The 122531-nt window shown below is 44.4% G+C and overlaps 2 protein-coding genes and 1 non-coding gene across 3 annotated transcripts in view; 1 reads left to right on the top strand and 2 right to left on the bottom strand.

Annotated features, from left to right (window-relative positions):
* Positions 1–7260: 7260 nt before the first annotated feature.
* Positions 7261–67263, bottom strand: FAM83A (family with sequence similarity 83 member A). Its single transcript, XM_030190209.1, has 4 exons — positions 66733–67263; positions 44908–45075; positions 32751–32875; positions 7261–7879 (listed from the first exon to the last, which is right to left on the bottom strand). Exons 1-4 carry the CDS (start codon positions 67201–67203, stop codon positions 7342–7344), a joined length of 1302 nt encoding a protein of 433 aa, XP_030046069.1. The 5' UTR covers positions 67204–67263; the 3' UTR covers positions 7261–7341.
* A 5593-nt stretch (positions 67264–72856) lies between these two features.
* Positions 72857–72929, top strand: TRNAM-CAU. Its single transcript has one exon. It is a non-coding gene; the product is annotated as a tRNA-Met (tRNA).
* Positions 72930–99931: 27002 nt separating this feature from the next.
* The window catches only part of TBC1D31 (TBC1 domain family member 31), a 266141-nt gene continuing 243541 nt past the window's right edge, over positions 99932–122531 (bottom strand). The window contains exons 19-21 of the mRNA XM_030218673.1: positions 112649–112781; positions 102011–102121; positions 99932–100223 (exon numbers count right to left, since the gene is read on the bottom strand). Coding sequence (XP_030074533.1) covers positions 100081–100223; positions 102011–102121; positions 112649–112781 — 387 coding nt within the window. The 3' untranslated portion in view covers positions 99932–100080. The remainder of the gene's footprint in view (positions 100224–102010; positions 102122–112648; positions 112782–122531) is intronic.

The raw sequence follows: 122531 nt of genomic DNA, 5'->3' as shown, positions 1-122531 counted from the left end.
TTTTACTAACGCGCATAAGCTTCTATGCACGCCCAACATGGAGTTTCCGCCCAACTACCGCATAGCTCATGTGGTAATTTCATTTTTGGTGCATGTCCAATATGCGCGTCTGAAAAATGTTTTTTATTTTCGGGCATGCGTAATGGACGCATGCCAAGTGGCATTTGGCATGCGTAGGTCATTACCGCCTGGTTAGCACATGAGTCTTTACCGCTAGGTCAATGGCTGGCGGAAAGGTCTCAGACCCAAAATGGACATGCGGCAATTTTCATTTTGTCGCACATCCATTTTCAGCAAAAATTTTAAAAAGGCCTTTTTAACAGACACACTAAAAAATGGATCGGTGCACGCCCAAAACCTGTGCCTACACTACCACAAGTCATTTTTCAGCACGCCTTTGTAAAAGGATCCCTTCATCTTTTATTATTCATAACTTTCTCAAATGAAATTTCATTATTTTTTTGCTTAGTTACTTGTATTTTGTACATATTTAGAAAATATATCTTATCTTTTGTTCTTATCATCTATCAATTGTCAAGGGACCAGCGACAGTAGCCCGATGAAGAATGAGGTAAGTTGTCTCTGTCTTGTGGAGGGGCATAATCGAATAGGGCGCCCAAGTTTTCATGAGGGCGTCCTCGCAGGACGGCCCCGCTAAGGGGCGGGAAAACCCATATTATCGAAACAAGATGGGCATCCATATTTTGTTTTGATAATACGGTCGGGGACGCCCAAATCTCAACATTTAGGTCGACCTTAGAGATGGTCGACCTAAATGTTGAGATGGTCGACCTTAGAGATGGTCGTCCCCTGTTTTCGGCCATAATGGAAACCGAGGACACGCATCTCAAAAACGACCAAATACAAGCCGTTTGTTCGTGGGAGGAGCCACCTGTCCCTCCAACTACCGTCCCATCTCTCTTCTACCCTTCCTCTCCAAATTACTTGAACGCGCTGTCCACAGCCGCTGCCTTGATTTCCTCTCCTCTCAGGCCGTCCTCGATCCGCTCCAATCCGACTTTCGCCCACTACACTCGACAGAAACAGCACTCTCTAAAGTCTGTAATGACTTGTTCCTTGCCAAATCCAAAGGTCACTATTCCATCCTCATCCTCCTCGACCTATCTGCCGCCTTTGACACCGTCAATCATAATTTACTTCTTGACACACTGTCCTCATTCGGGTTCCAGGGCTCCGTCCTCTCCTGGTTCTCTTCGTATCTTTCCCAATGCACCTTCAGAGTATATTCTAATGGCTCTTCTTCCACCCCCATCCCGCTCTCTGTTGGGGTTCCTCAAGGTTCTGTCCTTGGACCGCTTCTTTTCTCGATCTACACCTCTTCCCTGGGCTCGCTGATCTCATCACATGGTTTCCAGTACCATCTCTATGCTGATGACACCCAGCTTTATCTCTCCACTCACGACATCACGGTCGAAACCCAGGCCAAAGTTTCGGCCTGCCTTTCAGACATCGTTGCCTGGATGTCCAACCGGCATCTGAAACTGAACATGGCAAAGACTGAGCTCCTTGTCTTTCCACCCAAACCCTCTTCTCCTCTTCCCCCACTTTCCATCTCTGTTGACAACGCCCTCATCCTCCCCGTCGCTTCAGCCCACAATCTCGGAGTCATCTTTGACTCCTCCCTCTCCTTCTCTGTCCATATCCAGCAGACAGCTAAGACCTGTCGCTTCTTCCTCTATAATATTAGCAAAATTCGCCCATTCCTCTCTGAACAGACCACCCGAACCCTCGTCCACTCGCTCGTCACCTCTTGTCTTGACTATTGCAACCTTCTTCTCACTGGCCTCCCGCTTAACCATCTATCCCCCCTTCAATCTGTCCACAATTCTGCCGCACGTCTTATCTACCGCGTGAACCGATACTCTCATATCACCCCTCTCCTCAAGTCACTTCACTGGCTCCCGATCCGCTACCATATACAGTTCAAGCTTCTCCTTTTAACCTTCAAATGCACTCAATCTGCAGCCCCCCAGTACCTCTCTACCCTCCTCTCCCCGTATGTTCCCACCCGTAACCTCCGCTCTCAGGACAAATCACTCCTATCTGTACCCTTCTCCACCACCGCTAACTCCAGACTCCGCCCCTTCTGCCTCGCATCACCATATGCCTGGAACAGCCTTCCACGTCATGCGCCCTCTCTGCCCATCTTCAAGTCCTTACTCAAAGCCCATCTCTTCTCCCTTGCTTTTGACGCATAACCACCTTCCCCACTCATGATACCTACACTGACTACATAGTTTGTAACCTTTAGATTGTAAGCTCTTTTGAGCAGGGACGGTCCTTCCCCATGTTAAACTTGTACAGCGCTGCGTAACCCTGGCAGCGCTATAGAAATGCTAAGTAGTAGTAGTAGTAGTAGTAGAATTTGTACTGCACTGGTCCCCCTGATCATGCCAGGACACCAACAGGGCACCCTAGGGGGCACTGCAGTGGACTTCACAAATTGCTCCCAGGTGTATAGCTCCCTTACCTTGGGTGCTGAGCCCCCCCCCCCCAAAAAAAAACCCAAACCCACTCCCCACAACTGTACACCACTACCATAGCCATAAGGGGTGAAGGGGGGCACCTACATGTGGGTACAGTGGGTTTCTGGTGGGTTTTGGAGGGCTCACATTTACCACCACAAGTATAACAGGTATGGGGGGAGATGGGCCTGGGTCTGCCTGGCTGAAGTGCACTGCACCCACTAAAACTGCTCCAGGGACCTGCATACTGCTGTGATGGAGCTGGGAATGACATTTGAGGCTGGCATAAAAAAATATTTTAAGGTTTTTTTTAAGGGTGGGAGGGGGTTGATGATCACTGGGGGAGTAAGGGGAGGTCATCCCCGATTCCCTCCGGTGGTCATCTGGTCAGTTCGGGCACCTTTTCACAGCTTGGTCACAAGAAAAAATGGACCGAGTAAAGTTGGCCAAGTGCTCGTCAGGGACGCCCTTTTTTTTTCCATTATCGGCCGACGCCCATCTCTTAATCATGCCCCAGTCCCGCCTTTGCTACGGTGGTGACACGCCCCCGTGAACTTTGGTTGTTCCCGCAATGGGAAGCAGTTGAGGACGCCCAAAATTGGCTTTTGATTATGCCGATTTGTGCAACTCTGAGAGAAGGACGCCCATCTCCCGATTTTTGTCGGAAGATGGGCGCCCTTCTCTTTCAAAAATAAGCCTGAAAACATACAAGGACAGGCTTATGAACCTCAACATATACGCTGGAAGAGAGGTGGGAGAGCGGGGATATGATAGAGACGTTTAAATACCTCAGTGATGTTAATGTACAGGAGAGCCTTTTCCAAATGAAGGAAAACTCTGGAATGAGGAGGCATAGGATGAAGTTACGAGGAAATAGGCTGAGGAGGAATCTAAGAAAATACTCTTTCATGGAAAGGGTGGTGGATGTGTGGAATGGCCTCCTGGGGGCAGGTCATGGAGACAAGGATTGTGTCAGAATTTAAGAAAGCATGGGACAGACATGTGGGATCTCTTAGGAAAAGGAGGAGTTAATGGTTACTGAGGATGGGCAGACTGGATGGGCCATTTGGCCCTTATCTGCCGTCATGTTTCTATGAGCTATTGAGAGTCTCCTCATGTGAAATGAGTCATCACTTAGAGCATAAATACAAAGTGTATTATGTATGTACAGTGCACAAATCTCACAAGCAGCATGTGAGGTTTTTGTTATATTGTTTAGTGTTGGAACATTGATGCAATGATTTGTTATTTCCTCTGCTATTCAAATATTTAGACTATTATATATAATTTAGGTACATGCACTTATGCCTACTGTTTTCTCTAAGCTGAGCAAGAGTCCTCCAACTGCATTGCTGCCAGTAGGGGGTGATGTTTCCAAAGGCATAGCCAGAAAATTTTTATAGGTGGTGCGTCTCCCCTCATGTCACTGCTACAGCCCCACCTCTCGAGCCGCTGCTACTGCCACTGCTGCCCCCAGTCTCCCATCCCCCATACCTTAAACTCCTGTCTGCCTCTCTGCAGTCTTCACCTCGACAGCAGCAGTCATAGACTGCCTGTGACTTTGGGAGGAAGTCTCATTGCAGATGACGGGCAGCCTATGAATACCATTGCCTGGGTGAAGACTGCAACAGACAGGCAGACAGGATTTTAAGATACAGGGGCGGCGGGCCGGGTCTGACAGGGGAAACGTATGTCACTGACGCACCTCCCCTAAATACGCCACTGAATGCTTCAATATTGTGCTTTCAATTGTTAGGGATAGGCAGGTTCCCCGGAGTCCTGCAGAGCTTGAAAGTTCCTCAGTATTGAAAATGTGTTAGTGACACAGCACCCCCCACTGGCAGGACTGTTGGTGAGGACTTCTGCTCAGTTTAGAGGAAACATTGCTTACACCTAAGTGCTGGAGATACACATATAATTTATCCTCTTCTATAAGTGGAGTAGTAGCCTAGTGGTTAGAGCACCAGTCTTGCAATCCAGAGGTGGCTGGTTCAAATCCCACTGCTGCTCCTTGTGATCTTGGGCAAGTCACTTAACCCTCCATTTCCTCAGGTACAAACTTAGACTGTGAGCTCTCTTGGGACTGAGAAATATCCAGAGTATTTGAATGTAGTTCACCTTGAGCTACTACTGAAAAAGGTGTGAGCAAAATCCAAATAAATAAGTTATGCACATGTGAATGCTGCCCATGTCCCACTTGGTCTTAATTTATGTGTACGCCCATCTGTCAAATATACACTGTAAAATATGGGAATAACATTTTGGCACATATGTGCACACAGACACAAGTATATGCCATTATTGTAATCATTAGTGCCCATTTTATTGAGTTACCCCATAAAAGTACTAAAAGTGCAATCCCCCAATACAAACTTGTGTGCCCAAATTTATGCTTGCAGTTTAAAGAGCAGTGTTAGTTGCATGCATAATTTAATGTAATAATTAGATACTAATTGGTATTAATGACCAATTATGGGATATAATTAGTCAATCAGTACTAATTAGCAGTTATGCGTGTAACTATCATTAGTCGCTATTCTATACATTGCGTGCCCAAAATCTATCATGCAGAACTGCAAGGGGGCGTGGAACTAGAACGGGAATGGGTGGGTCGGGGTGTGTCAGGTAGTTACATGCACCAGTATTTATATATTTAACTGCCTACAATTGTGTGAGCTTTCACAGAGGCCACTGAGCTAGCGTACGTGCTTGTGTCTATGATTAGATGCATAAATGTGAACTTGCCATTACAGAATCTGCACTTAGCACATATCATTCTGGCGCCTACCTTTATGCGATCTATATAAAATAACCCCGAGTGTGTGCATATTTAGTCATAAAGGGGCAGGAAAGGCAATTTACATTCAGGGATTACACTTTTAGATCTCTGCATATATTACTACTAATCATTTCTATAGTGCTACTAGACATATGCAGTGCTGTACACATTATATACAGGTATTGCTCTCTGTCTCTAGAAAGCTCACAATCTAAGTTTTTTGTACTTGGGGCAAGGGAGGGTTAAGTGATTTGCCCAAGGTCACAAGGAGCTGCAGTGGGAATCGAACCCAGGTTGCCAGGGCTAAAGCCCGCTGCATAATTATTAGGCCACTCCTCCACTATAACTATTAGGCCACCTCCTCCTATTAGAAGGCAGGTGCAAAATGCAGGGGTATTTCTGTATCCATATCTCTGCTAGCCCCAAGATTTTCAAAAGGAGACTCCCTGGGGAGTATCCCTTTGAAAATTAGGTATACTACTACTACTACTTAACATTTCTAGAGTGCTACTAGGGTTACGCAGCGCTGTACAAAATAAACAAAGAAGGACGGTCCCTGCTCAAATGAGCTTACAATCTAAAGAACGAAATGTCAAGTTGGGCAGTCTAGATTTCCTGGGTAGAGGTGTAGAGGTTAGGTGCCGTAAGCTGGTCTAACTGAGCCATAGTCTACCCAATCCCTAGCCCATTGATTACTACGAACTATACAGTTTGTTTATTTATTTATAATATATATATCCCACAATTATCCAAAAACAAGTTTCGGCTCAATGTACATAAGGTGGGAAAATGTGGGATACAAATGTAACATAAGTACATAAGTAGTGCCATACTGGGAAAGACCAAAGGTCCATCTAGCCCAGCATCCTGTCACCGACAGTGGCCAATCCAGGTCAAGGGCACCTGGCACGCTCCCCAAACGTAAAAACATTCCAGACAAGTTATACCTAAAAATGCGGAATTTTTCCAAGTCCATTTAATAGCGGTCTATGGACTTGTCCTTTAGGAATCTATCTAACCCCTTTTTAAACTCCGTCAAGCTAACCGCCCGTACCACGTTCTCCGGCAACGAATTCCAGAGTCTAATTACACGTTGGGTGAAGAAAAATTTTCTCCGATTCGTTTTAAATTTACCACACTGTAGCTTCAACTCATGCCCTCTAGTCCTAGTATTTTTGGATAGCGTGAACAGTCGCTTCACATCCACCCGATCCATTCCACTCATTATTTTATACACTTCTATCATATCTCCCCTCAGCCGTCTCTTCTCCAAGCTGAAAAGCCCTAGCCTTCTCAGCCTCTCTTCATAGGAAAGTCGTCCCATCCCCACTATCATTTTCGTCGCCCTTCGCTGTACCTTTTCCAATGTGGCTTACAATTATTACAGGATTACAGTATTATTATTCAATTACATATATTGTGGAACATTTGTGCATAGGAGATTAACCATAAACTTGCTTGAAAAGGTATGTTTTTAGTTCTTTTCTGAATTGGAGATAATTGTTGATGCTTCTTGTGACCGTGGGAATTGAATTCCACCACTTGGAACCCAGGTAGATGAATCCACCGGTGTAGATGTTTTTGTATGTGATGTTTCTGCAGTTGGGTAGGTGAAGTAATAAGTAACTCCTGGTTTCTGGCCTTGTATTTCTTGGATTAATTTGTTAAACTAGATGTGATGCTGAAGGCAAGAATAGACCCACATATCATTTTAATATTTCTATAGCAGGTTCATAACATAACATAGATATAGAGCCATCTAGTACTTCAGAATCTGAATACTGTACATTTGCTTGGTAAAACAAAGAAAGTAGTTATGTTTTTTCTAGTAAAGTAGTGTGTTTTTTCTAGTAAAAAAGGTGCCGGTACTCAAATGCTAGGCCACCCTTCAGGGGTGGGGTGATCACCGAGGGACTCACCCCTGAAAACAGTCACAGAATCTATGACAAGGCAGAATTGGTGTGTAGAGCCTTTCATTAAAACTTGGGGTCCATAGGTCAATTTTAGCAGACAATGGAAAAGGTGCTGGTACTCAGTGCCCCCAAGTACCCCCTCCAAAAAATCCATGTTCAGCAGTCACATTACTGTAGGTTTGTTCAGGAACCTCCAGTTGTAGGTCATCCTTGACAAGACCTCCTCTGGTCTGTTTCTCACGGACCTATAGATGTTAGCATTGGCGTATAGCGTTGGCAAGTCTACAGCATATTGCCTTTGGAAGTAGGTGGTCTGCCTGTTGCTTGAGGAGGTGGGCGATACTAGTGCAGAGTAGCCATGGAAAGAATTAACTCTCTGCAGTGGGGAGGTGGGACTGGTGACACTGTACACTGGTGACGTGGGAGGCTGATTGTTTTGAGAGAAACTGTTGGTTGATGAACTACTGAAAGGCTCAGATGTTGTGTTGGCACTCTCCCGGTTGCTGCTGTCAGTGAGGATGCTCTGTGTGGTGCTGTTCTCACGCAACAGGACAGGAGTGGCTGGCGCAGGGGACTTTAGATCTATCACTGTCTTGGACAAGCCATAAAGGAAGCGGAACTCTTCCTCGAACAGCTCCACTGCTTGGCCAGAGAACTTGGAAAGAATGTTGCGGTGAACTTGTCCAGAGAGCCAAGTGAAGCTGCAAGAAAGTCGACAAACAAACTGATAATCTAGCTATCAAACTAGTTATTCACATAGCACAACAAAAATGGCACAAAGTCTTTAGTACAGCAACATGGAGAGTGTCAAAGTACAAACCACACAAAGCAAAAGAAAAAGCAGCATCAAGAGCCTTCAAAAACAGAACAGTTCTTTAATTCATAGACCTGACGTGGGCTGTGTTTCGGTGCACAGTGCCTGCATCAGGGGTCATAAAGACAAATGTATGCCTGATGCAGCGAGCCCAAATCTGGGCTGATAGCTCTTGTTACAGCCGAATGTGTTGTACCTTCCAAAGCTCAAAGTCAGCGTGACCTTGAGCTTTTGAAGGTACAATACATTTGGCTATAACAACAGTTATCAGCCTGACCCCTGACGCAGGCGCTGTGCACTGAAACACGGGCCATGTCAAATCCATGAATTAAAGAACTGTTCCGTTTTTGAAGGCTCTTAGTGCTTTTTGTTTTGCTTTACAATGTCTTTGGTACGCATGTTTATGTTTATTAGTATTTGATAAATTGCCTTTTTTAACATGTAGATCAAGGCAATGTACAAAAAAAATGTTTAGCAGAAAAGAAACTCCATTAAAAAAATAGAACATGGAAACAGTCACACAAATAGAACATTCATTAGAACATTTATAACCATTTAAACGAGCAGCAAGTTTTCTGGAAGGGTGTTAATTTATAATCACCATCTCTGAACCCTGTGGTCTCAATGATCCTTAACAGCCAAAGCAAAAAAAAAAAGGGGGGGGGGGATTTCAAACCAATCTTAAACCTCTGCCATAAAGATTATGAATGCAAAGCGAAAGGGAGATTATTCCAAAGAAGGGTGCCAAAAAATAAACACCTGATCCAGAACTATGGAATGAAAGAAGAGCACAGGAGCCTGTACTGATCCTGGACAAAGAAGGAGTCTTTATGAGTTGTTTAGACCTTCTCTGAGGCAATAAAAAAAGAAAAAAAAAACCATGAGTGAGACCACCCAGACTCCTTCTTCAGATGTCATAGCAATAAAACAAAGCTGTTTATAAAACCCCTTAAAATATTTGCCTTAAGAACAAACTTCAACGGCAGTAATGTTCATTAACATCAGAATTAGACAATTTCAATAATGAAATTAGAATCCTGTTTAAAGAAAAGTGAAAAAAAAAAATCAGCCTCCTTAGTGATCTGCCAAGGTAGAAAATCTAGCTTAACCTGTTCAGCCTTCGCATTTGGAGAGGGAGGGTTACCATGTCCTAGTCTACAACACAAACACTGCATGTACATTCCATAGCTCTCTTCAGGTGGACACAGATATGAGTGTAAAGGAGTCTGTGGACTTTTTTTTTATAAAGGTAAGAAGAAGCCTGAACTCTCTGCTGTAGTACTATCCTCTAAAAGTGACTATAAGAATAATAAAGCCAGGAAGTTGATCTGCAAAACCTGAAAATAGTTCAGGGAGTGTGAAGCTGGGAGAAAGAGTTGAGAAGTATGTGTGTCAGTGGCGTAGCTAGGGGGGCCTGGACCCCCTCAAATTTCTTCTAGGCCCCTGGTTTTGCTGGCGGGGGTCCCCAACCCCCTCCAGCTGAAGCCATCATCTAGTGCCAGTCTCCAGCACTGCCGCGTTGCCTCCTCTGCTCTCTCTTCCCTTCATGTCCGGCACGCTCCTTTTTGTGAAACTGAGCAAGGTCAATTTCACTAAAAGGAGTGTGCTGGACGTGAGGGGAAGAGAGAGCACGGCAGGCAACACGGCCGTGCCGGAGGCTGGTGTTGAAGGAAGGCTTCAACTGGTGAGGGTTGGGGACCCCCGCCAGCCAAGATATTTGCAGCGACAGGGAACGGTGGGGCGGAGGGGGGTTGGTGAGGCGGCACATCAAAATGTGCCCCCCACCACCTTGGGCTCTGGCCTCCTCCCAGATGTGTGTGTGGGGGTGGGGGGAAAGGGGTGTGCCTCCTGTCTAATGGGCCAAAGCTCAGAACTCCTGCAGTAAAGCCAACAGCTCAGAAAACAAGCTCACCAATGCTCAAAGGAAATGGTATGCAAATTATATGCATGCTGTAAAAGTGAAAGCGGGGGGGGGGGGGGGGGGGCGGGACATGCACAGAAGAGTTTTGCAGTAAACGCAGCTCTTGTGCGCATGCACCAGGCAAACCTGAAAGTGAAGCATACATTAGCACCTGTTTTCTGCACCTTTAAATATAACTTTTCAAAAAAAAATTTTTTTAACTTGGAAAGCTTACATTTAAGCGCAAGAAACAGGCGCCAATGTGTGCTTTCTCTTTCTGGTGTGCTCTGACTTGTACACACTAATCTCTCACTAGTAGCGCTTAGGGACTTGCATGGGCTTTCTTCTACTTCCAAATTAAATAAAAACTGACAGATTTTAAAGAAAGAATCATGAGAAATCCTCCCTTCAAACACCGTAACGCCTGCTCCGAGCTGGCATTAGGTTTTCAGCAGTAAAGACAGCTATGTTTTGTGTGCTGTTCTCTGAGCATTGGGAGGAAATAGGGAATGACCTCATTAACATCCATTTGACTACATTTGCATGCTATTTGCACTAATCTTTGGCGCACACATTGAGGGGCATAATCAAAAGGAACGCCCAAGTTTTCCTGAGGACGTCCTCGCAGGACATCCCGGCGAATGGGCGGGGAAACCCGTATTATCGAAACAAGATGGGCATTCATCTTTCGTTTCGATAATACGATCGGGGACGCCCAAATCTTGACATTTAGGTCGTCCCTAGAGATGGTCGTCCTTTGACTTGGTCGTTTCTGATTTTCTGCGATAATGGAAACTAAGGACGCCCATCTCATAAACGACCAAATGCAAGCCCTTTGGTCGTGGGAGGAGCCAGCATTCGTAGTGCACTGGTCCCCCTAACATGCCAGGACACCAACCGGGCACCCTAGGGGGCACTGCAGTGGACTTCAGAAATTGCTCCCAGGTACATAGCTCCCTTACCTTGTGCGCTGAGCCCCCCAACCCCCCACAAAACCCACTCCCCACAACTGTACACCACTACCATAGCCCGTACGGGTGAAGGGGGCACCTAGATGTGGGTTCAGTGGGTTTGTGGTGGGTTTTGGAGGGCTCACATTTACCACCACAAGTGTAACAGGTGGGGGGGGGGGGATTGGCCTGGGTCCGCCTGCTGGAAGTACACTGCACCCACTAAAACTGCACCAGGGACCTACATACTGCTGCGATGGACCTGAGTGTGACATTTGAGGATGGCATAGAGGCTGGCACAAAAGATTTTTAAAGTTCTTTTTTGAGGGTGGGAGGGGGTTAGTGACCACTGGGGGAGTAAGGGGAGGTCATCCCCGATTCCCTCTGGTGGTCATCTGGTCAGTTCGGGCACCTTTTTGTGCCTTGGTCGTAAGAAAAACTGGACCAGGTAAAGTCGTCCAAATACCCGTCAGGGACACCCTTTTTTTCCATTATGGGCCGAGGACGCCCATGTGTTAGGCACGCCCAAGTCCCGCCTTCGCTACACCTCCGACATGCCCCCAGGAACTTTGGTCGTCCCCTGTGATGGAAAGCAGTTGGGGACGCCCAAAATCAGCTTTTGATTATACCGATTAGGGCGACCCTGTGAGAAGGATGCCCATCTTGCGATTTGTGTCGAAAGATGGGCGTCCTTCTCTTTCGAAAAATAAGCCTGATTGTCTCCTGTGCTAGAGCCCTCTGAGCATTCTGCGCTCATTAACGCTGGCACTAATTGCCTCTAGTGCCAGTGTTACATTTTGAGCATCAGCCCATGAGTTCCTGAAATGGGTCACACAGTAAGGGGCCCCTTTACTGAGCTGCATAAGCATCTATGCGCGCCCAACGCATGCCAAAATGGAGTTCCCGCCAGGCTACCACATGGCTCTTGTAGTAATTTCATTTTTGGTGCGCGTCCGATATGCACATCCGAAAAATAATTTTTATTTTCAGACACGCGTACTGGATGCGTGCCAAGTGGCATTTGACGTGCGTAGGTCGTTATTGTCCAGTTACCGTGTGAGACTTTACCACTAGGTCAATGGTTGGCGGTAAGGTCTCAGACCCAAAATGGATGCATGCAATTTTTATTTTGCCACACGTGCATTTTCAGCAAAAATGTAAAAAGGCATTTTTTTACAGGTGTGCTGAAAAATGATTCTGTGCACACCCAAAACATGCGTCTACACTACCACAGGCCATTTTACAATGTGCCTTTGTAAAAGGACCCCTAAAGCTCTAAGCCCCTAGAAGATAGACAACTGAATCTAGCAGGGGTGTAGCCAGACACCTGATTTTGGGTGGGCAGAAGAACTCTGCCTTGTCCCACAAGTGATTTGGTCTCTCCCTCTCTCGCCTGCATACTCAAACATCCTCCCTCCCCAGCATACCTTTTAAATAGCAGATTTTCACCAGCAGCGAGCAGCAACTAATACACACTGCTCATGTTGGCCCCACAGCCTTCCTTCTTATGCAACTTCCTGTTTCTGTATAGGTGGGAATACATCAAAAGGAAGGATGTGGGACCAGTGCGAGCAGTATCTATCAGGTGCTGCTCACTGCAGGCGAAGATCTGCTATTTAAAAGGTATATAGGAGGGACAGTTGATAGTAATTTTCGGCTGGTGGGGCTTGGGGTTCTCTGCTAGCCACATCATAGGTGTGCTGCTTCTGGGTGGGCCTGAGCACAAAGTGGATGGGCCTGGGCCCACCCGGGCCTACCCTTGGCTACTCCACTGGAATCTAGTCTCTCCCCCCCCCCCCTCCAGCAAAGTCTCATTTAATATATTAGAGGGCAGTTCTGAAAGCCAATTTCTTCAGGTGGAAGATGCTTAAGTTGCATAAATTAGCTTTGAGAAAATTGTCCACACTGATGGACATCACTTTAGTTTTCCACTTTAATCCATTTTGTCAAGAGGTGCTCCCTAGGATGTGTTTAGGTTGGTAGAGGAAAATAACCTGCACAAATTGCATTTTAAATTCTATGCATGTTAATTTATTTGAAAAGCAGTTATAAATAGTGTGCACAAGGGAAGGCACTGCCAGGGAAACAAGACACCAAGGATCAAAACATTTGTATACAAAAGAACACATCCCTGTGTTTTACATGATGGATTAATTTGCCCTTTGCTGATTTAACAAGCTGGCGTACTGAATGATTGAATCACTGTGATGACAGATGTTTCTTAACGATTGTTTTTGCCAAATATTAGAACACCACCTTCTTCCCAAGACTGAAAATCTTCCTCATTTTTCCCTAGCTAGGCATGAAATGAACTTTAGATACAAACCAAACACAGCAACAAGTTGAAAAGTGCACACTTATGGTGAAACATAATGGTGCATTTCTCCTTTCTTAATTCACAGAAAAGCATATCTCTCCATCTCTCCCCTTCACCTTACGCTCTTAATCTTAAGATATAAATTGGTCTCTTTTTGCTCTGCACTAAAAGCAAAGAGGAGCCTAGGCAGCACAAAAACAGGATTTTATAAAAGGAATTTTGTCTTCTTAAAACATTGGATTGGTTTCCTGCTCCAGCTAGTCGGAGGGGGGGGGGGGGGTACATATAAGAGATGGAGAATGGATGAAGGATGGAGAGGGGACACAGGGGAGAAAGAAAGAAATGGAGCAAAGATGGGATGGGTGGAAATTAAAACAGGGCAAGGCTGGATGGGAGGGGAGAAAGAGAAAGATAAAAAACTGGGCAATGCTAGTTCAGGAGAAAGAGAGAGAGGGACAGGCTAATAGTGAACAGGAGGTGGGGAAGAGAGGACAGGCAATGCTGAATGGGCTGGAGAGACAGCAGTATGCTTTTCTGTTACCTGCTCTCACTTATTTAATATTTTTACATCACTAATTGTATCTGACATCCTGGAATGACAAAGCCATAACAGGACTCTGTAAGCCACATTGAGCCTGCAAATAGGTGGGAAAATGTGGGATACAAATGCAATAAATAAATAAATAAATGCGGGATATAAATAAAATAAATTAATAACTACTGTATAGGAGGAGGGAGAGAGAGAGAGAAACTGGAGCAATGCTACATGGGGGGGGGGGGAGCGAGAGAAAGAAACATGGTCATGAGGGTGCAGGGGGAGAGGAGAGAGGAAGAGAGAGAGAGAGAGACAAGGGCAATGTGCCAGGGACAGTGATAGACAGGGCCAACACACCCCACTCACCCTTCCATCCTTCATTCCCTTCCCCCCTGCAGTCTTCCTTCAATCCCTCCCTCCCTCCCCCTTGCAATCATCCTTCCATCCATTCCACCTTCCCCTTTTGTGTTCACCCTTCTTACCATTCCCCCTCCTCTCTTTGAATGCTCTATCCTTCCTCCCTCCCCCTTGCATTTACCCTACTTTCATCTCTTCCCCCACTTGCACACTCTCTAATCCAGGTTTGTCCAATCTTTTCCTATCAATGGCCACATTTTATATTTTGTAACATTCGGAGGGCCAAAACACGTGTGTGTGCATGCACTCAAGCTCTTTCTGAGAACCACATACTCACACTCCAGGAATTAAGTGCCAAAAAAAAAAAAAAAAATCAAAATAATGCAACAATATTTACTGTATTCAGAACATATATACAAGTATGTTAACACTTGGATCCCAGACAGGCCTAGTTCCCTAGTACAGCATTTTCCTGACCCCCCCCCCCCCCCCCCCCCCCACACAAGAAGCCACACTCAGCACACAGTACAACATCAGAAAAACAGAAAGTGACACATATTCCTCTATACTGCGCAAATATAGACAGCAGATATAAATTTCGAAAACTGACATATTGCAGTTGCTACAGCATAAATAAACAAAATGAAAATGGAAACTATGGTGATGCCTTTTTATTGGACTAACTTGTTACATTTTTACCTAGTTTTCAGAGGCCAAAACCTCCTTCCTTAAGTCAGGACAAGCCTACAATAACAACACTGTACCAGGGGCGTAGCCAGATTTCCGTGGGAGGGGGATCCAAAGCCCGATGGAAGGGGGCACATTTTAGCCCTCCCCCGGTGCCCCCCCCCCCCGCCGCCATTGCCGCCCCCCACGTCTTTTCCGACCCCCCCCTCCTGCTGCGAACCCTCCCCCGCCGCCGCTTACCTTCACTTTTGCTGGCGGGGGACCCCACTCCCTGCCAGCCGACGTCCTCTCCGTCCTGCTCCTGCTCTTGTTGCATGCATTGCTGACGTTCTGTTCTCTGAGTCTGACGTCGCACGTACAACGTGCAGGACGTCAGCAATGCATGCAACAGCAGAAGCGGATGGAGAGGACGTCGGCTGGCGGGGAGTGGGGTCCCCCGCCAGCAAATGTGAAGGTAGGCGGCGGCAGGGGTGGGTTCGCCGGGAGGGGGGTCCAGGCTGGAATCTACGGGGGCCCAGGCCCCCTCAGGTCCCACGTAGCTACGCCACTGCACTGTACTGTTCTGAAAAAGGAGGTTTTGGCCTCCGAAAGCTAGTCAAAAAATGTATTAAGTCCAATAAAAAGGTGTCATCTTATTTTCCAATTTTTTTATTTTCTTTATATTTATTAACTTTTAAAGTGGATTAACACAGCTATTACATTACTTCATCCTTAATTAAAAATAAAATTATCCTTGCTGTCTGGCCATTTATTTCTTTCTAATTGTGTTGGCCCTGTCTATCACTGTCCCTGGCACATTGCCCTTGTCTCTCTCTCTCTCTCTCTCTTCCTCTCTCCTCTCCCCCTGCACCCTCATGACCATGTTTCTTTCTCTTGCTTCCCCCCATGCAGCATTGCTCCTGTTTCCCTCTTTCTCTCTCTCTCCTCCTATGCAGTACTTATTTATTTTATTATATTCCACCTTTACCCAAAGCAAGTAACAGAAAAGCATACTGCTGTCTCTCCAGCCCATTCAGCATTGCCTATCCTCTCCTCCCCACCTCCTATTCACTATTAGCCTGTCTCTCACTCTCTTTCTCCTAATCTTGCATTGCCCTTTTCTCTATCTTTCTCTTTCTCCCCTCCCATCCAGCCTTGCCCCATTTCTCTCTCTCTCTTTCCATCCATCCAGTCTTTGCCTTCTTTCTTTCTTTCTTTCTTTCTTTCTTTCTTTCTTTCTTTCTTTCTTTCTTTCTTTCTTTCTTCTTTCTTTCTTTCTTTCTTTCTTTCTTTCTTTCTCTCTCTCTCTCTCTCTCTCTCCCTCCATTCTTTGTCCCATTCTCCCTCTCTTATATATAACCCTCCCACCCCCACTAGCTGGAATAACATAGTAACATGGTAACATAGTAGATGATGGCAGAGAACGACCTGCAGGGTCCATCCAGTCTGCCCAACAAGATAAACTCATATGTGTTACTTTATGTGTATACCTGACCTTGATTTGTATCTGCCATTTCAGGGCACAGACCGTAGAAGTCTGCCCAGCACTAGCCCCGCCTCCTACCACCGGCTCTGCCACCCAATATCCGCTAAGCGTCTGAGGATCCATTCCTTCTGAACAGGATTCCTTTATGTTTATCCCACGCATTTTTGAATTCCGTTACCGTTTTCAACCCAGAAAGTTAGGAATTCTAAGGCATTGCTAACCCTCGTTTAGAAGACTGAAGACTCATCTCTTTAATAAGGCATACAACAATGATCAACAAATATAAACTCATGTACGCTCATCCAAAACTGTCTCTACTACAGTGGTGGAAATAAATATTTGATCCCTTGCTGATTTTGTAAGTTTGCCCACTGACAAAGACATGAGCAGCCCATAATTGAAGGGTAGGTTATTGGTAACAGTGAGAGATAGCACATCACAAATTAAATCCGGAAAATCACATTGTGGAAAGTATATGAATTTATTTGCATTCTGCAGAGGGAAATAAGTATTTGATCCCCCACCAACCAGTAAGAGATCTGGCCCCTACAGACCAGGTAGATGCTCCAAATCAACTCGTTACCTGCATGACAGACAGCTGTCGGCAATGGTCACCTGTATGAAAGACACCTGTCCACAGACTCAGTGAATTAGTCAGACTCTAACCTCTACAAAATGGCCAACAGCAAGGAGCTGTCTAAGGATGTCAGGGACAAGATCATACACCTGCACAAGGCTGGAATGGGCTACAAAACCATCAGTAAGACGCTGGGCGAGAAGGAGACAACTGTTGGTGCCATAGTAAGAAAATGGAAGAAGTACAAAATGACTGTCAATCGACAAAGATCTGGGGCTCCACGCAAAATCTCACCTCGTGGGGTATCCTTGATCATGAGGAAGGTTAGAAATCAGCCTACAACTACAAGGGGGGAACTTGTCAATGATCTCAAGGCAGCTGGGACCACTGTCACCACGAAAACCATTGGTAACACATTACGACATAACGGATTGCAATCCTGCAGTGCCCGCAAGGTCCCCCTGCTCCGGAAGGCACATGTGACGGCCCGTCTGAAGTTTGCCAGTGAACACCTGGATGATGCCGAGAGTGATTGGGAGAAGGTGCTGTGGTCAGATGAGACAAAAATTGAGCTCTTTGGCATGAACTCAACTCGCCGTGTTTGGAGGAAGAGAAATGCTGCCTATGACCCAAAGAACACCGTCCCCACTGTCAAGCATGGAGGTGGAAATGTTATGTTTTGGGGGTGTTTCTCTGCTAAGGGCACAGGACTACTTCACCGCATCAATGGGAGAATGGATGGGGCCATGTACCGTACAATTCTGAGTGACAACCTCCTTCCCTCCGCCAGGGCCTTAAAAATGGGTCGTGGCTGGGTCTTCCAGCACGACAATGACCCAAAACATACAGCCAAGGCAACAAAGGAGTGGCTCAGGAAGAAGCACATTAGGGTCATGGAGTGGCCTAGCCAGTCACCAGACCTTAATCCCATTGAAAACTTATGGAGGGAGCTGAAGCTGCGAGTTGCCAAGCGACAGCCCAGAACTCTTAATGATTTAGAGATGATCTGCAAAGAGGAGTGGACCAAAATTCCTCCTGACATGTGTGCAAACCTCATCATCAACTACAGAAGACGTCTGACCGCTGTGCTTGCCAACAAGGGTTTTGCCACCAAGTATTAGGTCTTGTTTGCCAGAGGGATTAAATACTTATTTCCCTCTGCAGAATGCAAATAAATTCATATACTTTCCACAATGTGATTTTCCAGATTTAATTTGTGATGTGCTATCTCTCACTGTTACCAATAACCTACCCTTCAATTATGGGCTGCTCATGTCTTTGTCAGTGGGCAAACTTACAAAATCAGCAAGGGATCAAATACTTATTTCCACCACTGTATGTCAACCTGCCAAAATACTACCATGTTTTTTCACTATCATGGTACCCAAGATCCTTTAGCTACTACTAAATGTATATTTTCTTATATAATTCTTATATATTTCTTAAATATTTCTTAATATGTTTGCTTGTTAAAACACTATCATGTTTTATCATTATCATGCTACCCAAAATCCTTCAGTTATCATTAAATGTATACTTTTTCATGTATTTCTGTTTCTCATGATGTATTGTAAGCCACATTGAGCCTACAAAGAGGTGGGAAAATGTGGGATACAAATGCAACAAATAATAATAATAATGCTGTAACAGTGATAAAGGAAAAGTCATTTAAGTTTCACTATGTGCACTGTGACATACTAAGGGAATGGGTATCTATTTTTGGATTCAACAGGAAACCAATCCAGTGTTTTAAGAAGGTAAAATTCTGTTTGGGGCTCCTCTCTGCCTTTTATTGCAGAGCAAAAAGAGACCAATTTATAGTTTAAGGTTGCTTTAATTTCTTCTTTTACTGCATCTGAGGGGCTTATTCTCTGGTTCAGGAGGGATACAGTATTAGACAAAAAAGATAGTAGAGCTAACAAATTGGAAAAAGAAATAATTTGCTAGAGTGAGCTGTAGGTTCTATGTGGACTGGAATATGCATGTTTATTACCAGTGTTCATTTTAGAGAAGAGCCAAAAAGAGCTGGTAACTTGCTTCCCTGCCATGAGTGGCCTGCAGAAGCTCCAGGTGAAGTTCTTTGATGGAAGCCTCTTGTCTGTCGCGACTGGTTTAACCATGAGATTGAGCTGCATGGCACTGGAAGTTGAGGTCATATGACTTGATACCACGGGAACAGCCTCAACTTCTGGTGCTGTGTGGCTCAGGCTCCCAGTTAGCCCAGTAGCAGCAGAGAAATGGATCCTATCGGAGGACTTCACCCGGAGCTTCTGCGGGCCAAGAAAATGAGGTTGGCGGGCCAAGGTGTGGCTCGCGGGCCACAAGTTGGATAAGCCTTCCATCAACATGCCTTCCTTCCCCTGCATCTCTCATCCTTGCCTCAATTCCTAATACCTTATAACAGTGGTCTTCACCTCCAGTCCTCAAGGGCCACCAACATATAAGATTTAAAGAATATCTGTAATGAATATGTATGAGAGGGATTTGCCTACAATGAGACTAGTAGGCATGCAGATCTCTCTCATGCATATTCATTTGGAGAGGAGGAATGGCCTAATGGAGAGGAGGAGTGGCCTAATAGTGCAGCAGGCTTTTATCTTGGCAACTTTGATTCGATTCCCACTGCAGCTCCTTATGACCTTGGGCAAGTCACTTAACCTTCCATTGCCCCAGGAGCAAAAGATTGTGAGCCCTCTAGGGACAAAGTACCTGTATATAATGTGTACAACGCTGCATACGTCTAGTAGCACTATAGAAATGATTAGCAGTAGTAGTAGTATATCCTAGAAACCTGACCTGCTGGCAACCCTTGAGAATTGGAAGTGAAGAGCAAGGCCTTTTTGGGTGGCTGAGTCACTTTCTCTACCTTTGCTGCCAGGAGTTGGGTGTCTGATGGCCATAGCTGCTGAGGGTTGAATTCTCAGTGGCAGTCTGGCCTCCTTTTTATATGAAGGGTCAAAAAAGTGCGTGATGAACTACTTATATTTCTTGCTGGTAAATCTATTAGGTCTGACATGTATGATGGGGCCTCTCCATGAATGATTTTATGGACCAAGGTGCAGACCTTGAATGTGATACGATCCTTTAATGGGAGCAAATGAAGTTTTTTTCTGAGGGGTTTAGCACTTTCATCCTATATAATAAAGCTCACCTCCAATGTTCTGAGGCTGCCTGGTGGCTTCTGGTGGTGGTGTCCTTCATGGAGTAGATTGTGACGTCAGGGAGAGGGGAGGAGCCACGAGTGTCCACTGTGGAGGTGGAGTAGGGAAACGTCAGGGAGAGGAGAAGAGGCGCGAGTATCCAATGTGGAGGTGGAGGAGTAGGGAAACGTCAGGGAGAGGGGAGGAGCCGCGAGTGTCCAATGTGTGCCAACTGCTCTCAAAAAACCGCCACCGACCTCCCTCTCCTCTCCCGAACTGCTGCCGCCCAGCTGGCAAAAAAACCGCCGCCCCTTGGAGCCTGAGTTGTTTTGTTGCACAGTGGGGAAAGTGAAACAAATGCGCGACAGCGATGTGGGTAAGCAAAATCGGCCCTCAAAAAACCGCCGCCACACCGCCGCCCTCCCTCTCCTCCAAGTTCCAGCCCCGCACTTGGACCCGCACTGGACTGCATAGGCTTACTTCCACTCCTCTGTACTAAGAGAGGGAAGGGAGGACGGTGAACGACAACATGGATGCAGCACCTCACAGGTTTGCTTTGAATTGAGTGTATGGCAATGACGGCTGTACGGCGCAGGGGAAACAGAGATTACCCTAATTGCCTTCCTTGCTTACAGTGGACTACATAGGCTTACTTCCACTCCTCGGAGGGGACCGCCCGAGGGAGGGAGGGGGGGATAACCTTGTTGGCGCCGTTTCATTTCAGCCAGAAACGGGCCTTTTTTACTAGTATTTTAGAAAACTGTTCCCTGGATTCAGACTAGAAAAATGGACCAGACCAGTCGTCAAAGCTTTGGACTCTGAGTGTGTCCAAGATTAGCTGGTCTAATATATTTATAAGGCATGCAGGATCAACATGACAGTCTGAAAGTCACAGTCTGATTCAGCAAAGGATCAATAACAGAATTACACAACATATAAGTATTGTTCTGTGCATTTCTGCACAACCCTAATTCAAGTGATCAAACTGACATGTCTAAGCCTGGGAAAACATAATCTATCCTTATCTTCTACCGACTAATTATTTGCACTGACAGCTGGAATTTGCTAAAACAATATTCAAAAAGACGTTCCATTCAGACTAATGAAGCCTACGTTCCAGAATGCACGTGCACAAGTCATCACCTGTGTGTGGATTAAAACATACTGCTGATTCCTCGACACATACTGAAAATTTGGTGCGGGTAGGACATGAAACGCATACAAATGCACACACTCAGAACAATATCATAAACACTGTGATATGGAAAATGTTATTCTATCTGTGGGGGTCCCACCGAGACCGGGAGCGCCAGTTCTTTCGTTAACCAAGGATCCAGAAAGGCTCACAGATCTTTATCCCCCAGCACCTCCGGCAACCCCACAAAGCGCAAGTTGTTTCGCCTTGATCTGTTCTCCAAGTCCTCAAGCTTCTCAGCATAAGAATCAAGCAGTTTTTGCATCTTGGTTTGCCCCTCCTCCACTATTGTAACTCGGTCTTTCAAGTCCCCTGTACACTGTTGAAATACCGCCAAGTCCTGACTTAGCTGTTCCACATTACTCTGGAGGCGCTCCAACTTAGAATCTATTGAACTCAATTCTTTGTCAAGGATCGCCTCCACTGCACTAGTCACTTCAGCAACAATCTCCGCTGCCCATGATGATCCAACCAAAAAGTTCACGGGACTCACCGGCACCGCCATCTTGTCTTCGAGCAGCCAGCTCTTTTTCTTTCCTCACAGATTTAGATGCCATATATTTAGATGCCATATATCTGCCTCTGGACGACTATCCAGAGGCAGATCCCAAAGTGTGTAGCTAGTTCGCTTGTACTGACCCAGGATAAACCACCAGCTTTTGAGAGGATTTTAATGCGGGATTTGTGAAGAGGTGGCAGGAGCAGAGCAGCTAGCAACCGTTCCTGTTCAAAGCGTGACATGACACCCCCCCCCCCCGGAAAATGTTATTCTAAAAGTGTTGTTTGTTGATACAGATATGCATTTGGTTTGTTAGTGTGCCTTAAAACATTTTGTGTATGCAAAATTGATTTAATGTGTACAGTAGATTTAAGCACATTAAAAAGGTTCCAATATGAATTAAACAGTTTTATTAAAATGAATGTGTAGAATGAACTGGAAAAAAGTAGGCACAATTGAGTAGAGGTGTGGCCTAGTGGTTAGGGTGGTGGACTCTGGTCCTGGGGAGCTGAGTTCAATTCCCACTTCAGGCACAGGCAGCTCCTTGTGACTCTGGGCAAGTCACTTAACTCTCCATTGCCCCAGGTACAATTAAGTACAGATATACAATATGTAAGCCACATTGAGCCTACCATGAGTGGGAAAGCATGGGGTACAAACATAACAAAAAAATGAACTGACATTTTTTTTTCCTGCACATCCCTAATGTTTATAAACCACTTTGGATGATTCTTTGAAAAGTAAGCAGTATATAAGCATATTTAAAAATAAATAAATAATCTCTTTCTTTCCTTCAGAAAGTAGGATAGAATCCAAGCTGAAAGTATGAATAGGTCATGCAGAAAAAAAGGGAACTGGAACTTTCTCTTCATCTTGGAACTTCTTCCTTTCTCCTCCTCTTCCCTTTTGTATGACACTTCAACCAAAAATATCTGTCAGCTCAAAAACGGTAAGAACAAAGGCTCTTTATGAAAATCTAAAATTAGTTTTAAAAAATCCCCGTGCATACATTTTTAGACTTGTGCTGCACAGTGCTTAACCTAGGGATCCTTTGTGAAAACTCCATCAATAACAAGTGATAGTGAGCTGGTAAGGCCGAGTCTTTTAGCTTCTGCTTGTTCACATGAAATTAAAGACACTGAGCAGGCTAAGCAGGTTTCTCAAAATGCTAAATATTCCAACATGAAACTCATCTGTGGTTTTGGTTTGACCTTTTTTGGTAGCACCAGCTTTGCTTTGTAATTGTTTTCTGTGTACACTACTCCACAAACAAATGTTCTTTGAAGTCTTTATGGGGTCCTTTTTCCAAACTGCGTGTTTTTTGTTCGTTGCCTAGTTAATGGGTGGGTTATAAATGATATAAATAAATAAAATAAAATGTGAATAATAACATACAGCAGCCGTGTTGGCAGATGGAAGGATAAGTACGAGGGTAGGCATATGCATGTGTCTCCTTCCTCTGTCTTTCCTTCCCTCCAACATTTCTCCTTTCTTCCCTGCCCTCCACTCCATCCATGTCCAGCATGTCTCCTCTCTCCCCTCCATCCATGTGCATCTCCTTCCTGTCTTCCCTCTCCTCCATCCATGTCCAGCATTTCTCCTGCCCTTCCCTCCATCCATCCATGTCCAGCAACTCTGCTCTCTCCCCTGTCCTCCCTTCCCATCCATATCCAGATTCTCCTCTGCCCTCCCCTCCCATCTGTGTCCAGCGATTCTCCTTTGCCCCTATCCTCCCCTCCCAATCATGTCCAGCGATTCTCCTTTCTCCCCTAACCTCCATGTCCAGCGATTCTCCTCTGCCCTCCCCTCCCATCTATGTCCAGCGATTTCTCCTCTCTCCCCTGCCCTCCCCTCCCATCCATGTCCAGCGATTCTCCTTTGCCCCATCCTCCCCTCCATGTCCAGTAACTCACCCCAGCCTCCACCTTCCCCCCTTTTAAGCCCCTGTCGAGTTCCAGCACCCCAGCCCCACCTGCCTGATGGGGTTGGACCTTTCTTCGTTGGAGTAAAAAATTATCCTGGAGGGTTGGAGATAGGTGGATGTGGTTCCTCTTCACTTAGAAGGCACAGAGGGACAGTCTATCTCTCCAGAATTATCAGCTATGCATCCACTCTGGTCCCACACAAAAATTCTTCTCCTTTCTTCTTCTTCAAGTCCAGCACCAGACTTCTGTCCACTGTCCTCAGGTTACTGTTTTGACCCAATCAGATCACGCATTCCTCCTGTCCAGCCGATGAAATGCAGGCCTGGAGAACAATGATGTCCATAGTTGATTCAGACACACTCCCTGCAACTGCTGGCATCGACCAAGAAGGCCCATAAGCCTTGTCTCATACTTCTGTCGGTGTAAATCTGTCTTGTTATCAACTTCACACCCAAAGATAAAGTGGAGATGCTCTCTGTAATGCCAGTGTCTTTACAGAGGAAACATTCAGGCAACCATGACAGTATTGTCCTAAAAAGATGGTTTATGGCCTAGTCAGAGTTTGGTTCATAAGTCTCAGAACACAAAAGGTGATACACTGGGGACATCCCTACAGTACGTGTTAAATTTATTTCAACTCTTTTACATTTGGAGCATGCGATTAATCGGGCAATTCAAATTATCGATGTACAACCCTAGTATGTGTATTTAAATGAGGTAAAGTTTAATTCTTTGTGTAATTTGTTGACCATAAACAGATAAACACAAAAGGGGTAATATTCAGTCCCACAGCTGTTAGGTGTTTTAAAGTCGCTGACCACTACTGGCTGAACTGAACCTGGATATTCAATGCTGGGCCATGTCCAGGCAATGGCATCGAACATCCAGGTCACTATGGCCACTGGAAGCTAAACACGTACCGGCCGATATTCAGACTGGTCCACGATTAACTTGGCCGATAAAGTTAGGGCAGCTTTTTTGCCATCCTAACCTTATCCAGTTACTTAAATGATTAGTGGCCTGAATATCACTGCTAACCATTTGAGTACCTGGTCCGCCCAAGCTTCCCCCACTGACTGCACTGGCACTAACCGGAGAGACCACACGTCCCTTGCGTACCAGACTCACAGAACACAAAAGCTGTCTAAAACGCCAGTGGACAGAAGTTCCTACTGTGGAACACTGCATTCAAGAGGGTCATTCTTCTTCTTCTTTGAGTCTGCATTATAAATCAAGTTACAGAGCACGGTGCGTGCGGAACTGCAGTCATTTATTTTAGATTTGCATTAGCTTGTTAACAAGTTGAAGAGACCAGCTGAGACATTTGTCCTTTCTAAACTATGATTCAAAATGGATACATTTTTATAGCCTAACCCACAGCTGAGGTAATGAATCCATTCTATTCAGGGATAACAAAATACAAAGACAGGAGTTAGACAGAATACAGATGGCCAATCCCAGGATCATAAATATATCACTTGGTGCCTAAGAAAGACAAAGAAAACATTCCTCAACAGTCAGCTTGTCTTTTAGCTATTGCCTGTAGTGCCTGAACAATCCTGAGGTTAAGGGTGAAGGCTGAGAGAACAAGTCAGTCTAAGCAATTTCTACCATTAAGATAAGGGTATTTTCCTTAAATATTCTAGACTAAAAAATAACTATTCATTCACCAAATCCATAACAGTCTTGATTGTGACAGATTTTTACTTTAAGAACTGAAGAACCACAAGACTTGAACTCGTGGATTGAATGGAAAGTTTTTTTCTGAAAATCTGTGACTTTGGCACAACAGCTGATAGCTCTGGAGAGATAGACTGTCTCTCTGTTCCTTCTAAGTACTAAGTCTCTCTATATAACAATATTACAGAGAAGTACAAGCTGATAATTACGGCTTCTAACTTTGTGCTAACATTGGTTCTGGCTGAAGTCTGTAACTGTTATTTGGTGTCACATCAGAAGTGATGACATTCTGGTTTCAAAAGGAGTAGATACTCTGCCAAGGTTTAGGGACTCAGATGACGCTGACAAATGGATGCACGCTAACACTGGCAAGTACTGCATTTTAATCAGCTTTAAGTTTGTTTTTTGATGGAGTTTATAGTACTTGTTTAAACTAACATGTTCACATATTTTTTATTAAAATGGGGGAACAAGCACTGTTTGCTATTTTTACTTTCAGATATTTGTCCTGGTGGGTTAGAGAAGTTGGAGGCCAACCAGACCTCCAGCTCCTTGCATGCGGAGGTTTACAGGACCCACGGGACTGACAGTGGCAGCCCGAGCTGACAGTGACGGTCCGGGTTGCCTGGTTTGGGTGGGGGGGGGGGGGGGGGGGATGAAGGAAGAGAGGAGTTTTAACCTAACACCAGCTTCGAGTTGGTGTAGGGTTAAGGTGCTATTCCGCCCGTACGATCAGAGCACTGTGTTCTGATCATACGAGTTGAAAATCACAGAGCTCATTTAAATATCATTTAAATGGGCTCTGCAGAATTCCCTGGCTCTGGTGCTGTTTGCCACATCAGACCCATCTGATCATATGTGCGCTGATAAATGTGGGTGCTAGACCGGCGCTAGTGGCCTCTAGCTAGGGTTACCATATGGCTCCAGAAAAAGGAGGACAGATTGAGCCAATCTGGGTTTTACTTCCATTGCTTTCAAAGGAAGCAAAACCTGGACTGGATCAATGTGTCCTCCTTTTTCTGGAGCCATATGGTAACCCTACCTCTAGCACCCACATTTACCTTTGATCATTGGGAACAAAGAGCAATCACGGAAGCCAAAAGTCTTAAACTCATATCCCAGGAACTCCATGAATCATTTCTCAATGCTCTAAGCATAGATTAGACCACTACTTTTTGGTAAAAGTGTGTAACTTTGAATAGGATTATTTGCATGTAATATAACTGCACAGCAATGTAATAACTGATTCTAGTTATATGCCTGCTTATTATTTCCTAACAGTTTTTCTTATTTCCTTCTCATATTACAGATTCTTTTCTATCCGTAATCCTTCTTGATCTTTTCTTGTGAGCCTTAAGGTTCAGGAGTTCTACTAGGGTTCAGCATTCTGAGCAATGCACAGACCTGAGCACCTACCTTTACAGCATCTGAACCATATTTTTTTCCTTATATGGTGCTTAGCCCCTCCCAGTGCATCCGAGCAAGTACTGGGCAGGGGGCGCCACCATTTTGAGAAGGCAGGCCCAGAGGCTGGAGCGAGGAGTCGTTGCTCCTGCCCTCCTGACTCCAACTCTAGGTATGTGGATGGGATGGGGTTACTAAACTATCATGGAGATTTTTGGTAGGAGAAAGGACAGAAGTCTGGTACTGGCAACCAAATTCTGGATGCACTAGCAACGGACATAAAATGTCCCTCAGATTATCTATCCTTCCGTAAAAGACTAAAGACTCGCCTCTTTACGAAACACCTATTACTACTACTACTACTTATCATTTCTATAGCGCTACAAGGCATACGCAGCGCTGTACACCATACACAACACTGATCATCATGTCCCCTAACCCCTCTCCCCACTAATGACCACTACACCTGTCATATAGTACCTAATCACAGTGACGTTCCTAGGTTGGCTGCCACCCGGAGCAGACCGCTGCTGCGCATTACTACCCCGGTGCATCACTCCCTCGGCGCATCACCTCCATTCTCCTCCCCCCCCCCCCCCGGCGCATTGCTCTTACCTCCTGGGAGTGCTGGGAGCAGTGCTGGCTGTCGGCCCTGCCGGTTCTGAAGTAACATCAGAGGGAGCAAGGAACCAGCGGAGCCAACAGCCACACGGCTGCTCCCTCCACCCCCTAGCAACATGCACCCGGGGCGGACCGCCCTACCCTTGGTATGCCACTGTCTAATCACACAAACACCACACATTGAACCGAACCATCCTATATTTATTTCACCCCTTTACCCTATGCAATGTTCGTTATTAGCATTATTCAATCTACCTAGGATCTATCTCCTGTTTATCTCTCTTAAAACTATCTAATGTGTACATCTTCCCCAAAACAGTGTAGTCACACTAAACTAAGAGGCATCTCCTCTTAAAACTATCAAATTTGTATACCTTCTACAAAACTATATGAGCCACATTGAAATGACATGGTTGCAAAATGTGGGATATAAGTACTAATAAACTGAAAACTGAAATGATTATCTAACACTTAAAAATGCAGCATATTTTTAAATCTAAAGCGGTCCTGCACTGTCACATGATGGAAATGTACATGCCACATCAAGTTCTCATATCCGAAGCATCTCTGAGCCAGAGGCATAGCTAAGTGGATCACCAAGGGAGCGGCCGCTCCCCCAAACGGACTTCAGATGGCGCCGGTGCCTATTTTTCACATGATCAGTCGTATTTAAAATATGCACTGCCGTCATTGGCAGTCCACTCTCTGCTTCCCCGTGCCCTCAACCTGGCTACGATACTGCTGGGAGCAGGAGACACTGGAATGCAAAATGCAGCTCCTGGAGTAGATGTTGATACCTCCTGAATAGATATCCTAAAGTTACATTCAGCTGCAAGAGGTCCATTCTTACTGTCAGAAATGCAGCCCAGTGCAATTGCTCTCCTAGTTCACCTACGCCCAGGACCCCATGCAGAAAGCTTACAGTGCTTGGAATGTTTGTTTTAGATCGGTTGTAGCCTATCTAATGCAAACGTTATTTAGTGTGTAATGCACACAGGGGTTCTTCTGAGTCCCTTTTACCACTCCCATAGAGCTACCGACTACCCTATGCAAATGCATTTCAACAAGCTCATTAGTATTAAAATGAGCATTCTGTGCAATGCACAGACCTGAGCACTCACCTTTATTGTGCAAAATTTTACGGCCGGTCTGGACCATATAAGGAGGATTTTTTCCTTATAAGGTGCTTAGCCCCTCCCACTGCATCTCAAAATGCACCAGGCAGGGGCTAGGTTCTACTACTTTGAGAAGTCGGGCCCAGAGGCAGGAGGGAGGAGGCATTGTTCCTGCCTCCAAATCTAGGTATGTGGAAGGGGCAGGATGGGAGGGAATAACTAGACCATCATGGAGATTTTTGGTAAGGGAGAGGGCTCGAGAGGGAGTCCACTGGACCACCAGGGATTTATTGCTTGGGGGGCCAGGAGGAGGTGCAGGGGGTGTCGGGGTCAGGTTCCACTGGACCACCAGGGAGGTTTCTGGAGGCGGAGGGGGTCATTAGACTACCACTGAGTTTTTTGAGTTGCATGGGGGGGGCTTGAGATGGGGTCCGCTGTAGTACGGTGGAACCTCTCTTGAACCCCCCTCCCCCACGCAACTCGAAAAACTGTGGTGGTGAACTGTCAATTGCATCTGACAGCTTCAAGTCACAAACAGTGACCGATGCACAAAGGGGGATCTGTGCATCTCATTTGCATGCCATTCCCTTTGTGCATCGGTTGCTGTTTGCAACTCGGTAAGTTCTCCCACAGCAGCCGTATTTAACGGCTACCTTTGTGCATCTGGCCTCTAGTGAAAAGTTCTACTAGAGCAATAGCCTTGGGTAGTGTATCCTAAAACAATCAGCAACACAAGTTATGATTGCTCTGTTTTATTCAGTGGTTCTCAACCTCGTCTTCGATATCCAAACCAAATACGTATGAAATATGTAAAGATTATTGAGCAATGTGTCACTGTTGGAAAGGAATATTGTAATATATTAGATTACATAGTGGGACTGAGATACCTCCATGAGTGATGTCTCAATGGATCATTCCAGGAAGTAATTTAGTGACCCATAGAGTTTCACTGAATCAGAGACATTAGCTAGAAAGCTGGAGCTGGATATCAGAGAGGGTACAATCTGTGCCATCGCCCCTGCAAAGAGTTGTGGGAACAGCACTATAGCTATTTGCAGGGTCAGCCCATCTATTAAGCAGGACTAGGCCGCTGCCTAGGGCAGCAGCTTCGGTGGAGGGGAAGCAAAGACAAGCTGCAGGCAAAACAAAACAATGGATCCTGTTAGCCACACAAATTCAATCAATTAATACTTTTACCTGCGGGGGGGGGGGGCATTTTCAAATAGTCCATTAATGTGGGTAAATGACTTTTGGAAATTGCTCTCATTATTTGTGTGTATGTGATAGATATGCATGATGTCTTGGGAGAGGGCAGCTGTTGTGTGCTATAGAGAAGAACTTCTCACCCAGAGGAAGGTGTTGGTGAGTCGCTTCTCCCTTTTGTTTTTCCAGACTGCCACTCTAAGGAGGACAACTGAGTCACTGTCCTCAAATCAGGGCTGTAGCAAACTACAACTGCGTCCTGTGCGACTCACCTACTATGGCAACCTTGCCCCTCCCCCGGGCATTCATCCTCCTTCTGAACCCCAAATCCCTCCAAGCGCAATCCTCCCCCTCCCGTAAGCCACCACCTCTCCCGAAGACACCCCATTGAGGATCCTCCCACTACTACTACTACTACTACTACTTAACATTTCTAGAGCGCTACTAGGGTTATGCAGCGCTGTACAAAATAAACAAAGAAGGACGGTCCCTGCTCAAAGGAGCTTACAATCTAAGGAACGAAATGTCAAGTTGGGCAGTCTAGGTTTCCTGGGCAGAGGTGTAGAGGTTAGGTGCCGAAGGCGACATTGAAGAGGTGGGCTTTAAGCAGAGATTTGAAGATGGGCAGGGAGGGGGCCTGGCGTATGGGCTCGGGGAGTTTGTTCCACGCGTGGGGTGAGGCGAGGCAAAAAGGGCGGAGTCTGGAGTTGGCGGTGGTGGAGAAGGGTACTGAAAGGAGGGATTTGTCTTGAGAGCGGAGGGTACGGGTAGGAACGTAAGGGGAGATGAGGGTTGAGAGGTAACACACCTCCATAATCCCCCTGGGCCTATCTGAAGGATGCCCTCATGGTTCAGAGTAGAGCAAGTAGAAGCGATCCCCAGTCGTTGCTGCCCAGGTATAAAAGAATTGATTTGAAATGATTCTGCTCCAGGTTCAAAATGGTGGCCGCAACCTCTCGTGGTAGACTTGTGCGACTATTGCTAGAGACAACCTCTAGCAATAGTCGCACAAGTCTTGAATTTTGAATCTGGAGCTGGGAATCACTGCTGCCTCACAGCATTCTTCAGGTAGGCCTGGGGAGGGCGGGCCTAATGGGAGATGTGGGGTCTTTGGGATGGGAGATCTTCCGAGGGGGTGGCTTGGAGGGACATAGGGGGAGGAAGAAGAGGGAGTGCAGGGAGGTGAAACGGAGATGCTACACTACCCACAAGCACAGCTCATTAGGGTCCTATGGTTTGTCATCTGGATTTTCCTAACAACTAACTCTGGAGGTTCCTTTGCTCTGCAGTGCAACCATGCTGGATGCCAGTGCACTGGATGCCAGTGCAGGTGAGGTTACAGTGCTGTTTGCTGCAGGGCAGGGGAGCCAGGTTTAAATGCCTCCAATCTATTGGGACTGGCCTGGGTCTGTATAATGGTGATAAGGATGTAGGAACAATAAGTCTCTGCCAAGGAGCTTCCAAATAAAGTGAATATGGAGGACATGAGAGATAAAGTGATTTGCCCAAGCTCATAAAAAGTGCTGACTGCAGAAGCAGCATTTAAATGCTTTCTTATGTATTTAATGATTGATTGATTGATTGATTGATTTTTAATTTCTTATATATCGCCTGCAAGCCTGAAAGCTATCAAAGCGATATACATTCAGGTACTCTGGTTCTCTTTTTTTTCCCTAAGGGGTCCTTTTATCAAGCTACAGTGCAAATTTCCCCATAAGTATGAGGTCATTACTGCCGGGAGCCTTTACCACCACCTACTTAGGAGGCGGTAAGGGCTCCCACACTAATCCTATGGTAATTGGATAGCATGTGGTAATGTGCTCGTCAGGTGCGTAGCCAGACCTCAAGGTGGGAAGGGGCCAGAGCTCAAGGTGGGGGGGGGGGCACATTTTGGTCACCGTCCCACTGCTCTCACCACCCTCCACTGCTGTCCCCCCCTCTGCCGCCCCCTCTGCTACCCACTGCCACTGCTGTAACATCTTAGCTGGTGGGAGTTCCCAACCCCCGCCAGCTGAAGACTTCATCCAGCGCTGGTCTCTAGCGCTGCCGCATTTCACTAAAAGGAGCATGCCTGACACGAGGGGAAGAGAGAGCAGGGCAGGTAATGCGGCAGCGCCGGCACAGACCAGCGGTGGATGAAGTCTTCAGCTGGCAGGGGTTGGGGACCCCCGCCAGCCAACCAGGGGCCCAGGGCAAATTTGGAGGGCCCAGGCCCCTGTGGCCCCACCTAGCTACGCCACTGGTGCTCATGCCACCCAATTAGTGCAGGCACGCCTACTCTCCACCCCCACACATGAGTCCCACGGCAAAAAATACAAAATATTTTTTACCGCGGGAATAGCACGCACTGCTGGCGAAACTGTCGAAGGATGCCTCAGTGCTTTTAGTACTCTTCTACTGTGCGGTAGGCCCGTGTTAGGCCTCCCGCTCCTTAGTAAAAGGACCTCTAAGTTGTCTTACTCATAGTGCCTTTGGAACTGATGCAATGTGTCTATCATAGGGATGCACACCATTGGTAGATTATATTTCCAATTTAAAGATTCTGTCAGTCCCTGACATCGCTTAATTTAAAGTGTGGGATCGGTTACCCTAGTTCGGCCCCCAAGTCTCTCACATCAATCCAGCATCTATCACTCTTATGTAGGAAGCTTTGCATGTCGCAGGCTCCTTCCTTTTGAGGCCTAGGCATTGCTTAATGTTCCTGTGCATTAATCCCGCTCTAGTTCTAGTTCAAGATGTTTTTAGGTAAGAACGTCTGGGAAAGTAAAATGGTTTTATCTAGTGCCGATGCTCTGCCAGCTCACTGATCTGGAACTTGTTTTTAACTGTAGTGATCTGGCCACCCCTGCTACTCCTAACTTGGTACTTTTTTTTTTTTTTTCAAATCAGCACTGGTTTTGCCTATTTTCAAAAACTGAATTTTGTGTGGTTTCAGAAAATACAGATTAGGCCAGACCGCTTTATTGTTCAATTATCAGATTTGCAGATGAAAGAGAAAGTGGGTGAAAGGCTGGACAGGGGACTGTTACCCTCTGCCCACTTCTCCTGCACAAAGGAAACTTTATGAAACTACTGTAAACACAGTTTTGGGGATGGATGACAATTTTGTTTCCTGCAGTGCTTTCCTCTTAAACCTTCTTGAACTGAAACACTGTTAACTGGAAAATGCTGTTTGATGCAGGACTTACCTGTATGATCCTGAGAGCACTAATCTCCAGTCAGAGATAAGGAATTTCTCCTGGATTTGACCTGAGAATTTCTTGCCTGATTTTGCACAGTAAACTTCTCCTGTAATACTTCTAATGGAAATATTCTGAGAGGGAAAAAGAAGAAAGGAACAATAACACAAGTAAAATAAAGGCTATTGAAAACATTAGATAGATAGATAGATAGATAGATAGATAAGGGGGTTCTCAACCCAGTCCTTGGGACACACCTAGCCAGTCAGGTTTTAAAGATGCCTACAATGAATATGCATGAGATACATTTGCATACCACGGAGGTAGGGCATGCAACTGTATCTCATGCATACTTATTGTGGATATCCTGAAAACCTGACTGGCTAAGAGTGTTCCAAGGACTCGGTTGAGAACCCTTGATATAGATAGATAAATGACATACACACATACTGGCATTCGCTCCATTGCTTTTCAATGCAAGCCTATAAATGCCCTGGGTTAAAACAGGCCTGGTTCAGCTTGTCCAGAGGACATGGGACATGGAGATACTTGGGTTACCTTGCAATGCCCTGGCTGGTCAATAGTTTGTATGGGCATCTTCCATGGCTGAACCCATTAGTATTGTTGGAGTTAGCAGAGTTGCCCACACCTGGCAAAGTCACATGTCTTTTCTACCTGGTTCCAAAGACAGTAGATTGGCAAAATAAAGCATCTTCTTTTAATCTGCTTGATACTGAATCTTGGATTGGAATCTCAAGTGATAGGGATACAGAAAACACCAATCTCTGGGACTTAAAATAATTTGTACATAAGAATAGCCATACTGGGTCAAACCAATGGTCCATCTAGCCCAGCACCCTGTTTCCAACAGTGGCCAGGCCAGGTCACAAGTACCTGGCAGAAACCCAAATAGTAGCAACCAGGTCTTCCCCATGTCTGTCTCAATAGCAGACTATGGACTTTTCCTCCAAGAACTTGTCCAAACCTTTTTGAAACCCAAACCGCTGTTACTATATCCTACGGCAAAGAGTTCCAGGGCTTAACTATTCATTGAGTGAAAAAATATTTCCTCCTATTTGTTTCAAAAGTATTTTCATGTAACTTCATTGAGGGGCTCATTTTCAAAAAAGGACGTCCATCTTTCGACATAAATCGGAAGATGGACGTCCTTCTCCCAGGGACGTCCAAATCGGTATAATTGAAACCCGATTTAGGACATCTCCAACTGCACTCCATCGCAAGGATGGCCAAAGTTCAAGGGGGCGTGTCGGAGGCATAGCAAAGGCGGGACTTGGGCATGCCTAACAATTGGACATCCTTGACCCATAATCAAAAAAACAAGGACGTCCCTGACGAACACTTGGACATTTTCACCTGGACCTGTTTTTATTATGACTAAGGCACAAAAAGGTGCCCAAAATGACAAGATGACCACCGGAGAGAATTGGGGATGACCTACCATTACTCCTGCAGTGGTCACTAACCCCCTCCCACCCTAAAAAAACATCTTTAAAAATATGTCATGCCAGCCTTTATGCCAGCCTCAGATATCATACTCAGGTCCATGAAAGCGAATGCAGGTCCCTGGATCAGTTTTAGTGAGTACTGCAGTGCACTTCAGACAAGCGAACCCAGGCCCGTACCCCCCCTACCAGCGAGCTCTCCAAAACCCACCACAAACCCACTGTACCCATATATAGGTGCCCCCCCTACACCCGTAAGGTCTATGGTAGTGGTGTACAGTTGTGGGTAGTGGGTTTTGGGGGGCTCAGCAGAAAAGGTAAGGGAGCTATGTTCCTGGGAGCATTTTATGAAGTACACTGCAGTGCCCCCTAGGGTGCCCGATTGTTGTCCTGGCATGTCAGGGGGACCAGTGCACTAGAAATGTTGGCTCCTCCCATGACCAAATGGCTTGCATTTGGCTGTTTCTGACATGGACATCTTTGGTTTCGAAAATCGCCGAAAGTCAGAAACATCCATGTCTAGGGACGACCAAATCTAGGGACATCCAAATTTAAGGATTTGGACGTCCCTGACGGTATTTTCGAAACGAAAGATGGACGGCCATCTTGTTTTGAAAATAGGGGTTTCCCCGCCCCTGGATTTCGCCGTTTTGCAAGGATGTCCAAATCGCAACTTGGGCGTCCCTTTCGAAAATGCCTCTCTGAGTGTACCCTAGTCTTTGTACTTTTTGAAAGAGTAAAAAAATCGATTCACTTCTATACTTCTCAGTGGTGTACTGAGGGCGGGGTGGTGGAGGCGGTCCGTCCCGGGTGCACGCTGCAGGAGGAGTGCTGGGAGCAGCCGTGTGGCTGTCGGCTCCACCAGTTCCCTGCTCCCTCTGTCCTGGCACAGGAAGTAACAGCAGAGGGAGCAGGGAACTGGCAGAGCTGACAGCTGCACGGCTGCTCCCTGCACACCAGCAGACAAGAAGAATGCACCCAGGGGGGTGGGGGGCTTGGAGGTGATGAGCTGGGGGGGTGTCATGCTGCACCCGGGGGGAGGGATGGATGACGCTGCACCTGGGGTGAGGGGGGGGGGTGCAGTGGCGACCGCCCTCTGTGGCAGCCAACCAAGGAATTTTGTACACCTCAATCATATCTCCCCTCAGCTGTCTCTTTTTCAAGCCGAAGATCTCTAACCTCTTTAGCCTTTCCTCATATGAGAAAAGTTCCATTCCCTTTATCATTTTGGTCACTCTTCTTTGAATCTTTTCTAATTCCACTATATCTTTTTTGAGATACGAGGACCAGAACAGAATGCAGTAACTCAAGATGAGGTTGCACCATGGAGCGATACAGAGGCATTATAGTATTCTCAGTCTTATTTACTATCCCTTTTCTAATAATGTCTAGCATTCTGTTTTTAGGCCACCGACGCACACTGGGCAGAAGATTTCAGCGTATTGCCTACAACAACACCTAGATCTTTTTCTTGGGTGCTGACCCCCAAGGTGGACCCTAGCATCTGGTAATTATGATTCAGATTATTCCCAATGTGCATCACTTTGCATTTGTCCACATTAAATTTCATCTTCCATTTGGATGCCCAGTCTTCTAATTTCCTAAGGTCTTCCTGCAATTTTTCAAAGTGCGCATGCTTTTTTAACAACCTTGAAAAGTTTTGTGTCATCTGCAAATTTAATCACCTCACTCGATGTTCCAATTTCCAGATCATTTATAAATATGTTAAATAGCACCGGACCCAGTACAGATCCCTATAGCCAGTGGCGTTCCTAGGGGGGCTGACACCTGGGGCGGATCGCTGATGCGCCCCCGCCCCCCCGGGTGCAGCGCCCCCCCGGAACAGCGCGACACCCCCCCCCGGCGAAAGAACCCCCCCGGGTGCACGACACTGGGGGGGGGGGGGGGCCGTGCGCCTGCCGGCTCTTCGTTTTCATGCTCCCTCTGCCCCAGAACAGGAAATAACCTGTTCCGGGGCAAAGGGAGCATGAAAACGAAGAGCCGACAGGCGCGCAGCACCCCCCCAGCGGCGTGCACCCGGGGCAGACCGCCCCCACCGCCCCCCCCCCCCCCTTGGTACACCACTGCCTATAGCACTCCACCATTCAACCTCCTCCATTGAGAGAAATGACCATTTAACCCTACCCTCTGCTTTCTGTTCAATAATCAATTCCTAATCCACAAAAGAACATTGCTTCCATTTTCTCAGGAGTTTCTCATGAGGAACTTTGTCAAAAGCGTTCTGAAAATCTATATACACTACATCAACCAGCTCACCTTTAGCCACATGTTTATTCATGTCTTCCAAGAAATGAAGCAAATTAGTGAGACAAGACTTCCCTTGGCTGAAACCATGCTGACTCTTACCCGTTAAACCATGTTTATTTATGTGTTCTGTAATTTTATTCTATATAATAGTTTCCACTATTTTACCTAGCACGGACATCAGACTTACTGGTCTGTAATTTCCCTGATCACCCCTGGAACCCTTTTTAAAAATCGGTGTTACACTGGCCACCCCCCAATCTTTAGGTACTATGGATGACTTTAACAATAGGCTACAGATTACTAACAGCAGATCAACAATTTCATGTTTGAGTTCTTTCAGTACCCTTGGATGGATGCCATCTGGTTCAGGTGATTTATTACTCTTTAATTTGTCGATTTGGCTCAGTATGTCTTCCAGGTTCACTGAGATTTCTTTCAGTTCCTCTGCATCATTGCCCTTGAAAACCATTTCTGGTACAGGTAGATCTCTTACATCTTCTTCCGTAAAAAGACTGAAGTAAAGATTTAATTCAGTTTCTCCGCAATGGCTTTGTCCTCCCTGAGTGCCCCTTTTGCTCCTTCATGATCTAAAGGTCCCATGGATTCCCTCACAGGCTTTCTGCTTCTGATGCACCTGAACAAGTTGTTACTGTGAATTTTTGCCTCTGTGGCAAGTTTCTCTTCATATTCTCTTTTAGCCTTCTTTATCGGTGCTTTGCATCTGGCTTGACAGTGGTTATGTTGCTTCTTATTTTCTTCATTTGAGTCCTTTTCCATTCTTTGAAGGACATTCTTTTGGCTCTAATAGCCTCTTTCACTTTACCTTTTAACCATGCTGGCTGTCGTTTTCTCTTCTTTCCACCTTTGTAAATATGTGGAATGCATATGGTCTGGGCTTCCAAGATGGTATTTTTAAAAAAACTTCCATGCCTCATTTAATGTTCTAACCTTTGTAGCTGATCATTTTAGTTTCTTTTTAACCATTTTCCTCATTTTATCTTAGTCACCCTTTCAAAAATTAAATGCAGCTACAGTAGATTTTCTTTGTGGTTTAATTCCAAATAGTAGCTCAAACTTGATCATGTTATGACCACTGTTTCCCAGTGGACCCAACTCCATTACCTCTTGTACTATGCCCTGCATTCCACCAAGGACTAGATCTAAAATGGCTCACCCTATTGTTGGTTTCTGAACAAGTTGCTCCACGAAGAAGTCATTTATTACATCTAGGAATTTTATCTCCCTGGCGCTCCCTGATGTAATATTTATCCAGTCAATATTAGGGTAATTGAAATTACCCATTATTATACTGTTGCTCAATTTGCCAGTTTTCCTAATTTCTGTAAATATTTCTCCATCTGTCTGCTCATTCTGTCCTGGTGGACAGTAGTACAGCCCTACAAGAATACTCCTTCCCTTCACACATGGAATTTCTATCCATTATGATTCCATGTAGAATGTTTAGTTTATTTGACTCAATTCCCTCTTTAACATATAGAGCAATCTCCTCTCCAATTTGATCCCCTCTATCATTGCAATATAATTTGCACCCAGTTAACACAGTGTCCCATTGATTATCTATTCATTATAAGTTGGAGATTATGATAAATGAACTTTCCTGGGACCCATTTACTTTTTCTGAAATTCTGCTTTGTAAATATTTTGAAGAGTTTTTAGAAATCTCTAATGACAACACTATTTCTTTGGTGAATTTGTATTACCTTAAGGGGAGGAGAGTCTAGGGTGAGGAGGAAGCAGAAGGGCTTGATCAATTGGTCACTGTCAGCTATGATTTGCCCAGATGTTTGGAAGATTCCCAAGATGTGATTATCAAGCTACTCTTATTGCCTCCTTTGACATGTAGGAAGACAATTTGCTTGCGTTGAAATCATATTTCATTAAAAAAAAAGATGTTAACTTTTGTGGCCACAAGGTACAGCTATTTCCAGATGTGGAGCGTGCCACTGAAGTTTTTAGGAAAGCCTTCTTGCAACTAAAGCCTTGTGTTTTGGCTACAGGGAAAATTTTTGTTGGTAAATTACTTGTAAATGTCTTATGAACTTTCAAGGAATTAATTATACAATTATTGACCCTACTTAATTAGAGAAAATCCTTCTTGAGCACTCTTTACAATCTCTGATTTTTCTTAATTTACTGAGGATTAGTGGAAGAGTGGGTGTTGAAATGGCAACTAGTAATTTGGGTATTAGATGTGAGAAGATTCTCTTTGATTTCTTAGGTCCAGATGTACAAAACCTAACAAGCCAGCAGCCTGGTTTTTGCACTGGTTCTAGATGGTTTAGCGAGCACGGAGTACAGTGAGACAAGCACAAAAGGGTTCTCCAAGCTCTTTTCCTGTCATAGTGGCAGCTAACGAAAATTGTATGCAAAGTTATTATAATGAGCTAATTACTATACAAATGTGCATGAAAAGCAATGCACAGCCATTTTCCGAACGATGCATAGAAGCAGCCCCTACCTTTACTGTGGAAACTTTAGCAGGAGGGCTGAAGCTGTCGGTCCTGACAGTTCTTCATAGTTGCAAGGGTCCTCTGCCACTCCTGCAGGAGGAGAAGGACCCGCATGCCAGAGCAGGAAGATCACTGACTGTGGCTGGGGGAGGGGCAGGGAAGATGCAAGTACCCCAGGAAAGCATCAAAGAAAAAGAAACCTCTCCAAAGTTGAGTGAGCTTCACACAAGAAAATCATCAGGGCAGAGAATGCGAGAGAGCGAGCAGCAAGGATCAGTGCCTCTTGCTTGAACTTTCAGGGGCTCCCTCCAAATGGATCCATGGGTAAGAGTTCACTTACCTCCCCCCACTGACCGTTTGGGGAAGGTGTCCATGTCCCTTGAGTGATGAGTTGAGAGTGAGTGTGTGGCCATGGTATGTGTCATGTGCCCAGAAACTACTTGAGAAGAGAGGGAGGGGTAGTGCCAGCAACATTTTGCGGGGTTTGTGAGGAGAGCCACTTTCTGTTTCTTTGGTGCAGTGAAACAAAGCGGCTGCCCTGGATGTATTTGATGCCAGTGGGTAGCAAGACGATGAACCTGTTATTGAATATACTTCAGCCATGGAAGAGTCTGGCCCCAGGATCATCTGATCAGAGACCTGCACAGACAGCTCCAGAGTTCAAGAATGAAGCTATGCACCGGCTTTCATACACACAGCTTCTTTGCGTGTATGAAAAACGTATACAAGCGCTGCTCTGACCATGCACGGAGCAATCACACTTAGTGACTGGCTGTTCTGCGCATGCTCAACTGATTGACTGGCTTCCCCCCTATCGCATGCAAATGAGCTGTTCACAAAAGTAGCGAGCAGCAAATTTGCATACGATTTGCTTTGGGAATTGTTCTGTATTTCCAAATCAGTAATTTTTACCAAGGTGGAAATACAGAACAATTTTTTACAGGGACCTTTGTGCCTCTGGGCCTCAGTATTATGTTCTTTTAAATGTCTCTTATTCCCCCTTAAAGAGAGCTACATAATCTATGCTTGGATATGGGTAGTATATTCTTTTTCTCTTACACTTTGGCTGTATGTTACAAATAGGTTCTGCTTTCCTGTGCTTAATTGTGGAGGAGTAGCCTAGCGGACTTTGATCCTGGGTAACTGGGTTTGATTCCCACTGCAGCTCCTTGTGACTTTGGACAAGTCACTTAACCCTCCATTGCCCCAGGTACAAATAAGTACCTGTATATACTATGTAAACTGCCTTGAATGTAGTTGCAATACCCACAGAAAGGCGGTATACTAAGTCCCTAAAATTAAATATACAAAAAGAAAAAAAGAAGCTTGGATAGAGTAATATAATATAGGCCTGCACTGGAAAAGGAAGTTCAGCAAAAGAGGGGATGTTTTGGCCCCTCTGGTTTTCTAGGTCACCTGGAATGAGCCTCTACTGGGCTGAGGCACTACAGGCCTTCATTTGGAACTATCTGGAATTTTCCCCTATCGAAATACCTTCTCCCACCCTCTAGCAGACATTACGGACCAACACCAGTGAGAAATGGCTGTGACACTCTCCCCTGCAGGATCTATAAGTATTATCCCTTCTACAGCATCCCCAGCTCAGGAAGTCAAACCCTGGTTCTCCACAGGGCTGTGCACTTCACTTGCCCCTGAGCTACTAGACCAGCTTTTGCTGCAGCATTCTTAAATCTTTGTGGAGCATGTTTACTAAAGTGTGATAAGTTTTTGCACTTACTACACCTTAACTGTAAACGTTAAAGGTGCAGTAAGTGCAAAGCCTATGTGAAATGTAGGGGATGTGTGATTTGCATCTGCTCTACATTTATGGCACAGGGCAGTTGCTTTGTGTTACATGCAGTGCCAGACAGAACGGGAGCATTTGCGCTATCAGACACTGCATGTAACACAGTGCTAGAAACTTGAATGACACAGGATGAGCAGACAGATGCAGAAATGTTATCATAAATTGGGGAGGCTAACAAACTGGGGTACACAATAATTTGATTTGATTTAATTGTTTAATATACCGCTTAATATAGTTAATATTTCAATTACTCCAATATTGACAGGGTAAATGTAACATCAGAGCATGCTAGGGAGGTAAAATTCCTTGATGGAGCAGCTGGTTCAGGAACCAACAAGAGGGAAAATAATTCTAAACCTAGTCCTTAGTGGAGCACACGATCTGGTGCAGGAGGTAATGGTGCTGGGGCCACTTGATAACAGTGATCATAACATAATCAAATTTGATATAATCTCTGGAGTAAAGTACACACAGGAAATCCAATACATTAGCATTCAAGTTTTGAAAAGGAGATTATGATAAAATGAGGAGAATGCTAAAAAAAAGAAAAAACTTAGAGAAGGAGCTGCAAAGGTCAAAATTTTACATCAGGCATGGACACTATTCAAAAATACCATCCTGGAAGCCCAGACCAGATATATTCCATGTATTAAAAAAGGAAGACCAAACAATAGCCGGCATGGTTAAAAAGTAAGGTGAAGGAAGCTATTAGAGCTAAAAGAAAATCCTTCAGAAAACAGAAAAAAGATCCAACTGAAAATAATAGCATAAGGAATGTCAAGTCAAATGCAAAGCGCTGATAAGGAAGGCAAAGAGAGACTTTGAAAAGAAGATTGCATTGGAAGCAAAAACACAACATGAAAACTTTTTTAGGTATATTAGAAGCAAAAAGCCAGTAAAAGAATCAGTTGGACCGCTAGATGACCAAGGGGTAAAGGGGGCACTCAAGGAAGACAAAGTCATAGTGGAGACATTAAATGAATTTTTTGCTTCGGTTTTCACCAAGGAAGATATGGGAGAGATAACAGTGCTAGAAATGGTATTCAATACTGATGAGTCAGCAAAACTGAAACAAATCTGTAAATCTGGAAGATGTAATGGGGCAATTTGACAAACTGAAGAGTAGCAAATCGCCTGGACCAGATGGTATACAGCCCAGAGTACTGACAGAATTAAAAAATGAACTTGCAGAGCTGTTGTTAGTAATATGTAATTTATCTTCAAAATCCATCATGGTATCATGGTACTGGAAGATTGGAGGGTGGATAATGTAACACCAATTTCTAAAAAGGGTTCCAGAGATGATTCAGGAAATTACAGACTGGTGAGCCTGTAATTACAGACTGGTGCCCGTTGGTACTGGGCACAATGGTAGAGACTATTATGAAAACAAAATTACAGAGCATTTACTTAAGCATGGATTAATGAGGTGAAGCCAACATGGATTTAGTCAAGGGAAATCTTGTCTAACCCTTCTTTGAAGGGGTGAATAAACATGTGGATAAAGGTTAATCAGTCAATATTGTGTACCTGGATTTTCAAAAGGCATTAAGAACTAGTCAAAAGATAGAAAACAGAGAGTAGGGTTAAGTGGTTAGTATTCTCAATGGAGAAAGGTAGATAGGGGGTTTCCCAGGGATCTGTGCTGGCACTGCTGCTTTTTAACATATTTATAAATGACCTAGAGATGGGAGTAACTAGAGAGGTAATTAAATTTGCTGATGACACAAAGTTGTTCAAAGTTGTTAAATCGCAAGAAGATTGTGGAAAATTACAAGAGGACCTTATGAGACTGGGAGACTGAGCGTCTAAATGGCAGATGATGTTTAATGTGAGCAATTGCAAAGTGATGCATATGGGAAAAAGGAACCCAAACTACAGCTATGTGATGGAAGGTTCCACATTAGGTGTCACCGCACAGGAAACAGATCTAAGTGTCATTGTTTACGATATGTTGAAACCATCTGCTCAGTGTGCAGCGGTGCCAAGAAAGCAAATAGAATGTTAGGAATTATTTAGGAAAGGAATGTAAAACAAAAATGAGAATGTTATAATGCCTTTGTATTACTCCATGGTGTGACCACACCTTGAATACTGTGTGCAATTCTGGTCACCCCATCTAAAAAAAAAAAGTGGAATTAGAAAAGGTACAGAGAAGGGTGGCAAGAATTATATGAGGAAAGGCTACAGTGGCTAGGGCTCTTCAGCTTGGAGAAGAGACAACTGAGGGGATGTGATAGAGGTCTATAAAATACTAAGTGGAGTGGAACAGGTGGACGTGAATCACTTGTTTACTCTTTCCAAAAATACTAGGACTAGGGGGCACGCAGTGAAGCAACTAAGTAAAACAAACCAGAGAAAATATTTCTCCACTCAACATATAATTCAACTCTGGAATTCATTGCCAGAAAATGTAATAAAAGCAGTTAGCTTAACAGTGTTTAAAAAAGGTTTGGACAATTTCCTAAAAGAAAGTCCATAAGCCATTATTAAGATGGCCCTAGGAAAATCCACTGCTTATTGCTAGGATAAGCAGAATAAAATCTGTTTTACTCTTTTGGGATCTTGCCAGGTCCTTATGACCTGGATTTGCCACTGTTGGAAACGGGATACTGGGCTTGATGGACCTTTGGTCTATGCCAGTATGGCAACGCTTATGCTCTTCTTTTATTTAACCAGCCATTTCCCTTCCTGATTCCACTCCAAAAATCAAGACACACCTCCCCCAACTGGGCAGAACCCCACAATCGAGACCTCCTCCTGATCCCACTTCAAAAAAACAAGATCCTACACCTGAGCAAATGCTCCTGACGAAGACCCCCCCTCTTCTCCCACCTGGTTATGCTCTGGGTTCAAAACAGTGGCACTGAACCCTAGGAGCAGTCTCACAATACTACTAGTAGAGGTCAGCAATAAAGTGGGATCGCTCCAGCTCGGGCCCACTAGCTCACCATGGATGACCCCCAGGTAAGTCTCGGGGGTTCTCAATGAGATCCAGGGAGTGGAGGGAGAGTCTGCTAGGGATCACTTGGGGAAGTCTTGATGTTTGGAGTGGGATTTGGTATGGGGGGTTCTTGATTAATGGGGTCTTGATTTTGGGAGTTAGATTGGGTGGGGGGGGGTCTTGATTTTTAGAGTGGAATTGGGAGTGGGATCTTCACTATAAGGGGGGATTGGAAGGGAGTATCCTGACAGTTGGAGGGGTGGTATTGGGATGGGGGATCTTCATTAGGAGCAGATCATGGGGGAGAGAATGAATGAGGGTGGGGCAAAAAGTAAGAACTACCCAAGATAGCTGTGCTATCGGACTGCCAATAGCTCTACTGCTCCTCTTGAGGTGGTGGCATTTGAAGCAACACTATGGGCAGTTGTGTGAAATCTAGCGCGCCATCATGGTCTGCGCACTTTACTGGCTGTCACCAATGGTCACTCCCTTTGCTCCACCCCTGTCACATCTAATCTCTACCCCCTAGAAGCGTTAAGCAGCTAACGTGGGATTTATACTGTGCTGGCTGTTTTAACATGCATTAGCTGCTAGCAAAGATTTTCACTGACATTTATCCGCAGATTCTATATAGTGCGACTAGAGTTGCACATGTAAATCTAAGCATATTCTGATTTACGTGCACAACTCAACTGGTTAACCAGCCAATCAGCACTGATAATTGGATGTTAACAAGCAATTAGCAGTACTAATTGGCACTAATTAGAATTTACACGCACTACTCCCTAAGCGTATTCTATAACTTAGTCCATGTAAATTCTACTGCGTGGACCCCAAAAGGAGGTGTGGCTATGGGAAGAGCATGGGTGGGTTGTGGGCATTCCTAAAATTTACTCACAGTGTTGTAGAATAACCTTCTCCATGCCTAAAGTTAGGCGTGGCCATTTACACCAGGTTTTCATGGGCGTAATTTGTTGTGCCTAAATTCTAGTCACATCAACGGGCTTAGGCATACTCTGTAAACCGCGCCTAACTTTCTGCACGGCTTATAGAATACACCTAAGCATGTTTTCTATTGGCGCCAATTTTTTAGCTGCCATAAATAGAATTTGGTCCTTAATGTGCCTGCAGTAGCTGCTTCATGCAGCTCAGTAAACATACCCTTGTATTTCTCAATCCAAGAAGTTAAACACAGTGGGATTCCGAGAAGTACCTTGAGATGAATGTCTCTGATTTGAAGCTTATCACACATCTCAGTGAAGAGCTTTAACTTGCTCTGATCAAGCAACAGATAGACAAAAACATTGCGTTTATGAGCAGCCTCAAGGACATCACAGAAGATCTCTGCGTCAGTGAATTCATCCATCACGACAGCAAGTACCTGAGAAAAAGAGGATAAAAATGGTTTAGGAAAACCTGAATGCACATCGCCTTGGAAAGACATTGAAGGTAGTGACTAGAAGGTGATCCTATTCTGTTCTGTAAAATAAGAAACCCAGCATTTAGAACGCACAAACAATGTCCCTTATTTTGCATTGGATTATCATATTGTTGCTGGTGAGAATTCCAAATCTGTTAGATGTCAGTGGTATAAGTCCTGTGATGCTGGTGGGGGCCTCCCTGTAGCCATTCCTGGATCTTCTGGGTTAGATACACCTCCCCCCTCCCCCTCCCCTCCCCAGCACACACACTCCCTGCTCTGGAAACCCTTTCGAAAACCTTCACTTAGATGCCCTTCATTTGAACTCTGGCCACTGCTACCTATGCAGAGAGCCTGAGGGATTTCTGTGCTGCTCTTCAAGAGAAGACTGGGTCCCTACCATCTCTGAGAAATTTTGAATACAGCACGGAGAACAGGAAATAGCCCTGGGGATGAGATTTGTTTCTTAAACAGAGGTGCAACCAGAGTTTAAACATATGAAAGAAATGTATAAACAGAAGTGAAATAAAGGCCTACTGGTATACTTTTCTCCACCTGAGCAATCTGTTTATGACACAAAAGCTTATACCAATGAACTAAGCTTCTAAAAAACAAAAGTCCTCTTAATCCATCAATACCACCTTGTCATTACTTCTGGAAACTAAAACCAAAGAGGCATATGACAGCAAAGACTGTACATTCCTCACAAAATACCATCACTAGGTAGCAGCTAAGCTCTCAGATCTTATCAAGCTTCCTTATATGGTGTGAAACCCTGCCCAGCACATACTACTACTACTACAAATCATTTCTACAGCGCTACCAGTCGTACGCAGCGCTTCACAACTAACATGAAGAAAAGACAGTCCCTGCTCAAAAGAGCTTACAATCTAAATCAGGACAGACAGACAGGACAAATAAGGGATAAGGGTAGGACAGCCAGATAGGACACAGAGGGAAAAGGGGACTATTGAAGTGAGGAAGACAAGATAAAGGTTACGAGCAGGTGACAGGTTAGGAATAAAAAGCAGCATCAAACAGGTAGGCCTTTAGCCCGAATTTGAAGGCGGCCAGGGATGGAGCTTGACTTAATGGCTCAGGAAGTCTATTCCAGGCAAAAGGTACAGCGAGGTAAAAGGAACGGAGTCTGGAGTTAGCGATGGAGGAGAAGGGTGCAATTAGGTGAGATTTGCCTAGTGAACGGAGTTCCTGGGAAGGAGTGTAGGAAGAGATGAGGGTGGAGAGGTAGTGAGGGGCAGCAGAGTGAATGCACTTATAGGTCAATAACAGGAGCTTGAACTGTATACGGAAACGGATAGGGAGCCAGGATACACTGGGCAGGGCTGGGCGCCACCATTTTTGAGGCAGTACTTCTGGAAGAGGAGGGAGTGTACTACCTTCCTCCTCCAACAAAGGTACGGGGGAGGGGAAGAGGGCAGCTAGACCACCAGGTTGGGGGGGGGGGGGCTTGATTTGCAGCCACTAGAGCTTTTTGGAGGAGGATTCTGGATCTCTGGCCCCCTGTGAACTTGTGTTGGGGGGGGGTCGTGGGGGCTGGAGGTCCGCCAGACCTCCAGCCCCCATGTCACTGGCTTGGGGTGGGGGTTCATTGGGGGCATAGGCCACCAGGGCTATGCTGTTTGGGGTCTGGTGGTCCCAATGACCTCCAGCCCGTTTTTCACAGGTCTGTGCTTTTGACAGCCCAGATCTGTCATACAAGTGCGGGAGAACACCCAGGCACCACCCTCCCACACTTTACCATACGATCAGAGATAATAGCGTGTATAAATTTGCATGCTATTACCTTTGATCATAGGGGCGGTAAAGCCCCACACTGTTTCAGCACTATGTTTAGAGCGCTGTTTGGAACAGTGCGGGGCTTTCGATCGTCTGGGCATCAGTCTGTCGACTATGGCCTTGTCCTCCCTGAGTGTCCCTGTACTCCTTAATGATCTAACAGTCTGACTCTGTCACAGGCTCTTAGCTTCTAATGTGCCTGAAAATTTTTTTTTACGATTAGTTCTTGCCTCTACATCTAGTTTCTTTTCAAATTCTTTCTTAGCCTTCTGTACTGGGTCTAGAGGCCAACCGAATTTTGGGTTCGGTTTCAGTACCAAAAGACCTGAAATCCAGATTCAGGTTTCTGCCGAAAATGCCACTGCATTTTTGGCAGAAACCAAAACTCTCCCCCATCCCTACGATCACTCTTCACTAGTGCTGTGCCCCCCTGCAGAAAATATGTCCTGCCACTACCCCTCTAGCAGAGACCTGGCCCCTCAGGCTCCCAGGCCTACCTTAATAAACCCTGGTAGTCTAGTGGCCTCAAGGTCAGGAACGGAGCCCACTCATTCCTGCCCACTGTCAGTGCTGAATCAAAATGGCTGCCGAGACTCAGTGGCGTAGGAAGGGGGGGCAGGGGGTGTCGGCTCCGCGCTGGTGCACTGCCCTCTCTGCCCCCGAACAGGTTACTTCCTGTTCCAGGACAGAGAGAGCAGTGAACAAGCTTGGAGCTGACACCCCCCAGCAACGTGCAGTCGGGGCGGATCGGCCCTCCCGCCCATCCCTCGCCGCAGGTATGCGCTCCGGGGAGGAGAAGTATGCGCTCCGGGGGGGTGCGCTCCAGCGGGAGGAGAGTGCGCCGTGCTGCACCCAGGGGGGGGGGTGCGCACCGGCGACCCGACCCGGGTGTCAGCTCCCCTCGCTACGGCTCTGCCAAGACTGCCATGGGAGGTCTCAGCAGCCATTTTGAGATTGGCACCCAGCATATGCAGGAGCAATTGTGATGCATGTTTTCTGCGGTGAAGGGGGTAAGCGGGGAGGAGAAGTCATTTTCGGTTTTGACTTTGGTTCCAGCCGAAACCGAGCAGTGAATTTCAGCCTTGGATCTTGTTTCAGCCAGGTTTTGGTTGGCTTCTAACTGGGAATAGTTCTTCTAAATGTATTTATAAATGATCTGGAAATGGGAACAAGTAAGCTGACTAAAACTATTCAAAGTTGTTAAATCACATAAGCCTGAGAGAAATTGCAGGATGATCTTATGACACCAGAGGACTGGGCAGCCAAATGACAGATAACATTTAGTTTGGGCAAGTGCAAATTGATACACATTGGGAAAAATAACCCAAATTATAATCACATGATGCTAGGTTCTATATCAGGAGTCAAAATCCATGAAAAAGATCTAGGTGTCATTGTGAACAATAAGTTGAAATCTGATCAATGGGCAGCAACTGCCAAAAAAGCAAATATAACGTTGGAAATTATTAAGAGAGGAATAGATAACAAAACAAAGAATATTATATGGCTTTTGTATTGTTCCATGGTGCGACCTCATCTTGAGTATTGTGAGCAATTCTGGTTGCCGCATCTCAAAAAATATATAGTAGAATTAGAAAAAGTACAAAGACGAGCAATCAAAACGATTAAGGGGATGGAACAACTCTCATATGAGGATTTGACTAAGGAGGTGAGGGGTCTTCAGCTTGCAGAACTGATGGCTGAGGGGGGCAAGGATAGAGGTCTATAAAATCCTGAGTTGAGTCCAAATTGTTGTTTACTCTTTCAAAAAATACAAAGACTCGGGAATACACCATGTTGTTACTTAGTAATACTTTTAAAACGAATAGAAAATATTTTTTCATCAATACATAGTAAAACTCTGGAACTTGTTGCCATAGAATATGGTAAAAATAGTTAATGTAGCTGGATGTAAAAAAGGTTTGGATAAATTCCTGGAGGTAAAGTCCATAAACTGTTATTAAGGTATAGCATGGAATATTGCTACTTCTTGAGATTTAGCCAAGTACTTGTGACTAGCTTGGCCACCACTGGAAGCAGGATACTGGGCTAAATAGACCTTTGGTCTGATCCAGTATGGCGATTCTTATGTTCTTATGTTTTTAAGATCCATGATCATGACAGTAAACCTTGCTAACACTCCAGGGATTTTACCAAAAAGTCAGAATAATTAGATCACAAACAGAAGTGGTGATATTAATGTGGATATGCCAAGGGTTTTGTCGAGTTATTGTTCAGTTCAATATATCAACAGGGAACCTTTCCAGATTTCCCTGTTCCTGATAGTAATGTTTGAGGGAGATACTACTTATTTCCCAGGGTGGGGCATGACTATTCTAAAGTACTCACTGTCTCCTTTTAATAGCCATGCCCCACCTAAAGGAGTCATTGACCAGGAATCAATTAGAAGGCAACTAGGGGGGTTGTGCTCTCCAATATTCCTAGGACGGGAACAGGAGGGTCTTGCTTTCCACTTGAACATAGAATATCTTCCTTCTACTAGTTGGAGCAAGTCAAAGGAAGATTCTTGGAGCAGTGCATAGGAGAGTGACCATTGTACAGGTCAGGGAATAAGAGTTGTGTCCTTGAAGCTTTGGCTGCTTACAAGGTGTTTATTGGAAGTAATTTATGTGTGTGTGAAGAGGGATAAGAGGACTTTCTTGAGTTTTCCTGGGGTCAAAGAAGGGCAACCAAAATGAATATGGCGATGAAACAACTCTCATATGAGGAAAGGCTAAAGAGGTTAGGGTTCCAGCGGGAACAATGGGAAGTCCGGGTTTCCTTCAATGATTGTGCAAGATGCTTGAGTTTGGTTTGGTTCATGGACTTTATAGTGTTTTCCCATTTTAGAAAAGGATAATTGCTGAAGACTAGAAATTGTAAAATGTATAGGCTTTTTCTTTGTAACATTCTACACTTTCTACAATGTGGTTGACTTATTTCCCCTTTTGTCAGTAAAATTACTCTAGGTTGTAAATAGAGTGTGGACTATATTTACTTTTATAGTCTGGTTTCAGCTCAAGAATCAGTGTCTCCAGGTATTGCACTCAGTGGATTAATGATACTGCACCTTCTAAAGGTGCGATTAATGCCTACAAAACAAAGTTACACTAGGAATCCTGCAAATCAGGGATGAAACGGGGGGGGGGGGGGGGGTGGGGGGGGGGCACTGAGATAGTCTGCATCCAGAGGCTAGAGATGAAGCAGAACACTTGTCTCCACAAAGTCTGAACCCTCAGACAATTCCACAACATGTGACCAAGGGACACATCTGTGTGGCCACAACGAGGGCAAGCTGCCAACTGGGCAATCCGCATGAGGTATGCTTGGCGAGGTGAATAATAAAGCCTCATGTTCATTTTATACTGTAGCTCCCAAAAAGGTACATGATCCATGAGGTTGCTGATGCTGGTCAGTCCTCACAGCAAGCAGCCATCTGGTATGGAGAAGCCCAAATCTGTTGCCCATGCCTGTTCCAAATGAGCAAAATTGGAGGAGGTGCTGAATCCTTGAGATAATAGTGATGAAATCTCAAAGGGACCTTCTACTGGGATTCGAAAGTCAATGGCTCATTCAAAGTCTCATAAACCACCCCCGTGAGCTTAGCAGAATCCAGAGTATCCATATAGTGGCAAAGCTGCAAGTAGGAAAAGGCCGCCGTCCCCGGAAAATTAAACTCCTCCTGTAAAGACGCAAAAGATTTTAGAGTGCTATCCTCTTGTAGAAGTTGATGGAGGAAGTATATGCCCTTGGACTCCCAGAGTGCAAAAAGCATGGAATCAGTGCCAGGAGAAAATGCTAGGTTGAGTCAAAGAGGCAGCAGTGGGGTGACCTTAGGGTTGAAATGGTGGAACTTTCATAGCCAGCATCATGCTGTACGCGGGGGTCAAACATGTACATACTGCCATGGAATAGCAGGAAGAGTCACTGGAGGAAAATGCAAATAAGCACTGAAGTGGAGATTACCTAGGGACACTGATTCCAGTGCAGTACAGGTGAAGTATTCTGTCCGCCAAAAACAGTCAATGAGATGCCTCATATTGCAGGCTATATTGAGGTAGCGGAGGCTGAGAAGACCCAGCCCCCCCACCCCCACTGATGAGGCAGAGTTAGAATCCACAAAGGAAGCCATGGGTGCCTCTCCCTCCACAAGAACTGTTGGACCACAATAGAAATTCATCGCTCATCCCAGACCTTCAGATGCAGAGGCAGCATTTAAAATACATACAGCCAACATAAGAATTGACCAATAAGATTCATAAGAATTGACCAAAATACATACAGCCATCTGGGAGCCAAAAACATATTAAATAAGCTAATTCTACCCAGTAGTAAGAGGGGACTTGGTTTCCACCAACAGGGGCCCCACATTAAGAACATAGAGTCAGGTGAGATCTGCAGGGAGATGCACCCGTAAGTATTTGATGCTAACATCTACTCACTGCAAAGGAAAAGGGCCCTTCCAACCTGAGCGAACCGAGGGAAGCACAGGCAGGGCATAGGATTTAGCAAGGTTCAATTGAAAGCCTGACAGAAAGCCATATTCTCCCAGCAGCTATTGCCGTCAGGAGAGACCCCATGGGTCAGAGAGGAGTAGATCATCCGCAAAGGCCAAGGTTTTACATTCAAAACTGACCACTCTAACACCCATCACCTCCCCACAGCCCGTCAAAGTACAGAGAAGGGGCTCCAGTGGCAGAACAAAAAGCAAAGGGGAAAAGAGGCAACTCTGCCTCATCCCTCGCTCTATGGGAAAAGCTTGAGTGCAAACTCCATTCACCAATAAAGAAGACATGGGGCTAACGTATAAGACCTGCACTGCCTGAAAGAATCAACCACGAGTGCCCACATAATTCAAAGTTTTAAATAAAAAGGGCCAAGTAATCCTATCAAAGGTTTTAGAAGCGTCTATGCTGGCCAACAATGCAGGGGTCCCCCACAGTTGGCAATGTGCCAAGGCCATTAATGCCTTGTGTACATTTTGTACTGATTGGCACCCCTTAACAAACCCATTTGATCCCCCCCCGCCACCATCGGTAAGCAAACCGATAAACAGTCTGCCAGTATTCAGGAGAGTAGCCTCATGTGAACATTTATAAGGAAAATGGGCCGATAGGAATTGGGATCATCCCCTGGTTTATCTGGTTTTAGGAGCAAAGTGATCAAGGCCTCACTGGCACACAGGGGCCTCCCAAAAGCTTGTAAAATTCATTAGAGAATCCATCAATGCCTGGTGCAGTCCCAGCCCACAGTCTACCAATAGCCACTTGAAGCTCTTTGACCTGAAAAGGCCTATTAAGACACTCCTAAGCCTCTACTGAGAGCTTCAAAAGGCCTGTCTGAATCAAATAGTTCTCAGTCTGTTCTGGGTCAAAACTGGCCCCTGCCCGATACATTGTCTCAAAGTAATGCACACTCAGTAGCTATCTCCTCACTTTTAGATGTGAGAACTGTCATCCTCCTGCTGAAGAGTAAAGACGGGGGGGGGGGGGGGGGGGGGGACAATGGCGCCAAGTCCCATGAAAGGTAGTCAATAGGCTCCCGGATTTGTTCCCATATCTATAATACCTATATTTAAATTCCATAAATGACTTATAGGCCAGAGCATGTAGTAAGGAATTCAAGGCAGCTTGGGTGGCTAAATACTGATCTTTGTGAGCTGCTGTCAGGGCTCCAGCATAAGCCCTGTGGGCCTTTTAAAGCACACTCTAAGTTAGTGATAGCAGCATTAAGCAGTTTAGTGTGAGTGCCAGTGTAAGCTATAATATCACCACGTAATACCGCTTGTGCGAATTCCCAAAATAATTGTGGATCAGTCTGATGTTGAGCATTCAACATGCAATATTCCTTCCATTTATTCTGCAAGTAGGTCCAGAAGTCCCCATCGTGATACAAATAAGAGGGGGACCGCCAGTGTCTCCAACATAAGGAGTGCAAAGGCACACCAAACGTCCAAAAAATTGAGCATCATAGGTGTTGGGTCCATAGAGGATTAGCAGTACATAAGTATGACCCTACAAAGCAAGGCATAGCATTTAATAGCCACCGTCTCCATCTTGGGCCAACACAGAGGCTGAGTACACTAGAGACTTAAGGAACAGGATTGCAACTCCTCCATGGCGCCCCTCAGAGGAAGTGCTAAACACCTCCTCCACCCAAAAGGTTTTGATGTTGCACGGCTGAGAGCTTTGTTTCCTGAATACAGACCACATCAGCTTTCAGATGGTTCAAGACAGTCAAAAGTTTGGGCTGCTTAATTGGGGAAGTGATGCCCCCCATATTCCAGGAGACAAATCTCACCCCCCCCCCCCCCCCCCCATGGGAGCCATTCATAAGAGCAGCCCTTCAGGAGGTTACCAGAGTGGACTGTGCTGTGAATAGTACAGAGAATTTTCTACGAATTCTGCAATGGTAGTGGTTTGGACAGGAGAGGCACATGAGCACTGGGTGGGTAAAAACTCTTTGTGACTTCTGAGGTCTTTAAGTGAGTTGATTGATAGATTGATTTTTTTGTGTGAACCTTTTTAATCCATTTTTGGGTTGCAGTTTTGCCATATTGAGTGGATTAATTTTCCAGCCATTCATAGTAATTAAGTGTTCTTTTTTCACCTCACCATCTCCTTCTCAGCTGACAGTGTTTTTCTTGCTCACCACATCTCCCATCTCTTTCTTCCATCTATCAGTACTTCACATCTCATTTCTTTTGCACCCATACATTTTTTACCTCACCTTTCTATCTTCCATTTCATTCCTCATCCCAGTCTTTCCTCTTCTGTCTATAATCTCCTAAACAGTTATCTATCCTAGTCCTCTATAACCCCTTTTCCTTGACTCTTTCCAGCTCCATTTCCCTCACACCCCCTTCCTTTACCTTCTTTTATTCCCTTTTGTCCTTCTTCCCTCTTCCCTATAGCTCCCCTGTCCCTCTCCTCTCCCCTTCCTTCCCCTTGGCTCTCCTCTGCTCTCTGTCTCTTCTGACTCCCTGCTGTTGCCTCTGGCTCCCCTCTGCTCCTATCCCTTCCTGCCTCATGCCTCTTCATGTTTTCTCTTTTTATGTCGCCTTCTGTTACCTCTCCTCTCCTCTCTCCCCTCTTTTCCCTATCCCTGCTCTGCCCCTCCCCTCCTTCACTCCCTTTATTCTTTGTGGTTTCCCACAATCTCCTGAGGCTTTTCTTTCTCCTCATACCACATATCTTCCTCTCCCACCTTCTTGTTTCCCTCCCTCCTGAGATTACCAGGTTTCTCAGCAACAACAATCCCTTCTGTAATTTTCTCCCAAGGCAATCCTAACACAATGCACCAATTCTCCTGGGAAAGTCTGTTATCTCCACAGGGAGTGGAGGAAAGGATGGGTTATGAGGGTGTTAAAGCAGAAAGGTAAAACTTAATTAAAGAAGTGCTACAGTTTGTTAAACACTTCTGATAACTGTGGCTGGCAGAGGGAAGCGGAGAGTGCACAAAATTTCATCACCCTCCCTATTTACTTTACTTTTACAATATGTGATATCAGCGCCTCACCAAATAAAACCAAGGCGAGTTACAATTCAAATAACAATGCCATATCTCATAGTTTACTTTTCCCATTACCACCCAACCCTCTTGTCAAGGCGTTAATTCTTAATCTTAAATGTCCTAATTTAAAAAACCCCTTTGGCCCAGGAGAAACTTAGCCTTAGGAACAGTGGCGTAGCCAAGGGTGGGCCTAGGTGGGCCCAGGCCCACCCAGTAGCAGCACACTTATGATGTGGCTGGCAGAGATTCCCAAGTCCCACCAGCTGAAAACTCCCATCAACTGTTCCTCCTGCATACCTTGTAAATAGCAGATCTTCGCCTGCAGCAAGCAGTGACTGATACATACTGCTCGCACTGCCCTTACAGCCTTCCCTCTGATGTACTCCCGCCTATGCGGAAACAGGAAGTTGCATCACTAGGAAGGCTGTGGGGCCAACATGAGCAGCGTGCATTAATTGCTGCTCGCCGCTAGTGAAAATCTGCTATTTAAAAGATGCGAGAGATGGGGGGGGGGGGGGGGGGAGATAAGCGGGGATAAACTTTAAAAGCATGCAAGCCAGACACTGTCTGTCTTTTGTATTACATTGTCTCATTTTGATTGTAAATTGACTAAGTTTGGATTGCAATAAATAAGAATTAAAAAAAAAAAAGATGCGAGAGAGGGGGGATGTTTGAGAGACCATATGGCATGCAGGAGAGACCAAATCACCTGTGGGATGGGGCGGGGTTCTGCCCACCCATCTTGGGCCCAGGCCCACCCAAAATTGGGTGTCTGGCTACTCCCCTGCTTAGGAAAAAGCTGAAAACTAGTGACTTAGGACCAGACAGAGGTGTAGGTAAGGAAGCTATGTCAAACAGCTGCTCTAAGTACTGCTTTTCACAATGGTTTATGTTTATGCTTTTAAACTCATGGGTTTTTTTTTTTATTTGTACAAATGAAAGATGTGATGACAATGTGTTTAAAGTGCTGTTGGCTCTTTGAGACTGTGGCTGTCAGGACCTGTTTTGTTGTGACTGCGGCTGTTCTCTGCCACCTCCACCCCCCCCCCCCCCCCCCCGCTCAGATCCAGCGTTTAAAGGTTTTAGGAGAGTGAAGAACTTCTCATGTCTATCCTTCTTCTCTAACGTCCTAAGGTCATGGGCATAAAAGAGTGAGTTTTCTATGTGTGGACCATAACTCCTTGCTCTTTGAATTTTCCAGGTAGGAAAAACTTCTAGCCTGTAGTGAGAGAATTCCAACTGGGTTGCCAGAAGGTATCAAGAAACCACTCAACTGTGATTTCTTCTCCTGACTCTTTTGGCAAGTTTAACCCCGTACCTGAAAGGTGTGACACTGCCAGCGAGAAGAGGAGTTACTACTCACATAGTAGTAACATAGTAAATGACGGCAGATAAAGACCTGAACAGTCCATCCAGTCTGCCCAACAAGATAAACTCATTCTACATGGTATGTAATACTTTATATGCATACCCGAGTTTGATTTGTCCCTGCCTTTCTCAGGGCACAGACCGTAAAAGTCTGCCCAGCACTGTTCCTGTACTAAAAGTTCTGAAGCTATCGTTGAAGCCCCTTAAAATTTACACTCCAGCCCATCCATATCTATTCAATCACGATCAGGGCACAGACCGTAGAAGTTTGCCCTGCACCGGTTTTACTCTTCAAATACTGGCGTTGCCACCCAATCTCTGCTAAGATTCTGTAGATCCATTCCTTCTAAACAGGATTCCTTTGTGTTTATCCCATGCACGTTTGAATTCCATTACAGTTTTCATCTCCACCACCTCCCGTAGGAGACCATTCCATGTATCTACCACCCTTTCCGTAAAAATATACTTCCTGACATTACTCCTGAGTCTGCCCCCCTTCAACCTCAATTCATGTCCTCTAGTTCTACCGCCTTCCCGTCCGGAAAAGGTTCGTTTGCGGATTAATACCTTTCAAATATTTGAATGTCTGTATCATGTCACCCCTGTTTCTCCTTTCCTTGAAAGTATACATGTTCAGGTCGGTGCTCAGATAAAAGGGAAAGGATAGGAGACTGTTCTATTAAAGAGCAGAGTTGAGTTATTGAAGTTCTGCCAAAGAGTGTCCTCTGCAGTATAGGAACTTCCAGGGCCTTTTCATTAGGACAATAGAGAAGCAAAGAGATTGCGTGTGTTCGGTGTGAACGGAGACGCAGTTTCTTCAGCAAGCAAATACTCAACTTGCCAACTGGAGAAGATTGATTTCAGTAGAGTTGGAACATGAGTCAGTAGGTGCAGACTCTTTATTCTAGTCCAAGAGTGTAAACCCTAAAGGTCTAAAGGTAGATCTTCACTGATACTTGGGAGGGGATCTACATCTGCAGTAGAGAATGACATGGGGCCAAAGTTTGTCCCTGTCCCTGCAGACTCTGTCCCCGTCCCTGCTCCATCCCCACAGGCCCTCTCTCCAAGCCCCCCACGTGAGCTCTGTCCTCATATGGAGAAGCCTTGAACACTTATGATTGTATATTTAAATCTTTTTATTAAAGTATAAAAAGGAACAATGTTTTGTACAACTGTTGTCTATAAATCACAAATAGAACACAATAATAACAATGAGCAACTATAATAACCCTCCCCCCATACACACACACACTCTCTGTACCCTTCCAACCCCAACAATAGCTGATTCCTACTACCCCAAGGGACCTTAATAAACCCTATTAAAATGTCCAGGGGTACAAAATAAAACCCGCTCTGTATGCCTTAGCAGAAGTGAAATATGCCCTATGAAGCACTGTTATAATTTTTTTAAATCTGGGGATGAATAATAAGTCATCAACAATCTCATGATGCAGTCTGGCTCTCCTGTCTTCCACAGTCCTTCCTGCAATAGAAAATGTCTTCTTAGAAGATGTGCTGATAGCAGGAATGCAGAGGATCCCCTATGCAAATTTTGCCAGTTGTGGCCAGGGCTTGTGCTTGTTTTTCCAAAAAAAAGAAAACATCATCCTCTGCATTATTGAACCATGGTGTGGAGGAGTGGCCTAGTGGTTAGAGCACCGGTCTTGCAATCCAGAGCCAGTTCAAATCCCACTGCTGCTCCTTGTGATCTTGGGCAAGTCACTTAACCCTCCATTGCCTCAGGTACAAACTTAGATTGTGAGCCCTCCTGGGACAGAGAAATAGCGAGTGTCCTTGAATGTAACTCACCTTGAGCTACTACTGAAGGTGTGAGCAAAATTTAAATAAAAAAACTGTCTGATTGATTGATTGATTTATTTATTGCATTTGTACCCCACATTATCCCACCTTTTTGCAGGCTCAATGTGGCTTACAGAGTAAGGTTATGATACAGTCAAGACATGATTTAAATACAGTTGATCATAAGCTGAGGTAGAAGAGGATTTAGATGGGTGAATGTTGGGTAGGTTGTGTGAGAAGTGTTTTAAGTGTGTTTTGGTGGATTGGGGGATGATTTGAATCATTGAGGGTGACTTTTGTAAGCTTTGTTAAAGAGGTGTGTTTTCAGAGCTTTGCGGAAGCTGGTTAAATTGTTCATTGTTTTCAGGGTCTTGGGTAGCGCATTCCAAAACTGTGTGCTTTTGTATGCGAAGGTCGTAGCCTTCAAAGTAGAGAATGAAATGGGGACAAAGTTTATCCCCATCCCATTCATCAATCTGCAGCTCCCCCCTCCCACACACACACACATTGGGGATGGATGTTTGTGTGTGTGGAGGGGGGCATATGTACATAGTAGCTTGCATTTCATTTAAAATTCTGGTATGCCATCAATATAAGCAACTCACCTGTTCTCTGCAATGAATGATAAACATAAATCTTACAAATATTAAACATTCTGGACCCGATATTCAAAGCAATTTAGTCGGCCACTGACTGGTTAAATCACTTGGGCGGGGCCAGCCACTAATATTCAGTGCCACTTAACTGCCTAAGTGCCACTGAATATCACGGTTAGCGCCAGTGGCATAGCTACGGGAGGCCATGGGGGCTTGGGCCTCCCAAATTGGATCTGTGCCCCTGGTTTGGCTGGCGGGGGTGCCACCGCATTTCCTGTCCTGCTCTCTCTTCCCCTCACATCCGGCACGCTCGTTTTAGTGAAACTGAGAGAGGAAGGCCATAGTGCTACAACGTTGTCCCGTTGAATCGACATGTACATGGCTCTAAGGAGGTGGGAGCAGATTTCTCTCTGGCCTATGTATTTGGTACCTTCAAAATGTGATGCCCTAGGCAGCTGCCTATGTTGTCTATGCCTACTTCCAGCCTGGGTATCAATTGCAGGCTAAGTGAATGTGGAGAGAAAGTCAGCCTGTGCTCACAGCAGAGGTAGCCCCTTCTCTTCTAGACACCCGTGCATGGAGTGAGGGTTGTGAGCGCAGGCTGGCTCAGTCTCCACACAATGAAAGAACTGCCATCAGGGCTGTGCCAACACGGTAAGCGAGGTAAGCATGGCAGGGGGGCGCCTCCCTCTGGGGGGCGCTGCCACACCATGCTCACCTCGCTCGCCTTCCCGCTCCCATTGTTCAACTTCCTGCCCTCTTCTCCCCCCCCCCCCAACATCCCTTTTCTTTCTTTTTAAATTTACCTCCGTGGCGGTCCAGCAGCGCAGCATCAGCGAAGGAGGCGGCGCTCCCGACATCTCTAGCCTTCCCTTCGCTGTGTTCCCCCTTCTTCTGACGTCATTTCCTTGACGTCAGAAGAAGGCGGAACACAGCGAAGGGAAGGCTAGAGACGTCGGGAGCGCCACCTCCTTCACTGACGCTGCGCTGCTGGACTGCCACGGAGGTAAATTTAAAAAGAAAAAAAAGAAAAGGGATGTTGGGGGGAGAGAAGAGGGCGGGCAGTTGAACAATGGGAGCGGGAGGGCAGGGGAGAGACGAGAGCATGGATGCGAAGGGGGAGGGGAGAAGAGGGCGGGCCAGGCCAGGCCAACTGGGACATGATGGGACATGGGAGTGAGAGGAGCATGGATGCGAGGGGGGTCATGGAAGGGAGAGAGGGGAATTTCTGGATAGGGATTAATGGAGGGTGACAGAGGAGCATGGATGGGAGGGGCAGGGCTCAGGGAGAGAGGGGAATTGCTGGATAGGGATGAATGGAGGGGACAGATGGGCATGGATGGATATGGATTGTAGGGCAGGGCTCAGGGAGAGAGGGGAATTGCTGGATAGGGATGAATGGAGGGGGCAGGTGATAGAGGAGCATGGATGGGCATGGATTGGGAGGGCAGGGCTCAGGGAGAGAGGGGAATTGCTGGATAGGGATGAATGGAGGGGGCAGGGGACAGATGGGCATGGATGGATATGGATTGCAGGGCAGGGCTCAGGGAGAGAGGGGAATTGCTGGATAGATCAGATACTGGGCCAGCATGATCAGAAAAAGAAAGTCACCAGACAACAAAGGTAGAAAAAAATCATTTTATTTTCATGTTTAGCGTTTGGAATATGTCCACTTTGAGAATTTACATCTGCTATCTTATTTTGCAATGTATAGCAATTTGTTTCTAAGAATATTGCTGACAATTCCTGTCAGTGTGGCAAGTGGTGAGCGATCATTTTCATGGGGGGGGGGGGAGGGCCGCCGCCAACTGATAGTCTGAAGGGGGCGCCAGAGACCCTAGGCACGGCCCTGACTGCCATACTGGGCTACACAGCCTATATGGCTAAAATTTTGTATTAATTGAACTGCATCTGCCAGGAACTTATGAGACAACTGATGTGCCGCTCTGTCTCCACCTCCTCTACCTGACCAACTTCCTGGGCCTGGGTTCAGAAAGGTGAGTCATTAGATCACATCAAATTCAACAAAAAACGATCAGTAAGCCTCACAGATAGAGCACATCACATGGCACAAGCTGCTGGAAAATGGGTAGAAAACTGTGGGAAAGCAAACTTTATAGGATACAGTCACACATCAGTAATAACATGAATGAAGATGCAGAAAACAGCCTCCAAGAAATCTAAAGACCTGATGCTCAAACTCCGGCACTAGAGGCAAGAGCGCATATCCCATAGTGCAAGAACAGCACTGAAAACTAGCTCTCCCAATGTCCAAAGCAAATGGGATGCAAATTTTATGCACGCTGGTAAAGCAAAAGCAAGGGTGAGGAACGTGACTGATGTGTGCACACCAGGGGCGTAGCCAGACTTTGGCGGGAGGGGGGTCCAGAGCCCAAGGTGAGGGGGCACATTTTAGCCCCCCCCCCCCCCGCCACCGCCGCCTCCCTCTGCCGCTGCCGCCACCAACAACAACTTTGACCCCTCCCCTGCCGACGACCCTCTCGACCCCCTCTCCCGCCACCAACCCTCCCCCGCCATTGCCTACCTTTGATGGCGGGGGACCCCAACTCCCGCCAGCCGAGGTCCTCTTCCTCCGGCGCAAGGCTTCGTTCTGTTTCTGTGAGTTTGACGTCCTGCACGTCACAGAAACAGAATCAGCCAGCAACGCAGCCGCTGGTGATCTGCAAGGCTTCGCTCTGTTTTTGTGAGTCTGATGTCGGCCGTCAGACTCACAGAAACAGAATGAAGCCTTGCGCCGGAACAAGAGGACCTCGGCTGGCGGGGGTTGGGGTCCCCCAACAGCAAAGATAGCGGACGGTGTCAGCAGCGTCGGGAGAGGGTTGGCGGCGGGAGGGGGGGTCGAGAGGGTCATCAGCAGGGGGTCCAGGGCCAAATCTACAGGGGCCCAGGCCCCCGTGGCCCCACATAGCTACACCACTGGTGCACACAAGAGCTGTGCTTACCACGAAACTCCTGTGTGCATGTGCCAGGCAAAACAGGAAATGCAAGAGCACATTGATAACTTTCCCCTGTGCCAAAAAATAGAAGCCGCTCCCCTAAATTTTTGCAGTCCCCTAAGATGTTCACAATAAAGCGCAAGAAAACAGACGCTAATGCCTGCTTTGCTTGGACTCGCAGACATAGGTTTTTTTTTTTTCTCACTATCAGCAGTACAGGCTACACAGGCTTCTTTCTCCTTTCAAAAGAAGCCAAAAAAAACAACAACTTAACGTGAAAAATGCAGAAGAAATCCTTTCTTCAAAATCTGAACACCATCCCCAACCTGGCAGTGTGTTTTTAGCATTAAGGGCAGAGTCTTCTGAGCATTGGCGTGAATACATAATCACCCTGATTTGGAACCTATTTTATGTATTTAAATACAATTTGCACTGATCTTCAGGGCACAGATCAGCACACGCACTGGAGGGTTTCATGCATGCTGTGCACATTAACATGAATGCAGTTCCGGTTAAATTGCGCCTACCGCTGGTGCTAGGTTTTTAGCATCTGGGCCTAAGTTTGCCACTGCTTGCAATGCACCTCCTGCTTGTGCTGCAGTGAGTCAGCTTTGTATCGATCATGAACAAAACATTGCTGCAGTGTGTACTAGGCAAAACATGTAAATCCAGAGGCATTCATGACTTGGTGATGACAGCTAGTTGTTAATACTGGTATTATGCAATTACAAGTGTGTTAAATTGGATCATATTTTTTTCATTTAGCTAACTACGGGCTCTCTCCTTCCAGGTCCCTGGTAAGGGATCTCCCTATTCTATGCAGTGGCGTACCAAGGGGAGGGCGGTGGGGGTGGTCCGCCCCGGGTGCACGCCGCTGGGGGGGTGCTGCACGCCTGTTGGCTGAGTCCGCTCGTTTCCTCCCTGCTGCTCTCTCTGCGTGCAACAGGTTACTTCCTGTTCCGGGACAGAGGGAGCAGCAGGGAACGAGCGGACTCGGAGCCGACAGGCGCGCGGCACCCCCCCCCCCCCCAGCAGGTAAAAATGCACCCGGGGGGGGGGGGGTTCGCGCTGCACCCGGGGGGATATAATTTCGCCGGGGGGGCCGTGCTGCTACGGGGGGGGGGGGGGGGGGGCGCAACGGCGATCCGCCCCGGGTGTCAGCCAGCCTAGGAACACCACTGATTCTATGCTTACTCTATCTTCATTGCCAAGGAGTTAAGATCATATGATCCCCTCCCTCTGGCCATGAGATAAATCATGAAAGTGATAGATATAGAGATATAGATTTGGCTACCCATTTGTTCTGTCCAACTGGGATTGTGGTTAGAGTACTCCCTGGACTCCCTGCTTGGGTACAAGCAGAGGCAGACTGACCTTTCTGGCAACCGGGCAGTGCCAGAGGGCCCAGAGGCTCTGCCCAGTTGCCTGCCGCCACCACAAGTCCTGCCTTGAAGGGCCCTGGTGGTCTAGTGGCTTCTTCGGGAGGGGGGGGGGGGCAGGAAAGAATTCCACTCTTTTCTGTCCGCTGCTGCTAGTGTAACTGGGGCCGGCACTACCGTGTTTTAAAAATGGCTGCCAAGGCTTCCTGCAGCAGTCTCGCAAGACTGCCGAGACTCGCGAAACTGCCGCAGGAAGTCTCGGCAGCCATTTTGACAACATGCCGGTGCCGGTCCCGGGCACACTAGCAGCAGGAGGCATGAAAGATTGGGATTCTTTCCCGCCCCTGAAGAAGCCACAAGACCACCAGGGCCCTTCAAGGTAGGACCCACTTACAAGGGTCTGTAGTGTGTGGGAGGGGGGCGGCAATTGAAGCAGTGCGGGGGCTGTGATGTGCGTGAGGGGACAGCGGTGCAGTGGTAGGGTGGCGGTGAAGTGGTGATGCAGCGGTGGGGCAGCAGTGCAGCAGTGGGGTGGCAGGCAGTGACTGGGGGGGCCCCGATGACCCTTACAGTCCAGGGGCCCCAACCACTGCCAGTTTGCCGCTGGGTACCAGTTAAGGTCCCTGCAGTCCTGGGTTACAAGATATGAAGAGGCCTATGTACTAAGCATTTTCATTCTAGATGCAGATCCCTGGATTCTATATATGGCACCCATATATGGAAGCTGGACACGCAGGGCAGATAGGTGTGCAAATTAATTAGTTAATGAACTGTTAACAATCAATTGCTGGTGTTAATTGGCACTAAGTCGGACTTACACGTGCATCTGCCTCCATGCTATTATGTAACACTGCACACCTAAAGTGTCACACATGCAACCCCAAAGTGGGTGCGGCCATGGGAGGGGCATGGGCGGGTGAGTATTTTGGGGTAGTATTATAGAATACCAGGGTTGCATGCCCAACTTGGATGCCAGGATTTACACCAGGCAGGCATAAGTCCTCGTGCGATACAATTCCAATTCCAGCATAATAATAGATAAACTTTAGAGCTTCAATAATTTTCCTATGGCGAGGGAAAAGATCTCAGTGGCTCTCACAGCTCCCAAATATGGAACACGTAGAAGAACCTCCACCATGATTGGTCTAAAAACCCTCTTAATATTTATATAATTCACTTATTCAAAGGTGCATAACAATCCCACTTACCAATTTATAACTACCATGCTTAATCTGGTAATTTCTAAAACAGTCCGCTTTCCAAAATGTTATTTTTACTACATAATAACGTATAGCAGCATATGGCATAAAGCAACACCCATAACAATTCACGCAAGGTGAAGGATTTATCTTGATAAAGCTGATTTTGGCTGAACGGAGCTGTCCATTTCACCGTCTAGCTTCATCGGGAGGCCTGTGTCTCGGTTCCTTGCTACCGAGACTGAAGAAAGCTAACTCTCAACGTAATGTGATTTGCCCATTCGTTGCCTAATCACTGTACTAAGCGGCAAAAGATACTTCTAAGTAATTTTGAGAGCCATTTACTGAATCTGGCCCAGAATGGATGAGGCCCAAAGCCTGGGCTCAACCACAAGGCTCTTCTCTTTTCTCCTCCTCCCTCCTCTTCAGTCCTTAAGTACCGTTTCCCTTTCCCTTCCCATAGTAAGCTGTATACATGTGCTTTTTCATGTACTGCTGTATTCTACAATGTCTTATTATTTACCTTTACGTATATTGATGTACTTGACATATAACAAAGCAACAATAACCTGTAGAGGGCATCAAACCACCTTTCCTGCCTACCAGTCAACCACCCAACCAACCAAAAAAATCAAGAAAAAAATAAATAAATCTGGAGAGAGAAGATAGAAGTGGGAAAGCCTCACAGACTCACACAGACACCCTCATTTACAAGTAATGAAATGATAAGTGCAACCAGTTTGTTTCTTTTCAAAATGAAACAAAGCAACAGCATTCTTTTTCTGTTTAGTTTTGTTTGGTTCATATTTTTTGGCATGACTTATTTGCAAACAGCACAGGCTAAAACTGAGAATGGAATGAAGGAAATGAAACCCGAAAACAGCAAAAACAAAAAAACCCACCCCAAACAAACAACAAACCCAAACAAAAAAAAACTCCCAGAGAAAAAATGGAACAAAAAAAATCATTGGGCATCCCTATATAATCACATTTATATGATATACAGCAAATCAGAGGAGAATAAATCAAATGAGTGGAGGCCTAGATTACAACTGTAAATATTAATTACAGGATTGAGGACAAAGGAGAGGAAAGAATAACAGGACAACATCTAAGACATAAAAGGAAGGAAGGGGTAGTGAATAGCTAAACAAGACGCAGACTAATACCGGGATATAGTGATTGTTACCCAAGAACACCACCCTGGGTATATAGTAAGTGCAATTACTCTAACCTGAGCTTTCCTTTGTGCATTAGCTATTTTTTTGTGGTGGTGCAATGGGAGATTATTCAGCACCAGTCATGTTTAATGATAGTCCTGAGTCTACCCTTAGACTTAGGAGCCTTTGGAGAAAACTACTACTACTATTTAGCATTTTTATAGCACTACAAACCGTACACAGCGCTGCACAAACATAGAAGAAAGACAGTCCCTGCTCAAAGAGCTTACATGTGTAACAAAAATTATATAAAAGTTACAAAAGGCACATGTGTGATCATCTTACAGGTATTTAGGGTCCCTTTTACTAAGCTGCAGCAAAAAGTGGCTCACGCTAGTCTTGCGGTATGAAATTTTATTTATTTATTTATTAGGATTTATTTACCGCCTTTTTTAAGGAATTCACTCAAGGCGGTGTACAGAAAGAATAGATCAAACATGAGCAGGAGGCAATTAGAGCAGTAAAAATATTCAAACAACAACAATACAAAGTATGGCATGGTATACTACTTGCAATGACAACACAATAAAATGTACTAGAACATTAGAATTGGTAGTGAAGGGTAAGGCAAAGTTGTAACATATAGATGGGTAAGAAAGTAGGAAGAATTATGAAGTAAGGTGATTGATTTGAAGAAAGTTGCACCGCACGTGAAGTCAGAGAGATGGTTAAATATTATCTCTGCTAGGGTAGGAGTGGATAAACATGTCCCGCTGCAGTATGTGCAGCCCGAGTCAATCCTTGTGTGTGTGAGTGAGAAATTGGCGTGTGCTAGGCCACTTTCCACCATGGCAGGGAAAAGGTCTCTTTTTTAAAATGGAGCATTAAATGGCCATGCGCTAATAATAAAATTAGCGCATGGCCATTTACTGACTGAGCCCTTACTGCCTCCTATTTAGAAGGCGGTAAGGCTTCCCGCCAGTAGCGTACTAAGGACGGGGCGGTGGGGGCAGTCCAGGGGTGCATGGAGCAGTCACACGGCTGTTGGCTCCGCTGGTTCCCTGCACCCTCTGACGTTACTTCCTGTTACGGGGCAGGGGACCGGCGGAGACGACAGCCGAATGACTACTCCGTGCGCTCCCAGGTGGTGAGGATGATGCTCTTCAGGATGAAGGTGAGTTATGTGCTTCAGGGGAAGGGGGTGATGCACGGGGGGGGGGGGGCGTACGCCTTGTAGCGCTATAGAAATGCTAAATAGTAGTAGTAGTAGGGTGGCAGCCAACCTAGGTACGCCACTGGCTCCTGTACCACTCAGGTGACAATTGGGCAGCATACAGCAATGTCGATGGACAGCTGATTACAGCTGGGAACAAAATGGAAAATAATTTCTGCCACAGGAAGCTGTGAGCGCCAAACTCAGAACTACTGCCGGGTGCCTGCGCTAGCCTGGCGGTAGGACTGATTTGGCACATGCTACCCGTGCAAGAGCGTCACTGCGCCTTCGTAAAAGGGCCCCTTAATGTTTTTGCTCGACTCATTTCACATGGTGGCACTAATTTTTCTAGTCACTTGGACCGGGACTGGGGGCTTTGGGGAGGGACTATTGTAATAGTTCCATTTTATTCTCAGTATTTTGGCTTACATTTTAGGAGGGTATTTTCGAAAAGGAGGCTTTCCCTGTGGGTACTAAAAATCTCAAAAATATCAGGCTGAAAAAAGTTAGGAAAGGATGTGTGCCAAGTTCCGAAACGCTCAGTACATCTGATTCTCTAGAGGGCTTTACCGCGTAGGCCAGAGAGCCGCGGCCCTAAGCAGCCCCGTACAGCGCCGCGTACACTAAGGCTCCCCACCTGGCTGGTCCTGTGGATGCAGCGGCGGACGGTTTCCCTGATGTTGTTGCTCTTCTCTGCCTGGAAGTAGACGGTGGCACTGGCCTTGTCCTTCAGGTAGGGCTTCTCGGTGGGCTGCCAGCCGGGCAGCTCCAGCGGCTCGCTGCCCTCCGACTTCAGGGGGTCGCAGCAGGTGGACAGCCGCGGGGAGGCGCTGTTCTTGTTATCGTCCTGGGACGGAGCGTCCGGGGCGCAGCGGGGCACCTGGCAGTTGTCCAGGATGAAGCGGGACTCGGTCGGGGACAGAAACTCCACCTCGCCCTCCTCCCCCAGCACCCGCCGGTAAGCCTCCTCCCCACCATCCAGGAGGGCATCGGTGGCCAGCCGGGCGCTCTCGTTGGAGCTGAAATCCAGCTTAGGCAGCCGAGCCCACCGGTTCTTGGCGTCCTCCAGGCGTTTCTTGATCTTGCCTATGTGGCCCGATCGGTTCATGGTGCAGATTGCGCCCCCTCCACCGCTCGCTGCCCTGACTGGAAGCACAAATTCCTCCTGCGACGACTCAGCTACAAATGCACAGAAAGTTCAGGACCTTTTTGGTTTTGGGCTGCTGTACAGGATAGTGCCACACCTTGCCTGCAGGAGGGTGTCAGTTCGCAATCAGCTGTCAGATTTACTCATTTTTCACTTTCTAAGCACTGAGAAACATCTCCTGTTAGGGTCAAGCGTTCCCGGCGGCTTCGGTTGATCAGTTTTTTTTCTCCAGGCTATTATTATTATTATTATTAACATTTGTATAGCGCTACCAGACGCACGCACCGCTGAACACCTGACACAGAGAGACAGTCCCTGCTCGATAGAGCTTACAATCTAAAAATACAGACAGACAAGACAAGGGCAAGGAAAGTACTGGGTGAGAAGGAACAAGGATAGGGGAATTGAGTAGTGGTTGCTCAACGGTTACTCAGATGCAGGTTCCCCCCTCCCCCAATAGGCAAAGCACATTAAAACAGGGGAGAATATGTTTTATTTTTATTTTCAGCTGTTTATAGACCTAAGCAGTGTACAATTTCTATTACAGGTACTTTGCACTGTCCCTAATGGGCTTACAATCGAAGTGTACCTGGGGCATGGAGGGCTAAGGGGTCGTTTTACAAAGGCCCGCTAGCGTTTTTAGTGTGTGGGGTCCTACCATGTACTTATGAACTGGAATGTGCAGAGTACAATGCTGAGCTTTATGGATCTTTGCTCGACCTGGTAGGGTGTTTCTTAATTATAACCGGTGGGGTAACCAGACAGCCAATTTTGAGTAGGCCTGAGGCCAAAGTGGGTAGGCACAAAAGTTTCTCTGCCTCACCTTACCTCCACCTCAAAATATAAATACTTCAGCCAATGAGGATCCTTAAGCTCTGTCAGATGAAGACTTCCTCCAAAGGTGGCCAGAACTCCCAGGCAGCAGCAACATCCCTAAGCAACCGATGCCGGCACCCCATGCAAGCTTGGTTGTTGGTGGCTCAAGGATGCTGTTGCCGACTGCAGAGCTTGGTAGAAGGGAGTTCTGGCTGCTTTTGGAGGAGGTCCTTAGCTGCGGATGCTTGGCGATCCCCACCATCTTTATAGCAAGGGTCATGGCCAGTGTTAGACATACTCTGGCACAGGTCAGAAAATAAAGGATGGCACCCTCTCCGATCCCCCCTCCTCCCTTCCTCCCCTCCGATTTCCCCACCTGCCGTTACCATCACACCAACAGACCCTCACCAAATACAGAACAAGGGATCACAAATTTGAAATAAAAATATTTACACAAAAATTGAATTGAGAACCCCAAGAAGTTAAACAGCATGTACTACAACACTGGAGAAATAAAGCCAGAAATGCATTTTCTTTTCTACTGAACACAGCGCAAATACATTTGCTATGCACATTTCCCAAAGCTAACATATTCCATTTAAAACATTCAAAATAAAATGCTTTTTTCTATCTTTGGACATTTTATTTTTCCATTATGTTGGTTCCAATTTCCTGTCTGTCATCTACTAATTCTTCTTCAAGCTGCTGCTGTTCATTTGCCTTTTCTCCTCTCTGCCGTCTGTTCCCTCACTACACCTACCTCTGACATATTGATCATTCCCGTTCAGCTTTTTCCTCTTTTTTTTCTTTTCCGTCTCTCTATTAACTCAAATTTCACCTTCTTTCTCACTCTTCTCCTCCTTTGTACTTTACAGCTACCTATCATAAGTACATAAGTATTGCCATACTGGGAAAGACCAAAGGTCCATCAGGCCCAGCATCCTGTTTCCAACAGTGGCCAACCCTTTATCATTTTCATCAAACTTCTCTGCACCTTTTCTAATTCCACTATATCTTTTTTGAGATGTGGCGTCCAGAATTGAACACAATATTCGAGGTGCAGTCACACCATGGAGCAATACAAAGGCATTATAACATCCTCATTTTTTCTTTTCATTCCTTTCCTAATAATACCTAACATTCTATTTGCTTTCTTAGCCGCAGCAGCACACTGAGCAGAAGGTTTCAATATATCATCAACGACAACACCTAGATCCCTTTCTTGGTCCGTGACTCCTAACTCCTAACGTGGAACCTTGCATGATGTAGTTATAATTCGGGTTCCTCTTTCCCACATGCATCACTTTGCAGTTGCTCACATTAAATGTCATGTGCCATTTAGACGCCCAGTCTCCCAGTCTCGTAAGGTCCTCTTGTAATTTTTCACAATTTTTATTTTTTTATTTATTGCATTTGTATCCCACATTATCCCACCTATTTGCAGGCTCAATGTGGCTTACATAGTTTTGTTAACATAGTCATTGCGGGTTCAATGTGGCTTACATATTTTGTTAGCAAAGTCATTGCAGGGTGACAGATACATTTAATATTGTGTCGAGGTTAGGTAAGGGTAGGAGGAAGAAGAAAGGGGTAATTAGGTAGTTATAGTTATAATTACCTCACTAGTTACTTCCATCTCTAGGTCATTTATAAATATGTTAAAAAGCAGCGGTCCCAGCACAGACCCCTGGGGAACCCCACTAACTACCCTTCTCCATTGAGAACACTGACCATTTAACCCTACTCTCTGTTTTCTATCTTTTAACCAGTTTTTAATCCACAATAGAACACTACCTCCTATCAGATTTCCATCTTCTTCTCTCATCCACTAGCTCTCCCATTCCCCAACTCATTCCTTCCCCAGTCATTCCCTTTTATCTTTAATTTACTCTCCATTACCATATTTCTATCCTCTGTAATCATTATGCTCTCATCCATTTCCTTGACACCCTTCTCCTCCCCCTCCTGGCCTTTCCCACATGGTTCCACCATTCCCAGAGTCTTCCTCCGTCCACCCTTCTAGCCCAGTGTCTGTTCCCTCTTTCTTCCCTCCCCGCCCTCACAGTCTGACATTTCCCTGTCCCTTCTCTCTTCCCTCCTGCCCTGTCCCCCATGGTCCAGCATTTCTCCCTCTCTTCCCTCACTCCCATTGTCTGGCATCTCTCCATCACTCCCATCTGCTCCCATCTCCCTCTCTCCCCTCTCCACTTGCTGTGCATCTCTCCCTGCCTCTCATCCAACCACATGTCCTACATCTCCTGCTCTCTCCCATTGTCCACCATCTCTCTTCCCCTTCCCTCCCGTGCAGAATTCTCTCCCTTCCTCTGCCATGTCCAACATTTGTGCCTCTCTCCCACTGTCCACCATCTCTCCCCCCATGCAGCATCTCTCCATTCCTCCCCTCCACTATCATGTCCCAACATTTCTCCCTCTCTCCCCCATGTACCATATTTCCCTCCCCTTAACCCCTATGTCCAGCATTTCTCCCTCTCTCACCCCTCTTCCCCTCTGTGCATCTCTCCCTCCCCTCCACCCCATATACAAGATTTTATCTCTTTTGTCCTCCCCTCCATCCCCATGCACCATCTTTCCCTCCCCTTCACCTCTATGTCCAATATTTCTCCTTCTCTTACCCCTCCCCCATGCAGTATTTATCACTCCCCTCCACCCCATATACAAAATTTCTCCCTCTCGCCCCTCCTCCATGCAGCATCTCTCACCCCTCTCTCCCCTCATACATTTCTCACCCCTCTCTTCCCCCTGTGGAGCATCTCTTGCCCCTCTTCCCCCATGCAGCATCTCTCGCCCTTCTCCCCCCCCCCCAATGCAGCATCTCTCACAACTCTCCTCCCCTGTGCAGCATCTTTTGCCCCTCTCCCACCCAACACAAAACTCTCCCCCCTCTTTCTCTTCCTTCATCACCTGCAGCATCTCTTCCCTCTCTTCTATGGGTCAGCAGCAGCGATTCCCACATGCTGCCTGCCGCTAACTCGGAAGCTTCACTTCTGTCGCATTCCACCTGCCCAGACACAAAGGAAATTGTGTTTGGCGGGGGGATGCTGCAAAGGGGAGGCTTCCAGGTTTGCGCAGGCAGCATGTGTGAATCACTGCCCATAGAAGAGAGCTCTCAACGGAGCCAGTCTGCTCCCCCTCCCCCAAGCCAGCGATGTCAGGGCTCAGGGGTGAACTTCTGCTGGGTGGGCCCGAGGCCAAACTGGGTGGACCCAGGCCCACTGGTAACTATGCCCCTGATTATAACATGCCTAGAACTTGGATCTGGAAATTAAAAGTAATCAAATCTAAAATTCAACTCCGTAAAATTGTGGGAATTTTGGGGTCCTTTTACTAAGCTGCGGTAAAAAGTGGCCTTAGCTTGCACTTATGCAGGTTTCTTCCACAGCTAAGGCCATTTTTACCGTAGCCAGACAAAAGGCTGATTTTCTATTAATAACCATACATGGGGCCTTTTTAAAAAATTACCACACCAGCTGTTACCTCCACCCATTTTGTAGGTGGTAACGCAGTGGTGTGCTGGAGCAGGCTCTCACAGGCTCTCGAGAGCCGTTTGTTAAGTTTTTAAGAATTTTGGGAGCCGGTTCTCCATGGCTACTTTAACAAATGGATCCCAAAATGTGGGCTTGGGCCCCTCCTGAATTCTCTTTTACTTTGCTGGTGAGAGAGAGCCCCCTGTTAGCAATTTACCAGCACACCCCAACGGCTCATGCAGTAATCCTGCGCTAATGCCCTCTCCAACAAAAATGTAAAAATATTTTTTAGTGTACAGGTAGTATGCGCCAATTTGGAACTTGCAGCGGGATGCCTGGCACATCCAGCGGTACCATTTTAAGCTGCGGTAAGGGCGTGCAGCTTAATAAAAGGACTCCTTTGAGTTTTAAGAGTAATCATTTCCAAAACTATATCTAGGGATTGTTAGATTTATTGTAAAACTCCATCACAGTTTGTACTCAGAAACGGAAAATAGAGGACACTAAGTACTGTAGCATAAGCCAGGTCTATTTTATTCCAAGTACACCGCGAGGAACCCTTAAATTAAACTCTCAAGTTCTCTTTAGGCATCTGAGAATCTCTAAGCTTATTGCAAAAGTACAGGAAATTGTAACGACTGACATTTCAATAAGCTTTAGCACTTCACTTAGCTATATTGACACCCATAGCCGTCCGACGGGTTCAAGTTAAAATTTGATGAGTTTTTGCCTTTCAGTATATTTTGCGTCCGAACTGAAACACCTCCGTTTGAAAACATTTTGTTTATCTAAAACAAAATGTAATCGTTACATTGTTTGCCTGTCTATTCCGTTTCAGTTGCTTGGGAGGGGAAGAGAGCCTGAATGAGGTCTGTACCATGCGGGCAGCGTTGCCTGAGTCTTCTGTCCATCCTGCAGTGCCCCCGCGCGTCCTAGTGCTGCTGTGTCTGTCACTCTCTTACAGATCAGGGGGGGGGGATTAACGGAGCTAACTACAGAGCTGCGTTTCTTCTTCTTCTTCTTCTTTTTTTTTTATTTTCTGCTCTTTCTGATGCAAAGCTACTAAAGAACGGGATTGCTAGTTTCTCTCTGCGGAGGTGGGATAGGAGAGAGGTGATTTTCCGTTAGCTAGAGACGACTCGGTGCTTGCGGAGCTCCAGTGCATGGCTGGTTTCCACAGTGGGGAGAGCTCTGCGCTTGGAACTCCATCGTGCAAATAAATTTTAGATTGTAGAATTTGAGGACAATAAATGTTGGAGCATGTGATTTCTTAATAGAATGTTAGCTGCTTTTCTAGAAGCAATGTTGTAAGCGCCTCGTTAGCGCAGTAGGTAGCGCGTCAGTCTCATAATCTGAAGGTCGTGAGTTCGAGCCTCACACGGGGCACGTGTTATTTTTCCATTCTTCCTAAATCAATTACTAAAATCTAGCATTTCTTTCATTGCAGGTTTCGGTGTAAAAATTCAAGTTATGCATTCAAACTGTGAATTCTATCCGTGCTTTCAAATAATAAATGTGAATTTTAGGGACGATCCCCCGTCCCCCCAGGTCTTCAAGGTCATAATCTGATACTATGCAATTAATGGAGGGGGGGAATCCTCAAGTCTCTCACTCTAGCAGCATTCTTATAGTTTTGGAGATTTGTGCCTGATCTAGGTGACAAAGAAACTGGCAGAAATAAGTCCACCCCCATACACCATCAGGTAAATTGTAAGTCCCAATGTAATAGCAATCAAAAGGCAGAGGCAGTCAAACTTTAGGAACATTTAATAATCAAGATGAATAATAGTAAAAGGGACAGGTGAGGTCATTATAATTTCTCATATAGATGTAGGTGTACTTGCCTCCCCCGCAAATGCTTTAGAATTCTCATTCCTTATATATTTCCAGATCCTTAAGGTCCTCCCAACATTTGTTAGAATTTGCTTGGATTTATTATGGCATTCTTGTTTTCAAGTTATCGCTTTGGAATAGTTTATCATTCTTTTATTTGCTCAGAAGCTTCTATAGTAAATTTAAAGTAATATTTAAAACAACACTCAGGCTTTTCCTTGCGAATGACTCTGAAGTTCATTGCTTCTGTTCTTTGCACCAGTCTTTGTATAGTACACACTCCTCTCTCCATTGTTTTCCCCATCTTTCTTTAAATAACTGTGTTTATACAGTATATTAAGTATAACTTCTTCCTTTTTGTTTGTCTTTGCTCCTTGTCTTGTTTATCCCTTTCCCTTTGCATAAGAAACCATTTAGATAATTTTTTTCATTGCAGTATATCAAATAAAGGCGAAGATGATGGTGATTACTTTTTTTGGCCCAGGTATCTAGGAACATGCTCATGAATAACTCTAAACATCATGCACTAGCTTGAATTGTGATTTTGTACCAGTAGCCAGTGCAACCAATCCAGTAATGAATGTGCTGAAGCCCAGGGTGGTGTTGAGAATCCAGTAGTTGCAGTCTGGCTAGCCAATTCTCTTCACTACAGGAGAAAACACATTTTTATTTTTATAGTGCTTGTGTTGTACTGCTCACAGAAACTAGCTTCTCGGGATTTCCATTTCTAATTGTTGGTTCATCATTCGATAATGGTTGAGAGTTGATCTGTAGTTTGTGCCTGTAACCTGTAGTTTCTGTGGGGGAAGCTATAGCTGTCCGACTTGTTCAGTTTTTCCAACAGGAACTGTAATAGTATTCTATATATCTCTCTCTATTTTCAGTGTTGTCTTTTTTTCTTAAATTTAATATTTATTAATTTTACATTTATATATACACAACATAAATGCATTGGAAATCTAGCAAAACTATAAAGAAATATTACAAAGCAAAGATAATTATATACAGTAAAATAAGTTTAACCTTTGCCCATAAAAAGAAGCAAATCAATGCAAGAGAAGAGAAATAAGAAAAAAACTCAGAAAAACATGAATATGCATGTCATTTACCCAAAAGACCCTCCCATAGCCTCCTCCCACAGCAAACACATAGGACTATTGGGCCAATGATCAGAAGCAAACGCAGGCGCTAGAGGCTGTTAGCACCATAATAGCGCCTGCGTTTGCTATTGCGTACCACCCCATGTTCAGAGCACGTGAAACTGCACTTGCAGGCTCTGAATGCAACTAGCTTGCAAATGCATGCAAAACAGGGCTTTTAGCGCAAGTAGCATGCTAAATGTATTCCTCCCCAATGATCAGCAAGCCAAACATTAACACACTGTGCGCGGCAAACCCTACACCAGCTCTGAGCTGGCATTAGGGTTTGCAGACCACATTTGTCCAGCATGCATGTGCATGCTAGCAGCCCTCCCCCCAGGAGCAGGAACCCCAACCTGACCCCCCCCCCCCCCCAGCAACATGGGGACTAGAGGTTCAGTAGACCTCCAATCCCCCCAACCCATTCAGGGGGGCTGGAGATCCTTATATGGTGTGAAGCCCCGCCCAGTGCATTCCATCGAGGCAGCGCCGATGGAAGAGGAGGGAAGGTAGGGGATGGGGAAGAGGGCCACTAGACCACCAATTCACGGACCACTGGGCCACCAGGGCTTTATTTGAGGGTATGCTGGGGTGGGTTAAGGGGGCTGGAAACCCACCGGATCTCCAGCCCCCCTGAAGTGTTCAGGGGACTGGAGATTCGCCAGACCTCCAGCTCCCATGTCGCTTGGCTCGGGGTGGGGGTACTAGGCCACCAGGGCCATGCTGTTTGGGATCTGATGGTCCCATGGACCTCCAGCCCCTCTATTTGACAATTCTGGGCTTTTGAGAGCCCGGACCTGTCAAGTGTGGAAGGACTGTGGCTGAGCGCATGCTCTGGCACAATCCTCCAGTACTTTACCCTCTGATTATAGATAATAGCACACAAATTTGCATGCTATTATCTCTGATCATAGGGGCAGTAAAGCCCTGTGCTGTTCGGAACAGCGGGGGGGGGGGGGGGGGGGGGGGCTTTTGATCAACTGCCCATATGATTACATTTATTTCCTCTTCAGACACATAAAATTCTTCCAGCTGCTTTGTCAAAAAAATTAAAATTGTTTACCTTGAAAAATCATAAGACATAAGCAAAGAAATTTAAGCACAAAATTAGCACCCAAAGCCCGTACCCTCGATCAAAGGGCCAGGAAGGCTTTGCATCTTAGCTGTGTCTCTCTTGAAGGATCAGGAAAAAAACTCATTTTTTTAACCCAAAAACAGCATATCTAAATGTGTAAAGGAAAGTTTCAAAACTGCATTGCATAAGTCTGGTGCCAAGGCAAAAGAAACCACCAAAGTAGTTCTCTAAGAAGTAATAACTTCTAGAGAGGACTAAGAAAGGATGGATGTCAAATTCATCTTATCCTGTACTTGACCCCAAGGCATTTCACAAACAGATCTTCCCAAACCCATAATATAGGGGGCATAGTCTGGACTGATTGCTAAACAGATGGATTTTAGTATTAATCCTGCTGGGGGAGGGGGGTAGAGAGAGGAAAGGGAGATGTTTGACTACAGGGACTGGTGGTGGGGGAGAAGAGACAGGTTTGACTAGCACATCTGATACCCATAGGCTAGCCCTGCATTACATTAGTATAGTCTCGCAGCTGTCTCATAATTGAGAACCACTCCTCTTAGCAGGCTTGATGCGCATGGCCTGGACTGATTGCTTCTGCAGATGGATCTTCCCAATCTCAGCTTCAACTGTAGAAAATTTCCTGATCAGAATAAATGACAAGATAACATATCTCCCATCCTGGCTGTTAGACACCATATTTTTTAAGTTTGATACTTCCAAAGTGGAACTAGGAAATTTAAAAAAATCACAAGTTTCAATCCACTAAGATACAGAAGAAAAACATTCAGAATTAGGGAGCTAATACAGCAATACCCATTGAACTACAGCTGGGGAATTACTAGCATTCATCACGTTCCCTTTAGCAGTTTGTCCAATATCAACCCCAGAAGGGGTGACCTGTACCCTGCTACCTTCTGGATTAGACAAATCTCCAGAAGCCAGCTGCAATGACAAGCACAGAGTGGTGAATTGGCTTGAAAGAGGCCGCTTCCAAAGCAAATCCATTCAGATCTTCAAAAACAACAATTTCTTTCTCAGTTTCTGTGTGTAGTAAAGAATGACACGGTGACAGGGATCCACGGTAAACCTGCAACAACAGTAATAATTTTAACAGAATTTGCAGGGCCAACCACATAGCGAGGGAAGGCCTCTGACTACTTGGGTAATCTATGATAATACCCTTCAGCGATGTAACTGGCAGCAGCCTCAGAGTGCTCTTGCTGATACAGTGGTAACATGGAACACCTGAGGTGCATTGGTACATGCTGGAAAATGCTCACCTTGCCTGCCGATTCCAATGTCCCTGAAAGAATAAATGGAAGAAGCAGGAGAAGCTTACCGCAGAAGAGAGACACCTTATCCTTAGAAGGATGTAGGAACCTGAGTCTGAGCAATGGGTGTATGAAAGGATGGATTAAAGCAGGGATTCTCAACCCAGTCCTCAGTCAGGGTTTCAGTATATCCAAAATGAATATACCCGAGATAAATTTGCATATAATAGAGGTAGGGCATACAAATTTGTCTTGTGCATATTTATCGTGTGTATCCTGAAAACGTGACTGGCTAGGTATGTCCTGAGGACTGCACTGAGGCCCATTGGAATAAATTAATGAAAGGAGCATCATTTCATCCATGCAGCCTAGGGGAATCAAGTCAACGCCCTAACAGCAGTATGGTGACCCCTCAGTTGCTGTAGTGACCATGACAAGGGCATCTGTAGTGGGTCTCTTTCAATGCAATTGGTCCTGAGCAGCTGAAGGGATATAGCTACAGAACAGGTATGTCTTGACAAAAGAGGAAATGGAAGATTGGATGCCTTAACATCTAGATTATTTAATTAAAAATTAAATGTCTGCCAACAATTTAAATAGCTCCCACAATGTATCTCAAGCTGTTTGCCACTATGTTTCATTCAAGTATTTACACCTAAGTGGTTTACAGTTTTATTTTACAGGTACTGGGTCTGTCCCTAGTGGGCTCACAATCTAAGTAGTACATTGTACTATTGTTGTTCCTGGGGCAACTGAGGGTTAGGTGACTTGCCCGGGGTCACACCGAGCTGCAGAGAGAATTGAACCTGGTTCCCCATGATCTCAACCCATTGCCGACCACCAGGCAGCAGCGGGAATTGAGCCCAGTTCCCTAGGACCATAATCCACTACACTAACCACGAGACCACTCCTCCTTGTGAATTTTTAATGGGTATCAGTATAGCCTGGTATTTGCTCCTATCTCTGGGCATGCTGGGTAATGCACTGAAGTCTAGACACTGAAATCAGCATGGGTCCATATCTAGTAACTAACCATGGAGCAGCTGTGAAGCCCAACCTATAGAAAAGACTAGGAGAGCATAGTAGTTGAGACTATATATCCCCTAGTTTTGGACAAAAAGCATCTTTTTCCAGAACCCTGACAGTCAGAAGGTTTACAATCCAAGCCAACCTGCCTTCTCTACCATATTCAGGTAGCAGGGCTCGGGACAGAGAGACACATTGTCCCATGAGGAGGAGGAGGAGGGGGAGAAGCTGTAGTCTACTTACCTTGGTAAGTTGACCTGACCATCTCTCACACCCAGTTCAGTATTCACTCCTGGAACAGTATGGAAGACATTAAGTTGAAGGGCTCCTTTTTCAACCAAGATGGTCGGAACACCAGACAAGTACAATTCAGTGGGGTGTCTGAGTTCTTGAGGGGAGACAAAATTTAAAGACTGGGAGGCAGGGGCAGTGGAATGCTTTTTTGTTTGGTGATGCCAAGTTCTGCCCCCAACCACAGCATTTTCCTTTCCCTATCAGTTCATAGTCCATCACTATCCTAATCTCGCCCCCCTCCATGGCATTCAATATCCCTCTTTTCTACCTCTAAACCCTCTGTCCCCCATAGTGTCCAGCATGTCTCTCCTTTCCTACCTCCCTTCCCCCAATAGTCTGTGGTATTGAGCATCTCTCTTTCCTTTCACCTCCCATCTCTCCCATGAGGTGCTAACTTTCTTATCTCCCTTTCCCTAGATCAGTGACATAACATTCTGCCACAGAAGAGGGAGGGAAGGATACTTTTTGACATAGCACTTGTAGTATTCCCCTTTCTGACTCCTATGGTGGGAGGGGTGCCGGGAGGTCCCCTCATACCCCTTGAAGCCGCAGACACCATTGGTTAAGGACCCTTGGTCTACTCTAGAGCATACTCAACAGCAGCACCCACTTTGTGAAACACAATGCTTCCTGAATTAAGCCTGCTGGACTATTATGGGTCTTTTCATAAAGCACTAAACACTTTATCCATAATGTCAGAATAACAATATTCTGGGGTAAGTGGGTTTTCATTTAATTTTTTTTTTATTTCATAGTAATAAGGTGTTAGGTCTAGATAGGTTAGAAGTAAGGGGAACTCATTTATAACCAGGAAACGGTAAAGGTTTTATTAATGAGGGTGTGAAAGGGAAGGTTTTGAATGGTGATTTCATATGTGAAAAAAGTTATTGTTTTCATTAACATGTAGGTGGTATATAAACAATTGTACAAATAAATAAATAAAATCTAAGATGTAAGAAATATACATTCCCAAAAACTGAAAATAAAATCCTTTTCCTTTTTTACCACTATCATGTGCACAATTAACATTAAGGCAGTATATAAAAAATTGTACAAATAAATCCAAGATGTAAGAAATGTACATTCCCAAAAACTGAAAATAAATTTTTCCTTTTTTTCCACTATCATGTGCACAATTAATTTTTCTAAATGGGGTGAACCCAGGTTCTTTCAATTCTCTTTTTGCGGACTTTTTCCTAAAGTCTGATTCTCTGCCTTCCCTATATGTGTCACTGAAATTGATCTATCCCTTTCTCCTTTTTCCCCCCATAGCTCTTTTCCATGTTTCTCTATACACTCATAGCTAGATGTCACCTCTTCATCTCCAGTCCTCAAGCTCACTTTTTGTACCACTTACCTACCTACTGCTCCCTGGAAATCTATTTCTACCATCTATCTCCCTTTCCTCTCTCATAACCCTTTCCCAGCACCACCATGCCCTTCACTGTGTCACACTCTCTCTCTACCCCACCTCTCCTTTCTATGCTTTGGCTTAAATAGCGTGAAGACCAGGCTTCTCCTCCCACTCTTCAACAGGCCTCACTGCCTGTGGCTCTTGAGTAGGACTCTGTCTGGTCTCTTCCCAGCACCCTGAACACACCAACCTCAATATCCTGGGACCCTTGTTCACTCAGGGTGACCTTGGTCTTAATATGCAAATTAGATGTAGATTATACAGTTCTCAACAGCAGCATCAGGCAACTCTTTATTCCAGCCTAAATACTTTCACAGGTCTTCCCACTGAGCCCTGGACACAGACCCCTGGACCCAGTACTAACAGCCCCTCTGGCCTGAACAGGATATTCTTCCCCCACTCTGAGGGTACAGCTCTGTCCTCCAGCCCCTGGCTGCTAGTTCCATGTTCTTAATACACAGTTCTATCCACAACACAGTTCATCAAAAATCCACAGAATCCAGCCAGTACCTTCAAGGGGATCTTCTTCCATCAGCTGCCAGGTCTCCAGCTCCTCTCTCTTCTCTTTCCTTTCACAAACTCAAGTAGGTATAAGGAGGTTGGTTAGCTTATCCACCCCATTAGGCTCTTCCCCCTAATTCCAGGCAGGACCCAGCCCATAACAACTTACACCTGTTTCTAGCCCAGGACTCTCCTTGGTCCTAGCAACCTCCACCTGGACATTCCCCTACTGGCACCCTCTAGTGACTCCTCAGTGATAACATGATCTGGACATTTTCCCCTCATTTCTATGGGACCAGCACCCTCTAGTGGCCTACCCAGGACAGGACAGCCCCTTACTCTTCACAACAGTCAAGCTTACGCTTATGCACCCCCCCCCCCCCAATTAGCTTGCCTTCACTGCTGCACAATTCCTGAATCTCTACTAAATCTTTCAGTCCCCACTTAATCATAGTCTCCAGACTGCAGTTCAAGCCCCAGAGCCCACATTCTCCTTAATCCCCAAATTACCACCTAATCTCAATCCTGAAAGCCAGTTTTCTGGAAGGTGCTTTTGTCTTCTCTAGGGTTCCCCTCATGTAACAGGCTCATACCGTCTCTCCTTTGCCCTCAAGTTCATCCCGTCTCTCTGAAGCCCACCACTATACATATCCTCTCCTTTTTTTTTCCTCTTTCGACATCAATTCCCTGACCAGTCCCCTTTTTAAGATTTACCCTCTCCACACCATGGTGAGATTTAGCAGGAGAAAGTATGCAGTGGTGGGAATGGAGTGCTCCTCAGTCCATTTCTTCCTTCTCTGCACCCAGCAATCTCAGTGAAAGCTCAACCCAAAGGAAAAGATGGAGCTTGATGTACTGATTCAGGAAGTCTATTCCAAGCATATGGTGCAACAAGATAAAAGGAATGGAGTCTGGAGTTGGCAGTGGAGGAGAAGGGAACAACTATGAGAGATTTACCCGATGAACAGAGTTCCCAGGGAGAAGTGTAGGGAGAGTTAAGAGTGGAGAGGTACTGAGGGGCTGCAGAGTAGATGCCTTTATAATTCAATAAGAGGAATTTGAACTGTATATGGAAATGGATAGGAAGCCAATGAAGTGACTTGAGGAGAGGGCTAATATGAGCATAGCGACGCTGGCAGAATATAAGTCATGTAGCAGGATTTTGAACATTTGAAGGGGAGAGAGATGGTTTAGTGGGAGACCTGTGAGAAGCAAGTTGCAGTAGTCTAAGCATGAGGTGATGAGAGTGTAGTTAAGGGCTTTGGTAGTGTGCTCATAAAGGAAGGGATGGATTTTGGTGATATTATACAGAAAGAAACAGGCTTTAGTAGTCTGTTTGATATGTGCAGCTCTGAGAGGGGAGTCAAAAATGACCCCAAGGATATGAGCTGATGAGGCAGGGAGGATATAGTAACATAGTAAATGACGGCAGATAAAGATCTGTACGGTCCATCCAGTCTGCCCAACAAGATAAACTCATTTTACATGGTATTTGATACTTTATATGTATACCCGAGTTTGATTTGTCCTTGCCTTTCTCAGGGCACCTACTGTAGAAGTCTGCCCAGTACTGTTCTTGTACTAAGTTCAGAAGCTAACATCGAAGCCCTTAAATTTACACTCCCGCCCATCCCTTATCTATTCAGTCTCGATCAGGGTGTAGACCGTAGAAGTCTTCCCAGCTCCCATTTTGTTTCCAATTACCAGCGTCGCCACCCAATCTCCGCTAAGATTCCACGGAACCATTCCTTCTAAACAGGATGAAAGTGTTATCCATAGAGATAGAGAATGGGGGAAGAGAGGAGAGCTGGGTTTAGGGGGAAAGATAAGAAGCTCAGTCTTGGCCATGTTTAGTTTCAGATAGCACTGAGATATGCAGGCAGCAAAGTCATACAGGCAAACTGACACTTGGGCCTGGATTCCTGCTGACTGAAGACAATCCAACACAGAAGATGGTGCTTAAAAAGATGCTTTATTCTCTACTTGGACACAAAGGACCCAACACGTTCTGTGTTTTGGTGTTAAGGAACGCCTGCCTCAGGGGTCACAATATGATTCAAAAAAGAAAAACAGGAAAAAACAAAGCAATCAGCTTGGGGAAAATGCAAAAAGCCAGCACAGATTGGTTTATCTGCCGTCATTTACTATGTTACTATATCCTCCCTGCCTCATCAGCTCATATCCTTGGGGAGAGCTGCACATATCAAACAGACTATTAAAGCCTGTTTCTTTCTGTATAATATCACCAAAATCCATCCCTTCCTTTATGAGCACACTACCAAAGCCCTTAACCACACTCTCATCACCTCATGCTTAGACTACTGCAACTTGCTTCTCACAGGTCTCCCACTAAGCCATCTCTCTCCCCTTCAATCTGTTCAAAATTCTGCTGCATGACTTATATTCTGCCAGCGTCGCTATGCTCATATTAGCCCTCTCCTCAAGTCACTTCAGAGTTGGATTGTTCTTCGGTCAACCTCTACTCCTTTATCCTTGTGCTGTATATGCCACAATGTTATTTCCCCCGACCACAGTTGTTCCCCACGTGGACCATGAAGCAGCTACAGTCTGTCAAAAAGCACAGCGAAACGCTGGCCACCGTCGGTCGGGGGAAATAACATTGTGGCAACCGTGGACACTACAGAATGTCCAAGATGAGCTAAGTTTGATTTTTGTTTGATAAATACAAATTGATATAACTACAAATTAAGAGTTATGTGCAGACCATTGCTGAGGTAGCAGAGCAACCTTTTCGTGACACCTGGGAGGTTTTTTGCCTATGATAATGATTAGATCCCCTTAAGACCAAGGAATTCGTCAACGGGATCGGTATGTTGCCGGTGGGAGCACAATAGACCCAGGCACTTTGAGGCTTTTCCCCCCTGGTTGTTACAACGGATGAGAAAGTGGGTACGTTTTTGTACAGACACAAACATCGCTTTTTACAGTGCAGTGGGAGTTCTTTAAAATATAGTGTTATCCGTATACATAGCCTTCCAAATGTTGTCCTTTTTTTAATATCTATGCAAACACCAACTGCACCCAAATCTAATTTGCCTTGAGCTACAACTGAAAAAGGCATGAGCCAAATCCAAATAAATGTTCAACGTTTTAATTACCTGAGGGCTGTGGTAGGGGGGGGGGGGGGGGGGAAGACATTCTTAGGATTGAAAGCAATGGTATCATGGCATTACGTTCCAAGTCTGCATCATATAACTGCCTATGAGGTTGGCAAAATGGCAAGTTGCCGACTACTGGGTTTATGATGCCAGCGTTTAATTATGAAGAAGTGTAAAATGCACAGTGTCTCAGATACAACTTTAGCCACTTTGTTGGGCAAACTGGATGGATCACACTGCCCTGAAAAGCCATAACACAGTAATGTTCATATAAGAAAAGTCCAAAAAACAAATCCTTTGAATAAATCCCCATGATGTAATTCTTGACCAAAACTAATATGTGTTCCCCCATTTATCAAGAGATCCTGTATTTTGGATTTTTGTGTCCAAATATTAAATGGAGGAGTGGCCTAGTGGTTAGGGTGGTGGACTTTGGTCCTGAGGAACTGACTTCGATTCCCACTTCAGGCACAGCCAGCTCCTTGTGACTCTGGGCAAGTCTCTTAACCTGGAGGTGAAGAGCAAGTCACTTAACCCTCCATTGCCCCCTGTAAGCCACATTGAGCCTGCCATGAGTGGGAAAGTGTGGGGTACAAATGTAATAAAAATTTTTAAGAAATACACAGTAACTACAGGACATCTGGTGAGTTTACTGTGTTACTATAAGACTAAGTTACAATTAAAGATATAATGGTAAGAACATGTATTCGCATTATGTAGTGCTTTGCAAGTCATCATATTCTTTTACATTTTTGACATTATCTAAAACATACAGTTCAAAATGCATTAAAGAGTTTGTTTCACTGTTCTATACAACATATTCTACATGTTCAAATCCAATGTAAAAGAACAATTATGGAAATACTAGTAAAAAAGGCCCGTTTCTGTTAGAAATGAAACGGGCGCTAGCAAGGTTTTCCTTGGAGTGTATGTTTCAGAAAGAGCGTGTGTGAGAGCTGGAGCGTGTGTGTCAGAGAGAATGTGTGAGAGAGAGAGACAGAGTGTATGTGTTTGTGCGAGAGAGAGAGAGAGTGTGAGAGACAGTGTTTCTGTGTGACACTGTGTGAGAGAGAGGGACAAAGACAGTGAGTGTGTGAGTGAGAGTGTATGTGGCAGACAGAGAATGAGTGACTGCGTGTGTGGTGTGAGGAACCCCCTCCCTCTCCCCTGCCCCCTTGCAGCCAGGCATGTGCAGCGACCCTCCTCTCCCCATGTTCCCCCTGCAGCCACCCATGTCCAGCATCCCCCTGCAGCCACCCATGCCCATCAACCCTCCTCTCCCCCTGCTGCGTCCTTCCTGTCTCCCCTGCTCCCCCTGCAGCCACCCATGTGGTCTCAGCCCCCCCTCAGCATCCCTCCTGTCCCCCTGCAGGCACGCATGTGCAGCGTCCCTCCTTTCTCCCCTGTCCCCCCTGCAGCCAGCCATGTCCAGCGACCCTTCTGTTCCCCTGCCCCCCCCTGCAGCTACCCATGTCCAGCGACCCTCCTCTCCTGTGCAGCCACCCATGTCTGAGGACACTTCTCTCCTTTTTCCCTGTTCCTCCCCTGTGGCCAGCCATGTCCATCGACCCACCTGTGCCCCCTGATGACCACCAACCCTTCTGTCCCCCTGCCCGCCATGCAGTGTCCGTCCTGTATCCCCTGTCCCCCTTGCAGGCACCCATGTGGTGTGTGGAGACCCATCCCCATCTCCCTGTTCCCTGCCCCCCCTGCAGCCACCCATGTGCAGCGACCCTCCCCTCCCCCCTGCTTCCTTCCAGCCACCCATGTCCAGCGAGACCCCCCCTTCCCCCTCCCAGCCGGCGCAGCACCCAAAGAAAGCCCCTTGTCCTCCCCCCTTCGCGCATCACCCAACCCCCCCACCGTGGCACATCACCAAGCCCCTCCCCCCTCATCAACCCCCTCGCCACCCGCAACCGCTAATACAAACTGTGTCTGGTGACTGCTGCTTCTGCTATTCAGCAGCAGCAGCCCGTACATAAAGAAAAAAAATCCTCCTAAAACGCACCTCCGTTGAGAAGCATCTCACATTGGCTGAAGTCTCAGCATGCGCTCCTTCTCTCCCCTCTGACGTCTTGGCGTTTCTCCGGGGTCTTCCGGCAGGGGCACTGACGTTGAGGGGAGAGGAGGAGCGGCTGCAGAGACGTCAGCTAATGTGAGATGGTTCTCCACGGAGGTGCGTTTTAGGAGGTTGTTTTTTTGTTTATTTGTTTTCTTTATGTACGGGCTGCTGCTGCTGAATAGAAGCAGCAGCAGCCGCCAGACAGAGTTTGTATTAGCGGTCGTGGGTGGCGAGGCGGTCGATGTGGGGGGGAGGGGCTTGGTGAAGCGGCGGGGGAGGGGTTGGGTGATGCGGCGAGGAGGGAAGGGGGGTAGGGGCTTTCTGATGCCCCGTTGCACAGGTTGTTGTGGCGATGCGGCGGGGGGGCACTTAGAGGTGCACCGTCGAGGCTGTGTGTGTGTGTTTGTGTGTGTGTGTTTGTATGTGTTTGTGTGTGTGATTGTGTGTTTGTGTTTCTGTGTGTGTGCTTTTGTGTGTGCTTTTGTATGTGTGTGTGTGTGTGTGTTTTTGTGTATGTGTGTTTGTGTTTCTGTGTGTGTGTTTTTGTGTATGTGTGTTTGTGTTTCTGTGTGTGTGTGTGCGTTTGTGTGTGTGTGGTTGTGTGCGTGCATTTGTCTGGTTGTGTGTGTGCATTTGTGTGTGTTTGTGTGGTTGTGTGTGCGTTTGTGTGTGTGTGTTTGTGTTTCTGTGTGTGTGTTTTTGTGTGTGTGCTTTTGTGTGTGTGTGTATTTTGTGTATGTGTGTTTGTGTTTCTGTGTGTGTGCTTTTGTGTATGTGTGTTTGTGTTTCTGTGTGTGTGTGGTTGTGTGTGTGTTTGCGTGTGTGTTTGCGTGTGTGTGTGTTTGCGTGTGTTTGCATTTGTGTGTGTGTTTCTGTGTGTGTTTGTGTTTGCATTTGTGTGTGTTTCTGTGTGTGCGTTTGTGTTTGCATTTGTGTGTGTTTCTGTGTTTGTGTTTGCAATTGTGTATGTTTCTGTGTGTGTGTGCTTGCATTTGTGTGTGTGTTTGTGTGTGTGTGTTTGCGTGTTTGTGTTGTGTGTTTGCATTTGTGTGTGTTTATGTGTGTTTGTGTGTGTGTTTGCATTTGTGTGTGTGTGTGTGTGTTTGCATTTGTGTGTGTTTGTGTTTCTGTGTGTGTGTGTTTGTGTGGTTGTGTGTGTGCGTTTGTGTGTTCGTTTGCGTTTATGTGCGTGTGTGTTTGTGTGTGTGTGTATGCGTGTGTTTATGTGTGTGTATGTGTGTGTTTGTGTGTGTGTGTTTGCGTTTGTGTGTTTATGTGTGTGTGTTTGCATTTGTGTGTGTGTTTCTGTGTGTGTGTGTGTTTCTGTGTGTGTGTGTTTGCATTTGTGCGTGTGTTTGTGTGTTTATGTGTGTGTGTTTGCATTTGTGTGTGTGGGGGTTGCGGGTGGCTTTTGTGGTCGTGTGGTTGGGGAGTTTGTCAGCAGTCTGTAGCGATTCCTAGGCAGGGGGAGAAGTACGGAAACACTCCCCCTGCCTGGGTCCTTGTTGGAGGGGGTTGCCAGTTGGTAGGGGTGCCTTTATGGATCCCTTTACTCTCTGTGTTCCGCCCTCGAGGGCGGGGCAGAGAGACATGGTGAGTTGGATGGCTTCACCACCATGAACTTACGAACTGTTTAGGGATTTTGCAGATGGCTTCAGCAGGTTGTCTTCAGAATGTTGAGGTAGCGTTTTATGTACAGATGGGGCGTGGCTGAGGGCGGGTCTATGAGTGAGGGTGACTGGTCCTAGCCTATGAAGACTACAGGATTTTTGTGCTTCTCTGCCTTGGAGTGAGCTTCAGAACGTTCAAGGTGGGATTTATTAATATAGATGATGCTTTAGCTGTTTTCAAAGCTACATTTGAAACAGCAAGAAAAGTTGATGTTTGAATAAAAGTTTCCCTGTCTAAATTTATTAAACAGATGATTACACATTTTTTGAAAATTAACTCCTTAATCACTTTCCAACAGTAGCCACTCTAACACAATCACCCATTATTTAAGACTAATGATCTCTCATCACTAGGATGTGATTTTCACAAGCTCATCCCTTCAGTGTCTGTCATAATTAAGACTTGTTCACACACCTTCTAATCCTTTGTCAATTAATATAACTTCCATAATTCTAATAAATATATCCTATCCATCTACCATTTTCTCTGTAAAACAAAGTTATCCACCTGTAGCAGGTGTTCTCCGAGGACAGCAGGCAAAGTACTCTTACAGCTGGGTGACATCATCCAAGGGAGCCAGGTGTGGACGGTGACTAGCAAGATTAACTTAGAATTTTCTAACAGTGTCCCACTGCACAAATGCTGGTGCCTTCCCGCCCAATGCACAAGAGCAGGTCCCTCAGTTTTCTAAAAAAGCTAAAGAATACAACTCCAAGGAGAGGTGGCAGGGTATATAAGAACACTTGGCTCTCTCTCCTCAAAGAACACCTGCTAAAGGTGCGTAACTTTGCTTTTTCTGAGGACAAGCAGGCCATCGTATTCTCACAACTGGGAATCCCTAGCTACCAGATTCACCAAAAAAACAATGCTAGGATAATAGTGACTTTAAACATTTAGGCCCGAGTGTCAATGAACCTGAAACTATTTACATACTAGTTATGAAGGTGCAGCCTAGGACTAAAAAAAACGGCACCTAGGGGAGTGGAGTTGGATTCTAGAGACCACACAAATTCTTCTGGACTGCCTGCCCAAAATGGCTGAATGTGTGGACAGATGACCACGTTGGAGCTCTGCAAATCTCCTCTATGGAAGTTGACCTCAAGTGGGCTCTGACATTATGAGCCTTGACATGGCAGAGTCAGCCCAGCCTGGGCATAAGGAGATGCAATCTGCTAGCCAAATAGAAATTGTGTGTTTGTCGATGGCTGTCCCCCCCCATCAGGTTTCGGTCAAAAGAAACAAAAAGCTGGGTGGACTGTCTATGGGCTTTAGTCCGCTCCAGATAGAAGACTAAGGCTTACTTGCAATCCAAGGTATGCAGTACACTCTCACCAAGATGGGCAATGTGGTTTTGGTAAAAATGTTGGTAGGATGAATGACCAATTAAGATGGAACTCCGACACTACCCTTAGGAAGGAATTTAGCGTGTGTGCGGAGAACTACTCTATTGTGGTGAAACTTGGTGTAAGATGGATCAGCTACTAGGGCCTGAAGCTCACAGACTCCTAGAGCTGAAGTGACTGCCACCAAAAACACAACTTTCCAGATTAAATACTTCAGATGACAGGAATTAAGTGGCTCAAGAGGAGCTTTCATCAGGTGGGTGAGGACAACATTGAGATCCCATGACACATTTGGAGGCTTGACAGGGAGCTTTGTTAATAACAAACCTCATATGAAATGAACAACTAGAGGTTGTACAGAGATGGGCCTACCTCCTACATAGTGATAACTACTACTACTACTTAACATTTCTAAAGCGCTACTAGGGATACGCAGCGCTGTACAATTTAACATGGAAGGACAGTCCCTGCTCAAGGAGCTTACAATCTAAAGACAAGTGTACAATCTAAAAGACAGGTGTACAATCTAGAGACAAGTGTACAATCTAAAAGACAAGTGTAGAGACAATCTGATAGGGCATACTATATTTCTCGAAAGGTTAGGTGCCGAAGGCACTTAGATTAACCCTTACAGAATTGGGTTTCCAGCAGACTCAAAGAGGTGAAAGAAGTATTCAAGCAGTTTTTGTGTAGGGCAGGTGAGGGAATCTAAGGCCTTGTCCTCACACCAGACAACAAACCTCTTCCACTTAAATGAATAACACCTTTTAGTGGAGTCTTTCCTGGAAACCAGCAAGATGCGGAACACTCCCTTTGGTAAATCTGCAAATTCAAATTCTATGCTCTCAACATCCAAGCCGTGAGGGCCAGAGATGAGAGGTTGGGATGCAGAAGAGATCCCTCATTCTGTGTGATGAGGGTCAGAAAATATTCCAATCTCCATGGATCTTTCGAGGACAACTCCAGAAGTGGAAACCAGATCTGCCTCGGCCACTAAGGCTTGATTAGAATCATAGTTCCCTGGTTTTGCTTGAGTTTCAGCAAAGTCTTCTCTATGAGAGGTACTGGAGGATATGCATACAGAAGCCCCTCTTCCCAATGTAGGAGAAAGACATCCAAAGCTAGTCTGCTGTGTGACTTAAGCCTGGAACAGAACTAGGGGACTCTGCTGTTGAGATGAGTGGCAAAAAGATCCTCCAAGGGGTTGCCACACTTTCCGATCTTGTGGGCTATGCCCATGTTGAGAGTCCACTCAAGCAGTTGCAAAACCCTGTTCAGTCTGTCCACCAGGCAGTTGTGCTTTCCTGATAGCTTTGTGGTTCAGAGGACTATTCTGTGAAGGAGGGCTCACTGCCTCGTTCCCACTGCTTCCTGACACAAGGGGTAGAATTCTGTATTCCCCTGTTTGTTTATATAGAGCATTGCAACCTGGTTGTCCGATTGAATGAGAATAATTTGGTTCTGTAGGCTATCTTTGAAACCTTTTAGAATGTTCCAAATGGCCCTCAGCTCGAGGAAGGTGATATGGAGATCCATTTCCTAAGCAGACAAAGTTCCCTGGGTGTGAAGCCCATCCATATGAGCTCCCCATGCCAGGTTGGATACATCCATTGTTAATACCTTCTGAGAAGGTGGAATTTGGAATGGGAGACCCAGTCAAATTTGTTTGAACTGTCCACCAGAGAAGGACATGAATTAACTTTGGAGGAATGTGGTGACATCCTCTAGATTTCCAGCCGCCCGAGACCACTGGAAAGCTAGGGTCCACTCCATGGGAGTGGCAAGTACTATCGCTCCCATGGCACTCCCAATCTACTATTTTTCTTTGAAGGGGTTAATAAACACATGGATAAAGGTCAGCCAGTCAATATTGTGTATCTGGATTTTCAAAAGGCTTTAGACAAAGTACCACATGAAAGACTCCTAAGTAAATTAGAAAGTCATGGGATAGGGGGTAATGTCCTAATCTGAATTAAAAGCTAGTTGAAAGAAAACAGAGAGTAGGGTTAAGTGGTCAGTATTCTCTATGGAGAAGGGTAGATAGGGAGTACCCCAGAGGTCTGTGCTGGGACCACTGCTTTTTAACTGTATTTATTTATTAGGATTTATTTACTGCCTTTTTGAAGGAATTCACTCAAGGCAGTGTACAGTATTAATAGATCAAACATGAGCAATAGGCAAATACAGCAGTTAAAATATTCAAATAACAATACAAAGTATGGCATAGTATCTATAGAGGGTTATAGATATTGGCTTTATGCCTCTAGGATTTAGTATTAGTAAGTAGCTTCCTCTGGTGTTTTTTTTTTTTTTTGGCTGCATAGCTTTTTTTTCTCCTAATGGAGTTGTTTGATTCTGCAGGGGTTTCAAGAGGTGGCTGGAGCCAATGATGAGAGCCTATTAAGGAGTTGTCCAATATGTGTGGTACCCTGGGCTCTTGAGGCTTCAATTGTTTAAAATTATTATAATTTAAATAGTGAAATGCTATCCTTGGAGGTGTAAGGCTAATATTGAATATTTAGAGCAAATAGGGTGATTAGTTTCTTGGTAAATTGCTCTTGAGCAGATTTCTGTATTTTTGATAGTATACTACTTACAATGTCAACACAATACATAATAGAACATTTTAATTGATAATGAAGGATAAAGCAAAGATGTAACGTATAGATAGGTAAGAGAGTAACAAGAGTTAGAAAGTAAGGTCACTGATTTAAAGAAAGTTGCACATGAGGTCAGAGAGATGGTTAAATAATGTCTCAGCTAGGGTAGGAGTGGATAAATATGTCCTGCTGCAGTATGTGCAGCCCGTCATTCCTCGTGTGTGTGAGTAAGACTAACAAGTTAGTTACTTTTTCCCATTAAAGGCTTGGTTGAAGAGCCAAGCTTTCACCTGCTTCCTGAAGTAGAGATAGTCTTGTGTTAAGCGGAGCCTTTCAGGCATTGCATTCCAGAGTGTGGGGACTACTCCAGAGAAGGCTCGCTTGTGGTATCACATCATGTAATGTCTTTTGGAGAGGGTGTGGTTAGTGATAGTCCTTGAGAGAACTGTGGAGGGGCATTTTCGAAAGGGACGTCCATGTTTTGATATGGACGTCCTCACAAAACGTTCCGATCCAGGGGCGGGGAAACCCGTATTTTCAAAACAAGATGGACGTCCATCTTTCGTTTCGAAAATACTGTCAGGGACATCTAAATCCTTAAATTTGATTGTCTCTAGATTTGGTCGTTTCTGATTTTTGGCGATAATGGAAACCAAGGATGTCCATCTAAGAAACGACCAAATACAAGTCATTTGGTTGTGGGAGGAGCCAGCATTTGTAGTGCACTGGTCCCCCTGACATGCCAAGACACCAACCGGGCACCCTAGGGGGCACTACAGTGGACTTAATAAATTGCTCCCAGGTACATAGCTCCCTTACCTTGTGTGCTGAGCCCCCCAACCCCCCCTCCAAAACCCACTACCCACAACTGTACACCACTGCCATAGCCCTTACGGATGAAGGGGGGCACCTAGATGTGGGTACAGTGAGTTTCTGGTGGGTTGTGGAGGGCTCGCTGTTTCCTCCACAAATGTAACAGGTAGGGGTGGGGGGGTGGGCCTGGTTCTATCTGCCTGAAGTGCACTGCACCCACTAAAACTGCTCCAGGGACCTGCATACTGCTGTCACTGACCTGAGTATGACATCTGAGGCTGTCAATCAATATTTTGAAAGATATTTTTTTTTGAGGGTGGAAGGGGGTTAGTGACCACTGGGGGAGTAGGGGGAGTAAGGGGAGGTCATCCCTGATTCTCTCCGGTGGTTACCTGGTCATTTCGGGCACCTTTTTGTGCCTTGGTCATAAGAAAAACACGACCAGGTAAAGTCATCCAAGTGTTCGTCAGGGATGTCCTTGTTTCTTTCGATTATGGGTCAAGGACATCCAAGTGTTAGGCACAACCAAGTCCCGCCTTCACTATGCCTCCGACATGCCCCCTTGAACTTTGGCCATCCCTGCGACGGAAAGCAGTTGGGAACATCCAAAATCAGCTTTCGATTATACTGATTTGGATGACCCCGGGAGAAGGACGTCCATCTTCCAATTTATGTCAAAAGATGGCTGTCCTTCTCTTTTGAAAATGAGCCCTTTAGTGCCTTTGACGGTGTGTAAAGGATCATCCTGTTCTTCAGGTACTCAAGGCCATTTCCTTTGAGGGCCTTGAAGATCAGAGTTTTAAATTTAGCCCTGTATTGTACTGGTAGTCAATGAAGTTTTTGCAAAAATGTGTGATGTGGTCACGTCACTTGCAACCTTCCATTAATCTTGCTGCAGCATTCTGAATCAATTGGAGCTGGTGCAGGCCCTTTGCAGTCAGACCATTGTATAGTGCATTGCAGTAATCCAATCTTGATGTTATCATGGCATGTACAATTGGAATACGATTTACCTTCTCGATGTAAGGAGAGAGGCAGTGTAGCTGTCGCAGGTAGTAGAAGCAGCTCTTGAAGGTTGCTTGGATTTGAGGAATCAGAGTAAGTGTTGAATCTAACTGTATTCCAAGTTTCCTGACTTGTGATCTGAGGGGGAGTTCGTACTTCCCAAAACAGATTTTGATGTCGGGTATGTATCCACTTGTGTTAGGGACCCAGAGAAGCTTGGTTTTACTTGGGTTCAGGCAAAGTTTGTTGTGTTTAGTCCATTCTTGAATTGATGTTAGACAGGTAATCAGTTTATTCAAGGCTGTAGGTAAGTCAGGTTCAATGGGTATGAGTAGCTGCACATCATCCGCATAGATATAGAACTGAGTGTCCATTGACCGAATCAGCTCAGCTAGTGGTTTGAGGTAGATATTGAACAGAATAGGTAACAGTATTGATCCTTGTGGTACCCCGCAGGTCAGTGTCCATGGTGGTGATGAGTAGTTACTGCCAAATATTTGTTGCCTGTCTGATAGGATCTGAACCAGGCAAGTACTGTTCCATTGATACCTGTTTCTGCCAGTCGTGCTAGCTTGATATCATGATCCAGTGTCAAAAGCTGCTGAGAAATCTAGCAGTACTAACACCGAGGCAAATCCCTTGTCTCGGTTTCTGTGAAGATCATCTAGTAGGGATACGAGGACCGTTTCTGCTCCATAACCGGGAATGTAATAAGCAACAGTCTGCATGAAGTGGATAGATGACTGGAAGAAATGTATTACGTTCCTGAAGCAATGCTGTCTAAAAACCTTTTACTGCTGGGCATGTCCACCAAATGTGGAGAAAGGAACCTTGCTCACCACAGTTGCACCAACATAATGGTGAACCAGCTTTATAAATCTGAAACAATCTCATTGGAGTATATCATTGATAAAACAAATCTTATAACCATTCTCAATCATGGGGGTAGCAATAGAAACCTTAAAACAGATATTGAAAAACTTTATCCCATTGTTTAGGGTCGTAAATAGAGGACATGAGTTTTTCCCATTTAGTAATATATTTATGAACAGGTATATCATCTTTCAATAATGCTTTGTATAGCCTAGAGGACCCACCCCCTTTTTCCCAAATTCATGGCTAATTCTATAGAAATTTCCACTAAGGAGAGATCACCCCTAGCACTACGTAGGAAATCTCTAAGCTGCCTATATTGAAACAGGTTGGAGTTGGGCAAACCATATTCATCCTGGAGTTCAGGTATTCACCCTCAACCCATATCTGTCTTAAAGTGCACAAAGACCTGGCAGCCCAATGGAAATAAGTTTTATCAAGCAGCCCAGGAACGAACCAAAAAGAATGCTGGATGGGTGTATTAAGGTGATTGGGGTAATCTTAAAAAACACTTATGGAACTTTGTAAGTCTAAGTGCTTTGAAAATACACCTCAATGTCTGTTTGCAAAGAACCAAGATTTTACCTTTCACCCACATTGATAATGGAGCACTCATTAAACAATCCAACCTAGTTACTAGAGTCTTTAAGCATGGTAGGGGGAACCAAGGAAGAGCCTATAAAGGGATCAATCCTAAGGAGTGCTGATCAAATCTAGTCCAAGGATTAATGATACCCTGTTGCTATAATTTCACTTGGTGATATAATTCAAAATTAGGTAGCCCCATTCCACCATTAATCTTTAGTTGATACAAAGTATGACGTCCCATTCTAGGGGTTTCTGTTTCCAAATATATGTAAATGCTTTTTTCCTTAAGGCCAAGAAAAAAGGTTGTGGAATAAAGAGCCCGATGTGGCCACGTTTCACCAAATAGGCTGCATCAGGGGTAAACATAAACCATGGACACACAAGACTTTGCCCTGGCAGTAAAACTGAGCATCTGAGATGACTGCAGCAGTTTCTTAGTCCTAGATGGCAGAGCAACAGCTTCATACTTCTGTGCAGGAGATGAGGATTTTTATCCAGTTTAAGTAATATTGCCACCGCAGTCAATCGCCATGAGTGAGGTAAAACTGTATCCATGTCAATAGAGTATAAACCCTAGTGAGTAATGGAGGCAGTATGCCTTTAAATTTTTAAATAAAATTTATTCCTAAATTCATCACAACCTGAACCTTTACCAACTGGGAAATGTTTAATGGTCTATAACTCCTTGTCAAGTAGAATAGGGGCAGAAGGAGTTTCGACTTCTGAGGGATTTAATACTGGGAGAGAAAAAAGTGCTAAAAAGGAGTCAATTAAGTCTATGGAAGGAGTAGCATCCCGAGTATAAAGCTGTTTATAAAAGGTTAAAAAAGCCCGCTGAATATCTACTTCTCTGGTACACCACTGACCCTGATCACCTAAAATTTTATACATGTAATTACGAGTAGCTTGTTGCTTGAACTTGTGAACCAGTATTTTACTCACCTTATTACTGAATTCAAAGTATTCTTGTTTAGTATGATTCAAACATTCATTGATAGTATGAAGCTCTAAATTATATAAGCCCAATCTAGCTTTATGTAAAGCTACCTGATGTCTGTGGGGAAACCCGCCCCGTTTACAGAGATGTTCCAGAGAATGGATTTTGTCTCGAAACTGCTGTTCCTTTTGGTGGGTGTCTTATTTATTTATTAATTTATTCAATTATTTTTACAAGTTGCAAAACATACTTGTTGAAACACAGAGATCATTTTACATTCAAGAAAAGAAAATAAACATGAGCCAAAAAGGATCATAAATGAAAATCATTTCTCTTCCTCAGACCACAATATATAATGGGGGGGGGGGGGGGGGGGGGGGGGGGAGGGGAGGGGGGGGGGTGGTGAAAATGATTAGGTCATTTAAGTAGAAACATTTAGGAAATTATCCAATTGTTAGTAGCTTAACACCTGACGTTTCCTTGTCTAAATTTATTATTATTATTTTAAATCTAGACTGAAAGCCCACCTCTTTGCTTTTGCTTTTTTTTTTTTTTTGCTCTTTGCTTTTGACTCGTAACCACTCGCCTCCACCTACCCTCCTCTCCTCCTTCCTGTACACATTAATTGATTTGATTTGCTTACTTTATTTTTTGTCTATTAGATTGTAAGCTCTTTGAGCAGGGACTGTCTTTCTTCTACGTTTGTGCAGCGCTGCGTACGCCTTGTAGCGCTATAGAAATGCTAAATAGTAGTAGTAGTAGTAACTGATTTGGATCATAGAATATATACTTATTACTCAAATATTTGACGACACATTTACAGGGATAAGCAAGCAGGAATGTAGCCCCCATCCCTCTCACTTTTTCCCTCAACAACAAAAATTGCCTTCTTCTTTCCTGTGTGATTCTAGTGACGTCAGGATAGATCCATATTTTTTTTTAACACAACATGGTTTCATTGAGTTCTTGAAGTTTGGTGGGTGTCTTTATGAACCTGGGCTTGCAGTGAGATCAAATGCTGTTGCATCACCACCTTCAAACATTCCCAGACAGTCAAGGGGGGCATAGAGGTGTCATTAAAATGTAAATAGTCTAATAAGTTCTGTTCTAATTGCAAGCTCACCGGGTCATCCAACAAAGCATCATTCAGACATCAGGGGACAGAAGCATGTCTGCAAGCGCTTAGCACTAAATGAGCTGTAATGGGAGCGTGGTAAGACCAGGTTTTAAGATGTATATCTATTCTACAGCATGGACATGCTTGCATAATGGGGAGTCTCCCAACCAAACATCCAATCTGAAGTAGGTGTCATATGTGGGAGAGTAAAAAGTATAATCTCTCTCATTGCCATGCACTCCCTGCATATATCATGCAGGCCCCATTGTTCCCCTCGCAGCTGAGTTATCTAGACTTGGGTTAAAAGTAATATTAAAATCTCGCCCTATATTTTTTGCCAAGATATCAGATATGAGAGCAAAAAATAGCCCTTGATTTTGGTTAGGGGCATAGAGAGTGAGAAGGGTTAGCACAAGCGCTCTAATCTCTAGTCTGCTATTGTGACAGAAATGGGAAGCAACTGCTTGCCGTGGGATTTGTAGAATGAAGTGTTGCCACAATTTGGGTTTCTGCCAGGTACTTGTGACCTGACTTGGCCACTGTTTGGAAAACAGGATACTGGGCTAGACCCAGTATGGCTACTCTTATGTAATTCTCAACTACCAGAAGGAGGAATCATCCCTCTTTATCTAAAATGCTCTTACTAATGTTCCTGAGGTGGGCATTGCTCAAAAGAATACCAACACCTGTCGTTTTGGGGCAGACATGATTGCAGGCTAGATACATTGCAGCATATTTTGCTGTATTAGTCAGTAAATACTTATGCTTTGTCAAAAGATTTGTCTCTTGGATAAAGAATACATCCGCCCTCAAGCGTGTAGCTTCTTTAAAAAAGCAGATGACGTTTTGTGTGGAATCATTTGAGGCGCTGAAGACCTTGCCCTCTTTATCTCAATTTAAAAACCTATTTTTTCTTGTGTTTTCTTCTCTACTCCCCTCTCTTTCCTAAAATATATTGTAGTTTCTCTCCTGCCCCTTTTGTGTCAGTATGTTTTGTTAGCTTATCATGTGTGCATTTTGTTTTCTTTATTTTCATTCTTCTCTTTCTGTTAGATTGTAAGCTGTCTAGACACATGTTTCATAGGTGGGACAGAAAGTCTCTAATAAACTTGAAACTTAGCATTAAGAGACATACAGGTCAATTCCAGAATAAGTCATCGAATATATTCAATAAGGGGCAGCATTACCAAACCTCCCATACACACGAAAGTCCCACAAATTCCTATGACCCAATCTGACCCGATAACAATAATGAACAACCCTCCACCCTCCAGAAGCCTGCAATTGAAGACAGAAATACATGCCCTAAGAGGGATGGACATATGGGAAAGGAAGAATCATACCTTGAGCCCTATTATACAATATAAGATAGTACTTCTTTATTATCCCAAGTTTGTTAAAGGACCCAATCACATAACCAGAACATAGCCAACCAAAAAATTTTTAACAAAGCAAATGTAAAGTCTCAGAACCAGGAGATCCAAGGTTCACTAAAGGACCTTTGATTCCACCAAGGATGATAACAATGTACTTGTCGTTAATTCTGCAAAATGAGACCTGTAGAAACTCCATGAAGCACTTCATGTTCACTTATCAGTGAATAAAAGTGAGCCCGATTCTTGGCGGGTCAGATGCCCCTTGTCTCAAGTGACCCACTGCCACTTGGGTTTCAGGGCGCTAGAGGTCCAGATCCAGGAACAGGGATCTTGTTTCTGACATAGTTTTCAGAACATGCAGTTTCCCTTCCAGGTAAAACGCTAATGCAAAAAAAATGTTGCCAGTGATATTTGAGGCCTTTATCCCTCTAATATTTGGTCAAAGGTCAACTCAGTCCAGCGGTGTAGAGTCAGCGCCGCTAAGTCTTGATAGACCTTGATGGATTAGGTATCCCAAATAATGTTTTGTTTTTTTTTGCTTGGGCCTTATATAATACAGCATGTTTAGTTTTATAATCCGTAAAACAGGCGATTATATCCCATGGAAGATTCGCCCTGGGGCGATTAGTGACTCGATGTGCCCTGTCAAATTTTTATGATCCAGGGGTATCGCCTGTTCTGCTGAGAAAAGAACGCTAGTCACTCTCTGGACCACTAGCTCACAGTTGTTATAATCTGTCATTTCAAGGACCCCTCAAATTTGAATATTAGAGTGGCGACTCTGATATTCTAAGTCCTCAATTTTATCTATTAGTAGGAGATGGGTTTAGAAAGACATTTCCAGTGTAATAATGGCCTCTTGTTGCTTTTCCAACCTAATTTCCAAGTCCTTCACCCTCTGGCCTAGCTCGCTAATCTGTTTGCAGAGATCCACAGCTAGCATGGTGAGCTCCTCCCACACTGCCTTGATATCTCATTTGATTTCATAGAGGTGCTCATGGAGCTCGGAGCTGTTATGGCCAATTGCTCCTGCTCTCGTTCGACACTCTGTGTTGGTATGAATGCAGGATCACCATCCACTGACGCCATCTTTGCTGCTGCCATGAAGGGAGGTTGCGATTGTGGTCCATAGGCAAATTCCTTGAGACTGGATCTCTGAAGATGTGACACTGACCCTCAGAAAGGCTACTCAAAAGTTATTTCCGGTTATGCTAGCGAGGACGCCAAATTCTTCAGGATGACTTGACTGATGATTTAAAATAGGGCATCCGGAGCTCAAAGATCAGGCATCCATCTTAGCTCATGACATCATTCCCCCCCCCCCCCCCCATATGATATATTTCTCTTTTAAATATATATTTTTTGACTCAGAACAATTGAAATTTTTCATAGATGCTAAGAGATTAAAGTTGCTATGTCAACGGGTGGGGGTAATAATAATGTAGGAGCATAGCTTAAATATTTGGAATAGTGTATGACTCTCTAGAGTTTAGCTCTTTGAGTTTTGATATCTTCTATATGTTCCCTTAGCTTCAGGGAATGTGTTTCCTTTGATTTTCATCATTTTCCTCATTTGTGGACTACATAGCACTATTATTTTCTTTTTAAATTATTGTGAATTAGTTTTCCTATTTCTATTTTAATTTTTCTGAAAGTGCTTTTCTATTTCAAGTTTAATGCTTGTTAAAATGTTTGAAATGTAATACATATATTAAAAAAAAACCCAAACAGTATTCAGACACTGTGGTTGGAGTTAAAACGCTTTCTGTAGCAGTCAAAATATCTGGTTATTCAGCACCACTATGCGGATAAGGCAGTCAGCACCTTTATTATCCAGATATTGGCAATATGCAGTCTGTTATCCAGATAACTTAGAATCGCCTTCTATCTGTTCAAAGTTATTCGGACAGCAGACTGCCCTGGTGATGCCCACACTCTGCCCAGGACTATCCGCACAGTGCAGAGGTGGTCTGTAAGGATCTGGTCAGCAGCACTTATCTGCTTTTGAATATTGACCCCTATGTTTTCAAATCTTCCCTGAATCTTACATAACCCTCCATATGCCTTCACTCTATAGGCACTGTATTCCACAGAAGAGTGACACAGCTGAGAAACCTCTTGCTGTAGTGTAGACTGTCATTTTCCATGTTGAAGGTATACTCAAAATAAAGTTTCTGCTACAAATGTATGGTTCTTATTGAACTAGTAGTGCTCTCCTATTTTAACTGGAATAAGGTAACAAGAAATTCTTGTAAATTTTTAGTCAAATTTTAATTAAAATAATAAAAAAAAATTAAAACAGACTAAATTTTATTTTTAATAGTACTCCATTTATCATGATATTGTTTATATTCACTTTCTGTACAAAATACGATCATTTCAAAAGTATATACTATAAATATAAAATCAATGCTGAATATTATTATATAAGAACTATTTCTCAGTGATTATCAGGAGTTTTTGCACTGTAGTATTGTCTATTAAGTCCACACTGTGTTTGAGAAGGGCACAGCATGAGATCTGTTAAGAGCCTGATTAGCAAGTTTCTGTCTCAGATCTCGGACTTCTGCCATCAGGGCACGTTCTTTGCAGTCCAGGTCTCCTCTTCTTCTATCTAAGGAAACTTATCAGAAAAACATGGAATTGATACATATGTAAAAAAACACCACATCAAATTTTAGATTTAATGTATTATTGGAAAAAAAATAAGCAGCAGTTATCTGTTGCTCAGTTCTATAGAACACACACTTTTGAGGTTATTTTAAAGGCATCTAAACATGTACACATACATAGAAATAGTGATTTTATCAAGCTGCTATTTGCATGAGTAGAACCTCCAAGGTACAGCGATTTAAAGGTGTGGTGGGGGCAAGGCTTGGATATACTTAAAAAATAGTTGTGTACTTCCCATTTTACGAAGGGAAGCCACATCTAAATTTAAAAAACATCCACACTGGCTTTCACACCTGCGCCAAGGCACGCACTAGTGCCAGCTCCCAGTTTAGACCTAGGATCTAGATGAAGGAGCAGGCACAAAGGTCAACAGAACAACCCTCCACCCTCCCCTGGGCTCCTACATATCTAGTGGGTGACAGAAACAATATCTAGTTGTTTCTGCCCCATCGGATGCCCGGGTCCAAATGGCATCTCTGACCCCCCTGACACACGTTAGGGTTGCCCAGCTCAAGTACAGCACTTCTAGGAGTGGAAGAAGAACCTAATGGTTATAAGCAGGGGGCTGAAAACCAGGGAAGCCTGTTTCACATTCCACAGGGCTCCCTGTGAGCTTGGACAAGTCATTTAACCTTTGAATTAGCTCAGGTACAAATAGATTGTAAGCTCTCCAAGGACAGGAAAATACCTACCGTACTTGAATGTAATCACCTACTGCTGCAAATTGGAAAAGGGTATGAGCTAAATACAAAATCCTTTCTCCTTCCTTGCCCTTATAATATTGAACTATGAGTTAGGAGAACTCACCAAATCCCCACTGACTTGGTATAACTCTGGCTAAGTCACTAGCTCTCTTTCAACTTTTCCATCTGCAGTTGATAATAATTATAATGAAAGCTTTAATACCCACTGTAAACAATAGCTACAGGCATGCTTCCAACTGTATGGGTAAAGGGTGACATAAATCAAAGTAAACAAAAAAAAAAGTAAATACAGAGAAAAAAAAACATTGTTGCAAACAGAAAATCAAAAAGATACACTACACATCAGTCTATGACAAATCCAAGCCCCAACAATCAAGTATCTCTCAAACTCCCCTAAACTGAACACCAGATTTGCAGTGAATTTAGTTTATAGGAAAAAAAGAATTTTAAATCCATATATAATTTTCAATGGCTGCAAGGACTGGACTTGTTGGTTATGGGGAGGTGTTTACGTTTGGTCTGTGTAATGTAAATTTGTCCCTTGCCTTTTATTTTGTATTTTATTTAGATACTGGGTTTTTTTAAATTATACTTTCGATTTGTACACTGGTACTCACCCTAAGTGCTCTAGTATTGGGTAAGTAAGGCATTTATATGAACTCACATTAAAAGATGTAACTACCTCGCAATCAGAAATAACTCCCACTTTCTTACCACTCTGACCCATTTATGATTTCTTAAACTTATATCCTGCCCTAAAACAAGCAAGTGCTCCAGGTAGAACACAGTAAGTAAACATTAAAATAGTCCTTCCCCACTATCATTGTAATGCATTCTAAGATTCACATCTATTTTCTGGCAATATCTTCTTCTCATTCTGTTCACACTTAAGGGAATTCTAACTCCCAAAAGCTCATCAAGAAACGTCTTGTCAGCCTAACAAAAAGTTATCACATTATTTTGTTTGAAAAACATTTTTCTCATTTTAAAGAGGAGGACTGCAATAAAGAGGAGAATGACTCAATTTGCTTACAGTGAGATGAGCAGTTAGATGAAGACACATCATTCAAGCAAACATTTTTGGTCTGTTGCTGTACTTCACTCCCGTCTTCCTGGTAGTCCAAAGCTTTGGGTGAAGACTCAGCTGTCAAAATGAAAAGTACCCTTGTGTGAAAATGAATAGCTTGTTGTACATTTTAAGTTACATGGATCAGACAATACTTTCAGCAATTATACTTCAGTTTCTGTTCTTTGAGTTGGACAATTTGACAACTTTAACCAATGCTTACATAAAGTTTCTCCTTTTAGCACTAGGCTATTGACTTAAAAAAAAAAGCCTTACAGAAAAGATCAGCTACTTTACAATGATACATATTTAAACCATATTTTGTCTAAAAGTAACCTTCATAGCACTCTACAGTTTTTGATCTTAGTTTTTTTCTTACTATCTTTGTATCTGAATCCTCCTTAAATACTACCAAATCACACATTTCACTACAAATTTTTATCTTGAGTATTTTCACTCACTTTGCATCTGGACTAGCTTGACACATACCAGTTCCATATTCCTTATTCAACTGTAATTCGCCTTCAATTTAGCCACCCATTTATCCATCCCAATGCTTTTGTCCTTCCAATCTGGTATCTCTACTGTCCTTACGTTAGCAGCTCTATTCACGATTTACACATATAAATGCTGGCCTTTATAAATGCATATCACATACACAATAGGCAGCCTGCTTCTGAGGCTCTACTTTCATCAGAACTGCTGAGCTCCTACACTCACTTTAAGCCTGCACTTTAGAACTGTTGAGCTCCCACTTTTACAGCACCTTACACTTTTATTAGAACTGCTGAGCTCCCGTTTTTACAGTAGCCTACACTTATTAGAGCAGCTGAGCTCCAATCTTCATTGTTTCCTAAGGCTTTCCTCAGCCATCATATACCATCTTTCACAACATAATTTCAAACAAGGCAGATGGTTGGTGACACCAGCAAGCACCTCCCACAATAGGCAGCCTGCTTCTGAGGCTCTACTTCCATCAGAACTACTGAGCTGCCACTCTCACTGTAAGCCTGCATTCCCATTACAACTGCTGAGCTGTCACTCTCACTGCAAGACTGCACTGACTTTAGAACTGTTGAGCTCCCACTTTACAGCAACCTACACATTTATTAGAACTGCCGAGGTCCCATTTTTACAGTAGCATACACTCTTATTAGAGCTGCTGAGCTCCTTCATTGTAGACGGTTGGTGACGCCAGAAAGCACCTCCCACAATAGGCAGCCTGCTTCTGAGGCGTCGCACATCAGGCATCACGCCGAAGGGGCATGCCAAAGGGGCATATCCCTTTGTGTGTCACTTTGAACTTTATCGAGGTGCAATCCCTCGGAAAGAGAAGGTCCCATATTCTAGTACCTAATAAGGTCTCCTATCCTCTTTGAACTCTAATACAACTACAGAAGCATCAAAATCCACTCTACACCCTCTAAACATCATTAGTATCTGCAGTTCAGAGCCCCAGTCCACCTAGGAGGCTATACCGGACCTTCCTTTACCACTGTATTGCAACATCAGAAGGTGCACCGAGTGGTTGATATCACCTCCCGCTCCAATTTGAATCTGCCTACAACTGCTGAGGCTTGCACCCCTTCGTGCGTAACTTTGGCAGTATCTTCAGAAGGACTCTGAACCAGAATTGTTAGTCGATACACTTTGTGAGCAATTTCGAGAGTAACTTGACAAATGCATTCCACTGACCTAAGAACTGACAGTCAACAATAGCAGAATATCAAAGTGCATCATTTCCTGCTACTTGAACTTGCACAGATGTCAACTATTTGTTAATTCATTTATGTATAACTAGTTTATCTAATACCACTCTATGTTCTCATTATTTGACTCCTCACTCTTAACTCGTCATTTTAACGCTGTAGTCTGACACAGACAGTATTTCTTACCAAGAATTGATAGATACCTTCTAACATCACTAGGAATCAACACTGTTTCTTCACCATCTTTACCTCACATTACATTATGCACAGTTACAAAAAAAAAAAAAAAATTAAATAATAAAATCACTTTTCTCAGTGCTGCATAATGAGTCTGCTAAAAATCTTGTCACACTGGTTATATTAAATACCCTTTCTATCAAGACACACAAGTCATTTCAAAGATGCTTTTGAATTCATCTATAATATCCCTGTGATATACACCCCTAGGCACTATCCATATGGGTTACCAACCAGATACCAAAATAATCCTTTTACTTTAGAATCTCAATACCTGATTCATAATTCTCAAACATCACACTTCACACTAAGTATCATAACAAAAAACTTTCAAAAACCTCATACAACAAATGCATACTCAATAAAGTCCCATTGTCAATTAATGATAAGTATTCCTACTTGCCCCTACCCATAGGTTATACCAATGCTCACTCAGTTATCAACAAAACCAAAATCATTAAAGGCTGGATAACTGAAGCTCAATTCGGTCTAGCCCTTATCTCTGAAACTTGGCTACGTGCAAAAGATGATCCAGCACACCTAGACATATGTCCACCTGGATATTCCATTCTTCATTTCCCCAGAGCAAAAAGAGACGAGGTGGCTTAGCTATTATTTATAAATCGTTCCTCAAGGTAAAAACTATTACTGAATTTCAATCCCCTAACCTACAAATTGTTGCCTGCTCTATAGAAGACGATTTCCTATCCAAATCTATCTACCTCCTATTACTATATCGTCCTCCCAATAACTGGAACCTGGCCAATGCCGAACTTACTGAATTTATATCTAACATATGTGTCAATAATGACAAGATCATTATGATTGGTGATATCAACTTACATCTTGAAAATGCTACTAATCAATTCCTTGATTTCCTTAATGTCTGGCAATTCTCACTCTTCAATGGAATGCCCTCCCACATCAAAGGACATCAGCTAGTTTTATTAGCAACCAAATTTACAGACCCTATTATCACATATCTGAACCACAATGGTCCCTGTATCTTGGTCAGATCATAGCAGCCTTTCTGTCAAGTTAAACTGGAAAGAATCCACCCATTCATCTAAGCCTACTAACATATCACATACCTTCAAAACCAGAGGCAAAACTGGCCCCTCAAAAATTTGGTCAAACAATTTGGTAACTTACTTTCCTCTAATCCATCTACTAATTTCATCCAACAATGGTACGACACTTGCAAAACTGTTCTAGACGAACTTGCACCAATTGCAAACAAATCCTGATCAAAAAAGAAGTATCTCCATGGTTTAACAAAGACTTCCTACTAATGAAATGTAAATGTAGAAGAAAGAATTTTGAATTAAAAACAAATTGAATGAACAATGGACTAATTGGGAAAAAACCTCCTAAAATTAAACAAGAGCATCAAGAGCATCATTATCAAAGCAAAAAACACTTTTATTCAAAAACTATAGGCGAAAAAACCCAGCTAATCCATGAAAGCTTTACACACTATTAAATAAGCTATTGAATACTCAACCTGAACTACTACAAACGAACCCATATTTTGAGCAGAAAATAGCTAAAATCAGACAAGAACTAAATAACTCCCTAACATCAATAGATCATTTTCTTAATCTATATGGATCCTTCACCACTATGCTCTCAAGCAGAATCTGGTCGGCCTTTCACCCACTTATAACTTATCAAGTCAAATGCACTCGTCACAAATATGTTAAATCAGAATGCCTACTTCATAACTGCCCTAGTTACCTTCTCAAATCAGCCCCTAATTTACTCATAAGCTATTTGCACTCAAACATAACTAATGCTATCTCAGTACCTATTCCCCCTTAAAATGGGAACATTATTTTGACTCCCATAAAGAATAATACCCAAACCAGCTTAAGTGTAGTCTCTAACTAAAGACCAGTGGCTTTAATCCCATTATTGGTAAAGGTAATAGAGAGGTTAGTCACATACCAACTAATGGACTATCTCCAACTTCACTCCATTTTACATAGCTCACAATCTGGTTTTAGACCTTCTCACAGTACTGAAACCATTCTCACCACCCTCCTAGCTAAATTTAGATGAAAACTTAGCTTTGGTAATAAAATATTAATAGTCCAATTTGATATGTCCAGTGCTTTTGACACTGTTGATCATAATATCTTTCTAAACATCCTTGACCATTACGGAATCTGTGGAGCTGTGTTAAAATGGTTCTCAGGCTTCCTAAGGTCTACATCATATCAAGTGAAACAATCGGGTACAATTTCATCAGCATGGTCCCCTGTTTGTGGAGTGCCCTAGGGCTGTCCAATATCCCCCATCCTATTTAACATCATGTTGATTCCATTAGAAATTTACTGGAGAAAAATGTTCTCCTAACATTCATTTATGCAGATGATGTTACCATCTATATTCCATTCACTAAAGAAATAAATGAAATTACTCATATCATCAGATTAGGTATCTCTCTAATGGAATCTTGGGCATCCAATTTAAAATTAAAATTGAACACTGATAAAACTAAATTCTTAATAGTTACTACTCCTCATCACGCTATAAACTTTAAATCATTTACCACTGAGAACATCACATATCCCCTCAACTCAACTATGAAAATCTTAGGAGTCACAATTGATCAATTCCTTACTCTAGATAACCAAATTTCCAAAGTGGTCTCAAGTGTCTTCAATTCATTATAGAAATTGGAAAGATTAAGTTCATTCTTCGCAAAATCAGTCTTCTGTGCCCTACAAAACAAAATCCATACTGCTAACTTTTCATATCAAGGCACTAAAATTTGGAACTCCTTATCTAAAACATCAAATGCACCAATGATTATTTGTTATTCCAAAGTCTATTGAAAACTCACTTCCTCAGTCTAGCCTTGAAGGAAATAAGTACTCTTCTCAAATAATCTCATGGCATTAATTTTTATCTCATCTCACCTCCCACTACTCCTTTGTATCACAGTTAATCCTAGTCCTTATCTTTTTTTCTCGATATTTCAATTATCTAGCTTAAATTACTAGGGGCCCTATTTACTAAGCCACGATGTAGGCACACTAACATTTTAGCGCCCGCTAATGAGAGAGACACCCATTATATTCCTATGGGTGTCTCTTGTGTTAGCACGCACTAAAAAGTTTACGCACCTACAGCGAGGCTTAGTAAACGGGTCCTAAATATTTAATTACACTTGCTCCTAACTCAAGTTTTACTGGTCTAACATTATAAGATGTAGTTTACTTTCTGTTAATATATTTTGAACAGATTCATGCTTTTCTAATTGTTATGTCAGCCACACTGAACCTGAGTTTTACTCGGACTAATGTGGGATATAAATGTCATAAATAAATAAATAAGATACACATGTAAAATTATATAAATTGCAAGGGGGCGAGACTTGGGAGGGTCAAAAATCTATGTATGTATTCCTTGTTTCATAAATGAAAACAAATGTATGTGGGACAATTTGCACATCAAGATTTATACCTACATAAGTACACACACGTTTTTCAAAAGTGCACATTTAGGCCAGTCATTTGTAGAAAGAATTAAGGGAGGTATTTTCCTCCACCTCCCACTGTATTTTTCCCCTCCAAATTAGAATTAAATGATGATCACAGCCTCTGTGTCTAATTAATGGTGTTAATAAGTGTAGATTTTACAGCTGTAGCGAATAGCATATTTTACTATTCAGCTGAATATGAATAATGAAAAATATTATTTGGCTGAATACAAATAATGGGTATTGAGCTTTAACATAAATAATAAAAGAAGCAACATGAAATTAGAGATCAAGTGTTTATTTCAATAAGATTTAGCACAGAAGAGCCCTGGATTATTCATATTTGAATTTAAATCGCTATTCGGTCGACTATAAATAATGTATTTGGGGAACTATTTGGAGCCCTAGTAGATTTGCAAAATGTCTGACATACATGTGTGTTGACACTTAACATCTGCGAGTTGGTATTTCATAACTTACATGTGTAGGTAGCTCTGTTTTCCGTTGATTTTTTTTTTTTTTACATTTAAATTGTAAAATGAATTCTCTTATGCCACACATGTTTCCACACACATGTACATTCCTGTATCTATGATTTTCATTAGAATATGAAGTTTATCAAATAAGACTGAACTTATTTTAAAACAGGCTCTACATCAGCAGATCCTGTTCTAAAATACTACCAGAAATGTACAAGTCCTGATATAGATGTATCAATTTTAGAAAAACAAAGTGGGAAGTAGACCAATGACTTCAGGATGTCGAGACTATGGTGGTATAAAGAAGAATAAACTTTATTGTAGACTCGACACAGTACTGTGTTTCGGCCACACGCCTGCCTCAAGAGTGAAATTAGTGGAGCAGCGTCGCCAAGTGAGCACGTTTCTAAGCAAATGAGTCCGCTGTTGTCGTCATCTGGGTTTTGTGTGTGTAAAACCTTACACGGACGACAAACCACTGGAGTGGAGGAGTGGCCTAGTGGTTAGGGTGGTGGACTTTGGTCCTGGGGAACTGAGGAACTGAGTTCGATTCCTGCTTCTGGCACAGGCAGCTCCTTGTGACTCTGGGCAAGTCACTTAACCCTCCATTGCCCCATGTAAGCTGCACTGAGCCTGCCATGAGTGGGAAAGCATGGGGTACAAATGTAACAAAACAAACCCTCCTACCGTCTTCATTCAGCTTCCACGACTAGACTACAGCTGTACGGGCAAAGACCTGAGGAACGAGCCCATCTTCAAATCCTTGTTCAAAGCCCACCTCTTCAATGTCATCTTCGGCACCTAACCACTTCACCTCTATTCAGGAAATCTTGACTGCCCCAACTTGACATTTCACCTTTAGATTGTCAGCTCCTTCGAGCAGGGACTGTCCTTCTTTGTTAAACTGTACAGCGCTGCATAACCCTAGTAGCGCTCTAGAAATGTTAAGTAGTAGTAGTACACTGGGCAGGGCTGGGCACCGCCATTTTGCGGCGTCGCAGGAAGAGGAGGGAGGCAGGCTACCCTCCCTTCTCCAACACACAAGGTAGGGGGGACTGGACCACCAGGGACCCCTTGCTGGGGGATTAGGGGGGGCTGGAGACCCAACGGATCTCCAGCCCTCCCTGAACCTGGGGGGGGGGGGGAATCATCAGGGGGACCGGAGATCCAGCAGACCTCCAGCCCCCTGTCGCTGGGGGGGCGGGGGGGGGGGGGGTTGGTTGGTCGCCCACTAGGCCACCAGGGACCTTTTGCTGGTGGAGGTAGACGGGCTGGAGACCCACCGGATCTCCAGCCCTCCCTGAACCTGGGGGGGGGGGGGGATCGTCGGGGGGACCAGAGGTCCACCGGACCTCCAGCCCCCTGTCGCTGGCAGGTTTGCTGTTGGGGGGAATGGGGGCCTGCCAGCATGCTGGACAGGGCTCACCATTCCTCCCCAATGATCTGCAAACCCTAACGCCAGCTTGAAGCTGGCAAAGGGTTTGCCATGGCCAGTGACCCAATCTTTGGTGCGCTGGCTGCTGATCATTGGGGATGAATATGTTTAGCCCTGTTTAGCATGCATTTGCATGCTAGTTGCGTTCAGAGCCCTCAAGTGTGTTGTTTCACGCGCTCGAGGGCTCTGATCATGGGGCGTTAGCAAACGCTGGCGCTAGTATGGCGCTAACAGCCTCTAGCGCCGCCGTTTGCTTCTGATCATCCCCCTATAGGCTAGCAGTTAAGGGACTATTCTAGAGTTTACCATCAGTTTATCATCAGTGTAGAGCAGAGCCGATAGTCACAGGAAATCCCAGTTTACAGTAAGAGCCTATGGACTGCCAATTTCATAAGGACTTCTGTGGGGATAATGATATCTTTTCTTCCAAGGACACCAAATTTACCTCCTTTGTTGTTTGAATGGGAAACAACACTGGAGAGCTAGTGACAGCAGGAGGCTGGAGGAAACCAATTATCTTGGTTTGCCCAGACACCAGGGAGGAAGCCGCCAGAGGACATTGCCAACACTCCTTTCCTTTTGAGGGGGAACACTCTGAGGTTAACATATCAAAAGAAAATTCTAAAGAGAGCTATGTCTCAATTCCAGCAGAGGCTACCATATTGCACCAACCTCATCATCTAAACCCATTTCAAATTCAACTATGTTAATTGTCTTTTAACCACATTGCTTAACAACAAATCACACAGCTTAATCATGCACTGAAAGAAAAAAATATTTTCTCTAATTTATTTTAAAATTTCTATTAGTTTCCTGAAATGTGTCCTACACTTAGTACTATATGAGTGTGAACAACCATTGCATGAGTACCTGTTCCAGCCCAATTATGATTCTACAGATTTCTACTGTACCTCCTCTTAGCTGTCACTTCTACAAGCTCAAGAGCTTCAACCTGTTTAGTCTTTCTTCACAGGAAAGTTGTTCCATCCACTTTGTCATTTTGTTGCCCTTCTCTGTACTTTTCTAGTTCCACTACACCTTTTCTGAGATGTGGTGACCAAAACTGTGTACAATATTTAAGATGAAATTAATTTGGATCAATACAGAGGCATTCCAATGCTCTCTGGTTTTTTCTCAATTCCTTTCTTAAAAATTCCTAATATTCTATTTGCTTTCTTGACCACTACTGTATACTGTCCATAAGGATGCCAAGATCCTCATCCTAAGTGGTAATCCCTAAAATGGAACCCAACATTGTGTACTTAGGACTATTCTTCCCCTATATGAATCACTTTGCACTGGTTTACATTAAACTTAATCTGCTACTTAGAAATCCAATCCACCTGTCTTGCAAGGTCTTCCTCCAACTACTCATAATTCACATTTGGTTTCACAACATTCAATACACTTGTATTTTCTGCAAATTGCATTAAAACATTTTTATTTATAACTTTGACAGATTACAACTATCTGGCACACAATTGTTCCTTCTGTGCACCAGCTTTACAATAGTCAACATTTTTAACAGATCACATTCCCCCTACATTTCCTACTCCTTAACCAGAAACTACAATGCTAAAGTATCCCTCCATCACCATATCTCCCTCTTTCCTCTGCCCCACCCCTTCTGAGGGCCCCCCACCACCACACCTAAGCCAAAACAGCAGTCATTCTGTGCTGCCCAGTCTCAGCCTGTAGAGGACCAGAGAAATTCATCATGTAAATATATTGCTTTCAGCTATTAAACATTGAGGACAACAGCTAGACTCCTTTCCTTTCAAGGACCAGTTCACACACAGGTCCCAGAGTTGGTCCAACTTGTGGACATATCCCTTTTGAGAACTGTCAGCCTGCTATTGGAAATCAGAAAGACCTGAAAGTTCTATAGCGCTACTAGATGTACACAGCGCTGTGTACACACTGGACTCGAAGAGACAGTCCCTGCTCAACAGAGCTTACAATCTAATTAGGACAGACAAACAGGACAAATAAGGGATAAGGGAATTACTAAGGTGGGAATGATAAAACATGGGTACTGAACAAGTGAGTAACGGTTAGGAGTTAAAAGCAGCATCAAAAAGGTGGGCTTTTAGCCTAGATCTGAAGGTGGACAGAGATGGAGCTTGACATACCGGCTCAGAAAGTCTATTCCAGGCATATGGTGCAGCAAGATAAAAGGAATGGAGTCTGGAGTTAGCAGTGGAGGAGAAGGGTACAGATAAGAGAGATTTACCCAGTGAACAGAGTTCCCGGGAAGGAGTGCAAGGAGAGAGAGAAGAGTGGAGAGGTATTGATGAGATGAGTAAATGCACTTGTAAGTCAATAAGAGGAGTTTGAACTGTATGAGGAAATGGATAGGGAGCCAATGAAGTGACTTGAATATTGCTAGTTAATATAAAACAGCAGAATGAAAAGTTAACAGCACACTTAGATGCAGAAGCGGAGGTATTGGGCAGAAAACAAAAGGAAGTAATACTGCCCTTGCATGGGTTACTAATGAAATCCCATCTTGTTTAGTGTGCTTTGCTGTGGACAACCCAGAATACCAAACACACATTGTCATGTCTCTAGATACATGCCTTGAGCCTTCACAGGAAGGAAGAGAGCTATGCAGATTTGATCTTATTTCTCTTAGATGATCTTCACAAATTAGTACATACTTTTATAAAACATTACAATAATCAATTCATGAGAGCATATTTGGGTCTTCCTAAAAGTTTTAACAAAGCTCCAGTTTCAAAATTTAGCTGCCAAGATCAGCCTAGGCAAACAGATTTGAAAGAGTGATTCTGCAACTTCAACTTTTGCACTCATTGTTGTTTGTAGCGTTAGTTGAATTCAAGTTAATGTGTCTTTCTTTAAAATATTACATAGAACATGTTCTTATTATTTACTGACATCTATTATTATAGCCAAATTATTGTGGCTTTCACTCATTGTTAAAAAAAAATCAAGCTCCGCCATCTGCGAGTAGTGTTCAGAAAAACCAACCTGCAACCAATTATTTTCATTTGTTGCCTCAATTATTTGGAACTCCCTTCCTATGGCATTGAAGACAGAATAAGATTACTTATGGTTCAGGAAGCTCTTAAAATCTCTCTTATTTCTGAAGTATGTTATGAGTTTTAGAATGGTATCATTGTTTTATATTTTTACTTTTTATTGTTTTATGTAATTTTCTTTTGTAAACCATTTAGAGCTTTTGTTTTAAAAGGAATATAAATATGTTATGTTACCACATAGTGTAAATGCACTCACTTTCTTCCACGTTCTGAAGTTCCTCTGCATCAATCATTCTGTTGTCTAAAATCTTCTTTTTATATGCATTAGAAACTGTGGCTCCATGCTTCTCAGTCTCCAGCTCAGTTCTTTTCTTGTCAACATCTGTCCACTAAGCAAAGAAAATCCTATTCAACTTTTTTCTAAACTTCATTTTGGAAATGGCTTACAGTTTTTCACATTATACAGCTTACTTAACTTTCATACCTGTGCCATCACTGTGAAAACAGAGATCAAACACTATTTCCTAATGATAAAAATGTAGGTACTTCCATCCATTGCTCGTCACTCTACACAAGGTAGTCTACAATTACCATCTTAACTTCATGTCATGTTGCTTATCTCAAATATAGAAGAAGCCAAAACAAGAGAAGCAATGGTTTTGAATAAGCACCTCTCTATTTGCAACCATGTCATATATGAAAAGACAAGACATACAAAAAAAAAAAAAAGACCACATAACTATAGGAAATGGAAGGATGTGAAATATAAATAATAATAATAAAAAAAAATAAACACTTGTTTCTTCTATGTCCCTGGAACTTAACTGAGAACACTCCTATAGGCCACTCTTTTTAAGGGGTCACTTACTAATACCTGCATAAATGCAGTTATCATGCATTATTTGCCATAGGCCCACTGCATAATACTAGGTCCTGTGGGAAGTTATGAGGTCTTTTTACTAAACTGCGCTACATGCAAAGCCTGTGCAGTAAATGCAGGGGTGAGCATTTCATCTAGCATAAATGGCACACAGTTAACCAATAACCACCATGTTACATGCCCGGGCCAACAGCGTTGGTCCTCCAAATGAGACCATGGTTACCCCTCTACAGGATAGCTTTCCGCAACAGCACTGTCCTCAACCCCCTCCAATTCAACAACTGACCCTCCTGATCAGACCCTGAACCCCCGATCTATCTACTGAACCCTGATGCAACAATATTGCCCCCTTACAGAAGCCCTACCCACCACAGCCTGACATCCTCCTCTCCCCTAGGGCTCTCTTAGGGATCAGCATTGACAGAGCAGCAAGTCCTGGGTGCAGTGATCCTTCTGTGCTGCAGCCCAGGTTGGCACCAATGACCTCTAGTGCTAGTCACAGTACTACTGCTAAAGGTCATCTTATGACCCATAGCAGCAGTACCGCAAGACTGCTGCTAGGTGTCATCCATGAAATTTTAGATTCAGATGCCAATCTGGGTGGCAACAGCGCACTGTGCTAATGGTGTCACTAAGTTGAGCTGTAATCTTAGCAGCTGTAATATCAGCAATTTTGACAACTAGAATGTTATACTGACCCATTTGCTAGCTGTCAGAGACAGCCACACCTCTGCTCACCCATGTTATGCCCATCATCTGCTCACTCTTGTGTTAGGCAGCTAATTTGTGATTTTTACTGTGATGAATGCCTTTTTAGCACTAATGTCAACCATGCAGTAAACCCCATATTAGCTACTTAATACAGCTTAGTTAAAGGGCCCCTTTATTCTTTGAAGCTATTTGTACATATTGTTAAAAAAAATTACTTCTCCCTCTTTTTTTTTTAAGTAGCCTAAAAAAAAGAGGAAGAAATCATGTATATAAAGATAATTTAAATACACTAAGAAACTAAATATAATACGCCTCTTTAGGGGGGAATAAGGAACAATCTCTGAGGCAGGGTAATATGTAACAGTTTATGATCAACAACATAGTGCTAAGACAACTCAGGGACGAATTGACCATTTGGGCAACCAGGCAGTGCCCGAGGGCCCAGAGGCTCTAGGGGGCTCAGAGGCTCTGCCCGGATGCACGCCACACACTACAGCCCCCCTCGGTCCTACCTTTAAAGGCGCGCTGCTGGTGATCTTGTGACCTCTGCGGGGGGAACATGTTCTTTCCTGCCCATTGTGCTGCCGCTATTCCCCCTGCCCAGCATCACCGTACTTTAAAAATGGTGGCCGAGACTCACTATGGAAGTATTGTGAGACTGTTGAGACCCATGAGACTACAGCGAGAAGTCTCAGCTGCCATTCTGAAAACACGATGGCGCCAGCAGGCGGAGGAATAATGGCAATGCAGGAGGCAGGAAAGAACATGCTTCCCTTCCCCTACACAGACTACTAGAACACCAGGGTCCCTCGGTGGGGGGGGGGGGAGGGGGCGACGGCTGTGATGGTAGGGGAGGCAGCAGCTCGGCAGTAGGGGGGTGTCGGGAAGCAGCTGGGCAGTGGGGGGCCCAGACCACTCTCAGTCCACCCTGAGACAACAGGATACTGTTTGCTAATCTATTATACTCGCTCACTGGGAATCACTCCTGCCCCAACTAGACAACTAGGGCTTCTAAGGGAGGCCCAGGGAGGGCCTATGGGTAGTCAGAGTGTGGCGCAGTGGTTGTCGCTTTTGGTCGGGGGAGGGGGCTCTGTTTCAGCTGAAAGTGCATTTTTGGCTGAAACCAAAACATGGCCAGATCAGAGTTTCGCGCTGTTTTCAACGCTGAAGCTGAATTCAGTTGGTCTCTAGCCTCTACTAACCCCTGCTGGCACTGGCCCTGGCCCCAGGGGACTACTGTCAGCTGAGTCATATTAAATCAAGACCCGTGGGTCAAGTCTTGGGTCAGTGGAGAAACAACCCCTGCCTCCAAACTATCAGAGTAAAAGTCCATAGATCAGTCATGGAAAGATCCCAATGGCTAAGAACTCAACTACAGGATCACAGACTGTATGTCAGGGAGTCGCCGGACCTGCTGCACCAGTATGATCTGCACCATCTGTTGAAGGCAGAGAAATACTAGCAAGTCCAGGCTGCAACATTCCATATATTGGTGATGTCACTGGAAAGCACAGGGTTTTTGCCTCCATCTGCTAGTAGAGGACCATAACCCAGCAGTTTGAACTGGTCTAACAGGATAAGAAAACTTTCCATAGTGAACCAAAACTCAGTTACAAACTGAGAAAGGGAAAATCCATCTCTGGGTGACAAATGAGTGAAAAAACGCTGTGGGGAGTTCAGAGCGTTAGTGGCTGTGCAGTGAGTTCTGAGAAAGCTGTTCAATGTTTGCACCATTGGATGACATCAATTTTTGTGGCTGCTCCAGCTTGCTGGTGGATGGAGAATCCATTTTACAAAGAAAGTTTGCATTTGAAAATTTGCTTGCAGATCAAACTGCCTGTAGAGTTTTAAAAAATTTGATGTCCCCATTCATCCCCCAAACTATGGGCCTTTCCTAAGCAACAAGTTACCAAGAAGATACCCTCAAAATCACAGGAACAACGTCTATAACAGCAAAAGACGCTTTATTTCTAAACTTCTATAAAGATTTATTAAAATGCATATATACCACCTTTACAGCATCTAAGTTTGTTCATAGCAGTTTACAGAAGATCACACTCATAACAAACAAAAACACAATCTCAAACAAAAAAATCCAGCACTTCAATCGTCTCGTAACTCATCATCCAGGATATAAATTAAATCTTACATAGGCGCTGACTCCGTGGGTGCTCGAGCACCCCCAATATTTTGCAACCTGCCGTCACTAACCCAACCAGAACGCGTCGTTGGAAGTTCCGGTTCCAACCTCAGCCCTCACCTACCCGCCCTCTTCTCCCACAACAGCCCTCCTTGCCTTCCTGCCGCCCAGCGTTTAAAAGTCATTTTACCTGAAGTTGCGGCGGCAGTGAAAGGAGCTCGCCTTCAGCCTTCCCTTCTCTCTCAGTGTCCTGTTTCCACGAGGGCGGGATGCTGAGAGAGAAGGGAAGGCTGAAGGCGAGCCTGCTCCTTTCACTGCTGCTGTGACTTCAAGTAAAATAACTTTTAAACGCTGGGCGGCAGAAAGGTGAAGAGGGCTGTTGTGGGAGAAGAGGGCGGGCACAGGCAGGTTGGGCTGGGGTTGGAACTGGAACTCGAGGAGGGGGGGGCTTAAAGGAGGGGCAGGTGGGGTTTGGGGCAAGTCACTGGACATGGATGGGAGGGCAGAGAAGAATCGCTGGACATGGAGGGGAGGGCAGGGGAGAGAGGAGAGTTGCTGTACATGGATGGATGGAGGGGAGGGCAGGGGAGAGAGGAGAGTTGCTGTACATGGATGGAGGGGAGGGCAGAAGAGTTGCTGTACATGGATGGAGGGGAGGGCATGAGAAATGCTGGACATGGATGGAGGAGAGGGAAGACAGGAAGGAGATGCACATGGATAGAGGGGAGGAGTTCTGGACATGGATGGAGGGAAGAGAAGACACAGTAAGGAGATGCACATGGATGGAGTGGAGGGAGAGAGGAGAAATGCTGGATATGGCATGGAGAAAAGACAGAAGAAGTAGATGCACATGGAGGGGAGAGGAGAAATGTTGGACATTAATGGAGGGGAGGGAAGACAGAGGAGGAGATGCACATGGATGGAGGGGTGAGAGGAGAAATGCTGGACATGGATGAAGGGGAGGGAAGAGAGGAAGTGAGATGAACAGGGGTGGAGAGAGAGGAGAAATGCTGGACATGGATGGAGGGGAAAGAGGAAAAATGCTGGACATGGATGGAGGAGAGGAAGGAGATGCATACTGACGGAGATGAGGGAAAGGGAAAAGAGGAGAAAAACTACACATGGATGGAGAAAATAGATGCTGGGTGGGAGAGAGGGGGTAGACGCTGGATAGAGACGGGGGAGAATTAAAATCGAGGAAAGAAACAAGAGACTGGGACCCACACAATTAGAAACAGTAAACGGCCAGACAACAAAGATAGGAAAAAATGAATTTTATTTTTAGTTTAGGATAAAGTAGTGTGGTAGCTGTGTTAATAAATACAGAAAATGGAAATAAGGTAATATCTTTATTGGACTGGTGCAGGTTGCAGGCAGCCTATCACACTGACGCTGCCCAGGTGAAGACTGCAGCAGACAGGATTTTAAGGTAACCCCCCCCATCCCCCGGGGGGGGGGGGGGGGGGGGGGAATGCACCCCTTGTAAAAAAAAAAAAAAAAAAAAAAAAAAAAAAAAAGTCAGCACCACCAATCATTTTGAAAAGTTGGCTCCTATGAAATCTTACCTTCTGAGTTTGCAAGTCCTCATCTATCTTTCTTCCTATCAGATTCCAAAACATCTGATCTTCCAGATTAGCCTTTCTGCGACTGGAATCCGATTCTGCTGTTATTTCTTGTGTTACGCTTTCCTGGTCTTTAGCAAGTTGCTGTGAAAGTTTTCCATAAAATGTCATTATTAAGTTAGCATCCTGAGATTTGATGACCTACTGCCTCGACCTATCTGGCAATGTATGGGTTAACTCCTGCATACTTAAATGCATATCTTTCTTTCTTAAATGATATTACTTTTAGATCTACTAGGAACCAATTTTTTTTTTTACTAAAGTTTCCTTCATTTTGCCAAGTTAGGGCAAAGAGGATTTTTCTACTTTTTCTTATCAAGATGCACAATTTTGGAATGCTCTTCCTTCTTTTCTTATATGGATTTGTGGTTCTCTTCAGTTCAGGAAATTGCTTAAGACATTTCTTTTTAAGAAATTTTACTAAATTAGAATCTTGACTTTTTTTTTTACAAATAATGTTGTATATATATATATATATATATATATATTTTTTTTTAATACTGTAATTCCTGAAACTTGCTGTTATCCACAGCAAACTTTACGGTGTTTTGCAGGATATAAGACAGTAGTTATAAATACTACTACTACTATGTTAAATAAGTTTACAGACAATTACATACTTCAGACAATTCAGCAGCATCAACCTATGCTTTGAATACTAAGCTGTGAAACTTAAGACTCTTTCAAGTCGCCAAGTCTCACTTCTCTAACACAATGCAAATTTTTTCAGTACGTCACTAAGGGGGTCCTTTATTAAGGTGCGCTAAAAATGAGCTGGCACGAAACGCTGAGATGCCCATTAAACTCCTACGGGCATCTGTGTTTTTAGCGTGAACTAAAACGCTAGTTCACCTTAGTAAAGGACCTCCTAAATCTAGTTCTCTTCCATTCTCACTGGTATTTCTTCACTTAGGGCCCACCGCGGGGTGGGGTATTTTATCTCCCCAAGGGGTGGGGAACTCTGTTGAAACAATCAAGAGAATCACAAAATAAAAAAAATAAATAAATAAAATTCCAGAGTTTTCCAGCGTGGTTAGATAAACTTTGAACCCAACACACTGATCTTATTTATAACCCATGCTGAGCCTCTGATTAACCTTGAGTGTTTAAGTTGGTCCTCTCCGCCTACTTATTGGGCAAGCAAAATGCAGATAACAAACATGGAAATCTACTTTCTCAAAAGCAATATAAGGAAAATAATATACTTGAGTGTTTAAGTTGGTCCTCTCTGTCTACCTTTTCATGGACACTTGAAGCAAATTCAGTTCCAGAGGAAAATGATGGGAAGGTTAAAATCACTACTGCAGAGTGAACTCTAGATGGCTCAAAAGCAGTGCTGAAAACTCCGTTTTGGATGAAATTTTAGCTCCCAACTTTGGCTCACCAAGAGAAGTTTCAGGCTTGGATTTTTCACTAGGTAGTTGCCTAATGGCACCACAGTGAAAGGGGCTCCTCCATCTTTGCTCCAATATCACTTTCTTTCAGGCATTGACAACTCTAGCAACATAATCCAATTGGACCCAGGTTATTCAAGGTAAAAGAACAGTTTGGTGGCATTCAGTACACTGTAGAATTGCCATGAATTTAAGGCATACTTTGAGTTTACCTGCTTACTTTCTGGGGAAGGGGGCAAAGGGTAAGGAATAAGTACATAAGTATTACCATATTGGGACAGACCGAAGGTCCATCAAACCCAGCACCCTGTTTCCAACAGTGGCCAATCCAGCTCACAAGTACCTGGCAAGATCCCAAAACAGTACAATACATGTTATGCTGCTTACCCTATAAATAAGCAGTGGTTTTTCCCCAAGTCCATTTTAATAATGGTCTATGGACTTTTCTGTTAGGAAGCTATCCAAAACTTTTTTTAAACCTGCTAAGCTAACTGCTTTTACTACATTCTGTGGCAACGAATTCCAGAGTTTAATTACACGTTGACTGAAGAAATATTTTCTCTGATTTGTTTTAAATTTACTACTTTGTAGCTTCATTGTGTGCCCCTAGTCCTAGCATTTTTGAAAAGAGGAAACAACCAATTCATGTCTACCCATTCCACTCCACTCATCATTTTACAGACGTCTATCATATCTCCCCTCAGCCATCTCTTCTCCAAGCTAAAGAGCCCTAGCCACTTTAGCCTTTCCTCATAGGGAAGTCATCCCATCCCCTTATCATTTTCATCTCCCTTCTCTGTACCTTTTCTAATTCCACGATATCTTTTTTTGAGATGTGGTGACCAGAACTGCACACAATAGTCAAGGTGTGGTCGAACCATGGAGCGATACAAAGGCATTATAACGTCCTCATTTTGTTTTCCATTCTTTTCCTAATAATATCTAACATTCTATTTGCTTTCTTAGCTGCCACCGCACACTGAGCAGAGGATTTCAAAGTATCATCAACGACAATGCTGAGATCCCTTCCTTGGGCAGTGACTCCTAACGTAGAACTTTGCATTACGTAGCTATAGTTCGTGTTCCTCTTTCCCACATGTATCACTTTGCACTTGCTCACATTAAACGTCATCTGCCATTTAGACGCCCAGTCTCCCAGTCTCGTGAGGTCCTCTTGTAATTTTTCACAATCCTCTTGCGATTTAACAACTTTGAATAACTTTGTGTCGTCAGCAAATTTAATTACCTCACTAGTTACTCTCATCTTTAGATCATTTATAAATATGTTAAAAAGTAGCAGTCTCAGCACAGACCCCTGGGAACCCCACTATCTACCCTTCTCCATTGAGAATACTGACCATTTAACCTACTCTTTTCTATCGTTTAACCAGTTCTTAATCCACAATAGAACACTACCTCCTACCCCATTACTCTCCAATTTCTTCTGGAGTCTTTCACAAGGTACTTTCTCAAATGCCTTTTGAAAATCCAGATACACAATATCAACTGGCTCGCCTTTATCCACATGTTTGTAATAGATTGGTGAGGCAAGATTTCCCTTCACTAAATCCATGTTGACTTTGTCTCATTGATCCATGCTTTTGAATATGCTCTGTAATTTTGTACTTTATAATAGTCTCTACCATTTTCCCGGCACTGACGTCAGGCTCACCGGTCTATAATTTCCCAGATCCTCTCTGGAACTTTTTTTTTTTAAATATTGACGTTACATGGGCTACCCCCTCCAATCTTCTGGTCAGCACTGAATACCATTTCTGGCACCAGTATCTCTCCCAAATCTTCGTTGGTGAAGACCAAAACAAAGAATTCATTTAATCTCTCTGCTACGGCTTTGTCTTCCCTGATTGCCCTTCTAGCGGTCCAACCAATTCTTTTGCCGGCTTCTTGCTTTTAATATTCCTCCAACGCAATCTTTTTTTCAAAGTCCCTCTTTGCCTTCCTTATCAGCGCTTTGCATTTGACTTGCATTTGACTTGACTTCCTTATGCTGTTTCTTATTATTTTCAGTCAGTTCCTTCTTCCATTTTCTGAACGGCGTTCTTTTAGCTCTAATAGCTTCCTTCAACTCACTTTTTAACCATGCCGGCTGTCGTTTGGTCTTCCGTCCTCCTTTTTTAATACATGGAATATATTTGGCCTGGGCTTCCAGGATGGTATTTTTGAACAGCATCCACGCCTGATGTAAATTTTGGACTCTCGCCGCCGCTCCTCTAAGTTCTTTTTTTACCGTTCTTCTCATTTTATCATAGTCTCCTTTTTGAAAGTTTAACGCTAATGTATTGGATTTCCTGTTTATACTTACTCCAAAGCTAATATCAAATCTGATCATATTATGATCACTGTTGTCAAACGGCCCCATCACCATTAACTCCCGCGCCAGGTCATGCGCTCCACTAAGGACCAGGTCTAGAATTTTTCCTCCTCTTGTCAGCTCCTGTACCAGCTGCTCCACAAACCAGTCCTTGATTTTGTCAAGGAATTTTACCTCCCTAACATGCCCTGATGTTACATTTACCCAGTCACTATCAGGTTAATCGAAATCACCCATTATTATCGTGTTGCCCAGTTTGTTAGCCTCCCTAATTTCCGATAACTTTTCTATATCCGTCTGTTCATCCTGGCCAGGTGGACAGTAGTACACTACTATCACTATCCTTTTCCTCTTTACACATTTAATTTCAATCCATAGGGATTCCAAGAAGTGTTTTGCCTCTTGCAGAATTTTCAATCTGTTTGATTCAAGGCCCTCCTTAACATACAATGCTACCCTTCCACCAATTCGATCCACCCTATCTCTACGATATAATTTGTAACCTAGTATGACAGTGTCCCACTGGTTATCCTCCTTCCATCAGGTCTCAGAGATGCCTATTATCAGGCATATTTTCAAAGCACTTAGCCTTCCAAAGTTCCATAGAAACCTATGGAACTTTGGAAGGCTAAGTGCTTTGAAAATATGTCTCCTTATCTAATTTTTCATTTAGTGCAATATATTCTAACTCTTCCATCTTATTTCTTAGGCTTCTGGCATTCGCATATAAACATTTCAAACTATGTTTGTTGTTCCTATTTACATCATGACAGTATTAATTTTCAATCTTTTGTCTGATTTTTATTTTTATTTAAGGACACCTGATCTACTATGGTCTCTTTTGCAACCTCACTATCGGGATACCCTATCTTCCCTATTTTGGTGATATCTTTAAAAGACACCTTATTCCGAACCATGCGCTTTTGAGCAACTGTCGGCCTTCCCCCAAGACAGCAAGCTCCTCCCCAGTACTATCTAAAACCCTATCTAGGTGACGCGTGAGGTCTGCCATCTTCAAACCAGGCAGGCAACTGATCAGGAGATCCTCACGCCACCCGCT

Source organism: Microcaecilia unicolor, chromosome 1, assembly GCF_901765095.1.
Source record: "Microcaecilia unicolor chromosome 1, aMicUni1.1, whole genome shotgun sequence".
NCBI classification, from domain to species: domain Eukaryota; kingdom Metazoa; phylum Chordata; class Amphibia; order Gymnophiona; family Siphonopidae; genus Microcaecilia; species Microcaecilia unicolor.
Note: the sequence above shows the minus strand (reverse complement) of the source record. Positions and strands in the feature narration are given on the sequence as shown.

Excerpts from the sequence above, each read along its gene's own strand:
- FAM83A (XM_030190209.1), bottom strand. The coding sequence starts at position 67,203 with ATGAACCGATCGGGCCACATAGGCAAGATCAAGAAACGCCTGGAGGAC. Across the intron at positions 45,076-66,732 it reads GCATCCACAGGACCAGCCAG|GTACTTGCTGTCGTGATGGA; the intron begins GTGGGGAGCCTT and ends TCTTTTTCTCAG. Across the intron at positions 32,876-44,907 it reads TCAGAGACATTCATCTCAAG|AATATTTCCATTAGAAGTAT; the intron begins GTACTTCTCGGA and ends TTTCCCTCTCAG.